We start from the raw sequence: 143803 nt of genomic DNA on the forward strand, positions 1-143803 counted from the left end.
GTCTTTGCATTTCAGACTATTTCAGGAACGCTAGACAGTAGCAGCGGTTGATCGAGGAAAAAAGCAAAAACCTCGTAAAAACCACTATAGAGCATTTCTCCGTGAAAGTAAGTTTGACACTCTGAGGCTCCCGTAGTCAAGCTCGCTTTAAGAGCCAAGATGGCGCCGCCGGCCGAACTACCCATGTGCTGTTTCCGGTCGTACTCGGAAGTACGACTCCCAGCCGTACCTGGGACTATTGGCAATTGCCAGCGGTGTGGGTTTTCTTAAAACTGCTCGTCGCGAAGCCAGTCAGCAGCTAACATGTCTAGCAGAAACAATAACAAGCTGCCCAGCAACCTGCCGCAGTTACAGAATCTGATCAAGCGAGACCCGCCGGCTTACGTGGAGGAGGTAGGAATGCGGCGCGGTGAGGCTAGAAGCCGGGACGCGGCTGGTTGAGACAGTGGCTGGAGGGAGGCGTGGAGTGGAGCAGGGATCCTGGCTCGCCTCGTGTTCTGCTCTTAAGTTCAGGGGTTCGTGGAGAGGAGAAAAGGGGTTAAGGGAGAGACATGCCACAGGGTTCGTTCCCCACCTTTTGAAATCTGCTGCCCGTCTGGGTTTTCTGCCTGCTCCATAGACCCTGCTGCCACAGAAACACCATTTAAAAGACCTCATTTTTGCTTTAGGGGTTATCTCCCGATCTCACCGAGGTCGAGAGACAAATGGTGCACCCCCAACCTCTGGCTTCCAGACAGGTTTCTCAAGCCTTTTCTTTTCTGAAACCCCTAAATGGAATTAGTCTGTAACAGTGGATGAAACTTTTGTTTAGATTGTTTTCCACCGACGTCTGTTTCCGGGAGCCCGCGCTCTGTGCCATGGACTGTGTTGGGAAGGAGGAAGTATTCTCAAGTATAAGGGACAGACATAAGAGCTTAGTATTATCTAGTTAAAAAACAGGATTCAGTCTCATCGGAAGCTGGCATGACTTGGATGTGAGAATTTACCTCAGGAAAAGATGAAGTTGAAAATTAGATTAGGTCCAGACCGTGAGGGGCTCATACAAATTGTGAACATTAAAGGTGTTTGAGCTGAGAAATGACAAAATGAAAGAGATGATTTTGCTACATTATTTTGGCAAGTGCTTTCTTCAGACACCCATTTTTCTGATCGGTATTAAACAGGTATTTGCTTCAGTTACTTGTATGTGCAGATGGCTAACACAATTATTCATCTTTTGATTGCCCTTCTCATTTTCCTCCTCCCCCAGATTTTCACATAGAAATATTTATGTGAATACATTTTAACAAATAGCGGTCTCAGTGGTTTAGGTCACCAGTAGAGAGAGACTTTCCAAAGATTCAAGGGAGTGGAAACAAAGACTAAGGAACAAATACAAGAAGCTAAGTAATATAGGTGAGGCTTTGAGATGTGTAAAGCACTGTAAACCATTAGCCAAAGTAATAGCTGAGAGTCTGTACAGCGCTGTATTTAAAAGCAATGGTTTCAAAACTTAACTCCGTATCCTGGCCCAACTGTTGACCAATTGTGTAACTAGAGAAGGTTAACCACTTGAGCCTACGTGTATTTTAATTTGTGAGAAGGAGATAATACCTACAGAGGCTTACTGTTTCATTCACTTAACAAATATTTATGCAAATTCACACATATTGTACCACAATTTGGAGCTCACTGAACCAGTTAGGGCTGGTAATATAAAGAAATACTCATTCTTGGGACTTCCGTGGTGGTCCAGTGGTTAAGACTCCACGCTCCCAATGCTGGGGGCCTGGGTTCAATCCCTGATCAGGGAACTAGATCCCGCAGGCCACAACGAAGCTCCCACGTGCTGCAACTAAGACCTGGAGCAGCCAAATTTAAAAAAGAAAGAAAGAAAGAAAGCCTCATTCTCCTTCTGAGTGTCTCTCTCCCCCTCCCCTTCCCTTCCTCCTCTCCTCCTTTCTCCCTATCACTCTATCTAACACATATACACATGGTTTAAAGCCATGGCCTAGGCATGAGAGTAGCTGTAGGGTGTGGAACTGAGGCCTTGTGAGTTCCAACATTAGATTGTTGGGTTGTTGATAGGATTAAACATAATTAAATGAAATAATGTACATGATGAGTTTGGCACGTAGCAAGTGCTGAATAAATGGAAGCTATTATTATTTCTGTGTGTCTGTTGCTTTTGCCTGTTAACACATCTTATCTAGAACTCCAGGATAAAATCATAATTATTATTTAAAACAAGGGGAATTTTGACTGGAGAGCTTTGTGTACTTGAATTATAATTTACATTTTCTGACTCACATATTTCTGCAGATATTAGTGCTCTATATACATGGACAATATAGTAGGCGGTCATTTAGATAGTAAGTGGCAGTAGAGGGCCAGATCTGAATTTTTGACTCTTGTTTCACTGTTCTTTATACCTTACTACCTAAATTTCTAATGATATGGGAAAGGGTCTTTAGATTACCCAAAATGTGCGCAGATTTTTCAAAACTCATTTTGAAGAATTCTGATAAGGAAAACATAGTGTTTCTACATACCTTTGCCACATCTTTTTCTCAATGCCATTGTCAAAGATTTCTAAGTAATTTTTAATTCTCTACTGAGAAAGTCTTATAATAGAAGGTGACCAATTTAAATTTTATTTTTCTACAGTTTCTACAGCAGTATAATCACTACAAATCCAATGTGGAGATTTTCAAATTACAACCAAATAAACCCAGCAAAGAACTGGCAGAGCTGGTGATGTTTATGGCACAGGTAAGAAGATAATTTTTGAGTAAAACGAAGACCAGTTGTTGCACACAGCTTGCAGAATATTTTTCACTTATACCCAACCTCATTCCATTCGGGAGCGGAAACTTAATTTAAAAAAGAAAATTAATTTTCCCTTTTTGCAGATTTTATTTCCTCCTTATGTTCAGTTAGAGGATTTCACTAGAGCTTTTCACAGAACCAGCCGGAGCAAAAAAGCTTTCAAACTATTTGTTTTCTTCAAATTCATCATAAAAGCAGATTCTGAATCATGTCACATACTTTACTAAGACTAGAGGAAATATGAAAGGGGTCAGAGAGATTAGCATGTAGAAGAAAAATAGATGGTTTGGAGCCATCTACTTCTATGAAACATAGCCTTTTATTCTCCTTTTGCAGAACATCCTTAATATGTGCATATGAATTATAGGAGAGAAAGAAAAACTTCAGAAGAGCCTTTGCTTTGTTACAGATTGGTCACTGTTATCCAGAACATTTAAGTAATTTTCCTCAAGAGCTGAAAGATCTTCTCTCCTACAACCACACTGTCTTGGATCCAGATCTCCGAATGGTAGGACCAGTAGTTGGGTTGATAAATTGTGCTGTGTTCCCGTGTGCGTATAATATGTGTTTAAAGGAGAACAGCCTGTCATCTAAACATCTTTCTAAAATGTAAATCAGTGTGTCACCCGTACCTTAAAATCCTTCTGTGGCTTCTCATTTACACAGAATAAAACTCAAACTTATTAACTTAGCCTGTAAGTCCCTACATGATTTGCTTCCTTCCTATGTTTTTGACCTCATTTCCTTTTCTGCTGCACTCCTCTCTCTGATCTCTCAGTTCTACCAGTATGCTAACCCTGCCAAGATGCTCTTTTCCCTTTTCTGATTAGGTGATTCCTTCTAGTCATTCAAATCTCAAATGCATGAAGAACCCTAATTATAACCTATAGTTTTTATAAAGCTTAGTTTAGACATTTATCTATTAATTGGCCAGTTTGAGCATTTAACCATTGTTACCTTAGTGATTGACATTACGTCCTGTCTGGGATCCCCTTTACCAGGCCAGTGCTCCCATTTCCCCCACCCGCGGGGAATGTTGGCTGCTAATGGCCCCCAGCTGCCCTTTCTCTGGAGCACTGTCTTAAGGCTAAATGGGAGCCCTAGCACCTGGGAAGTGGCCCTCCCAGCCCACAGGTGGTATCTGACTAACCCAGAGGTTCAAAAGCCCAACCCTTCCCAAGGTCCAACTTTGTGTTGCAGTTTGTGCTCCAGGGCTTCTCTGTAATCAGACTAAAGCTAGTCTCCAGCCAAGGACACATCCTTGCCCAGCTTTTCTCTGCCCTATCCTGCTTCTTTTACTTCCCTTGTAGAAGAGAGCACACCCTGGACAGACCTCTGTAATAAATTGGGTTCTGCTTCTAGGGAACCCAACCAGAGGCATTTTCAAATTTTATATATCAGCTTTTCAAACACCTTTACAGCTGGTAGAACTTACACAAATATTATGATCTCAAAACCTACTAATATCCTTTACCAAAACTTATAAAAATGCTAAGTCGGTAGATTCAACTTTGTTTCTTATTCTTGCATTTTCCCAGGCTTTCTGTAATCCTTCAATTTTTATACTTCTCTAGGATTATCTTAATTTGATCAGGCCAAAAAAAAAAAAAAAGAATACCATCTCAGACAAGCCAAGGTTGGAGTCTCTGATTAACTCTCAGTTGGGACATGGGACCTGGCAGCACAGCCTAATAGGCTTCAAACTTGAACCATTACAGAAGACTTTTACTTAGGTCAAGACTTAGGTCAAGTCCTTGTGGGCCGTACAGATTTGAGATTTTGAGTGTGGAGACTTAGTGTCTTTCCAAGTAATTAGGTCTTCTTTAAGTTTTGTGTGCTAACAGTACCCAACCAGATTGGTCTGCAGGCATTATTAAATAATTAAATGTGTGTATATTTCTTTATAGTGTTTTATGATGACTAGTGGGTTTTTAAAAATAATTAGGACGTTGCTAGGAAGCAAGGGATTGAGTCTGTATAATTAGCATTCCTCTTTAGAGTGTACTTGTGAAAGTTGGTGGTAAGCAAGGGTGCTACAGCTACCATTGGGCCGTTCTTACTACAAACTGTATTTCAAAAGAATGCCTTGTAAGGTCACAAATTCAGTTTGATTATCCCAATTCAGTGTGTTATGTTATTGTAACCCACCTTTCTTATCTCTGTGGATTTACTGATCACTGCGTTTTTCTATGTTGACCCTTCCTTGACCTCCTGTGTAAAGGAGCCCTCCTGCAGTCACTATGTATCAATGATATTACCCTGTTTTATTTCCTTCCTATATGAGGTATACCTGTTGATATGCTTACTTGCTTGCCTGTCCCCTCTTCTGCTGCACCCCCAGTGTAAGCTCCATGAGGGCAGAGACTGACTGTTCTGTTCCCATGCCTAGGATTATGCCTAGTTAGTAGAAGACATTAAGTGCTTTGGGGATATACTTGCTCCATTTTCTCATCCTAACTTTATCATTATCTTATAGTATGTTTCTTTTTCCTTCCTGAGACATTTTGCAAAGCTTTGATCTTGCTGAGAAATAAGAATCTCATCAATCCATCAAGTTTGCTAGAACTCTTCTTTGAACTTCTGCGTTGCCACGATAAGCTTCTTCGAAAGGTAAAGAGCAAAATCACTCCCCGCTCCGCTCCATATCTCATTCTTCCTTGCAGTGACATGAAACGTATAGCATTTGGAGTCTCTTGATGCTTCATACTATTGGATACAGCTAAGAATAATTTTGATAGGAAAAAAATTGACCGTTGTGTGCATGCAATATAATGGTGATAGCTAACATTTATTGTTTACTTTTTGCTAGGTTACCATTTTCAGAGCATTTTACGTATTCGTTTACTCACAAAGTGCCATGAGATAGGGGTTATTGTTGTTGTTATTTTATAGATGAAAAGGCTGAGGCACAGAGAGAGAGAGTGATGTTCCCAGGGTCACACAGCTTCTGAGTGGTGAGGCAGGGAACCTGGCTCCAGAACCCAAGCCCTTTTCCGCTGTGCTGTACTGACCAGCTAAATCAGAGCATGGACTGGACACTCGTGGCTGTAACCACTCCCAACCTCTTCCCCCCAAAACTGACTTTTTTTGTTATTAATATTTCCCTGTGACTTCGTGTTTGCTTGTATAAGTAAGACCAGAAGTTGAAGATTTATGAAAGAATTTTAAGAAACAGAAACTAAAGTTTACATACATTAACTTAAAAAAAATTTTTTTTTTCTTTTCAAAATATTAAGAGACTGCAACCATTTGATTTTAGCAGCTGTACTTCTTGGACTAACTTGTGAATAAAAGTGATCCAGGGGAGCATATTTTGGGTACCATTGATATTTGTAAAAATCCCAATATTGTCTTACATGCAGTTAGGGGCTTGGACTTCCCTTTTTATTTTTTTAATTTTTTTTTAAAATTTATTTATTTTTGGCTGCGTTGGGTCTTCATTGCTGTGTGTGGGATTTCTCTAGTTGCGGCGAGTGGGAGCTACTCTTTGTTGTGGTGCTTGGGCTTCTCATTGCAGTGGCTTCTCTTGTTGGGGAGCATGGGCTCTAGGGCACACGGGCTTCAGTAGTTGTGGCACACAGGCTCAGTAGTTGTGGCTCGCAGGCTCTAGAACGCAGGCTCAGTAGTTGTGGCACACGGGCTTAGTTGCTCCATGGCATGTGTGATTTTCCCAGACCAGGGCTCGAACCCGTGTCCCCTGCATTGGCAGGTGGATTCTTAACCACTGCGCCACCAGGGAAGCCCCGACTTTGCTTCGTAAAAACAAAACAAAACAAAACAAAAAAAGCAAATGTATTGAGATGTAATTCACATACAATGCATCCATTTAAATGTACAATTCAGGGGTTTTTAGTGTAGTCACAGAGTTTTGCAACCATCACCACAGTCAGTTTTAGAACACTTATAGCACCCCCAAAAGAAACCCCATTCCCATTAGCAGTTACTTTCCATTTTCCCATCTGTCCCAGCCCTAGGCAACCACCAATGTACTTCTGGTCTCTATAGATTTGCCTACTCGGGATAGTTCGTGTAAATGGAATCATATAATATGTAATTGTTTTGTGACTGGCTTCTTTCACTTAGTGAAAGTGAAAATTAAGTGAAAACACGTAATGTTTTCAAAGTTCATTCATGTTGTAGCATATGTAAGTATTCATTACTTTTTGTTGCCAAATAATATTTCATTGTCTGGTTATACCACATTTTGTTTATCCACTCATCAATTAATGGACATTTGGGTTGTTTTCACTTTCTGGCTGTTATGAATAATGCAGCTATGAATATTTGAACATTAGTTGGAAATTTATTTTCATTTCTTTTGGATATATGACTAGGAGTGGAAATGTTGGGTCATATAACTTCATATTTAACCTTTTGAGGGTAACTTTCATTTTGCTTTACCTGCTTTTTTTTGTTTGTTTTATTTGTTTTTGGTCTCTTTTTTTTTTTTTTTTTTTTTTTTTTTGCGGTACGTGGGCCTCTCACTGCTGTGGCCTTTCCCGTTGCGGAGCACAGGCTCCTGATGCGCAGGCTCAGCGGCCATGACTCACGGGCCCAGCTGCTCCGCGGCATGTGGGATCTTCCCGGACCGGGACACGAACCCATGTTCCCTGCATCGGCAGGCGGACTCTCAACCACTGCGCCACCAGGGAAGCCCTGTTTTTGGTCTCTTTTGTGATAGAATGAAAAGTGGGCAAAATTAAATCCTCCAGTACATTTATATTTCTCTCCAAATTAGGCAAGGTTAGAAGTGTTCGTTAATGTGTATATGTTTTTGTTTCTTTTTCTCAGACTTTATATACTCATATTGTGACTGATATCAAGAATATAAATGCAAAACACAAGAACAATAAAGTGAATGTAGTAAGTACCCTTTTGTCTTCCATGTTTGCAGCATTGTACTACAGTATCGTGCAGTTTATTAAGTCTTCTTTCTCCTCTTTTTCTTCAGGTGTTGCAGAATTTCATGTATACCATGTTAAGAGATAGCAATGCAACTGCAGCCAAGATATCTTTGGATGTGATGATTGAACTCTACAGAAGAAACATCTGGTAATATCTATGTACCTGTCTCTTTCGAAATAGTCTTTTATTCATTTGTAATTGCCACAGAACACATACACAAATATTTTTCTTGATTTTGAGCCCTTTAATATATCTCTGCCATAGATTAAGTTGGAAGTAAAAATATGGAGGCAATCCAAATGACTAATAACAATATTGACTACCATTTCTTGAGCACTTGCACTATGCCTTACCTCATTCAACCTTCAGAACAGTGTAATATAGCTTATTTGGGATTATTCCCGCCTTATAGGTAATGAAACCCATAGGTTCATAAGTTTAAGTTTAGTAGCTAGTAAAAGGCAGAATTGAAATTCAAACCCGATCTGTCTGACTGAAATTCGGGCTCTTTCTACTCTGCCTCTCTGAAGATTTTCAAATCAATTTACCTTATATACTTAAATTATCATGTTTCATAAACTTTGGCTTGTTGGTACAGTGTCCCAACTCATGTCTTTTGCTTTTCTTATTCACTAATTTTTTTTAAAATATAAAAGTAATATTCGTTGCAGCAGAAGATTTGGAGAAGCTAGAAAGTTTTTTTTTTAAATTATTGATAGTCCCACCCCCTAGAGATAATCAGTTAATATTTTAGGCTATTTCCTCCTGTCTTTTCTTTAATGTGAATTTTAAAGCATGGTTGGAATTTTGCTGTATTGTAGTTTTTTATTGGTTTTTTTTTTTTCTTTTTTTTTTTTTTTTTTTTGGCGGTACGTGCGCCTCTCACTGCCGTGGCCTCTCCCGTTGCGGAGCACAGCCTCCGGACGTGCAGGCCCAGCGGCCATGGCTCACGGGCCCAGCCGCTCTGCGGCATGTGGGATCTTCCCGGACCGGGGCACGAACCTGTGTCCCCTGCATCGGCAGGCGGACTCTCAACCACTGCGCCACCAGGGAAGCCCCTTTATTGGTTTTTTATTCCGCCCCCAGTTATCTTGAGTAGGTTTTATGTCATTAAAAATTCTTCAAAAAATACATCTGAATGGCTGCATAATTTTCTGACACAGACTGGGCTAAAATTGAATTAAGTGTTTGCCTGTAGTTGACTATTTAGCAACCCGTGACTTTTTGAAATATTACAAACTATGAATTTTAACATGTTAGAAATATTTATTTATTTTGTGCCATTGTCTGTGCTGTCAAATACAGTCGAATGAAAATTCACTTTAAAACACTCAACTGTCTTCCCCCAGGAATGATGCCAAAACTGTCAATGTGATCACCACAGCATGTTTCTCTAAGGTCACCAAGGTGAGCACGTGTATGGCTGTGTGAAGGCACTGTCTGTGAGTAGCCCGCTTCTCCAGCTAGAAGGTGAAGGAGATGGGTATGCAAGGAAGAGGTGGTGTGCAGACGTGCTGCTTGTGCTTAGGCTGCTTCCCTGGTTTATCTGCGCTTTAGAGGAGTCACGCAAAATTATGAGTTTTGAAAATGCTTGGTATTAAACGATAGCCTTAGCGTTTATTTTGTTTTCCTCTGTAATTCTTGACTGCTCTTTTATTGGACTCAGGCACAGCTGAAAGAAATTTAAGGACATGTTTGACTTTCTGTTAGAGGGGCTATATCACTTTTCTTGTGGGGGCATGTAGAAGTTCCTGTCTTTCTACTTGAAGGATAACAACTGTGTAGAGCTGGGCTAAGACAGATGAGCCCAAATCCTACCGTTCTTTGTTTTTTTTTTTTCTTCAGATCCTAGTTCATATGCATGTGTAAAATATAGACAGAAGTATTTATTTTTTGTTGTAAGCTGGGATGAGTAATTGACTTTGAATTGGTCTTTAGATATTAGTTGCTGCTTTGACATTCTTCCTTGGAAAAGATGAAGAGGAGAAACAGGACAGTGACTCAGAATCTGAGGTTAGTTTAACCATAGATACTTCTGAACTTTACAGTTTGGCAGATTTTATTATTGTTTTCAGTACAGATTTTAAAAGTTGGAAAGAAACTTAGATGCTACCTTTATCCTTTATTGAGTTCTGCCGTGCTGAGATTTTATTTCTATTTAGAACTTGTCACTTACATTCAGAAAGATTGGTTAAGTAACTAATAAAACTTAGATTCATTCAACCTTGTTCTTAGTGCTAAAGCTATACCTATATCTCACTATATGAACTTAGAATAAAAATTACTGCCAGTATATTTTTGAGGTAGAGTGTTGACATCATGGAAGTTTAGAGTGGAGAAAGGGAGAAGGGTAGTACAGCATCTTTAAAAGGAAGAAACAGGATTTATGATGTCATGAAATTTTCTTTATTAAAAAATATTTTTTATTAATATTAAAAAGAAACTCCCCATTTTAGCATTTTGGTAACGAGAATACTAGAATATGGGATAACACCTTTTGTTATTACTTTAGTAAATAATGTATGAACAATACATTATTCTTACTGTACAAAATTTCAGATACTATAGATAAAAGTTATCTTGATCCTTTCTTATTTCCACTTCCCACTTCCTTCTTCATAGATAACCATTTCGTTTCCCATGTATTTCTGTGTGGATGTGTATACATACTGTCTTACGTGTGTGGTCTGTTTTTAAAACATATATAAATAATATATGTATTATTTTGCAACCTGCTTCCTTTGTGATGACATATATAGATGTACCAGTGCATTTAGATATTCTTCTACTAGTACATATAGATCTACCTCATTCTTTTAACCTTCACATAATATTTCAGAGTATGGATGTACTATAGTTGAAGCATTTCCCTATTGATAAATATTTGTTTCCAGTTTCTTTTTTCAAATAAAAACTAAGTTGCATTCTGTCTGTATATTAATACTTCAATAAAAACTAAAAGCAAAATAAAAACAGAAGTCAGTGTTGCAGTGAAAATCTTTGTATGTACCTGTTCCTGCAGATGGGCAAATTTGTTTTTTATTGAATTTTTGAAGTTGTGTTTATTTTTAATAGCTGCATGCAAAGAATATAAGTACAAAGAAGTGATTGAAAGGGTTATTCCTTGCTTCTATGCAGATTTTCCTTGTTTATAGTTTTACAAAGTAGTTTATTCTTCAGGATGAAGGACCAACAGCAAGAGACCTGCTAGTGCAGTATGCCACAGGGAAGAAAAGCTCCAAAAACAAGAAAAAGTTGGAAAAGGCTATGAAAGTCCTCAAGGTGAGACTTGTACCTGGGAAATGAGATAGGAATCATTAGAATGCAGAATATGTGTTCTTTAGAAAAGCTTTTAAGCATTTGGAATAGAGAAAATAGCATTTTGAAGGACTTAGAAATGTGTGATGACTTTTTAAGCACTAATTTTTTAGATGAATAAATGTTTTCAGCTCTAGCAAGATCTGTGGCTTGAATAAATTAATTTGATTAAATTCATTTGTTTTGATCACGATGTCTTCTCAGAAGACTATGCAAATGAAGTACATTTTGTTTTGTAATAATTATTTGAAAGTCATTAATTTGGTCCTTGTGTGTTTTTTAATGTTCATATTTCCAAATCTCTTTAAGTCTCACAGGTGCTAATAGCTAGAACTTTTTGGCTGCATTGGATCTTAATTGCTGTGCACAGGCTTTCTCTAGTTGCGGAGAGCGGGCGCTACTCTTCGTTGCAGTGTGCAGGCTTCTCATTGCAGTGGCTTCTCTTGTTGTGGAGCACGGGCTCTGGGCACACAGGCTTCAGTAGTTGTGGTGTGCGGGCTCAGTAGTTGTGGCACACGGGCTTAGTTGCTCTGAGGCATGTGGAATTTTCCCAGACCAGGGATCGAACCCGTGTCCCCTGCAGTGGCAGGCAGATTCTTAACCACTGTGCCACCAGGGAAGTCCCCAAGGTTTAATCTTAAAAACCACCTTTAGTTCTTCTAGTTGCAAGAAAGGTTTTTGGAACAAAGATTTTTTAGTTTTTCTTTTTAATTAGTGTGATGGGGACTTCCCTGGTGGTCCAGTGGTAAAGAATCCACCTTCCAATGCAGGAGACCTGGGTTCAGTTGCTGGTTGGGGAACTAAGATCCCACATGCCACGAAGCAACTAAGTCTGCATGCCACAACTGTTGAGCTCGCATGCCTCAGTGAGAGAGCCCGTGTGCTGCAAACTACAGAGCCCACATGCTCTGGAGCCCATGCACCACAACTAGAGAGAGAAAACCCATGTGCCACAACTAGAGAGAAACCCGAGAAGACTGCATGCCGTAAGGAAAAGATCCCGCATGCCTAAACAAAAGATCCAGTGTACTGCAACTAAGACCCATTGCAGCCAAAAAAAAAATAAGGAAAGTAAATAAATATAAATAGTGTAATGGACTTGATAACAGCCTTTAGCACATTAGCACATTTAATCCCAAGGGCCTCTTCACTGTAATTCAGAATGTAAATGTTTTCCTCTCCCTTTCTTTCAGAAACAAAAGAAGAAGAAAAAACCGGAGGTGTTTAACTTTTCAGCTATTCACTTGATTCATGATCCCCAAGGTACTATAATTATGACCTCCCAAGTTCCTTGTTGGCTTTATCTGCCTATTTAGATTCCTACCTTCAAGGTTACCAGGGAATATAAAATCCTTGGCACTTAATAGACAGTCAGTAAATGCTTAGTTGTTACCTATTGGTTGTAGCCTAGAGAATTCTATTCCAAAGGAGTGATTCCCAATCCACAGCAAAATAAGAAAAATATAGAGGAACAGCTCTCTTTGCAATTCATGTCTTTAATAACACAGTACTTGTACTATAAGACATTGTGCTTGACCAAATGAAAAATTGACAATCTTTTATTAGTCCCTTTTTTTGTTAACTGGTATGTGGAAACCAAAAGTTTGGGAAACCCTGTTCTAGAACACTAGTTCTCAAACTAGAGTGCACATTGGAATCACTTGGGGAATTTATAAAACTATACTGGTAGTTGGGTCCTGTTATTCCCAGAGACCGATTAGGTGATATGGGGTATGGCTGGGCAGTGGGGCTTTTAAACGCTCTCTGTATTTTAGTTTTAGTTTGCTGACGCTTCCTCTAGGTCAGTGTTTCTCGGACTTTAAGGCACATACTGATCACCTTGGGATCCTGTTAAAGTACAGATTCTGTCTGATTCAGTAGGTCTGGGGGTGGGGCCTGCAGTTCAGTATTTCTAACAAGCTATTAGGTGGACAGCTGCTGGTGGTCTGCCGACCACACTTTGAGAAGCAGGGCCCCAGAGAGCTATAAGTGGAGCATCTGTCAACAGTAACTCAAGATGTTGATGCTAAAAATCTTGGAAATCCTTAAGACTTAACTTTGGGCACCACTGAAGGTATATTTGCCCGTGTGTGAGTCTTTTCACCTTCGGTCATGCCGCTGTGTTTACCGTCCTGGTTCTGCAGAGTGATTTCAGGCACAGCCATACCAAAGTCAGTGATCAAACTACTGCTTTTCTCTACACCTGCTAGATTATGTTGTATAGACCATGGGCCCACAGTATACTTCTCTGATATTCTCCTTTCGAGATTTTGCAGAAAAACTACTGAAGCAGCTAGAGAGCTCTAAGGAGAGGTTTGAAGTGAAGATGATGCTCATGAACCTCATCTCCAGATTGGTGGGAATTCACGAGGTTTGAATTACATTATGTTTCTCTTGATGGATATTAGAAGTGGAATTTTTCTTGGTAGAAGGACAGTAAGGTAGAGCAGTGGCTTAATTTTACCCTCCCAAACCATTTAAACCCATACAGTTTACAAAGGGATAAAATCTTTCACTCTGAAAATAGCTGTTTTTGTCACTTTGTTTTCTTATCACTTAGTATGGATGTTGAATTGTACATGTATTCAGTTTATGGACAGACTATTTTTGTTCTGTTTTTCTACTTTCTATTTTATTGTATCTATGTTTCACTTATACATTTTCCTGAGCCAACAGAGCCCACATATTTTTATCAACTGTTATTACATTTCACAGTTTACCCCTTCATAGCTTTCCTGACTTCCAGCCCACTCTAGCAGGAGGATCATGTTTGCAAAGCTGAATTCTCTGGTCATTCACTTTATATTAAATTAGACTGCAAGAGCTCCTTGGTGGTATAATGTATATATATTGTGTATACATATGGAAACCACACACATACTCAGACTAACTGCCATTGTAGAAAAGGAGGGATGCCCAGAAATTCAGCCCATGAAGAAATGACCATTGAGGTTGTTGTCTATAGTTTTGCTCTTATAACTAGTGCTGTTCTGATCATCACTGAATGTGTTGCTTTCTTCAACAAAAAAAAACAAGAAGTAAAACAGGCTCCTTCATTGAAAATCAAACAGTATAGACCTATATCAAGTTAAAAATGAACAAATGTACTTATTCCATTTCTTTAAGAAAAAGTTAACATTTTGGTGAATAAATTGCTTTTTCTACATGGGCTGCAGTTCTAAAGCAGGATTACCAGGTCAATTCTTGTTACATTTGTGCAATAATTTCAAGTCACAACTGAATCTGAGCTCAGTGGAAAAGCAGAAGTGATTCTTAATTCAAGCATAGTTTGATGGAAATGATACTGGAGTTTCACAGCTGGCTACAGTTGAACACTCATCTCTGTATTGAACCCAAGTCTTCCCTTTTACTTCTCTGGTCCTGGTTTTGCTCTGTGGCTAAAATAGAAAAAAATTTATTCTCACATGATGAACTTTGAAAAAGACTAGGCCATCTCCAGAGTTTCTCTTCTTGAAGTTAAAGATTACAATTGCTTTAATAACTGGATCCTTGTCTCCTTTATCTAGGTAGACTCCAGAGTGTTAGTGGTTTCTGTCTAAAATATGGAGCTCAGAGTAATTCCTCCAGTGTGGTTGGACTGGTATCCCATAACAAAACTAGACTGTGGGTTTTTTGGTGATCAGATTACACTAGGCACTCTTCAGATTTGAGTTACTATTATCTTTGAAGACTAAAAAATTGGTTCTGCAATTGTTTTGAAAGAAAGTTGCTTTTTGACTGCCTTTTCACTCCCTGGTTTATTCTGAGTACACTTCCTTCTTCCTTGACATAATAGGATAGCAACAAGGCCTTCCTTTCTTTGGTTAATACAGCACATTGAATCATCCTGTAGCATGAATGCTTGTTGAGAAAAAAAGAAAGTAAAAAATGATTCCCAGTTAGTTGAGCTTGGTGATATAATTGCATCATGGAGAAATGAAACTCCACAGCTCAGCTAGATATATATTAAAGTCAGTGCATTCTTCTTTCCACAGCTTTTTCTCTTCAACTTCTACCCCTTTGTGCAGAGGTTTCTGCAGCCCCACCAAAGAGGTAAGGCTTCCACTTGCCATGTTCCTTTGGTGGCCTTGGGGTTAACCATCCAGAGTCTTTTGTTCTGGAATTAATACTAAAGACAAGAGTTAGGAGTGAAGGGTGTTCTGCTTCAGAGACAAGGAGAGAAACCTGTATGTTTTCTTTCCAGATTCTGCCATGAGGTAATTGTTCTGCTCATCAACTTTAAGAAACAATTATTTGAGGGGGGGAAAAACACCAAAACAAAATGTTGGTTTCTCAAAGCAAATCTTTTTGTAATACTATAAATACTCATGTGAAAGATTCTAAAGAAGAATTTTGACTGTTTATTGTAACTTCATTATAGATACCAGGGTTTAACTTACTGCTTTCATTGCCCTCATTTATATTCTTAATTAAAAGCAACATGAAAGCAGGAAGGAAGAGATGGTTGTTTTTGCTTTTGAACTTGTACCAAGATAGGAAAGAAATGAACATTTATTGAACATTCAACATGAGCCAAGCACTGTGCTCAGTACTTTACATACAGTCATCTCATTTAATCCTCACTTCAATCCTGAGAGGTGTAGAAAGAAAGAAAAAAAGACCAAGATCACTCAGCAAATAGTGGCTGATTAGGCTTCACCTCACTTCTTTGTTTTGCCAGAGGCCTGTTCTTTATCCATACTGCCCCTTTAAAGGGAGAGTGTGTGTATATATGTGTTTGTACTTATTCATTGATTGAGTGATTTCTAGTCTGAGCACTGCATTAGACACCAGTGAACACAAAGTAACATCCTCACCTTCATAGAGCTTACATTCTAGAGGAAGAGCCACAGAGTGCTGTGTGTAATATGTCCAGGTGACGGGAAGTATTTTGAGGAAAAAGGAAGCAGGTGAGGACAGTAGGGAGTGCTGGGGTGGGTTCTGTCTAGATTATGTGGTCAAGAAATCACTTTGATAAGGCAGCAGTTAAGCAGGGCCAGGAGGAAGCGAGGCAGTGAGCTATGCAGATGTCGGGGGTTGGGTGTTGGGGCAGAGGAAGCAGCAGTAGCATTACGGCCAGCATGTGCTGGCCATGTTTGCCGTGGTCCTGAGGGCAGGGCAATAAACTGACTGTGGCCTTTCCCATCTCTGACCTTTTTAGAAGTAACGAAGATCCTTCTGTTTGCTGCACAGGCATCTCATCACTTAGTACCCCCAGAGGTGAGAACTCTTAAACTTTACTTCTGTCAGGATCTAGTGCATACGTAGCCCTGCCACTAAGTATATCATGGTGGCTTTTCCCACAGGGATTACTGTCCTCCCTGCCTTTTTGAAACTGAGTAGAAGACACACTAGCTCTTAAGGAGATATCCATAGAAGTTTACTCATAGAAGTAGAAACATTTTACTGTAGAAAGTAAAGTTTATTTTGGACAAGTTGTTGAGAATTCTGGTTTTGTTTAATTGCCAAATTTTATGCTGGGGAGGGCAAGAATATCAGTGAATTTATAGTGATTATTATTCAAAACTGATCATTTCTTTCTTTGATTCAAATAGTGTTGGAGGATCGTGGGTCAAAGCAATTTTTAATCCATGTTGAGAACTAATATTAAAGGCGAGCCAAATTTAATCTGAGGATAGCTAAGAAGAAGGCTGAAACCCAGAATGGAATGTTTTTCTCAGTCTTCCTCAGTCTTGATCCTTCCAACTCCCAAACTGAAGGTGGAGGGCTGTTTTTCCACTGTAATAGTTTATGGTCCCTTCATCGTCAAGCATTTGAGTAGGTGTAGACGTTTTACCAACACTCATATCCTTTCTCTCCCTCCCCTTCAGATCATGCAGTCATTGCTCATGACTGTGGCCAACAATTTTGTAACCGACAAGAACTCTGGAGAGGTCATGACAGTAGGGTATGTAGAATGTGGCTGTAGGCAGTGGGTATGGTCGTAACGCACTGGGTTTGCTTTCCATTACCAGGATGTAAAATTTCATCTATAATGTGCTCTCTGCAAAAACAGTTTAAAGTACACTTCAGTCTTCTCAGCAGGCTTGGTATTTTTAATTTATTGGTCAGAATTTTGAGCCAGAGAAAAGATATTTGCCCTTCTAATCAACATTTTGTTTTTTAACTAGCTTTCCCTCTTTCAAATGAATGCTTGTGTGGCGATCTAAATGTTTTTCTTCTGTCTTCTACCCAGAATTCCTATCTTCCCTGGAACAGATGATTCGTTATGGAATCATTTTTTAATCCCAAGGCGGTTCAGTGGCCCTTTTGATTAATTCAAAAGCACTTAATGAGCGTGACACTAATTTAAGGATGACTCATCTGTCCTGATAACTAAGCAGTATGCTGAACAGCTGCTTTGTATCTCCCTTGGAAAATATTGCTGGGATAACAGCCCTAAAGACCTTTAACTTTTCCTTATTTGACCCAGTACTATCTCCCCTAGAGTTGGCGAATAGATGCTGCTGTCATATACAGGCACACTTCCTTTTATTGCCCTTTGCTATATTGCTCTTCACAGATACTGTGTTTCTTTTTTTACAAATTGAAGGTTTGTGGCAACTTTGTGTGGAGCAAGTCTATCGGTGACATTTTTGCAGCAGCATTGGCTCACTTCATGCCTCTGTGTAACATTTTGGTAATTCTCACAATATTTCAAACTCTCCACCAGCAAAAAGATTATGCCTCACTGAAGGCTCAGATGAAGGTTACATTTTTAGCAATAAAGTATTGTTTAATTAAGTTACGTACTTTTTAAGACATAATGCTATTGTACACCTAATAGACTACAGTATAGTTAAACATAACTTTTGTATGTACTAGGAAACCAAAAGATATGTGTGACTCACTTTATTGCAGTGGTCTGGAACCAAACCTGCAATATCTCTGAGGTATGCCTGTATTTTACAGAGATGACACTGTTTCTTATTCTTCTAGTAGAGGAAATAGCAGTAAACTGTCTGGAATCAAAGCCCTCTGAGGCTCCCCACCCTCACACTCTACCATGCTGCAGTTTTAAAGACCTAAGACCTATAAAACCCAACTTACATTCGTTTTGATTTAGTCTTTTTAGAAAATATTCTTAGGTTGAACCACATGAAACTGCTGGGGGGGGTTGTTTGTTTTAATTTATTTTTTTCCTTTTTTTAGAATCAATGCTATAAAAGAGATAACAGCTCGATGTCCTCTAGCCATGACTGAAGAACTTCTCCAAGACCTGGCTCAGTATAAAACACACAAAGATAAGAGTAAGTGGTGTGTTATTCTCAGTAGATCAAAGAGTACAGAGTAGTTCGTTTTTACCTCAATAGACTCTTTGCTCTGAAGTTTCTAATTAAAGGTATTATTTTCCAGATGTGATGATGTCTGCTAGAACTTTGATTCAGCTCTTCCGAACACTGAATCCTCAGATGTTACAAAAGAAATTCCGGGTAGGTGAAGCATACATGTGTTGATCAAGGATTTGGTCTCAGAAAGTGAGGGTAATTTCCTACAATTTGAGTTTGAGTATTTCTGATGCTTCCATTAGGAGTATTGGTGATACATGTAGTTTTATTCTTTAAGCTCAGAATAAAATTGATTGAATACTTTTGCTTAACTGTTTTATAGTTGGTATATGCTGTTTGAGGATGAATGACTCTTATAGACCTGTTAGACTGTTTGAAGTTAGTAACTGATGCCAGCATTGAACAGGCTGTTCCCTAACCAGATACTACCTCTTTCAAGTTGGGACAAAGAAAGATGCATGTATGTAACAGGAGGAGAGATCTCAAGACTTAATTGAAGTTTCCTGAGGCGGATCAGAAGAAAGCAAGAAGGGACTTCCCTGGTGGCACAGTGGTTGAGAGTCCGCCTGCCGATGCAGGGGACACGGGTTTGTGCCCCGGTCCGGGAGGATCCCACATGCCGCGGAGCGGCTGGGCCCATGAGCCATGGCCCCTGAGTCTGCGTGTCCGGACCCTGTGCTCTGCAATGGGAGAGGCCACAACAGTGAGAGGCCCGCGTATCGCAAAAAAAAAAAAAAAAAAAAAAAAAAAAAAAAGAAGAAGAAAGCAAGAAAACAGTGGGCAAAGTTCTGGCTGGGGGATTTACTTTGACCCAAGACATTGGTGGACTGTTTTTGTCATTCGATTGCTTCCATTTTTTGTGATTCTCCCTCTCAATTCATAATCCTGGAGAATCCTTTTCATGAATAATGTTTTGCAGTTTAAGCACCTCATTAAAAACTACTTCCTTTCCTTTAGGGTAAGCCTACAGAGGCCTCCATAGAAGCAAGAGTGCAAGAATATGGAGAACTAGATGCTAAAGATTACATTCCAGGAGCAGAAGTTCTGGAAGTTGAAAAAGAAGAAAAAAATGCTGAAGATGATGAAGGTTCATTTTTGTTTCACCATTATTCAGGACAAAATCACTCCTACTATATCTGTATTGATCTTGAAATCTTTATCTTGTTTGGACATTCATCCAGCAGATGCTTCCTGTTAATGACTATGTGCCACGCCCTGTTATGGGCACTGAAGGTCAAATGGGCATGGTCCTGCGCTGAGAGAATTTACATTCTGGTGTGGGAAATGCCTTTTCACGTCCTTCAGATTGGCTGCCCCTTATCAAGGGCATGCTGTTTGACACTTGGGAAAGATAATGGGTTTCTTTTGTTGCCTAGAAAAATTAATGAAGATTAGTCTATAGCAATCCTCCTGCTGAAGGAGAATGTTTGTTGAACTGGTCAAAGAATGCCTGAGGAACTCCATTCTCATTTCCAGGGTTAGCATTTACTGCATTGGTTGCTAGGGTCCTTTCTTCTTCCTGTTCATCCCTCCATTATTTCAACAAAACTTTCGTAAGCATTAGCTATGAGCCAGCCACTGTCAAAGCAAAGATGAATGGTATGGTTCTTGTCCTTGAGGGTCTTTCATAAACAGCTAATAAATCATTAACAGGATTTATGATTGGAGTGGGGTATAAGGGCTGGAGAGAGGTCAGGTCCACCCCAGAGGTTCAACAAAGGCATCAAGGAAATGGTGACCCATGAGCCGTATTTGGAATGATTAGTGAGCAATGGTAGTATAGTGGAGACTTTCCAGGCAAACTCTGAGCAAAGTACTGAAGGGTTTAGGAAACTATTAGAATGTAGGATACAAGGTGATGCACAGAAGGCGATGAGACTAGAGATAGAGGTGGGGCCTCACGTGAGTGGCTGTGTAGGCCATGCCTAAGAGCTGGGACACTGTCTTACAGAACATGGGCATGTGCTGAGAGACTGCAGGTATCCTTCATTTTGAAAGCTTACTGTGGCGGCTCCGTTAGGAACTCTGATACCTCTTTACTGAGGTGTCTACAAGCTTCTATACAACCAAAAGTTTCTACCTTGGTTCTCTGAATGACTTGTTTCTAACTAATTTCTCAAACGTATAAATGTGCTTAGACAAGTTAAATAACTTGTATGTGGCCACTGTAAATGTACAAGTACAGTTCTGATGGACATGGCTAGTTTGGTGGAAAGAATGTAGGCTCTAGAGTCATATATGATTTTCCTAATTTCAGTGTAGGCTGCATTTCTAGCAGTGTGGCCTGGGGCAGGTTACTTAACTCTGGACTCTATTCCTCTTTTGTTGAGTCACGAGGGTTAGAGAAAGATTGTAAAGTTTTGGCTCATGGTGGATAATTGATCAGTGGTTATTCTCCGTTCCTTGACTTAATTAAATTGATGTGGTTTATTTAACAGTAATATTGCTCAATTCTTGGTGAGCATCTATTTGAGGTTCATTACCTAAGTTTTCTTTTGCTTGATTTATCTCAGTGTACCATGAACACTCAACATAAAATGGGTGCTAATGGGGTGCTCTTTTTCACACAGATGAGTGGGAAAACACGAGTCTCAGTGACGAGGCAGTTTCTGATGGCGAATGGGTTGACGTGCACCATTCTTCCGATGAAGAACAGAAAGAAATCGTGAGTCCTAAAATGTCCTTTTCTCAGTGTTGAGGGGCTACGCCCTCACTGGAGCTAATAGCCGTTTAAGCCTGTGTTGTGTCCTTTCAAGTCTGAGAAGCTGAACAGCATGCCCTTGGAGGAGCGGAAAGCCAAAGCCGTGGCCGTCAGCACTAGCCGAGTGTTAAGTCAGGAAGACTTCCAGAAAATCCGAATGGCCCAAATGAGGAAAGAACTCGACGCTGCCCCTGGGAAAGCCCAAAAGAGGAAATACATCGAAATAGACAGTGATGAGGAGCCCAGGTAAGACAGTGTGTACGCCAGGTCTTCAGTCAGCTCACGTGATTATGAAAGTATTAGGAAAAGGAATTCCATCCGTATTACATATTACATTTTTTCCTTCACCCCAGGGGTGAGTTACTTTCTCTTCGGGACATTGAACGCCTTCATAAAAAGCCAAAGTCTGACAAGGAGACAAGACTAGCAACTGCAATGGTGAGTGGGGCATGTCATTGCCTAGTTGTCTAAACAGAAAGCAGATAAAGTGAAATATGACTCAGAACTTGTATAGGCACAGAACTGCAGGGGGTTTTTTGGCTGCATTGGGTCTTCGTTGCTGCGCGCAGACTTTCTCTAGTTGCGGCGAGCGGGGCCTACTCTGCGTTGAGATGCGTGGGCTTCCCATTGCGGTGGCTTCTCTTGTGGAGCACGGGCTCTAGGTGCGCGGGCTTTAGCAGTTGCGGTGCGTGGGCTCAGTAGTTGTAGCTTGCGGGCTCTAGAGCACAGGTTCAGAAGTTGTGTGGCGCAGCACCTTAGTTGCTCCGCAGCATGTGGGATCTTCCCGGACCAGAGATTGAACCCGTGTCCCCTGCGTTGGCAGGCGGATTCTTAACCACTGCGCCACCAGGGAAGTCCCTGCAGTATTTTATTTTAATGTTTTAAATAAAAGTATAATTAACATAGAATAAAAGTCACAGATAAGAGGTGTTCAGTTAGATGAGTTTTAACAACTTGATAGCCACATATGTAACCACCGTCTAAGACAAGCTGTAGAGCACAGAAAGGCACAGTTGTATGTTCACGGTCTCAGGGAGGCTCAGTACATTTACCAGAGCTATGAGAAAAGCAGGGGAATGTTTAGTCATTAAAGAAAAGCCAGAGACATTTAGAGCTGCCTCAGGCAAGTCCTGTGGCTGTTTGCGACTGCAGCCTGCCTACCTTTCCAGCTTCATTTTCTCTACCTTGACTTGTTTCAGACGCCATTCCGAATGGGCTCCACATTACCCTCTATTCCATTTGTACCGACACTTGTTTAGATAAGTTTGAAAACCCATGTTCTTTCTCCACTGCAACTTTGCGTATACTATTCCTACCTGAAATGCTCTACTCTTCCCTCCTTCCCTCCTTTCCTCACCAGGAAGGCCTTCATCCTGCAAAAAACAGCTCACAGGGTCTCCCTCTCTCCTAGGCTCCTCTGGCCTCTAAGAAACCTTTTCTTCCACTGAGCTCCCCTTGCCCAGTTACAGCACATCATGGTCATTTCTTCCCCTGGACTGAACTGAGTCTCTGGGGAGCGGTGACTGTGTGTTGCCTCCGCCTCAGTGTCCTTGGCACCCAGCGGAGCTGGCACAGAGGAGACGTGTGTGTTGATGAGATAACTCCTGCAGTGGTATTTTTGTGTGTGTGCTGATAGGCTGGAAAAACAGACCGAAAAGAATTTGTGAGGAGAAAAACCAAAATGAATCCATTTTCCAGTTCCACGAATAAGGAGAAGAAAAAGCAGAAGAACTTCATGATGATGCGGTATAGTCATAACGTCCGGTCGAAAAATAAGCGTTCCTTCCGAGAAAAGCAGGTGAGCTCAACTTGAAGCTTGACTGGGTAGAGTGATATTGTTGTTCTAAGACTTCTCTACATTTGAGTGGAGTTGTGCCTTCTAAAACCTTGTATTATGTGTGTCTTAGGATTAATGGGGTGCATTATTGGAGAGCATGGAGAGGTGGAAAGCGGTCAGGGCTTGTAAATCCTAGACCTGACTTTGTTGAGATTCAGCTGTGTGACCAAAGGGACCAAAGGGAGGCGATTTTCCTCCTCTGTAAATACAGGAGTTTAAACTAGATGAGCTCTGAGGTCCATTCCTATGCTAAAATTCTCTTGACATTGCATCTGTGAAATGTATCGAAAGTAACTGAATAATAATTTTTGAGTGTTTATTATATGGTACTTTTTTCCAAAAAGCAATAATTATATGTGGTAATATCTCAGTAACAGTTTCAGGAAAGCAGTACAAACTAACAGTTCTGTTGTTGGCATGATCCTTTCTCTGTGTACCCTTCTGCAAAGCCATTATATTTACAGACCTTTGGAATTGTGTTTTATCCATTTTCAGTCTTTGATGGGTAGTCCTGTGCTGCTCTGTTGGCTTGCTTATTTCATAATTCATTGTAGTAAAACAAATTTATGTTTTTATATCCTCCTCTACTGCCAATGTACCAGAGCGTATATCTAAATGTACTAGGAAGAATCTGTAGGAAGTCAGGTCAAGGGAAAAGTAGTGCCACATTCTGAACCAGCATTCCTAAATTGCAAGCCAAGGATGAGCCTGCCAGGCCTGAATGTGACAGCCATCTCTCCAGGGCAGGGCTCCATAGGTGTGGGAACCAAGTCAGTATGACTAACTCTGTTTATTTAATCATTCTAGTTCTAAGCTCTTCAACAAGGTCATGTAAGTAATAAAGTGGCAGTAATTTTGATTAGAATTTGTTGAAAGTTTAGGTGAAAGGAAAGGTGCCATTAAATAGTCTGAATTTTGCCAATTCAATTTAAATGCGTGGTTGAATTGATTAAATTCATTAGTTTATCCTTCCCCTGCCCTTTATAAGATTTTTGGGTCGAGGAAATAATGACCATCCAGTTGGCAGGCCTTGCTTCGTTTTGAGGTTTTTGTGACCTTGCTACATGTTATCTAGGGGTGTTCCCCCAGCCCCTACTTCCTCTATTTTTTAGCATGCTTTTTATTTGGCATGATAGAGAAGCCTTGCTTTGTTCCTGTCAGTACCTCTTTCAGTATAAAATACTTCTCTCAAAGATTGAAGAATTTTGTAAGAGGAAGTTAGTTCACTGGATATGTGCTATAGTTCACGTGAACAATATGAACAGGTACTGTGATTAAACCGACTTTACAAATGAGAAAATAAGACATAGATAGCTGAATCTGAGAAATACCTTCTTAGCCACGCAAATTAGGTTAAAATGCACTGGTTGATTTTTTTTTTTTTCTACCATAAGCATCCCAGTTACTCTGCATATCTACAAAGACATACCAAGACCCAGATCTGAGCTAAAGGCAAGGAGTCAGTAACTTAAAGTCATAAAATTCAAAAAGCTTGGTTAGAGCCAGGCAACTTCCACCCCAAAAAATGCTTTAAAGTTTCTAGGACTCAGAGAGTGGTGGTTGCTTGGGAATTAATGGAATCACATCCATCACACACTTAAGATGTATACATTGACCTTGGTTATCTTCTTTTTATAATTTGGGTTTATTCTTAATAATCTTTTATTTAATATTCTGTTGTTTTCTTTTGGGAACTGTAAGACTTTATAAGGACGTTCATAGGTTTGCTGTGAACATTGGTCCTGTGGTCTTTTTCTGTAGATCATATTTACATTTTTTTTTTTTAATCTTCCAGCTGGCGTTACGAGATGCTCTCTTGAAAAAGAGAAAAAGAATGAAGTAACTTCCAAGCAAGTTTTCCATTCCAGGGAGAATGCTAAATTCTTGTCATTACTCTGAAAACTAGTACATTTAGAATGTTTACATTAAAAAGTCCAAAAGCACTATATTGTGAAAACCACAGTAAACTTGGTAGCTTCTGGTGTTCTTATTTTAGAGATGGGTAGGGGTGGGAATGTTTGAAATGTAAACAGTAATGGTGTTGTAAAATCATTTTCATTTAGTGTTCATGCAAAAAATATATAGAGAGAGAGAGAGGAGAGAGAGAGAGAGAGAGTGCCTATTAATTGTCACTGAAGATATAAAATTGAATGAGCCACAACTCCTCACTCAAGGTATTTATAGCCTATTTGTAGGATGGGGCGAGGGGCAAGTATGTATCTGTGTATTTACAGTGTTGTATAAATGGTTCTCTAGTAGAGATAGGTTCATGCTTCTATGGGGTCACAGAGGCCTTATGGACTAACTCTGCAGGGGATGGGAGTTATATATTCTCTTAAAACAGGACAATGTTACAAGAGTAAGAGGATCTTACTTGTAAATAGGCTTACCTGCTGAAAACAGGTCCCTGCTGTACAGATTTTGGGTAGACAATATAGCTTTTTTAGTCCATCCATCCAAAAGATGTAATTTTTTTTTTTAATGCCAGATACTGGCTTTTTGGTTAAAACCTTGCTTTTTACATTGCCTTACGTATAAATAGTAATCTTGGAGTGGCCTCAGTTCATCATTTGGGCTGCTCATTCTTTCATAGAGGAAAAAGAAATTAGATTGGTTTCCTCAGCCTTCCTTCACCCTGTAATATTTTCATCCCACCGTTTGCCATGTCTCACTCAATAAAAGGTTTCTAATGTCAAATAGGTACTCTGTGCTGAGTGGTGTGTGTTGTTTCCCTTCACTAGGTGTGCTTGAGTAGATTTCAGGGGTCACCGCACGAGAGCCGTGGTCAGCTGTGTGCAAGTTGTTGCGTTTGGAAATAGTTTGGTGCCCTTTGTCTCAGATTTCTTAGGTAGTGTGGTAGTTGGGGAAATTGCTTCAAGCTAGAGGAAAAGGCAATTTTCTGCCCACTCAGAAGCTTCTAAAACCACTTTTCTTACTCCTTTTCCAGCGTCTTCTGTTCACTTTCTCAGTTCAACTTCAGTTTTATTTGAATGAAACTTTGTGACTTTTCCTAAGATGCCCCATACACTGGGGATTAGTTATGAAGACCTTGCGGTTTATTGATTAAATTGCACTGGCCTAGTGAGAGGAGCCCTCAGTCAACCCCCAGCAGCTTCAGCGATTCACAGGAAGTGTCCGATGCACGTCTGAACGTTTCAGATCTGAAACTCCTCTCTTCTCTCTTTGCATTTTTGAACTGGGTGTCTCCTTATGCGTCTAGCTCCAGAGAGAAGTAAATAAAATTCAAAATGGCCAGCTACCTAGGGTCTGTAGCTTTGCTGTGTGAATTGTGATGATGCCTGGAACTTCCATCCTTCCCCTAGACTTTCCCACCCCACTTAGCTGCCAAGAGCCCAGTCCATTCTGTGTTCTGACTCCTGTTCTTCTACTACTCTTAACTGAGGTTTGTATGGAAGCTAGGTATCTGGCTTTAAAAGCTATAGCCTTAACTTCTACTTCCTTAATCCTGTAGTAGGTTCCTTTTATTATTTTATAAGTCTTCTCTTGAGAAGATTTTCTGTTTACTGTAAATTTGGAGGTCAGATCCTCACAAGGATGCTGCCAGCAAAGGCAGAGTAACCTTCAGGGTGACTTATACATTGAAGAAGTCACCAGGGTTTGAACTTCAGCTTTTTAGTCTCAAATTTTTGTCAACACTGAGAATGGGTCCATTTCAGGGATGAATTCACATTGTCCAAACTCATAATATATATAAAGTAATGTGTAAATCTAGAATACTGATATATATGTGATCTTACCAAGTTCTTCTAGAAAATAAGCTCCACAGAAGGCAGACTTCTATGCTGTTTGATGCTAGTTCAGTGCCCAGTATGTAGGTGCTCAACAAATATTTGAATACCTGATAAAACTCCTGTCTGTCTTCTCTCTGTAAATAAAATACCACCTAGGGTTTCCCTGGTGGCGCAGTGGTTAAGAATCCGCCTGCCAATGCAGGAGACACAGGTTCGAGCCCTGGTCTGGGAAGATCCCACATGCCACGGAGCAACTAAGCCCATGCACCACAACTACTGAGCCTGAGCTCTGGAGCCCGCGAGCCACAACTACTGAGCCCGTGTGCCAAAACTACTGAAGCCCACACCTAAAGCCCATGCTCTGCAACAAGAGAAGCCACCACAATGAGAAGCCCGTGCACCACAACGAAGACTAGCCCCTGCTCGCCACAACTAGAGAAAGCCTGCTCACAGCAACGAAGACACAACGAAGACCCAACGCAGCCAAAAATATAAATAAATAAAATACCACCTACCTCATTGATTGTTTTGAGAATTTTGACAACTAACGTTTATAAGCACTTAGCATGGTATTTTCCACAAAGAAAGCATTCAGTAAATTTCTCATCAAAGATTAGATATCTAGGGCTTCCCTGGTGGCACAGTGGTTGAGAGTCCGCCTGCCGACGTGGGGGACACGGGTTCGTGCCCCGGTCCGGGAGGATCCCACATGCCGCAGAGCAGCTAGGCCCGTGAGCCATGGCCGCTGAGCCTGCTCGTTCGGGGTATGTGCTCCACAACGGGAGAGGCCCCAACAGTGAGAGGTCCGCGTACCGCAAAAAAAAAAAAAAAAAAAAAAGATATCAAGGTTTTTTTGTTCTTGTTTTTTTGCTTAATATACTTGAAACAACAATTGCCATTGCTACAAATACTTGTTTTACCCCTTATCCATTTAGGGGGAACTAGTTTGAAATATAAAAATGTCTATTGAATGCTCACCGCGTGCAAAGCGCTCTGCTAGAAGCTGTGTGTGTTGCAAACACAATGTTCCTGCCATATAGAAACTTTTAATCCAGTGAAGGAAATAGACTTACAAAATGACTGTATAAAAAAGGCACAGCACAGGGCTAGGGGCATCAGTGAAATGCCTGTTTGCTAACTCACTGGTACTTAACAATGAACAGGGCAGCAGTAGGAGATGAATTCCTGAATCATAAAGGGTTTAAAAGTTGGTGTAATTTTTTGAAGCTTATGATTAATATAAATTTTCGGGCTTCCCTGGTGGCGCAGTGGTTGAGTCCGCCTGCCGATGCAGGGGACACGGGTTCGTGCCCCGGTCCGGGAGGATCCCACATGCCGGGGAGCGGCTGGGCCTGTGAGCCATGGCCGCTGAGCCTGCGCATCCGGAGCCTGTGCTCCGCAATGGGAGAGGCCACAACAGTGAGAGAGGCCCGTGTACCGCAAAAACAAAAAAAAACTGAGAGCATAGCTAATTCTGTACTATTTAAATACCATATATTTGTATATAGCACATACCTGAGGTGGTAACTTTACTTCCTTCTGCAGATTCTGTTTTTGTTGTTTTGTTAATCCAGAAATGGTTGAATAAACTATGATTTATCCATATGATGGAATATTATGCAACCATTAAAATATTTACAATAGGAAATGCTTATTATAAAAGAACAAAATATAAAAATACTTACAGTGTAATCCAATTACACTTGTAAGAAAATGGGGAATAATAAAAGCCCAAGAAGAAAGCCACCAAATAGTAAAGTGATTTTCTTTGGTATTGAGATCACATGTGAGGGTTTTTTTTCTTTCTAGTTTGTTTTCTCAGTCTTTTACAGTACCTGTGTTTTGATTTGTGTTATTGTGTAAGAAACAAAATAACTTATTTGAGGCTGAGGGATAATGTATCTTAAGACTCATGAATTTTTTTTTTTAAACCACAAGAGGAATGCACCTTAAAAGCAAGGCAAGGATTGATTTGAAAATACTCCAGAGGGGTTATAGTCTCACCTTCTTCCACTGGTTTATTGATGGTGCTAGTCATCCTTAGTTTGACACCCTCTGACTCTAGTCAGCAATACCCAGTGCTAAGAGAGTGCTGAGTTAGTACAATTCTTAGGGAAAATAATTAGTGCTGTGTACCAAGAGCCTTTAAAAATAGTCATAATATTTGACTCAAACCCACTTTGAGAGTCTAATCAAAGAGAATGGTCCAAAATATGGCAGCTCAAAAGATGTGTTTGGGTCTGTTTCTGCTGCAAGTTAACAGAGTATATCTAAAAATAGTCTGGGGCTTCCCTGGCGGTCCAGTGGTAAAGAATCCACCTTCCAATGCAGAGGTTCGATCCCTGGTCGGCGAACTAGGTTCCCACGTGCCGCAGGGCAGCTAAGGCCTTGCGCCACAACTCCTGAGCTCGCGCACCTCGACTAGAGAGCCCTCGTGCCGCAAACTACAGAGTTCACATGCCCTGGAACCTGCATGCCACAACTAGAGAGAGAAAAACCTGCAGGCCACAACTAGAAAGAAGCCCGTGTGCCACAACAAAGAGACCACTCGCTGCAATGAAAGATCCCGCATGACTCAAAGAAGATCCCAGGTGGCTGCAACTAAGCCCTGATGCAGCCAATAAATAAAAATAGTCTAACCACATTGGAGTCTTACATAAGTCTGGAGGTAAACAGTTGCTGGCCTGGGTTCAGCTGCTCAGTGATGCCTTCGAGATCTTGGGCTCCTTTTCTGCTTTGTCATTCTTAGTGTGTTGGAGCCACACACTAAGATTTGAATGCTGACTGACAGCTGTATGACCACAGGCAAGTTACTCAGCATTTCTGTGCCCAGGTCTCCTTGTCTGTACAATGGAGCTGATAATACCTTACCTTCATAGACATTTCTTCTAAGTTTAAGGCAACAAGAAGGGGCATTGTCACATGTATCCCTTTTACTAGGAAAGCAAAGAGCTTTTCCAGGATCCCTGCAGCAGCCTTCCCTTAAGTCTCATTAGCCAGAATTGGGTTATATGGCTACGCTACCAACAGTGGAAGCCGTGAAAGCAGGAAACAGGATTGTTCACCCCCTCAGCTTAAATGGACTGTAACAACCCCAACGGAACTGGGCTTCTGTTCACAATGAAGAGAGGGAGGTATTCAGTAGATTTGGGGTAGGCAACCAGCAATGTCTACCACAAGCTAAGTGTGGGGATATATCCATTGCAACATAATTTATAGCGGCAAAAATGGGTGCAAGAAAATATATCAAAATATGGGACTAGTTAAGCAACTTCGGATGGAATATCCAGCCATTAAGCACTTTGATAGAGTTATTTTAAAAATAAGATATAGGGTGCCATGGAGGAGTACGCTTGGGAGCCTTGCCCATGGTGAGTTGTGGATGACTGCGGTGGAGCCTTCACTATGGGTGTAATCGGCGGTGGAGTCTTCCAGGCCATTAAGGGCTTCCGCAATGCCCCTGTCGGAATTCGGCACTGAATGAGAGGCGGTGTCAACGCTGTGAGGATCCGAGCCCCTCAGATTGGAGGTAGCTTCGCGGTGCGGGGGAGCCTGTTCTCCACCATCGACTGCGGTCTGGTGCGGCTGCGGGGCAAGGAAGATCCCTGGAACTCCATCACCAGTGGAGCATTGACCGGGGCTGTGCTGGCTGCCTGCAGTGGCCCATTGGCCATGGTGGGCTCGGCAATAATGGGAGGCATTCTGTTGGCCCTCATCGAGGATGTTGGCATCCTCCTCACTTGCAGCAGTTCCGCACTGCACCCCCATTCCTGGAGGACCCCAGCCAGCTGCCCCCTAAGGAGGGTACCCCGGCCCCAGGCTACCCCAGCTATCAGCAATACCACTGAGGAAGTGACCTCCTGTCACCACCACCGTGGGAGCTCCTCCTCGGCTCCTTCCCTGATGATCTACCTCAAAGGGAGGGCTGGCTCCCAGTTGGTCCTGGGACCCTCCAGAGAGGGCCTCTACTCTGTTACCTTATCCCAGGTTTGGGGTGGAGCACCCTAGCTGCCCTGATGGATGGGTCCCTTCTCTCTCAGGCACCCCAGCCCCCATTCATATGTAACAAGCTCTCACCCCAGACCCTTTGCATGGCACCCTGATGAGTATTTAAAGCCAGTTTAAAAAATAAATAAATACATAAAATAAAGCCAGTTTTGAAATGCCAAAAAAATAATAATAATAAGGTGTGAACACTACAGCAATGTGAAAAATACTATGCCATTATTTTCAAAAGCAAAGTATCAGTGTAACGTGATTTTAAGACAAACATTTTTCACATTTTTAATTCATGAAATTGGGATGTGTCTTAAAATTTTTTGCAGCCAAATGACAGTCTTGACATAATTGTACATTCATGCGCATTCATGAACTTGGTCTGAAAATCTTAAGTTGACATTTGCTTAGGTCAAGCAAGGACCAGCATCAAAACTTGCAGAAGGAGAGTCAGTAGCTGGTAAGAAAATTCCAGAAGAAAAACAGTGGAACATTTTTCTAAAATTTTCAGTTCTTTATTGATGTATAATACATACATGAAGAAAAGTGCAAGTATCGTTAAGTGTACTTAAGCTCAATGAATTTTCACAAGTTGAATAATACATCCCTGGTTATCAGCAACCAGATAAAGAAACAATATTACCAACACCTCAGAAGTCCTCTTTTTTTTTTTTTTTTTTGCAATACGCGGGCCTCTCACTGTTGTGGCCTCTCCCGTTGAGGAGCACAGGCTCCGGACGCGCAGGCTCAGCGGCCATGGCTCACGGGCCCAGCCGCTCCGCGGCATGTGGGATCTTCCCGGACCGGGGCATGAACCCGTGTCCCCTGCATCGGCAGGCGGACTCTCAACCACTGCACCACCAGGGAAGCCCAGAAGTCCCCTTTTGAGTGGAGAACTCAAGAAATGCTGCAACACCAAGGTTCTTAATGACACAAGTGTGCTATGGAAAAACACGGGCATCTAGGATGCCAGCCAAGTCAGACTCACAAAAGTCTGATTTTGAATGCAAAGAAGCTTGTGCAATATGTTAACCAATTTGTTTCGCTTCCTCAAACATGTACAAGAGCAGGTATTTTATTTTTAAATGTCTGTGACAAAAGACTTAGAATTCTTTCAATACATACACATTTTAAAATTCTAATAAGAAAGCATTGTGTTGTAGTTTAAATGTCAGCAAGTTTCTCTTTAAGATACATAAAATAATGGTGCTTCTTACAACTTACAATTTTGTAAGTATAATATGCAATATGAAAATAGTGTGGTGTGAATATAGCTGACTGGGTTTTCTTTTCTCTATGTATTAAGCATGTATTAGGGTTCTCCAGAGAAACAGAACCAATAGGAGATATATATATCTCATATATCCTATGTATATGAGGAGATTTTATCATAGGAATTGGTTCAGGAGATTATAGAGGCCGAGAAATCCTGCAATCAGCTGTCTGCAAGGTGGAGAACTGGGGAAGCCAGTGGTGTAATTCAGTCCAAATCTGAAGGCCTGAGGATCAGGAGTGCCAATGGCCCTTTTTTTTTTAAATATAAAACACCTCTAGTCCCATTCTTACAGCAAGATCCAATTTTGGTATACCTAGTATTCCTATTACTTAGATAGTAAGATCAGATCCAGGAGTGCTTTAAGAGGAAATTTGGCTAAGGGGTAAAGGAAAATTAAGACGATGTGGGAACCTAATTGTGGAAAGTGTTACGGGAGAGGAAGTATAATAGGATGACATGAAAACTAAGAACGAATTATGATACTTCACAACTTACTTTAAGGATACTTGAATCTTCCTCTTTTACCATTTTAATTGTGATATTTTTAAACATATAGAAAATAATGAAACATATCCATTTCCTAGATTTATTCAATATTAATTTTTACCTTTTTTGGTTTGTTTTAAAGAAATAGAATGTTAAGAGTATAACTGAAGCCCCACTCAGCCATTTTCTCCCTTTCTCAGGGATATCTACTATTTTGCAGTTGATGCCTATTATTCCTTTAGTTTTTTTTTTTTTACTATATTTGTGCATGTATATGTATGTGTGTGTGTGTGTAATAAAAGTATCATTGAGTATCTTAAAATTTTACATATATAGTATCATTGTATATATCCTTTTGCTGACTATAACTCAACATTAGATTCTGGATAAATGAAGATTCTATCTTTTAACTGTTGTAATAGTTTTCCATTATTTATCCATAAATCCACAATTTATCATTACCCTACCGAAGAGCAGTTAGGTTTTTTCACTTTTTTTGCCATTTAAAAATCCTGCTATAAATATCCATGTGCAAGTTTTTGTGTGGGCCTGAGTTTTCAACTCCTTTGGGTAAATACCAAAGAGAATGATTGCTAAATCATATGGTAAACGTATGTTAAGTTTTGTAAGAAATCACCAAACTATCTTCCTTTTAGCTTCCCAGTTCCAAAGCCACACCCACGGTTCTAGGTATTTGGTATCACTCCACTTGCATTACCCAGATCTGTACTAGTTATCTATTGCTGCATACCAAAACACCACAAAATTTAGCGGCTTAAAGCAATGAACATCATTGCACAGTTTCTGTGAGTCAGGAATTTCAGGTGGCTTAGCTGGGGCTAGAGAATCCACTCCCCAAACGGCTTATTCATACGACGGTTAGTAAGAAGCCTCAGTTCCTCTCCAGCTCTTGGTAGAAGGTCTCAGTTCCTCAAGTTAGGGACCTTTTCATAAGACTTCTTTAGTGTCCTCAGAACATGACAGCTGGCTTCTTTCAGGGTGAACAATCCAGGAGAGAATGCAAGGAGTCCAAAATGTCTTTTGTGACCTAATCTTGGAAGTCAGACACCGTTACTTCTTTGGCTATATTCTACATGTTAGAAGCAAGTCACTAAATGTAACCCACAGTCAAGGGGAGGGGAATTAGGCTCCACCACTGGCAGGGAAGCATATTGAAGAATATGTAGATCTATTTTAAAACTACCATACTACTTTTTTTTTTTAATTTTATTTATTTGGCTGTGCCAGGCCTTAGTTGTGGCATGCACGATCTAGTTCCCTGATCAGGGATTGAACCCGGGCCCTCTGCATTGGGAGCGCGAAGACTCAACCACTGGACCACCAGGGAAGTCCTCACACTACTTTTAAACTGAACAAAATGAGATGCCAGCTATAAAAACATTATATCCCATGTTTCTGATATATCATCTACCTTCTTGCACGCTCCACAGAAGTATTTTTTAAACTGTAGATTCAGTTCCATAAATAAACCATGAAATCAGTGTACAGTATCTCTGAAATCTGCACAGCATAGAAGCAGCAGAAGGGAGAGGGCTCATAGTTTTGTAATTCCAGATCTCCCTTTAATCTTTGTTTTAAGCTGTCCTATAACATATGTATAACTTTTTAGTAACAGAGGAATAGATTATACGAAATTATATTTGTAAGGTCGGATCTTAACAAACGGCACCGCGAAACAGGAAAGCTTCAAGTGAGCTTTATTAGGGAGCGTTCCCGGGCGAGGTTCACTGGTCCGAGAGAAAGGGGCCAGAGAAGTCGCACCTGGGCGAGGGTTGGGCAAGATTTTATAGGGGAAGAAGGGAAACGGGTGTGGTGAATCTGGGAGGGCGCAGAGTATTCCTTATTTGGTGGTCTTGCAACTGCTGTTACTCAGGCTTTGCAAATGAGCAAATTAATACCTGGGTCTTAAATTTTACAGAAAGACCAGGAAGAAATGGGAACAGAGGCTTGAAACTTTAGCCCAGTGACATGTAAGCCACAAAAATGGGAAAAGTCAGTGGAATCTAAAATATAACACAAATGAACCTATCTACGAAACAGAACTAGAGAAGAGATTTGTGGTTGCCAGGAGGAGGAGGGTGCAGGAAGGATGGATTGGGAGTTTGGGATTAGCAGATGCAAACTATTATATACAGGATGGATAAACAACAAGGTCCTACCATATAGCACAGGGAACTATATTCAATATCCTGTGATAAACCATAATGGAAAGGAATATAAAAAAGCATATGTATACGTGTATAACTGAATCACTTTGCTGTACAGCATAAATTAACACATTATAAATCAACTATACTTCAATTTAAAAAATGGGAAAAAACCAGAGGTAGTGATGGTGTATTCTAGTTGGGGGAGGGGGCTGAAAAAAGCGAACTTTCCAAGTTTCCCCTACACACTTACTCTACCTACGGACGACCCTGCTAACCATTAAAGAATGTTCCACCCTTATTAAGTCTGGTGATTTTCCTGAGCCTAACACCTTTTGTCTCCCAAACTGGGAACGCGAAAAGGTGAGGCTGCTTCAGGTTAATGATTGTGAAGGTGGAATTTGGATTCTGACAGTCTGGCTTTGAGGCTAGCTCACCGGCGATGTGACCTCGGGCAAATTACATAACACTCATCAGGAAAACAGGGATGAGTCAGGAGAACGTATCTCCTGGCTTGTTTTGATGGTCAAATGAGACAGAGTGGGCAAAACACTTTGCACATAAATGTTAGCTACCTTTTTAGCTTTTTTAAAGTAACTGAAAAGAAGTGGGACTGCTGAACTGAAAAAGCTCTCCTTCTCCTTATAAAATCCAGATAAACCTTTGAAGAACTTAAATTAAGAGCAAATGAGGCGGGGGTGGGAAGGCCCTTCATACCGCAACAGGACTCTGCTGGCTCTCTCTTGGCCGCTGAAAACCATTTTCGTAAACGCCCTCCAGGCCGCAGATTACGCTCTCTCCGACCACGTGGGTGGGATGGGGCGGAGACTGGGAGGCCAGAAGCTAGCGGCCGCATTTAGCGCCCTCGGGGAACCTGGAGCAGGGCGGCACCCTTGGCCGGGGGCGGGGGCGCGGCACGGAGACACTGGGGCGAGAAGCGCAGATACTAGATCTTGGGGAGGCGGCTCCCCTCACCATTCCGGGCCCCGCGTGACTAGCCGGGCCAAGCGGCGCGCGGGCTCCGCCTCCAGCCCTCCCGGCTCCGCCCAGGCTCCGCCTCCTCGTCCTCCAGCGCTTCCCCAGGGCGCGGGCAGCGGTCCAATTGAGGCCGACCGAGTTACGAGAGCCGCCGGTCCGAGTGCGCGCATGGCGCTGGCTCTGCTGCTGCTGGCCGGGGCCGGGGTGTCGGCCGCCGCCTCGTCCTCCGCCCCGCCGCTCTTCAATGTGAGCCTGGACGCGGCCCCCGAGCTGCGCTGGCTGCCAGTGCTGCAGCACTTCGACCGCGACTTCTTGCGCGCCTCTATGGCGCGTATCATCGGGTGAGTGCAGGACAGGGGGAGCGGGCGGGGGTCGGAGAGCGGCAAAGCCCGGACGCTTGCTGCCCAACGTGCGTCAAACTGAGATTTGTGATCCTCCCCTCCCTCTCGGACAGCCTTGCCCTCCACCCCATGCCGCTCACCCCGGGCGTTTGGCGTGTGCAGGGGTGGCGGGGACCAGAGCTGGCATTTGCTAGTGCCCCAGGCAGCGCCGGGGCTGGGGATGATCCCGCACAGCTGGTTTGACTTTCAAGTTCGGTGTGTCCAGTGGCACGCCAGTCCACCAGCCATTCTGGATCAGGGTGGCGCGCGGGTTGTCGCCCGGGCTGTCGCCCCGGCTGGCTGCTCAGCTACCGAGTAGGGGACGCAGCCCCGCACCCCTAGCAGGCCTCATGGGCCCCCAGGCCCACCCCTTTGGGGACCACTCTCCGTCGCCCTACTTCCCTCTCTCGGAGTGTTCTTTTCTCTTCGGGACGCTGCGTTTTGGTTGATGCCGGCTGGACCTGGACTGTGAGCTCTCTGGGTAAGCGAGGCACCTAGAACTCACCCCTAAGGATGAGAGAGCTTTAGGTACCCTCTCCCCCAGTACACACACACGCACCCCTCCGAACCTCTGAGCAGATCAGACACTCTCGTGGTTCTTCATTTCTAGGGATACTGTCCCCAAGTGGGTCCTCGCATTGATCCGAAAGGCGGTCTGGGAGCTGGAGCTCTTCCTGCCCCAGCCCTTCACCGACGAGATCCGCGGCCAGTGCGACGCTCTGAACTTCACCCTGGCCGACTGCATCCTCCTTAACCTGGCCTACGAGTCCACAGCGTGAGTGCCCCGCGCTAGCGCGGATTAATTTGAGACTTGACCCGGATTCTTGCCACATCTGAGTGGGAGGAGACATGTTTTCAGTGTAATAAAAGGAGGGTGGTGACCGGGCTGCCCAGAAACCTCCAGTGCTTCCTCTTTGCTTCTCTGGGTAAAACTGAGCAGCAGATTATAAGCTTCGAGAAGGAAAGCAGCTTCTCTGACCTCAACACTGAACTGTTCCTCTACCTGAAGTCCCCTTTTCTCCCTTCACCAATCCAGGTAGCATCCCACTTTTGAAACTCTGCTCGACATGTACTTTCCCAGGAAGGTCTTGGAATAATCCCACTCACGTTAATCCAATGACTGCCCAGCCTTATAATAGCAGGGGGCTGTCCCAGCATTCATTTGTCACACTGCATTTAACTTTCCATGTTCATCATGGCTAGCGATCATGATTCCTCTTTCTCGGCCTGTTGCCTCCAGTGCTGGGGTCACAGGCTACACTGTTATGGCTAGTAGGGGCAAGCCAGTGTATGGTACCCGGAGTGGACATGATCAGCTGTGGCACACACAGGGGAAAGCAATACGGAGTGTGTGGTTGATCCCAGGCAAAGTGCAGGGAGAGCCTCTGTTGGCTCAGTAACAGGTCCTGGAATTAAGAGAGCTTTGACTTGATTACTGTCTTCAGGACTTACTGTTTTGCCACCAGACCAGACTCATTAGTAACATCTTGTAGATACTTAATAGCTTCTCCCTGCCGAAAGATGTTTAAAAAATTTTTTTTCCTGTGGATAATGAAACTTTACTGCCTGCTGCCATCTTCCCAGAACATCTAGGTAGAGTAGGTTAAGAAGCACTGTGACTGCCTTCCTCTTCAGGGAAATGTTTTAAGACACAGATGTATTAAAGGGCCCTTCAATTGACCTAAGTTAATTTTGCCATTCCTCGTCTCCTACCCCATCTTTTTCCTATTCTGACATGTGGTTTTCTCAGTGAAAAAATCAATTTATTTTCATTTTCCTCTTCCTTTGTTGGAGTCACTGTATTCAAATCAACTAGAGCAAAAATTCTAGTAAAAAAACATTCTAACTTTTGGATTTGATATTAAGGTATATACTGAATCGCCTGGCAAGAAAAAGCACCATCAGACTCCACTGGCATTAACAAAGGAAATGTTTTGTCCTCATTTCTGGTATAAGGCTTTTTGAATCAGGTTAAGTAAGACTAGCGACGCTTTATTGAGCCTACTGGGTATGAGGCACTGGAGATTGTATTGCCTTTTGTGATGTGGAAACCAAGCCTCAGAGGGGACAATTTGCTGAAAGTCAGATGCATGGTGAGTGGTCAGAGTTGCTGCTAAAAGCACATGTGCCCAGCACAGTGCAGTGCATCTCCCAAAGCAGAGCCTGGCTCCCTAGTTGTTCCCTGTGCTGTGGGCCACCTCACACCAAAACATTTGGGCATGACATGAAAGAATTGTTGTCTCTCCAATTTTGAAAAATCACCTTTGAGAGTCTACAGACTTTGCTTTAGCTACTTCCAGTGTTTGATCAGTTTGCTTCTTGACGTGAACTCTTTGAAAATCAGAGACCTTGGAAGAAATTAAAACGTGACCAAGCTTCCTTTTTTAAACAAACAGAAAAGGAGGTAACATTTGTTTTCTCTTAATTATAAAGACAATATGTAATCATAGAAAATTAGTAAATACAGAAAAGTATAAAGAAAATTAACCACAATCCTGTTACTCAGAAATGACTATCCATCCTTCAGGATATTTCATGTGTGTGTGTGTGTGTGTGTGTGTATGTGTATGTATACATATACATATCTTTCCCCTGTCCCAGAATTGGACATGATATATTCAAGTACTTTTTACATAACATTACATATTCACAGAGAATATGGACCTTTAGACCTCTTAACAAACCTCTTCGTCTTTTCCTCAAAATATATCTGTCTGTCTGGGAGTTCTTAAAAGATCCTTTTCTCTTATTAGCTCTCTGCAGGGAGCTTTAAGGGGGACAGGAAAAGTGGCAAGCTCCTAAATAGTTCACCCTTTTTCCAAGGAGACAAAGTGAAACAATTTGTGGAGCAAAATAGTTAGCTGCCATGGTGTTTGCTCTGAGAAATCCGGAGAAGAGAGAGTTGAGCTTGAGCCAACCTTGAATGGTGTATTAAATAGACTACATACTGCCAAGCAGAGGACTAAGCAAAGTTCAGTGAACTCGCTGAGCCCAGAATGAGTCCGTTTCAGATTTAGATTTAGGATGAAATTTGCATTCAGTATGTTTTCAACGTCCTGTGTGCTGAGGGCAGAGATCTAGTAATACTGAACGAACGCTGTTGTGTCCAGTTGTCTTTTTCATCTTGAATTATGATCCACAGGGATTATATAGCATATGTGTCTGTTATAAGGAAGAAAACTGTTTTACTTTGAGGACTTATTTTTATTTTTTATTTATTTTTTTGCGGTACGCGGGCCTCTCACTGTTGTGACCTCTCCCGTTGCGGAGCACAGGCTCCGGACGCGCAGGCTCAGCGGCCATGGCTCACGGGCCCAGCCGCTCCGCGGCATGTGGGGTCTTCCCGGACTGGGGCACGAACCCGTGTCCCCTGCATTGGCATGCGGACTCTCAACCACTACGCCACCAGGGAAGCCCGAGGACTTATTTTTAAAATGAAAAACTCATTTCCTTTTTCTTGTTCACTTATGTTGAATTTTTCCGTTTTCCCAGATTCTGCACCAGTATTGTGGCTCAGGACTCCAAAGGCAACATTTATCATGGCCGGAACCTGGATTACTCTTTTGGAAATTTCTTACGCAAGTTGACAGTGGATGTGCAGTTCATAAAGAATGGGCAGGTATAATCTGTACAGTGTAAGATTCAGAAATCAGAGAGACTTGCTAACCCAAGTTAGCCGTCACTTGGATGGTCTGCAGCTTAACTGTATTTTCAATTTAAGATACAAAAAACGTCACCCTCCTGGGAAAACAAAACCACAAGGGAGATTTACATCAATTATGCTTGTAGAAACAAGGGTCATTTATTATTATTGAGAATCTACTTACAGAGGTCAATCACTTTTCCCTAGGGAAATTTCTATGGGTGTATGATTGGTCTCCATTTATGATGCTAAATCAGCTCTTTCCTTTGCTTTCCCATGTTCAGGCTGCTTCTAGAATAGAGGGGCTGGGTAGTGTAAATGTCTAGGAACACCTAATTTGGGGATCTGACAGTCCTGGCTTTGAACTTTGCTTCTGTCACTTCCTTTGTGAACTTGGGAAATTACTTAAACCCATTTTGCAGATTACAGCCCAGAGAGGTTAATAACTACTTTATGGAGATAGTTATAAAGGTTAAATGAAGTAATCGATGCAAAGCATATGGTAGATGCTTGATAAATAGTGGCCAAATAATAAATAGTCCTTCACTCTAAAAGTATAATTGACCCACACTGCTCTTATTTTTTTTTACTCTTATTTTTGATCTTTAAGAAATTACACATATACATCATTTTATTTTCATCATAGTTCCTTTAAACGTACAGCCTAGTATGTACTGTTGTCACATTTCTGTGTAAATATCTAGAGAGATAGCAGTAATCAATGTTCATTGTGTACACAAAGCATGTCATTACATGAAACAGAACAGAGAATGCAAAAGTCAGATCTTGGCTTTGGGGGGACACTGTTTAAGGACTTTATTTAGTTTGTTCTTTGCATTTAGGGGTTGAGTCACAAATACTAGAAACTCATTTACGAAATACTCAGATGGTCGTCTGCGTTTACAAACAAAAACTTTCTCATAAAACATTCAAACGGTACAGAAATATTTAAGGTGAAAGTTTCTACTTTCTCAATTTCATTCCTTTGTCACACTGCGTCCAATTTTACTTCACCACTGTTACCAATTTAATTTGTAGTTGAAGATTTACTTCACCACTGTTACCAATTTAATTTGTGGTTGAAGATTTACTTCAAAAATGGTTTTAAGTGGTAGCAATGACAGAATATCCGTGAAAATAAGTTCTGAAAGGACATCTGCTAAAATGTTCGTAATTATTACTGAATAATAATAGGGGACAACAATTATTTTTACTACTTTATGCTTTTCTCCATTATTTTACAATGATCAAAAATTCTTAAAAATCGACAAAAGGTTAAATGCAATAAAAATAATTTCACCTGTTCCCGCTAGACTCGCCCTAACTAACAGGTGTTGCTTCATTTGTTTCTGTTGCTCCTGGAGCTCTCAGGGAAATGGTCTATTGGTGCGGCTTATCTCAGTGCCTAGGCTATTATTACCGAATTTAACAGTTTACACTTGGGTATTGTCTTTCTGCTGAGGGCTCCTGGCTAATAAATTGCTTTGCTCAATTAAGAACAGGTTATTCATCCAATAATGAAGCCCTTATTCTTATCTAGCGTTCATCGTTTTAAAAGTATTTTCAGATACAGGACCTCCTTTGATCTTCACGATAGCCCTGCGAGGCAGGCTTAAGTCAACATTTCTATCCTCATTTTTCAGATGAAAGGGCTGAGACTTACAGAGACTAACTTGCTCCACTGTCACAGGAGGAGATGAGGCAGAGAGGTGGGACAAAACCCAGGCCTTCAGCCTTCAAGTAGCTGTCTCCCCAAAACTCAGATTGTAAATCACAGTCTCCCGCCCCACCTAGGGCTTTGTTTATGTTAACTGACCTGGCACAGACGGTTGGAAAGCATAGACATTTAGAAATACAGTTTTTCAGAGCTACAAGATACAATATCTTACAAATAATATAATTATTTGTAGTTACGTGTTATAAAATATCGTGGAAGCTACCAGGGATTTTGATTTTTGTAACTTTAATTTGCTGGTTCTTCGAGAGTAACACTGATGTGAGGGTTGGTGTGCCATGTGACTGAAGTGACTGTGTGATTACTTTTTCCCCTATAGTTATGTTTTATAAGGGCTTTAGTAGTGAGGTAGACTTATTTCTGTTTTACTGCCATGAATGGAAATGGGGAGAATTCATGGAAGACCCTCATTGAGTCTCGGGGAAGAGGTCATTTATGAAATTAAGACCATTGCATTTTCCCCTTGTAATTTAGCCACTTTATTTTACAACCAGACGAGGTAGAAATAAACAATTAAATGAAAAGTTACTGACTTAAAATTCAGCTTTCTAGGAAAAAAGTAAGCTAGGCCCGTTCATTTCTCAAAATACGAAAGTATTAGTTCATCTTTACTGAACCATGTGAGCTGGGTGTCTGGTATCTGAAATAACTGATAGAGTTTGTTTTTCTCCTCAGGGATATAGTGGTGTCTTGTAATCATTAGAGTTCATTTCCTTCATTTAAAGTGGGAGCAAAGCCAAAAAAAGAAAGAAAGAAAGAAAAAAAAAAAGTGGGTGTGAGCCCTACAACTCATGGAATAACCATGAGGATTAAATGAAAGATGTATGTAAAAGAATTTTTTAATATTTAAAATTTAAATTTGATTATTACCGAACAAACAGTCTCACTTGTTTCCCCTTACTTCACAGAGCTTGTGAGATGCATGATATTAATCTCTTATAATCGAGTCAACGTGAGTTTCTAAATGGAAGCCCATTTGCTACTTCTAGGATGGGCTTCTTTTTTCTGTGAGCTTATTGATCCCTTCTCAAAATAATGTTTCGTAAATACATCAAATAAAGTTACGAGATTGCGAAGAAACCAGTTACGTTGAAATACAGCCATTTCAATATTATACTTTTTCTTAACACATTAACTGGTAACACTTAGCAGTGGGTCTAGAAACTACCATAAATTGAGAGTAGTGGTAAGTATGAATGATATTTCAAGATATGTATGTATACCATATCAACATAGGGATGATGCCATCATGTATGTGAAGATACGTGAGTCACAGGCACTTACAGAGGGAGTAAAATTTCAGTTAGAGGCTAGTGAAAATAAAGATGTACCTTTTTTTTTTTCATCTGAGGTCACAGATCCACTTGACTTCTATCCATGGACCCCCAAAGTTAAATCTTCTAGAAGGCTATTTCAGAGTTTTTATTCTATTATGTTGGAATTTGTAAGAAAAAACAATCCATGAAATTGTGGGACAAAACAGGTGATTTCAATGTACATTGGGTTGGCGTGTTGAGATGATGCCTTATCTCTTGATTCCAGATTGCTTTCACGGGAACCACCTTTATTGGCTATGTAGGATTGTGGACCGGTCAGAGCCCACACAAGTTTACTGTTTCTGGCGACGAACGAGGTAATCAAAACAAACTCCTGAGCACTTTCAGCCCTATCCCTGTTCAGTTTTATCCAAGTACTTCATTCACTCCCCCAACAGAACATATGGAACACCTCCCACGCTACATGCTTCCATTCTAGCGGGGGAAGGTGGGCAGTGTGCAAGTAAGCAATGAAGATTATTTCGGCTAGTGATAAATGCTACCAAGAAAGTAAAACAGGAAGATGTGATAGAGAATGAAGGAGGGCGTGCAGCAGGTACTGCAGGTGTGAGGTCAGGGAAGGCCTGACCCACATGATCCAGGTGTGCAGAAGCTGGGGGAGGACCATCCCTGGTGCATTCCAGAAACAAAAGACTGTGTAACGTGGTTACAGGATGGAGTAAGTGGGGAGTGACAGTAGAGACAGAGAGGAAGGCTGAGGCCGGGGTGCAGGGTCATGAGGGGGAGTTTGGGTTTTAACCCAAATGGAAGCCCTAGGAAGAGTTTAGGCCAGGGAGTGAACAGATCTGTTTTACCTTTATATATATATATTTTTTTTTGCCGTACGCGGGCCTCTCACTGTTGCGGCCCCTCCCGTTGCGGAGCACAGGCTCCAGGCACGCAGGCCCAGCGGCCATGGCTCACGGGCCCAGCCGCTCCGCGGCATGTGGGATCCTCCTGGACCGGGGCACGAACCCGCGTCCCCTGCATCAGCAGGCGGACTCTCAACCACTGCACCACCAGGGAAGCCCTACCTTTATATTCTTAACTATCATTGGCTGCTTTGTAGAGACTAGATCATGTTGGGTTAAGATGGAAGCAGAAGACTGGAAGCTATTGCAGTAATCAGAGGATATATGGTGGCATTACACAAGTAAAACACTTTAAGGTTTTCTGTGCACTTCTAAATTTTCTCATTAGACCCTCACAACAGTCCTATTAGATAGGCTGGGTTGATATTATTAACTGCATCATTATGCAAAGGAGGAAACTAAGGCTGCAAGATAAAAGGACAGCTGGTTGATGGGAGAGATGGTTCTCAAATTGATCTCCTGGGTCCTTGCCTGGTTGCTCTATTAAATAACCCCACTGCCATCCCCTAAATCTCAGGGGACACCACTCAGTTTCCCAATATGTGGGAAACCCTGAGATAAGCCAGCTCTGGTCTCTGTCTTCAGGAATTGCAACTGAATAAAGGAGAAAGACAGGTACATGGAGTCTCTTAAAGTGTAGTGTCGGTCATCTGATGAACCCCTGATCAACTTGTTGTTTCCTTTGATGTATTCTTATCTTTTTACATAGGCTGGACCAGGAAGATGCTGGTTAAGGATATATCATTGTCCAAGGGACTCAGTTCTTTATCCTCATGTATTTCTTCATCATTTTCTCAAATGTCAGCTATGAGTGAGACTAATTCTCAACCATGGTACCCAAACCACAGCATGACAGTTCCTGAAGTTTTACAGAGAATGACTGTAAACATGCGTAAACAAAATTATTTAACTGATAGCTATGGTATGAGCAGTTTAAAAGTAACTGAGTTATTCTTTTACATACACATTTAATTAAATACTGTCAAATTTCTTAAGAAAATTTTTTTTAACCTTAAGCTAATGAAAGCTAGTTATATCTTTAGTCTGCAAAGACTGAGTTAAAATGCCTGAACAATAAAATAACATCTCTTCTTTAATAGCAATAATTAAGATCCTCAATTAAGTTTCTGGATATTATGGAGAGGGCCAACAGTGCCTTTAGTATATGAATAAGGGTAAGAAAAGGAGGAGGACTAACAAATGGCATAGAGTTTGGGAGACCTAACCACCTGCGGATAAGATCTCAGACCCCAGAACCAGGCTGCCTGGGTTTTTACCTTGGTGCTATCACTTGCTAGCTGGTGATCACGACCAAGGTGCTTAACCTCTGTGCTTCAGTTTCTTCATCCGAAAAACAGAGACGATAATAACCACTGTAGGATGAAATGAGTCCGTGTATGTAAGGTATCTAGAGCAATGCCTGGCACAGAGCAAGGGCCATAGACGTATCTGTCATTGTTGTCACATCTCTGGGCTGGTCCTCTTCTGAGCCCCAGATTGAAGTGTCCAGCTACCTGCTCAGCATCTCCACGCTGATGTCTCCTAGGTATCCCAAACTTAACATGTTCAAGCACATCTCTTGCTCTTTTCTTTTCCCCTTTCGCTGCCCTTAGTAACCTCCTCCACCCAAAGTTACACCTCTCCTAATTTTCCATGTCTTAGGGAATTGCACTTCTCCTCAACCAGTTGCTACCAGGAGAATTCTTTGACCCCTCGGTCCCTAAGTTTTGTCAGCTCTACCACCAAAACGAGACTCTCCCTGTCCGTTCTCTCCACCTTCCCTGCTAGGCTCTCACACCTGTGTTGCTGCCTCGCTGTCCATCTGATCTCCCCACTACTGTTCTCACCCTCCTGTACTTTCTCCACCCTGCAGCTGCATGATCAGGTTGTTCCCTTGCTTAAAACCTACCATGACTTGCCATTTCTTTTTTCTTTTCTTTTTTTTTTTTTTTTGGGTTCGCGGGCCTCTCACTGTTGTGGCCTCTCCCGTTGCGGAGCACAGGCTCCGGACGCGCAGGCTCAGCGGCCATGGCTCACGGGCCCAGCCGCTCCGCGGCATGTGGGATCCTCCCGGATAGGGGCACGAACCCGTGTCCCCTGCATCGGCAGGCGGACTCTCAACCACTGTGCCATCAGGGAAGCCCTCTTCTTTTTTTTTTAAAAAAATATTTATTTATTTATTTATTGGCTGTGTAGTTGAGGCACACGGGATCTTTTGTTGCAGTGCGTGGGCTCTTGGTTGTGGTACGTGGGCTCCTCTCTAGTTGTGATGCACGGGCTCCAGAGCCCACGGGCTCAGTAGTTGCAGCGCACGGGCTTAGTTTCCCCACGGCATGTGGGATCTTAGTTCCCCCACGGCGTGTGGGATCTTAGTTCCCCCACGGCGTGTGGGATCTTAGTTCCCCGACCAGGGATCAAACTGGTGTCTCCCGCATTGCAAGGCGGATTCTCAACCACTGGACCACCAGGAAGGTCCCTGACTTTTTATTTCACGTGACAAATCCAGAGCCCTGACTCTGACCTCAAAACTCTACGTGATCACCTCCAGCACCTCATTTAATGCTTCTCCTTCTCCCTCACTCCACCTGGACCTCACTGGCGTTCTTTCATTTCTTGACAGCTGCCAAGCTTGTCCCTGCCTTAGGCTTGACACCTATGCCTTCTGTCTGGAATGCTCTGCCCGCCTTAGCTAGATGTCCACAACTCAGAGGGGCTATCCTTACTCTCCTCTCAGAGGAGTCCTCTCTTGTCACTCATGATTACATTCTTGTTTTACTTTATTATGGTTATCAAAACCTTGTTATTTAATGGTACACTAGTTTCTTCTGGTTACTGTTAAATTCCAAGGGTCTGGACCAAGTCTGGATATGGTGGCTAGTAGATGCTTATTTCTTGAATGAAATGCTTATTCCTTGAATGAAAATTTTTCTTTGGAAATAAATCCCCTACAGATAATTTTAAAGATGTTAAAAAGCATTAAAAAAATAGGGGCTTCCCTGGTGGCGCAGTGGTTGAGAGTCCGCCTGCCGATGCAGGGGACACGGGTTCGTGCCCCGGTCCGGGAAGATCCCACATGCCGCGGAGCGGCTGGGCCCGTGAGCCATGGCCGCTGGGCATGCGCGTCCGGAGCCTGTGCTCCTCAACGGGAGAGGCCACAACAGTGAGAGGCCCGTGTACCGCAAAAAATAAATAAATAAATGAGCCCAAATCTTACTTAAAGTTCTGAAATATATATGTGCTCTACAGTCTTCCAAATACTGAGTTTTTTTATAAATTTTTTTAAAATTTTTATTTATTTTTGGCTGATTTGGGTCTTTGTTGCTGCGCCTGGGCTTTCTCTAGTTGTGGCGAGCGGGGGCTACTCTTCGTTGCAGTGCACAGGCTCTAGGCGCACAGGCTTCAGCAGTTGTGGCTCACGGGCTCTAGCGCAGGCTCAGTAGTTGTGGCACACAGGCTTAGTTGCTCCACTGCAGGTGGGATCTTCCCAGACCAGGACTCAAACCTGTGTCCCCTGCATTGGCAGGCGGATTCTTAACCACTGTGCCACCAGGGAAGCCCTTCCAAATACTGTTGAGTCACTTTTCTTATTAGCTACATAATTTCATTTTGCATGAAGTAATATAATAGAATGATTTCCTTTAACATAATTATCATTGTTTCCAGGTAAAAGACTATATACATACACATACACACATATGAGATACATATATACACACATACACTCACACATATACATATACATGTTTATATGTTGCCATACAATTTGGGCTTCATCTTTGAAAATTGGTTGCTAATAAAATCACTCTTCATCCACCACCATTTCTCCCACATCAACTTGTACTATGGGAAAGAAACAAGATTTAGGAATTTTAAAACGTGGCTCTGGGGCAGCAACTCGAGCATATACTTATTGTTCCATCCTTGGCAGATAAAGGCTCGTGGTGGGAGAATATGATTGCCGCCCTTTTTCAGAGACACTCACCGGTCAGCTGGCTTATCCGCACTGTGAGTATTTTTCCTGTCGAGCCCACCTCACCCTAATGTCATGTTCTAAACTGTGTTCATGTTGTGATGCTGTGTCATTTAACAATGTTGTTTCTAACGTAAGAAGCTCCTGACAAGAATAAGCATTTAAAGGTTTACAAAATGCCTGTCACCTTTTTTGATAATAAGTACCAAAGATAAAGTGGGACACTAGTTAAAGTGTTAAGGACAGATTTTTATCAGTAGTACAATATTGCAATAGGGAAAAGTGTCCAGCGTGAATGGAACTTAACTTCTACTTGACTGAGTATTTTAAAGGGAGAATGAGGGAATGGGGAGGGGGTGAGGGGAGCACAGTAGAGTCACAGAAGTGAGAAATTAGCAAAAGTAGAAAGGAGGGAGTTGTCCATGTGAAGTAAGTCAGCCTCCTACCCTCCCGCAGAGACTGCGACATAGGGGCCCTATCTTCAGGTATTAGCTGTAAAGTCTTTGGGAAGCCTTGAGTTTTTTCAGGCAGACACTATAAGGGGGCTACAGTCATCGTAAGAACGTGGCCTTGAGCTGTCAGAAGCTGTGATAGTGTTTGTCCAAGTCTTTATAGGCTGAGGTTAAGGCATAGTTGAGAAGAGGGCTCCAGGAGCCTGGATAGAGTTCGGTCAAGAAGAGAATCTTTGTCATAGGCTAGAGTTTTCCACAATAGCTAATTGAGATAAAAGACATATGTTTTTCTGCAGATATAGATGTGCCCTCCTTTTAGAATCTCCAATTGCAGATATCTTAATCTCCATTTGCAAGTATCTGAATTAGCAAAACAAATGCGTTAGAAGGTAGCTCTACACACAACAAAAGGAACATCAACTTTAGGTTCACTATTAGTCAGCAGGGTTCCAGGCCACATATAACTTGTAATCTGACCACAGAAAGCACATTTTCAGGAGCACATCTCTGGTGAAAGGATCTGGCCCTGCCTGGGTTTAGCCTTTTTGGCCCTTCCTTGTCCTGCTCTAAATGATCAAGACCCTGTGGACTTGAAATTCTCCTAAACTTTTTTTCTTACATAAATTTTTTTATTTATTTACTTTTGGCTGTGTTGGGTCTTCGTTGCTGCGTATGGGCTTTCTCTAGTTGCGACGAGCGGGGGGTACTCTTCGTTGCGGTGCACGGACTTCTCATCGTGGTGGCTTTTCTTGTTGCGGAGCACGGGCTCTAGGCGCATGGGCTTCAGTAGTTGCAGCGCATGGGCTTCAGTAGTTGCAGCACACGGGCTCAGTAGTTGTGGCTCGTGGGCTCTAGAGTGCAGGCTCAGTAGTTGTGGCGCACAGGCTTAGTTGCTCCGCGGCATGTGGGATCTTCCCGGACCAGGGCTCGAACCCTTGTCCCCTGCATTGGCAGGCAGATTCTCAACCACTGTGCCACCAGGGAAGCCCTCTCCTAAACATTTTACTTAAATATTCCCTAAAGATGTTGACAAACTATGCATCTTTCACATATTTTTCTTTCTTTTTTTTTTTTTTTTTGTGGTACGTGGGCTTCTCACTGTTGTGGCCTCTCCCGTTGTGGAGCACAGGCTCCGGACGCACAGGCTCGGCAGCCATGGCTCACGGGCCCAGCCACTCCGCGGCATGTGGGATCTTCCCGGACCGGGGCACGAACCCGTGTCCCCCGCATCGGCAGGCGGACTCTCAACCACTGTGCCACCAGGGAAGCCCTCAGTGTTTTTTTTTTTTTTTTTTTGAAGCTGAATATTTGGAAAGTGATCCCCTTAACCATCCATGCTGCAGACCTATGGAGGTGTTGATGAAGCCCAGTTCAGCTCGATGTTCTAATGCAGCACGCCGTCTTTCACCTCCAGTCCTTTGCCAGTCTATCCCATTGAGCTACAACTCTCTTCCCCACGCCCACTCCCAACCCCACAACCGCCGTTTTCTCTGGTCTGACTTCTGTTTGTCTCTCTGACCTCAGCTCATGCGATACCTCCCTGAGGGACCTTCTCAATGGCCTGGGTAAGGATGGGTCCCCTGCTGTGACTTCCACAGCATCTCCTTCTCCCGTGTTGACACTTATCACATTGTGTCACTATTGCCTGTTGGCTTGACTTTCATCTTTGGAAGTCTGGGGAGAGCAAGGACTGGGTCCATCATATTCATGGCTCTGTTCCCACAGCAGCACAGTGCCTGGCACATAACAGGCATTCAGGAAATATCTGCTAAAAGAATGAATGAAGAAACATGGGGAGATCTTTGTGAGGGTGATCTGCCTCGAAATCATGCAGGCTGTGTTTGGTCTCTTCACAGAGCCGGGTCTCTTCACCAAAGAGAACTTGTCAAAGTTCTCTTCTTTTGTGAGAAAAACCCTGCTGCTGTTGGCTTTCCATCGAGGCTTCTTCCATCTCAGGAGCCCTGATGACAAGAGAATGCGGTCAGAGCAGTTCAAGATTATAGCCATGGCTTAATAGAGCAGGAGAATGTGCTTTGGACCAGCTGTCCATCAGTTGGTGTGGATAACTGCCGCGTATGATGATGCTAATGCAGGTTTGTTTGTTTTTTTTTGTTCAGACCCTGAGTGAATCAGAAAACTTTGAAGCAGCTGTTTACGAATTGGCCAAGACTCCCCTTATGGCTGATGTTTATTACATTGTTGGTGGCACATTCCCCCAGGAGGGAGTGGTCATCACAAGGAACAGAGATGGCCCAGCAGACATATGGCCTCTAGATCCTTTAAATGGAGCGTGAGTAGAATTAAAGGCTCTGGTCATTTTGTATCAGTAATCTTTTTTTTTTTCTTTAATTGGTGAAACTAGAGGTATTTTTTTATTTTTCTAACTTTTTCTTTAGCTATGTCCCAAATGACCTTGGCTAAGACAAGATGATGTGCTGTGTTGCAGGTGGTTCCGAGTTGAGACAAATTATGACCATTGGAAGCCAGTGCCTAAGAGAGATGACCGAAGGTAGTCTCTAAACACTTTCTGGTTTGCAGTGTTTTCTTGCTGTCAGGAGAATGTGCCCCTCTTGCTACGGGAACTGGAGAGGACTATAGGTGCTGTCCCCTCCCAGAAAATGTACCTTAGCCCTTGGCCAGGATGGGAGAGTGTGGTATGTGGTGGAGAGCATGGCAAGGAGCTTCTTGGCAGATGGCTGGGTGTTGGGAAGACAAGGTTGGTTCTGGCCTTCAGGGTCAGGAGTTCTAGATTCCAGCACTAGCTCTGCTGATGACTCACTGGGTGGCCTCTTGGGCCTCTGTTCACCCATCTGTAAAAGGAAAAGATGGAACAAGGTTCATGGTTTTCTATGTAAGACTTTTTGGGAAGGAAAACATTTCCCTGCACTTAAATAAATAAACTTTGGGGGGGCTTTAATTTCCCTTCTAATTTTGAAAATTCTATAATTATAAGTCAGTGCGTCCCCAAAAGGCAAGTAGTTATATATTTTTCCTTGGCTTTACTGACCCGTGTGTTTGGTGGCAACTGTTCAATTCACAGAAAACATTTTCATCATCCTGGCTTCCTTGAGCAGACTTCCTTGAGCAGGTTGAATTAATTCCACCATGGTGGTTTGAGACAAGGTAGCAAACATGCATGGGGGCCAGAATCTGTTTGGGGGAAAGGGAAATAATGAGGCTAGGCCTTGCATTGAGCCTGCCAACATGAGAGTTTGTGGGATTCGGAGTTTCCTGAAGTACCAAGTGACCTTTGACCATTGTCCTTACAGAACACCTGCCATCAAAGCTCTTAATGCCACGGGCCAGGCAAACCTCAGCCTGGAGACGCTCTTTCAGGTAACTTGTGTCACGATGTCCAGCTTTTACCCAGGATGTTTGGTGTCTTTCTCAATAGTGATTTAAAAAAAAAAAAAATTCTTCCGAAATCAAGCAATATTAAAGTAGGTTTTACCTGGTTGAAAACATTTAAAAGGAAAACATTTTCTGAACTTGTAACCATTTAGGTTAAAGTATCATCTTCACCTGAGTTTTTCTGCATGTTAAAAAAAAAGCATAGTTGTAACGTGTTCATTTGTTTAAAAGAAAAAAAAGGTTTCAAAAGTCTAACTCTGTCACCCCAAGATACACCAAAGTGTTCAGTGGTTATTTTATTCCTATTGATATTCTGCATGTATTTCTCCTACCTTTTAATAGTCTTTTATTTATTATTATTATATTACTGAGGTATAGTTGGCGTACAACGTCATAAATTTCAGGTGTCCAACATAGTGATTTACAATTTTTAAAGGTTATATTCCATTTATAATTATCGTAAGATATTGGCTGTATTTCCTGTGTTGTACCATATAATATATTTGTAGCTAATTTTATACATAGTAGTTTTGTTTTTGGTTTTGGTTTTTTTTCCGCTGCGTTGGGTCTTTGTTGCTGTGCACGGGCTTTCTCTAGTTGCGGCGAGCGGGGGCTACCCTTCGTTGTGGTGCGCGGGCTTCTCATTGCAGTGGCTTCTCTTGTTGTGGAGCACAGGCTCTAGGGCACATGGGCTTCAGTAGTTGTGGCACGCAGGCTCAGTAGTTGTGGCTCACAGGCTCTAGAGCGCAGGCTTAGTAGTTGTGGTGCCTGGGCTTAGTTGCTCCATGGCATGTGGGATCTTCCTGGACTGGGGCTTGAACCCGTGTCCCCTGCAGTGGCAGGCAGATTCTTAACCACTGCACCACCAGGGAAGTCCCTATACATAGTAGTTTGTATCTCTTAATCCCATAGCCCTAATTTACCCCTCCACTCCTCTTTCTCTCCCACTAGTTTGTTCTCTATATCTGTGAATCTGTTTCTCTTTGCTGTATACATTCATTTGTATTGTTTTTTAGATTCCACATATAAGTGATAGCATACAGCATTTGTCTTTCTGTCTGACTTACTTCACTAAACATATTGCCCTCCAAGTCCATCCATGTTGTGTAAATGGCAAAATTTCATTCTTTTTTGTGGCTGAGTAATATACCATTGTATATGTACACCACATCTTCTTTATCCATTCATCTGTTGATGGACGCTTAGGTTGCTTCTGTATCTTGGCTATTGTGAATAGTGTTGCTATGAACATTGGGGTGCATGAACCTTTTCAAATTTCTAATCATTTTTAATATGATTTCTCCTGTGCAGGTTTTGTCAGTGTTTCCGGTTTATAACAAGTAAGTGACATGTTAAGCACGTCTGTTCCTACATCACCGTGGCACAGTAGACTCTCCCCTGCACTCTTTGGCTCAGCAGGGATCTGAGGGCTCCCACAGAGCAGGTTTTCTAGGTGCCGTGGCGCCGGCTGTGACAAAACAGACTCTTTGCTCTCCTGGGACCAGCATTCTACTGGCAGGGAGGGACAGATAAACAAATGTAGCAAAAGTCAGGTGAGGAGTCCATGGAGAAAAACAAAGGTGAGGAGGATAGAGTGATCTGGAAGGAGGAGGGCATGACATGCTCATCCTAAATCCGTCTGCTAGCTGGGGACCACCTTCGCCGCTTGGGAGCTCCCTAATTTCACTGTTAGTACTAAGCTTTAGATACCTTTGGCTTTCCTTTATCTTCCCAGGGAGTTTCTGCTACCCCCGTGCTCATTTCACAGCTGATTCAGTGCCTAAGTTAATGTTTCTCTTTTAGCCTGTGTCCTTGATAGCAGCATTCTGTGAGCAATGGCTTCTTGGGTCCACAGCCTGGGATTTTATCCACCCCCTTCTTTTTGAGGTGACCCGCTGGGCCGGGCTGCCACTGCGGTTAGTTAAACTTGAGACGCAGACCCCACCAAACTTGTACAGGAAGCTCTGAAGGTCCGCCGTCACCATCACAGCACGGCTGAATAGGCCAAGAGCCCGCACTTCGTGGCCTCATACCCCTCAAGGTGTTGCCTGATTGCCTTCTCTGTGCCCACGACCAGCACAGTGAGGTAGGGCCTAAAATAGAAGAGGTAGCAAGTCATCACAGAGTCTTATCTCCTTCTCTTACCTCCATAAATTCCCAAACCCAGCATTTCCTACTTTCTCATCATCCTTCCTTCTTTCTTCAAGGCAAGAATATCAAAAATGGTATTCTTCAAGAAATAGCCTAATATGGATAAAACTTGTAAAGGGATTTTTAGTTTCAAATACCCAATTGATTTTTTTCTTTGAAATGATCCTCTTTCACACAAATATAAAACAGTAGTTTTCCTGACGGCCTCTAGATTACCTTTTGTATATTTGGGTGCTCTAAGATTCCTTAGGTACAATGACATTTTCAAAACTGGTGTTACTCTGTTCACTTTGCACTGTAATAGGAATATATCTCTTTGAATTTTTTTTAAGTATGTCCAGATAAAGAGATTATTGCTAAAAAATTAATTCCATAAACGATATTCTAACAGCTAAAACAATCTTCTACAGAAAAGCATCTCAGTATTTTCCCACTCTAACAAATGAGCTAGTTGGGTCACAAATGATACCTAGCACTATGCCAGTGAACTAGTTCTTTGAGGGCAGAGAGAGCAAAAACAAAAGACTCCTGATTTGTAGCATTTATTGATTTCCTTGGTGTAAATACTCACCCTGGCCTATTTCAAGCTTACAGTTGGCTCATAAACTTCCTGCATATTTAACCATTGACTCTCACCAGCCTGTAGGAGTTAGCTCCAACTCACCATTACCCTTTCCAGATGGGCACAATTTTGCCTTTTTTTTTTTTTTTTTCAATTTTGCCTTTTTAATAATCATTTAAAAAATAGTTAGGGCTTCCCTGGTGGCGCAGTGGTTGAGAGTCCGCCTGCTGATGCAGGGGACACGGGTCCGTGCCCTGGTCCGGGAAGATCCCACATGCCGCGGAGCGGCTGGGCCCGTGAGCCATGGCCGCTGAGCCTGTGCGTCCAGAGCCTGTGCTCCGCAACGGGAGAGGCCACAACAGTGAGAGGCCCATGTACTGCAAAAAAAAAAAAAAAAAAAAAAAAAATAGTTAACCTATTTTTGTGTTCTTATAGTTTTTTAAATAGTTATATAAGTGATAAATATTTCATTTAAAGATTAATAGTATAATCAAATAGTTTTTTTAATATTTATTTTAATAAAGGATTTTCCATGCTGTGAACAGCCCTTATAATTTTAAATAGCTGCATCATAACCAATTGAATGTAGTATAATTGGATTAAACATTCTCCAGTTGTTAGTTTTTCCTCTATTAAAACTCTGAAATAAATATATTTGTACATTTCCCCCCCTTTTTGTATTATTTTCCTTGGCTGAATTCACAGAAGTAGAATTACTGAGTTAAAGGCTATGAATGTTTAAATGGCAAATGTTTTGTCGAAATAGAATTGTCAGAAGTTATAAACAGTTTACCAAGAAGCATTTTTCTTTATTGTATAATTGAAAACCCAACAGGATCTACATTTAAATGATTATCACCAGTGAACCAGAAATAACACAGATCCCTGACTCTCAGGCCTTTTGCGTGTAATGATTACCATCAGCTACGTCTGTTCAGTGTGTGAGGCTAATATTTAGAAATGTCTGAACAGAAGCAAGGATCTCTATGCTGCCCCCTTGTGCTGTGCTACAAAATTACAGCCCCCTGCAGTGGAGCTCCATCCTCTGCTGTGGCTATAAGCAGAGACAGTATTAAAACAGTGATGGAGAACAGAAGTATGACTAAAGGGCTTCCCTGGTGGTGCAGTGGTTAAGAATCCGCCTGCCAATGCAAGGGACACGGGTTTCAGCCCTGGTCCAGGAAGATCCCACATGCCACGGAGCAACTAAACCCCTGCACCACAAATACTGAGCCTGCACTCTAGAGCCTGCGAGCCACAACTACTGAAGCCCGCACACCTAGAGCCCATGCTTCACAACAAGAGAAGCCACTGCAATGAGAAGCTGGCAACAAAGAGTAGCCCACGCTCGCCGCAACTACAGAAAGCCCGCCCGCAGCAATGAAGACCCAATGCAGCCAAAAATAATAAATTTTTTAAAAAATTTAAAAAAGAATTATGACTAAAGTAAATAAGCAGCTGAGGTCCTGTTCAGGGAACCTTCATTCCCCTTGACAAGCTTTGCATGTTCTCATAGTGCTGTCTTCAGCCCAGTGTTTGATTCAGCTGTGGGGTGCCAGTGCCTATTCCTAAACTGCCCCACTCCCAATGCTTTGAGCAGGCATCCCAGCTGGTGTCTGGGGCAAAAGGTAGTCGAAGGGAGTGAAGGGTAGGAGCCTCAGTGTGTATGTGCATGTGTATGTGCATGTGCACGAGTTATTTGGGTCTCTTGCTCTGCAGAATGTTGAGTAAGTGACATTGTACTTTTCATCCTTAGATCTGGGCCAGTGGACCCCCTGTCTTGATCCCTGAGCTTTCGGGTCCCCACTCTGGCCTTCCTCTGACTCTCCCATGATATAAGGAATCCACTCAGAGTCTGGCCCAAGTACCCAGAACCCTGGAATTCTCGTCCTGAACAGCGCCCAAGCCATTTCCAGGGCCTGCGTGGTCCACTTCCCTGGGTGGTGTTCTCCTGGTGGCGGTGTGCAGCCTTCATGGACGTCCTGTGCCTGGTGGTGGCCAAGGGATGGCTGTTTGCTGGGGGTGGTGCATGAAGCCTAGATGAACGTCCACATATGTGCCATTTGTGGGGTAGGCAGAGCAGGGCTGCAGGCCAAGGCCAGCTCTCCCTCATTGCCACAGTGTGGAACTCTGGGGAGTCTGAGAATTTTGAACTTGGCCTTCTACAGTGTTGTCAAAATAGGAAAGAACACTTAGTGTGGTTGCTTGAATTATAACTTTTAAATAGCCTGACATAGGTGGGTCTCTGTCTGTATTCTTGTCCTGGGTCCCAAGTATTAGGAAAAGAGCTTGGGATTTTTCTTCCCCTCTTTGGAATATTAGAGAAAATGATGTATATGTTAAAATTCCTCTCATTTTCAGCTACACAATTTATACTACGGTAATGAGTGCTGCCAGCCCAGACAAGTACATGACTAGGATCAGAAACCCGAGTTAAAAGCAGAAGAGCGAATTCACCTATGCTATGAAGGTTTGCTAAAGTTTTTTTTGCGGGGGAGGGCAGCGGTTAGGGATGGGGGAAGGAGGACATAGGCTGATATTTCTCCTAGAAGATAGTAGCATCCTTAACATTTATACATACATAATATTTTCTGACAGGCATTGAGTGTATGGTTGTTATTTGTGTCATGTTAATGTCACTCTTAAGTATTTATTTTGAATTGTTCGTATGAAACCTAGTCTTCTGGTGCTCAGTGCGCTTTGCCCCTGATTAAAACCTGCTTTCAGGGCAAAGCGTTACCTCTTCACTTACGCAGAGGGGCAAATATCTGGTAAGACTTACGTGTCTCCGAAGTCACAGTGAGGCAGGCCCAGCTCCTTTGCAGGATCAGACAGACAATGAAGGACCCAGGACACTCAAAATTTATTTCAGGCATCAGTGAGGCCATAGGTGAGAGGAAAGACATGAGGAAAAAAGCAGGAGTCCCTTCTGCTGTCCCTGAAATCAAATCATCTTGGCAGCCACCTATTGACAAGCCACCTTTTCCTATTGAAGGGATCGCCTGGAGTTTATAAACCTAGCCTGATGTTTTGTTCATTCACTTACGGGGATGTTTAAAATCAGTGTTTAAATTAAGCGCTTTTTTTCCCCTTACAGATGAACTTTTTAAATGAAATTTTTGAAGAGCTGCACTTTAAAAAATAAAATGAAAAGATTACATTTTATGACCGATACAGGCTCTTTCCTCATTAAACTTTTCAACATTGTGAAGTGGGGGCAGGAGGATGAGTTTGGAGCGTGTTGTGGTAAAGTGGGGTGATAGCTGTCCTCATTCACCTTCCTTCAGGGCTTGCCTTGGCCGTCTCTTAGCTTCTTCTGTTCTGGCTTTAACAACTCAAAGATAATCGGTCTCAGAGGGCGAGCCATATCCTCGGGCTTTATTCCCAGCTTCTCACCATTACTTAACAGCTATTTTGTCATACCTGAGTTTATAAAGAAATGAGCGGGCAAGACCTCTTTGTTCATTATGAAGTGCTTCTGGAAGAGTCTGCCAAACTTAAATAAAATTAACAACAGTTATTATTAAGCAAAGATGAGTTTAGCAGAGGGAATAGCAGACGAATTACAATTCGGGACAAGCAAACCATGGCGAACCATAGGCAAATCTGAGGAACAAAGGGAAGGTTAGCTTTTATTGGAATCTGGGAGGAAACCGGGGAGTGTTGTTTTGAACAAAAGTTCATTAGAGGAGAACAAGAGTTCAGGGTTGTTGCAGTTTCACATTGGTTGCAAGTGATGGTCCGTTTGCTGTTACTGAGAAATGCAAACGTAAAATAGATAGCTAGTGGGAAGAAGCCGGATAGCACAGGGAGATCAACTCGGTGCTTTGTGACCACCTAGAGGGGTGGGAGGGAGGGAGACGCAAGAGGGAAGAGATATGGGAACATATGTATATGTATAACTGATTCACTTTGTTATAAAGCAGAAACTAACACACCATTGTAAAGCAATTATACTCCAATAAAGATGTAAAAAAATACAAAATAAATTTTTTTTAAAAATTAAAGAAAATAAGTAAACAGCATTGCTCTAGTAACAAACAAACAAACAAAAATCTTTCTTCCTGCTGGCTGCGTAAGTTGAAACCAAGGGTAAGAACTCTCCTTTCGTGGTTTTCCCACTCCATTTAAAATCAAGTATGCTTTATCCATTTTCACATTTCTCCTCTTTGATCAAGATCTTTCTCTGAAAGCATAACTGATGCAGCATCAGGTTGATTTTTTTTCTTTTGGTTGAAATATTTTTGTCTGTGTCCCTCATTGCTGGAAAGGACCTTTCCTGGGAGTTTTGTTGGGAAGAAAGAGCAAGTAGCATTTGGGAACCGCAGGGCCACATTTGAGCAACACGGAAGGTACAAGGAGGAGCGCTCAGGCATCTCCCTTTCTTAAATTATGTCTTATCGAGGTTCTAAGCCTTGGAGATCATCTCAAAGCACTGAGCTGACATAATACTGTTCGGTGCATCATTTCTGCAGATGTTTGACAGGCAACAGGTACAAAGGTTTTTTTTCTGTTTTTTTTTCTTTTTACATCTTTATTGGAGTATAATTGCTTTACAATGGTGTGTTTCCGCTTTACAACAAAGTGAATCAGTTATACGTATGTTCCCATATCTCTTCCCTCTTGGCATCTCCCTCCCTCCCACCCTCCCTATCCCACCCCTCTAGGTGGCCACAAAGCACCGAGCTGATCTCCCTGTGCTATGCGGCTGCTTCCCACTAGCTAGCTATTTTACCTTTGGTAGTGTATATACGTACATGCCACTCTCTCACTTTGTCACAGCTTACCCTTCCCCCTCCCCGTATCCTCAAGTCCATTCTCTAGTAGGTCTGTGTCTTTATTCCCCTCTTACCCCTAGGTTCTTCATGACATTTTTTTTTTCTTAGATTCCGTATATATGTGTTAGCATATGGTATTTGTCTTTCTCTTTCTGACTTACTTCACTCTGTATGACAGACTCTAGGTCCATCCACCTCACTACAAATAACTCAATTTTGTTTCTTTTTATGGCTGAGTAATATTCCATTGTATATATGTGCCACATCTTCTTTATCCATTCATCCGATGTAGGACACTTAGGTTGCTTCCATCTCCTGGCTATTGTAAATAGAGCTGCAATGAACATTTTGGTACATGACTCTTTTTGAATTTTGGTTTTCTCAGGGTATATGCCCAGTAGTGGGATTGCTGGGTCATATGGTAGTTCTATTTGTAGTTTCTTAAGGAAACTCCATACTGTTCTCTATAGTGGCTGTACCAATTCACATTCCCACCAGCAGTGCAAGAGTGTTCCCTTTTCTCCACACCCTCTCCAGCATTTATTGTTTCTAGATTTTTTGATGATGGCCATGCTGACCGGTGTGAGATGATATCTCATTGTAGTTTTGATTTGCATTTCTCTAATGATTAATGATGTGGAGCATTCTTTCACGTGTTTGTTGGCAGTCTGTATATCTTCGTTGGAGAAGTGTCTATTTAGGTCTTCTGCCCATTTTTGGATTGGGTTTTTCTGGGGTTTTTTTTATTGAGCTGCATGAGCTGCTTGTAAATTTTGGAGATTAATCCTTTGTCAGTTGCTTCATTTGCAAATATTTTCTCCCATTCTGAGGGTTGTCTTTTTGTCTTGTTTATGGTTTCCTTTGCTGTGCAAAAGCTTTTAAGTTTCATTAGGTCCCATTTGTTTATTTTTGTTTTTATTTCCATTTCTCTAGGAGGTGGGTCAGAAAGGATCTTGCTGTGATTTATGTCAGAGTGTTCTGCCTATGTTTTCCTCTAAGAGTTAGATAATTTCTGGCCTTACCTTTAGGTCTTTAATCCATTTTGAGCTTATTTTTGTGTATGGTGTTAGGGAGTGTTCTAATCTCATACTTTTACATGTACCTGTCCAGTTTTCCCAGCACCACTTATTGAAGAGGCTGTCCTTTCTCCACTGTACATTCCTGCCTCCTTTATCAAAGATAAGGTGACCATATGTGCGTGGGTTTATCTCTGGACTTTCTATCCTGTTCCATTGATCTATCTTTCTGTTTTTGTGCCAGTACCATACTGTCTTGATTACTGTAGCTTTGTAGTATAGTCTGAAGTCAGGGAGCCTGATTCCTCCAGCTCCATTTTTCGTTCTCAAGATTGCTTTGGCTATTCGGGGTCTTTTGTGTTTCCATACAAATTGTGAAATTTTTTGTTCTAGTTCTGTGAAAAATGCCAGTGGTAGTTTGATAGGGATTGCATTGAATCTGTAGATTGCTTTGGGTAGTAGAGTCATTTTCACAATGTTGATTCTTCCAATCCAAGAACATGGTATATCTCTCCATCTATTTGTATCATCTTTAATTTCTTTCATCAGTGTCTTATAATTTTCTGCATACAGGTCTTTTGTCTCCTTAAGTAGGTTTATTCCTAGATATTTTATTCTTTTTGTTGCAGTGGTAAATAGGAGTGTTTTCTTAATTTCACTTTCAGATTTTTCATCATTAGTGTATATGAATGCCAGAGATTTCTGTGCATTAATTTTGTGGCCTGCAACTTTACCAAATTCATTGATTAGCTCTAGTAGTTTTCTGGTAGCATCTTTAGGATTCTCAATGTATAGTGTCATGTCATCTGCAAACAGTGACAGCTTTACTTCTTCTTTTCCGATTTGGATTCCTTTTATTTCCGTTTGTTCTCTGATTGCTGTGGCTAAAACTTCCAAAACTATGTTGAATAAGTGTGGTGAGAGTGGGCAACCTTGTCTTGTTCCTGATCTTAGTGGAAGTGGTTTCAGTTTTTCACCATTGAGGACGATGTTGGCTGTGGGTTTGTCATATATGGCCTTTATTATGTTGAGGAAAGTTCCCTCTGTGCCTACTTTCTGCAGGGTTTTTATCATAAATAGGTGTTGAATTTTGTCGAATGCTATCTCTGCATCTATTGAGATGATCATATGGTTTTTCTCCTTCAATTTGTTAATATGGTGTATCACGTTGATTGATTTGCGTATATTGAAGAATCCTTGCATCCCTGGGATAAATCCCACTCGATCACGGTGTATGATCCTTTTAATGTGCTGTTGGATTCTGTTTGCTAGTATTTTGTTAAGGATTTTTGCATCTATCTGCATCAGTGATATTGGCCTGTAGTTTTCTTTCTTTGTCTGGTTTTGGTATCAGGGTGATGGTGGCCTCGTAGAAGGAGTTTGGGAGTGTTCCTCCCTCTGCTATATTTTGGAAGAGTTTGAGAAGGTTAGGTGTTAGCTCTTCTCTAAATGTTTGATAGAATTCATCTGTGAAGCCATCTGGTCCTGGGCTTTTGTTTGTTGGAAGATTTTTAATCAGAGTTTCAATTTCAGTGCTTGTGATTGGTCTGTTCATATTTTCTATTTCTTCCTGATTCAGTCTTGGCAGGTTGTGCATTTCTAAGAATTTGTCCATTTCTTCCAGATTGTCCATTTTATTGGCATAGAGTTGCTTGTAGTAATCTCTCATGATCTTTTGTATTTCTGCAGTGTCAGTTGTTACTTCTCCTTTTTCATTTCTATTGATTTGAGTCTTCTCCCTTTTTTTCTTGATGAGTCTGGCTAATGGTTTATCAATTTTGTTTATCTTCTCAAAGAACCAGCTTTTAGTTTTATTGATTTTTCTATTGTTTCCTCCATTTCTTTTTCATTTATTTCTGATCTGATCTTTATGATTTCTTTCCCTCTGCTAACTTTGGGGGTTTTTTTTGTTCTTCTTTCTCTAATTGATTTAGGTGCATGGTTAGGTTGTTTATTTGAGATGTTTCCTGTTTCTTAAGGTAGGATTGTATTGCTATAAATTTCCCTCTTAGAACTGCTTTTGCTGCATCCCATAGGTTTTGGGTCGTTGTGTCTCCATTGTCATTTGTTTCTAGGTATTTTTTGATTTGCTCTCTGATTTCTTCAGTGATCACTTCGTTATTAAGTAGTATATTGTTTAGCCCCCATGTGTTTGTATTTTTTACAGATCTTTTCCTGTAATTGATATCTAGTCTCATAGCGTTGTGGTTGGAAAAGATACTTGACACAACTTCAATTTTCTTAAATTTACCAAGGCTTGATTTGTGACCCAAGATATGATCTATCCTGGAGAATGTTCCATTAGCACTTGAGAAAAATGTGTATTCTGTTGTTTTTGGATGGAATGTCCTATAAATATCAATTAAGTCCGTCTTGTTTAATGTATCATTTAAAGCTTGTGTTTCCTTATTTATATTCATTTTGGATGATCTTTCCATTGGTAAAAGTAGGGTGTTAAAGTCCCCTACTATGAATGTGTTACTGTCAATTTCCCCTTTTATGGCTGTTAGTATTTGCCTTATGTATTGAGGTGCTCCTATGTTGGGTGCATAAATGTTTACAATTGTTATATCTTCTTCTTGGATCGATCCCTTGATCAGTATGTAGTGTCCTTCTTTGTCTCTTGTAATAGTCCTTATTTTAAAGTCTATTTTGTCTGATATGAGAATGGCTACTCCAGCTTTATTTTGATTTCCATTTGCATGGGATATCTTTTTCCATCCCCTCACTTTCAGTCTGTATACGTCCCTAGGTCTGAAGTGGGTTTCTTGTAGACAGCATATATATGGGTCTTGTTTTTGTATCCATTCAGCCAGTTGTGTCTTTTGGTGGGAGCATTTAATCCATTTACATTTAAGGTAATTATTGATATGTATGTTCCTATTCCCATTTTCTTCATTGTTCTGGGTTTGTTATTGTAGGTCTTTTCCTTGTCTTGTGTTTCTTGCCTATAGAAGTTCCTTTAACATTTGTTGTAAAGCTGGTTTGGTGGTGCTGAACTCTCTCAGCTTTTGCTTGTCTGTAAAGGTTTTAATTTCTCCATCAAATCTGAATGAGATCCTTGCTGGGTAGAGTAATCTTGGTTGTAGGTTTTTCTCCTTCATTACTTTATATATGTCCTGCCACTCCCTTCTGGCTTGCAGAGTTTCTGCTCAAAGATTAGCTGTTAACCTTATGGGGATTCCCTTGTGTGTTATTTGTTATTTTTCCCTTTCTGCTTTTAATATGTTTTCTTTGTATTTAATTTTTGACAGTTTAATATTTGTCTTAGCATGTTTCTCCTTGGATTTATCCTGTATGGGACTCTCTGTGCTTCCTGGACTTGATTAACTATTTCCTTTCCTATATTTGAGAAGTTTTCCACTGTAATCTCTTCAGATATTTTCTCAGTCACTTTTTTTTTCTCTTCTTCTTCTGGGACCCCTATAATTCGAATGTTGGTGCATTTAATGTTGTCCCAGAGGTCTCTGAGACTGTCCTTAGTCCTTTTCATTCTTTTTTCTTTATTCTGCTCTGCAGTAGTTATTTCCACTATTTTATCTTCCAGGTCACTTATCCATTCTTCTGCCTCAGTTATTCTGCTATTGCTCCCTTCTAGAGTATTTTTTTTTTTTTTTTTTTTTTTTGCAGTACGCAGGCCTCTCCTGTTGCAGAGCACAGGCTCCGGACGCGCAGGCTCAGCGGCCATGGCTCACGGACCCAGCCGCTCCACGGCATGTGGGATCCTCCTAGACAGGGGCATGAACCTGTGTCCCCTGCATCGGCAGGCGGACTCTCAACCACTGCGCCACCAGGGAAGCCCTAGAGTATTTTTAATTTCATTTATTGTGTTGTTCATCATTATTTGTTTCATCTTTAGTTCTTCTAGGTCCTTATTAAATGTTTCTTGCATTTTCTCTATTCTATTTCCAAGATTTTGGATTATCTTTACTATCGTTATTCTGAATTCTTTTTCAGGTAGGCTGCCTACTTCCTCTTCATTTGTTAGGTCTGGTGGGTTTTTATCTTGTTCCTTCATCTGCTGTGTTTTTCTGTCTTCTCATTTTGCTTATCTTACTGTGTTTGGGGTCTCCTTTTTGCAGGCTGCAGGTTTGTAGTTCCCGTTGTTTTTGGTGTCTGTCCCTAGTGGCTAAAGTTGGTTCAGTGGGTTGTGTAGGCTTTGTGGTGGAGGGGAGTAGTGCCTGTGTTCTGGTGGATGAGGCTGGATCTTGTCTTTCTGGTGGGCAGGTCCATGTCTGGTGGTGTGTTTTGGGGTGTCTGTGGCCTTATGATTTTAGGCAGCCTCTCTGCTAATGGGTGGGGTTGTGTTTCTGTCTTGCTAGTTGTTTGGCATAGGGTGTCCAGCACTGTAGCTTGCTGGTCGTTGAGTGAAGCTGGGTGTTGGTGTTGAGATGGAGATCTCTGGGAAATTTTCGCCATTTGATATTACATGGAGCTGGGAGGTCTCTTGTGGACCAGTGTCCTGAAGTTGGCTCTCCCACCTCAGAGGCAGAGCCCTGACTCCTGGCTGCAGCACCAAGAGCCTTTCATCCACACGGCTCAGAATAAAAGGGAGAAAAAGTAGAAAGAAAGAAAGGAGGAAAGGGAGGGAGGGAGGAAGGAAGGAAGCAAGGAAGGGAGGGAAAGAAAGAAAAAGAAAGAGAAAGAAAGAAAAAAAGGATAAAAAAATAAAGTAAGGTAAAATAAAATAAAATTAAAAAAATAAAGAATAAAAAATAATTAAGAAAAAAATTTTTTTTAAAGTAAAAAAAAAAAAAAAGGACGGACAGAACCCTAGGACAAATGGTGAAAGCAAAGCTATACAGACAAAATCTCACACAGAAATATACACACTCACAAAAAGAGAAAAAGGGGAAAAAATACTAAATCTTGCTCTCAAAGCCCACCTCCTCAATTTGGGATGATTCGTTGTCTATTCAGGTATTCCACAGATGCAGGGTACATCAAGTTGATTGTGGAGCTTTAATCCGCTGCTCCTGAGGCTGGGAGAGATTTCCCTTTCTCTTCTTTGTTCGCACATCTCCCGGGGTTCAGCTTTGGATTTGGCCCCGCCTCTGCGTGTAGGTCGCTGGAGGGCGTCTCTTCTTAGCTCAGACAGGACTGGGTTAAAGGAGCAGCTGCTTCGGGGGCTCTGGCTCACTCAGGCCGGGGCGGGGGGGGGGGTACGGAGTGTGGGGCGGGCCTGCGGCAGCAGAGGCCGGCATGACGCTGCACCAGCCTGAGGCGTGCCGTGCGTTCTTCTGGGGGAGTTGTCCCTGGTTCCCGGGACCCTGGCAGTGGCGGGCTGCACAGGCTTCTGGGAGGGGAGGTGTGGATAGTGACCTGTGTTCGCACACAGGCTTCTTGGTGGCGGCAGCAGCAGCCCTGGCGTCTCATGCCTGTCTCTGGGGTCCGTGCTGATAGCCGCGGCTCGCACCCGTCTCTGGAGCTCCTTTAAGCAGCACTCTTAATCCCCTCTCCTCCGGTACAAAGTTTTAAGATGATTATACAAGTCAAAATTAAAAGAAATACGACAAATCCAGTTTGTATAATTGTCCTAAAGATTGAAGGACCATGGGGAATCAGTTGAAACTTGTAATCAGTGTACTTGTTCCCTGATTTTATGTAATTGAGTTTCTCCTTCCCCAAAGGAAATTATCCATGTGCAACAAGTTGTTCTTGCTGCCAGCATATACTACCTTGTTCTGCTAGGAGTTAGCTAAGGGCACTTTGTCTAATACCACCTTAGCTAAGGAGTTGTGGAATTAATTAAAGAAACCTCAGCTAAAATTGGAGCGGAGGAAGACCTGTAGCGGGAGTCCCCTGACCAGTGCATCATCGATTACTCCAAACAGGAAGAGATATGCGCCTATATCTCAGACAGGAAGGTGTTGCCTACTCTACTATCCAGCAGGAAGAAGAAAACTCGCCGTCTGATGACAGCCCAGCCAATCAGACTGTAGCTGCCCAACCAATGAGAAGCCTCCATACTTTGGACCCCTAGCCTCCTCCAGTGAACTCTTTCATTATTACAGTCCATCCCAACTCCCTCTTTTCCCTATGAAAGCAAACTCCTCTTGCCTGTTTTCTGGATTCGCCTATGGTCTGCCATAGCTTGCCTATCCTGAATTGTAATTCCTGTGGCTATTCCCAAATAAACTTGCTTTTACTGGCGAAACAACTGGCTCTTCTATTACTAAAGTTGACGGAATCTAAGCCTGTTGTTGGGTAGCTATTGCTTTAGGGGTGGAATCAGCTGTGTAACCTAGGGCAATGGTTAGATTTCTAATCATGTGCTCATTGATGTGTACTCCAAACCAGGAAAGGAGGAAAGATCTGCCAAGGAGACAGACCCAGAGTCATGGACCCTGTTGGGCAGTTAACAGTAGGTTCTTTGAAGTGGGTTTAAGGGGTTGGCCCAGAGATTGGTTTCAGATCGGAACAACTGGATATCCTAACGAGAATTGTCCTCCCATTCGCCAACTATCCAGACATTTATAAGCCCAGGGATGATGCCCTCGTTCACAAACGAAGATGAAACCGGATGAGCACAGAGGACTCCAGCTGAAGTGGCATTGTTCAGTGGTGAATTTGTGGGAATGGAGCTATTGGCATTCGTCAACCAGGGGTCAGTGATGTTTTGAGAGCATTCGGAGAGGATTCCTCCAAGCCGAGAAGTCCATTCTCTAACGTGATGGCACAGGGTAATTGGGTTTAAGGTGTTTTGGGGACAAAGACTATGAAAGTAAGGGCGTGAGTGGGGTGATTGTAGTAGCGTAATTTTAAGTTTATCGGGAGTGGTACCATCATTGCTACAGTCAGTGGGGGTGTTCAGGATGAAACGGCGTCGGGAGGGATGCTGACAGAAGTTTCACTCTGGAGTTAACATTGAGGGGAAATGGAGTGAAATTAGCAGTGGCATTAGGGACAAATGAAAAATTGGTCACAGGATGGACTAGAGAGTTACTGCTGTTGTGTACAGATTTGAGTTTCTGGTGGCAAACCCAACCATCAGATGTTTCCCTCTGTTGCAAACAGATTCAAAAGTGCAGGGAAGATCATTGTCTTTCCAAGAAAGAAAGGGGGGAAATAAGGTAAGAAACAATGGGGAAAAGGTATACAGGCCTGGTCTGGTCATCTTGGGAAAGCTGTCTCCTTTATCTGTCATCTGTTTCAATTCCTGGAAGCCTTTACTTTTAGGTCATCAGTTGGTACACAGGTCCAGTCAGGGTTTGGTGCTTTCTTTAGATGTGATACATGATCTGAGAGTCTGTTTCCTGGATCTTGGCAGTACGCGGACTGGTTAACAACAGTTGGTAAGGGCCCTTCCACCAAGGTTAGAGGGATGTCTTTGAAGATGTCTCTTCCAGGAGACGAAATCTGTAGGTTGTAAGGGATGATGCTGAAGACCTTTGTCTCCCAGGAGCTGTGAAAAGATTGTTCTACTAAGTCATGGTTATTTTCAACAGAAACAATTAAGTCTTTAAAATATTCAAGTATATACTCTCTTATTAGCTGTAGATCAAAAGAAGCAGGAGCTAGCAGCATTGAGAATCCTGATTATCTCAAAGTGTGAGAGTTTATGGGTTGCAAAAAGGGTAGATAAACCTAAGATTTAGAAGGACCAGTGGCAGTGACTTTGGCCAGGGTGTTTGAAGAGTCTCTACAAATTTTGTCGATACACTCTTAATGGTGCCATTCGTGTGTTCGACTGGCCCTGGGGATTTTGGCTGGTAAGCACAGGGAAAGTGTAGAACTGGCCAGACAGCACAGACTTGTCCAAGCACCTGGCTGGTGAAGTGGATTCCCCAGTCACCATGAAGTTAGAGCTGGGGTTCGCTGGGTAGGGATAATTTTTTTTTAATGGCTTTTTTCTTTTTTTTAATTTTATTTTTGGCTGTGTTGAGTCTTTGTTGCTGTGTGCAGGCTATTCTCTGGTTGCAGCGAGCGGGGGCTACTCTTCATTGCAGTGTGCGGGCTTCTCATTGCGGTGGCTTCTCCTGTTTCGGAGCACGGGCTCCAGGCACGCGGGCTTCAGTAGTTGTGGCACTTGGGCTCAGTAGTTGTGGCTCGCGGGCTCTAGGGCGCAGGCTCAGTAGTTGTGGCGCACGGGCTTAGTTGCTCCGCAGCATGTGGGATCTTCCCAGACCAGGGCTTGAACCATGTCCCCTGCATTGGCAGGTGGATTCTTAACCACTGCGCTACCAGGGAAGCCAGGGATAATCTTTTCTAATAGAATTTTAGCCACAGGAGAGGCAGTGGCCCATCTACGAGGGAAAGCTTCAGATCAGTGAGAAAATATACAACCATTGCCAAAACATATTTATATCCATGAGATGGGGGAAGCTGTAGGAAATCCGTTGCCAAACCTCAAATGGTCTGTTGGGTAATTTAAAGTTGTGGGGTGGTGTGGATAGGTTCCCCAGCATTGTATTTTGGATGCGTGTGGTAAATAAAGTGCTTTTAGTGGCTTTATTAATATTTTCCCACCAGTACTGATTCATAAAGTTTATCATTTTATCAGTAGATCAGTGATTCGATGCACATACAGTACAGTTGACTCTTGAACAACACAGGGGTGAGGGCACTGATCCCCCTGCACAGCTGAACATCTGCTTATAACTTTACAGTTGGCCCTCCGTATCCGAGATTCTGCATCAGCCAACTGCAGATCATGTAGTACTGTAGTATGTATTTATTGGAAAAAATCCACATATAAGTGGACCCTTGCTGTTCAATCCTGTGTGGTTCAAGGGTCAACTGTAGTCAGTAATGGGAATTTTAGAGTCTCTGGCAGGACTGGATCGTCATTCGGCCCAAACCAGAGCTCTTTCTTTTTATCAAACCAACAGTAATTAGACTTCCAATATTGTTTTTCCTTTTCTGTGGCCAGTTGTTGGGTATCTCTAGTCAACTTGTCTAGATTATCATTTGGGGGAACATCTTTTTGGAGCATGACAGAGGTTTGGTTATTGGTTCCTGTGAGAGCAGCATTTTTTTTTAAAAAAAATAAATTTATTTATTTATTTTTGGGTGTGTTGGGTCTTCGTTTCTGTGCGAGGGCCTTCTCTAGTTGTGGCGAGTGGGGGCCACTCTTCATCGCGGTGCACAGGCCTCTCCCTGTCGCGGCCTCTCTTGTTGCGGAGCACAGGCTCCAGACGCGCAGGCTCAGTAGTTGTGGCTCATGGGTTTAGTTGCTCTGTGCCATGTGGGATCTTCCCAGACCAGGGCTCGAACCCGTGTCCTCTGCATTGGCAGGCGGATTCTCAACGACTGCGCCACAAGGGAAGCCCAGAGCAGCATTTTTAGTGGCGATATCAGTGAGGTGGTTCTCTTTGGCTTCCAGGGAGTCAAGTTTAGAATACCCAGAACTTTAATAATAGCCAGAGTGGCTGGTAGAAGTATGGCATCTAATAAATCTTGAATATATGGGCCATTTTAAGTTTTATATCCGTTAGACATAAGGAAGACGTAAGGAAATCTCTCTGCTTCCATAACAGTCCAAAGCTATGAGCTACTCCAAAAGTGTTTCTACTGTCTGTATGAATATTTGCAATTTTGCCCATGGCTGAACTATAGGCTTGTTTTGCCCATGGCTGAACTATAGGCTTGAGTAAGAGTGTATCATTCAGCCTGTTGTGCTGAGGTAGCCAAAGGCAAAGGTGCTGCCTTGGTAACTTCCAAAGAAGTTGCAGTTGCATATCCAGCACAATATTCACCATTTTCATCTTTTAAATAAGAACCATCAGTAAACCATGAAGAATCAACATTTGTTAAAGGGGTTTCTTGAAAGCTGTAATAGGGAGTCAAGAGATGGTCTGTCAGAGTTAGTCATGAGGAGTTTAGTCCATAGAGGAGGGAAGAAGGGTGGCAAGGTTAGGGATATTACAGTGAGCAAGAGTGATATGGGGTGCAGTCAACAGGAGCATTTCATAGGGAGTAAGACATGTTGCTGAAAGATGTTGGATATGGTTGGAATTCAGAAGGGCTTTCAATAGCATGAGGAACAAAGATGGTCAGAGAGGAACCCATGAGTATTTCTTGGTTGGCCTTTACTAAAAGGGCAGTGGCAGGAATGGCTCAGAGGCAAGGGGGTATCCTTAGGCCACAGGGTCCAGCTGCTGTCTGTGATACCCTATTGGTGATGGTGATCTCTGTGTTTCTAAATAAGCACCCTGAGGGCATTTTCTTCCTTTTCATAGACCTAGAGGAAAAGGGGGAGTTGATAATTAGTGTCCAAGGGCAGAGAGATTCATTAAGCTTTCCTTTAGGATTTTAAAACCTAGATCATCCTGGTCTTCCCAAATAATAGGATCAGGTTTAGTGTTTTTCAACAAGATGTATATAGGGGCTGAACCATGAGAGAAAAATATGAAACCCTGTTACGATAATAGCCAGCTAACCCAAGAAAGCCCCGTAATGGGCAATTTAGTTTGGGGCTTTAGGAAATTCAGGATGCCGTGGGGTCTTTCTGGATCTATGTATAGTCCTTGTTCTGAAATCAGATGTCCTAAAAAGCAAACTTGAGTTTGAACAAACTGTAGCTTCTCCTTAGAGACCCTATGTCTCTTTGAGGCTAAAAGCTTTAGCAGATGGATGCTGTCTTCCCGTGAGGAGGCCTGGGAAGGGGAGCAGAGAAGCAAATCCTCTACATATTGTAATAGTTTAGAACCTCTAGGAGATTTTACATCGTCTAAATAAGCTTTTAGGGTTTGTGAGAAACAAGAAGGACTTTTACTTAAACCCTGGGGCATTACTGTTCAGACGTATTGTTGTCCTTCCCAAGTAAAGGCAAAGAGATATTAATGGGCCTTATCCACAGGGATGCTAGAGAAGGCACTACACAAAGCAATCACGGTGAGAAGCTTACTTTCAGTAGGGATGGGAGCTGATAAGGTATGAGGGTTGGGAACAGCAAGGTGAAGAGGGATAACAATATTGTTTACAGTATGGAGGTCTTGGACAAATCTGTCTGCAGCCATTGGGTTTCCTGGTAGGTGAAATATTGCAGGGACTGATACAAGGGATTATAACCCCCTGGGCTTTATAATCCTCTGTGATTGGTCTGATTCCCTGTAAGCACTCTTTATTTGTAGGGTATTGATTAATTCTGGGGAAAGGCTTTGAGGGAACAATTTGGGTGGGTTTTTTTTGGCCATCACTTTATTTTTTAATTAAGTTATAGTTGATTTACAACATTGTATACATTTTAGGTGTATAACATAGTGATTCACAATTTTTAAAGGTTATATGCCATTTATAGTTATTATAAAATACTGGCTATATTCCCCATGTTGTACAATATATCCTTGTAGCTTATTTTATACCTAGTACTTTTTGTGGGTGTGGGTTAGCCAGTTTGCTAAATTAACCACGTCTATTAAGCACATAATTTCCCATCTTATTCTAATTCTCTTTGCCAAAAGAGAGAGGTCTCAGTTTAGCTCATTAGTGAACATAGAGTTAAAGGCCGCCCATGTGGATTCGACATCCATGTGGAGACCAGAATTTTCCTTAAAAATAATCTGGAGTAGACTATAATAATCATGCATGGGTTCATTTTTTTTTTTTTAATTTTTATTGGAGTACAGTTTCTTTACAATATTGTGTTAGTTTCTACTGTACAGCAAAATGAATCAGCCATACATATACATATATCCCCTCCCTTTTGGACTTCCTTCCCATTCAGGTCAGCACAGTGTATTAAGTAGATTCCCTGTGCTATACAGTATGTTCTCATTAGTTATCTATTTTATGCATAGTATCAATTGTGTGTATGTGTCAATCCCAATCTCCCAGTTCCTCCCACCCCCCTCTTTTTCCCCTTGGTATCCAAACATTTGTTCTCTATGTCTGTGTCTCTGTTTCTGCTTTGCAAGTAGGATCATCTATACCACTTTTCTAGATTCCACACATACGCATTAATATACAATATTTGTTTTTCACTTTCTGACTTCACTCTGTATAACAATCTCTAAATCCATCCACATCTCTACAAATGACCCAATTTGTTCCTTTTTATGGCTGAGTAATATTCCATTGTATATATGTACCACATCTCCTTTATCCTTTCCTCTGTTGTTGTTTTTTTTTTAATTTATATTTTTAGCAGTGTTGGGTCTTCATTGCTGCACGTGGACTTTCTCTAGTTGTGGCGAGTGGGGACTACTCTTCGTCGTGGTGCGCGGGCTTCTCATTGTGGTGGCTTCTCTTGTTGCAGAGCACAGGCTCTAGGTGCACAAGCTTCAGTAGTTGTAGTGCGCGGGCTCAGTACTTGTGGCTTTTGGGCTCTATGCATGCTTAGTAGTTGTGGCACATGGGCTTAGCTGCTCCACGGCATGCGGGATCTTCCTGGACCAGGGATTGAACCCGTGTTCCCTGCCTTGGCAAGTGGATCCTTAAACACTGTGCCACCGGGGAAGTCCCTCCATTCCTCTGTTGATGGACATTTAGAGATAAACCCACACACCTATGGTCACCTAATCTATGACAAAGGAGGGAAGAATATACAGTGGAGAAAAGACAACCTCTTCAATAAATGGTGCTGGGAAAACTGGACAGCTTCATGTAAAAGAATGACACTAGAACACTCCATAATATCATACACAAAAATAAGCTCAAAATGGATTAAAGATCTGACTATAAGGCCAGACATTATAAAACTCTTAGAGGAAAACATAGGCAGAACACTCTTTGACATAAATTGCAGCAAGATCTTTTTTGACCCACCTCCTAGGGTAATGAAAATAAAAACAAACAAATGGGACCTCACTGGGTTTTTTAATGCAGGCCTGAATTTTGTTCTAATCAGCAGCTTTCAGGAAAGCTCTAAGGATTGCTAAGTGGAGTCCCTTAGCAATTGCCTGAGCCTGGTCACAAAATAAGGCAGGAGGTTAATCTCCCACTTGTTATTCTAGAGATTTTTCAAGACGTGACCAATTAGCAGTCTTCATCCATTGTTGGGTTCCACCTTTGCCAAAAAGCATGTGGACTAGTTGATATTAAGTCTGAGAAACCAGGTTGAAAAGTCTGGACAATTATATTAAATTCCTCAGTGAATTTATGAGGAGCTTCAGTAACTTTAGGAAAACCTTTGACTATGGTTTGTAGTTCAGTCTTAGTTCAGGGAACATAGGAAATTAGGAGCTTAGCATTACGATCCTAGGAAGGTTTGATTTTTAAAGGTGCAGGTTTTAATGGGTTGAGATGAGGAGGAAGTAGGGAGAGGTTCAGAGAACAAGGGAAGTTCAATGATAGGGTTGAAATGAAAAAGAGGAGGGTACAAAGAGGAAAGAACAGGCACAGTAGGAAAAGGAGAAGTTAGCACAGGAAGTGAAAAGGGAGAAGAGGCCTCTGATGCTTTTTTTATATTCTTTTAATTTTTTATTTGCCTCAATCATAAGTAATATTCTGTAAAGAGGCAGCTTTAGAGTCCTGATTGCACTTGGAAGCCTTGAGGTACCTTGTTTTCTTTTTTTAAATAAATAAATTTATAAAAAACAAAAAACAGAACTCCTATGGTTGTTAGCCAAAACTCAAAATAGAGGGCCACCAGCTGGAGATTTCCAGACCATCTGCAGAAAGGCCTACTCCGTCATACCAGCTGAACCTCTCATAGCTGCTCTTCTGTGTAAAAGCCCTGGGGCCAAGCTTCTGATGAGATGGCAGAAAGAACACTGCAGAGATCACGACCCACTGTGGAAATCGGCAGTGGACCCCCTTGAAGGTATGCAAATACAATTCTAACTTAAACCTTTAAATCAGGACAGATATTAAAATTTGCGTTGATGTTCATCATGTAATAGCAAACCGACACTAAAAACTTCTGCAAAATAGGCATCCCATTCACTTTGTTGTGCTTTAGAACCATGGTCTTCTGTTTTAGTTCTGAGAAAAACAGGTTTGGGGAGGTCAAAAGTTCCCCACAATGGCCACTGAAGTTCTAAACGATCTTTGGTTAGGCTCTTCCATTTAGTTAAAAATGAGCATGAGGGTCAAGATGGCGTACTAGGAGGATGCGGAATTCGCGTCTCCTCACAACTAGGGCACCTACGAGGCACTGGTGGGGGACCACGGACACCTAAGGTGACGAGAGGAACCCCCAGGGACTGAGTAGGACGTGGGGCATGGGGGGAGTGAGCGGGGAGGAGAAGTGGAGGCGGGACAGGACTGGTGCCCCTGAGGGGCGGCTGGGGGAGGGGAAGAGGTCCCACACCCGAAGGGGGAAATTGGGGAACCATTGGGAGGGCAGAGGGTCAAAGGAGGAGTGTGGCCAGGTTTCCCCTGCCCACTTGGACCCTCAGGAACCTGTTGAGATCCCGGGCCTGATCTTCTGCCCACCTAGGCCCCCTCCAGCAGCATGGGTCCTGAGGGAGTGGGAGGGGGGAAGGGGGAGCAAAAGTAAAGGCCGGACCTCCGGGACCGGCACCCCTGAGGGGTGGCTGGGGGAGGGGAGGAGTTCCTCTATTCCTCTACCCACTGGGACCCACCCACGGTTAGGGGTCCAGCAGCGATGGAGGAGACCCTGGGGGAGACGGTGGGGGAGGAGTGCGAAGGAATGGAAGGGAAGAGGGCCAGTGCGTTCCCTGTCTACTTAGGCACCGGGGAGCCTGTTGGGCTCCGGGGCCTAACCCTCTACCCTCGGAGCCTCCCTCCTGCCGTGCAGAGCCCAACCACGCCCCTACACCCCAACCCAGGGCCCTACCTCTATACTTGGAGACCCCTCTGAGACCCCCTCCAACCAACTGGGCCTAAACCCCACCCATACACCCTCACCCAGGGCCCTACCTCCAAACTCTGGAACTCCACACTCCAGAGGCCCTCCTTTCCACGTGCTGCCTCTCCCCTTCCACGTAGATCCTAAGCAGAGGCCCCCTGCACCCCCATGCTTGAACGTCACCCCCCCACCCGCCTAGGTCCCGCCCCACCCTAAACCCCAGCCCTGCCTAAGTTCCACCCCCATAGCCAAGGCTTTTTTTTTTCTTTTCTTTTTTCCTCTTTTAGATTGGGGTTCGGTTTTACCTTGTTGATTCATTGTTGTTGATTCTTTTATATTTTTATTTTTCCTAATAAATCTTGTATTTTTCTAATTTTATTTTATTCTTTATATTTTGTTAGGGATCTCTCCTTTTGGCTTGTTGCCCCTGCCTCCCCCCCTTTTTTTTTCTTTCTCTGATGTGGTTTTATTTTACCTTGTTGCAGTTGTTTCATTTACAGTTCCATTTTTCCTAATATATTTTTTAATCTTTCTAATTTTATTTTGTTTTTTATTCTTTGATATTGTACTGCTCCTTTTTTTCTCTTTTTTTAAAAATTTATTTATTTATTTTTGGCTGCATTGGGTCTTCGTTGCTGCGCGCGGGCTTTCTCTACTTGTGGTGAGGGGGGGCTACTCTTTGTTTTGGTGTGCAGGCTTCTCATTGCGGTGGCTTCTCCTGTTGCGGAGCACGGGCTCTAGGCATGCAGGCTTCAGTAGTTGCAGCATGCAGGCTCAGTAGTTGTGGCACTTGGGCTCAGTAGTTGTGGCACTGGGACTCAGTAGTTGTGGCTCGCGGGCTCTAGAGCGCAGGCTCAGTAGTTGTGGTGCACGGGCTTAGTCGCTCCGCGGCATGTGGGATCTTCCCAGACCAGGGCTCGAACCCGTGTGCCTTGCATGGCAGGCGGATTCTTAACCACTGCACCACCAGGGAAGCCACCCTGTTTTTCTTTCTTTCTTCCTTTTTTTTAACAACTTCACAAAGCTTGTGGCATCTTGGTTGCCAGGCCAGAGGTTGGGACTGAGCTCCTGTGGTGGGAGCTCCAAGTCCAAAATGCTGGACTAACAGAGAACCTCAGACCCCAGGGAATATCGATCGGAGTGAGGCCTCCCAGAGGTCCTCATCTCAGCACCAAGACACAGTTGTATCCAACTGCCTGCAGACTCCAGTGCTGGACGTCTCAGGCCAAACAACCAGTAAGACAGGAATACAGCACCACCCATCAAAAAAAAAAAAAAAAAGAAAAAAGAAACAACAAAAAAAGTATGTTACAGACAAAGGAGCAAGGTAAAAACCTATAATATGAAATAAATGAAAACGAAATAGGCAACCTACCTGAAAAAGAATTCAGAGTAATGATAATATAGATGATCCAAAGTTTTGGAAACAGAATGGAGAAAATACAAGAAACATTTAACCAGGATCTAGAAGAACTAAAGAGCAAACAAACAGTGATGAACCACACAATTACTGAAATTAAAAATACTCTAGAAGGAATCAATAACAGAATAACTGAAGCAGAAGAACGGATAAGTGAGCTGGAAGATAAAATGGTGGAAATAATGGCCAGGGAGCATAATAAAGAAAAAAGAATGAAAAGAATTGAAGACAGTCTCAGAGACCTCTGGGACAACACTAAACACACCAACATTCAAATTATAGGGTCCCAGAAGAAGAAGAGAAAAAGAAAGGGCCTGAGAAAGTATTTGAAGAGATTATAGTTGAAAACTTACCTAACATGGGAAAGGAAATAGTCAATCAAGTCCAAGAAGCACAGAGAGTACTACACAGGTTAAACCCAAAGAGAAACATGCCGAGACACATGTTAATCAAACTATCAAAAATTAAATACAAAGAAAAAATATTAAAAGCAGCAAGGGGAAAGCAACAAATAAATTACAAGGGAATCCCCATAAGATTAACAGCTGAGTTTTCAGCAGAAACTCTGCAAGCCAGAAGGGAGTGGCAGGACATATTTAAAGTGATCAAAGGCAAAAACCTAAAACCAAGATTATCCAGCAAGGATCTCATTCAGATTCAATGGAGAAATTAAAACCTTTACAGATAAGCAAAAGTTAAGAGAATTCAGCACCACCAAGCCAGCTTTACAACAAATGCTAAAGGAACTTCTCTAGGCAGGAAACACAAAAGAAGGAAAAGAGCTACAAAAACAAACCCAACACAATTAAGAAAATAGTAATAAGAACATACATATTGATAATTATCTTAAATGTAAATGGATTAAATGCTCCAACCAAAAGACATAGACTGGCTGAATGGATACAAAAACAAGACCTGTACATATGCTGTCACAAGAGACCCATTTCATACCTAGGGACTCATACAGACTGAAAGTGACGGGATGGAAAAAGATATTCCATGCAAATGGAAATCAAAAGAAAGCTGGAATAGCCATTCTCATATCAGACAAAATAGACTTTAAAATAAAGACTATTACAAGAGACAAAGAAGGACACTACATACTGATCAAGGGATCGATCCAAGAAGAAGGTATAACAATTGTAAACATTTATGCACCCAACATAGGAGCACCTCAATACATAAGGCAAATACTAACAGCCATAAAAGGGGAAATTAACAGTAACACATTCATAGTAGGGGACTTTAACACCCTACTTTCACCAATGGAAAGATCATCCAAAATGAATATAAATAAGGAAACACAAGCTTTAAATGATACATTAAACAAGATGGACTTAATTGATATTTATAGGACATTCCATCCAAAAACAACAGAATACACATTTTTCTCAAGTGCTCATGGAACATTCTCCAGGATAGATCGTATCTTGGGTCACAAATCAATCCTTAGTAAATTTAAGAAAATTGAAAACGTATCAAGTATCTTTTCCAGCCACAATGCTATGAGAATAGATATCAATTACAGGAAAAGATCTGTAAAAAATACAAACACATGGAGGCTATACAATACACTACTAAATAACCAAGAGGTCACTGAAAAAATCAAAGACGGAATTAAAAAATACCTAGAAACAAATGACACTGGAAACACGACGACCCAAAACCTATGGGATGCAGCACAAGCAGTTCTAAGAGAAGTTTATAGCAATACAATCCTACCTTAAGAAACAAGAAACATCTCAAATAAACAACCTAACCTTACACCTAAAGCAATTAGAGAAAGAAGAACAAAGAAACCCCAAAGTTAGCAGAGGGAAAGAAATCATAAAGATCAGATCAGAAATAAATGAAAAAGAAATGAAGGAAACAATAGCAAAGATCAATAAAACTAAAAGCTGGTTCTTTGAGAAGATACACAAAATTGATAAACCATTAGCCAGACTCACCAAGAAAAAAAGGGAAGAGACTCAAATCAACAAAATTAGAAATGAAAAAGGAGAAGTAACAACTGACCCTGCAGAAATACAAAGGATCATGAGAGATTACTGCAAGCAACTATATGCTGATAAAATAGACAACCTGGAAGAAATGGACAAATTCTTAGGAAAGCACAACCTTCCAAGACTGCACCAGGAAGAAATAGAAGATATAAACAGACCAATCACAAGCACTGAAATTGAAACTCTGATTAAGATCTTCCAACAAGCAAAAGTCCAGGACCAGATGGCTTCACAGACGAATTCTGTCAAACATTTAGAGAAGATCTAACACTTATCCTTCTCAAACTCTTCCAAAATAGAGCAGAGGGGGGAAGACTCCCAAACTCATTCTACAAGGCCACCATCACCCTGATACCAAAACCAGACAAAGATGTCACAAAGAAGGAAAACTGCAAGCCAATATCACTGATGAAGATAGATGCAAAAATCCTCAACAAAATACTAGCAAACAGAATCCAACAGCACATTAAAGGGTCATACACCATGATCAAGTGGGGTTTATCCCAGGGATGCAAGGATTCTTCAATATACGCAAATCAATCAACGTGATACACCATATTAACAAATTGAAGGAGAAAAACCATATGATCATCTCAATAGATGCAGAGATAGCTTTCGACAAAATTCAACACCCATTTATGATAAAACTCTCCAGAAAGTAGGCATAGAGGGAACCTACCTCAACTTAATAAAGGCCATATATGACAAACCCACAGCCAACATCGTCCTCAGTGGTGAAAAACTGAAACCACTTCCACTAAGATCAGGAACAAGACAAGCATGCCCAGTCTCACCATTGTTATTCAACATAGTTTTGGAAGTTTTAGCCACAGCAATCAGAGAAGAAAAAGAAATAAAAAGGAATCCAAATCGGAAAAGAAGGAAAACTGTCACTGTTTGCAGATGACATGATACTATACATTGAGAATCCTAAAGATGCTACCAGAAAATTACTAGAGCTAATCAATGAATTTGGTAAAGTAGCAGGATACAAAATTAATGTACAGAAATCTCTTGCATTCCTATACACTAATGATGAAAAATCTGAAAGAGAAACTAAGGAAACACTCCCATTTACCATTGCAACAAAAAGATAAAATACCTAGGAATAAACCTACCTAAGGAGACAAAAAACCTGTATGCAGAAAACTCTAAGACAGTGATGAAAGAAATCAAAAATGATACAAACAGATGGAGAGATATACCATGTTCTTGGATTGGAAGAATCAACATTGTGAAAATGACTATACTATCCAAAGCCATCTACAGATTCAGTGCAATCCCTATGAAACTACCAATGGCGTTTTTTCCCAGAACTAGAACAAAAAATTGCACAATCTGTATGGAAACAGATTGTATGGAAACAGATTGTATGGAAACAGCCAAACAATCTTGAGAAAGAAAAATGGAGCTGGAGGAATCAGACTCCCGGATCTCAGACTATACTACAAAGCTACAGTAATCAAGACACTATGGTACTGGCACAGAAACAGAAAGATAGATCAATGGAACAGGATAGAAAGCCCAGAGATAAACCCATGCACCTATGGTCACCTTATCTTTGATAAAGGAGGCAAAAATATACAATGGAGAAAAGACAGCCTGTTCAATAAGTGGTTCTGGGAAAACTGGACAGCTGCATATAAAAGAATGAAAGTAGAACACTCCCTGACACCATAAACAAAAATAAACTCAAAATGGATTAAAGACCTAAATGTAAGGCCAGACACTATAAAACTCTTAGAGGAAAACATAGGCCGAATACTCTATGACATAAATCACAGCAAGATCCTTTTTGACCCACCTCCCAGAGAAATGGAAATAAAAACAAAAATAAACAAATGGGACCTAATGAAACTTAAAAGCTTTTGCACAGCAAAGGAAACCATAAACAAGACGAAAAGACAACCCTCAGAATGGGAGAAAATATTTGCAAACGAAGCAACTGACAAAGGATTAATCTCCAAAATATACAAGCAGCTCAATATCAAAAAAACATACAACTCAATCCAGAAATGGACAGAAGACCTAAACAGATATTTCTCCAGAGAAGATATACAGATGGCCAACAAACACATGAAAAGATGCTCACCATCACCAATCATTAGAGAAATGCAAATCAAAACTACAATGAGGTATCACCTCACACCAGTCAGAATGGCCATCATCAAAAAATAAATCCTGGAGAGGGTGTGGAGAAAAGGGAACCCTCTTGCAGTGTTGGTGGGAATGTAAATTGTTACAGTTACTATGGAGAACAGTATGGAGGTTTCTTAAAAAATTAAAAATAGAACTACCATATGAGCCAGCAATCCCACTACTGGGCATATACCCTAAGAAAACCATATTCAGAAAGAGTCATGTACTACAGTGTTCATTGCAGCTCTATTTACAATAGCCAGGACATGGAAGCCACCTAAGTGTCCATTGACACATGAATGGATAAAGAAGATGTGGCACATATATACAGTGGAATATTAGCCATGAAAAGAAACACAATTGAGTTATTTGTAGTGAGGTGGATGGACCTAGAATCTGTCATACAGAGTGAAGTAAGCCAGAAAGAGAAAAACAAATACCGTATGCTAACCCATACATATGGTATCTTAAAAAAAAAAAAAAAAGGTTCTAATGAACGTAGGAGCATGCGAGGAATAAAGACACAGTTGTAGAGAATCGACTTGAGGACACAGGGAGGGGGGAAGGGTAAGCTCGGACGAAGTGAGAGAGTATCACTGACGTATATACACTACCAAATGTAAAATAGATAGCTAGTGGGAAGTAGCTGCATGGCACAGGGAGATCAGCTTGGTGCTTTGTGACCACCTAGAGGGTTAGGAGAGGGAGGGTGGGAGGGAGATGCAAGAGGGAGAGGATTTGGGGATATATGTATATGTATAGCTGATTCACTTTGTTATACAGCAGAAACTAACAACACTGTAAAGCAATTATACTCCATTAAAGATGTTAAAAAAGATGAGCAGGAGCAGGGACTGTAGTTTTTAAACATAAAACTGGCCAGGATCCCAGAAAGAGAACCATCCTAAGATTCTTTCGAGGACTGGGATCCCGTAGCTCAAAAACAGAGACATTGTAGAAGAAAATTGAGTATTCATCAAAGAGGATGATGCCTTTATGAAAACACTCTGAATAAATTTGGAGGGCTGGACCAAAAGGAGGGAGCTCAAATCCAAGAGCAGACTTACTTAGCTGAAAGGAAGAAGATGACTCATGGAAGTGTTGCAGGAAGGGGGACCCCTTCCAGGGCATGAGAGCAGTCCCTTGTCTAACACTCAGAAATGAATTGTTTGAGGAGACACACATGCTGACAAAGCAAGAGACTATGGGGAAGGGGTGCCTGGGTGGTGAGCAGCAGGGGAAGGGAACCCAGGAGAACTCTGCCACGTGGCTTCACAGTCTTGGGTTTTATGGGAATGGGGTTAGTTTCTGGGTTGTCTCTGGCTAATCACTCTGACTCAGGGTCCTTCTTGGTGGCATGCGCATCACTCAGCAAAGATGGATTACAGTACGAAGGATTCTGGGAGGTTGATAGGACATATGGACTGGATTCTCCTCTCTCCTTTTGATCTTTCCTGGATTCTTCCAGTTGGTGGTAGCTTGTTAGTTTTGCATTCCTTACCAGGACCTCCTGTTTAAAATAACTCATGCAGGTGGTTACTATGGTGCCTGGCCAGGGCGGGTGGTTTCAGTCAGTGGTTCCCTAACAGAAGCAGAGATTACAGGGGCTCAAGTGGGTACTACACACAGTTCCAAGGATTGTTAGTTCTCAGGAGTTCAGTTGCGTTGAACCCCATCTCTCACACCATATAATGTCAACCTGAAACAGCGGTTCTTATTAAGCAAAGATGAGTTTATTTGGGAATAGCAGAAGAATTGCAATTTGGCGCCAGTGAAGTATGGTGAACCATAAGCAAGTCCGAGGAGACAAAGTGGAGGTTAGCTTTTATTAGAATCTGGGAGGAAATCGGGGAGTGTTGTTTTGAACAGAAATCCATTGGAGGAGAATGAGAGTTTGGGCTTGTGGTGGTTTGACATTGGTTTCAAGTGGTTGGCAGTTTGCTGTTATTGAGGAATGTGGAAATCTTTCTGCTGGCTGTGTAAGTTGATAGGAGGGGTGAGAGCTCTTCCTTCATGATTTCCCGACTCCATTTTATTTTATTTCATTTATTTTTTTTAATAAATTTATTTATTATATTTGGCTGTGTTGGGTCTTCGTTGCTGCGCACGGGCTTTCTCTAGTTGCGGCGAGCGGGGGCTACTCTTCATTGCAGTGTGCGGGCTTCTCATTGTCGTGACTTCTCTTGTTGCAGAGCATGGGCTGTAGGCGTGTGGGCTTCAGTAGTTGTGGCTTGCAGGCTCTAGAGGGCAGGCTCAGTAGTTGTGGCGCATGGGCTTAGTTGCTCCACGGCATGCGGGATCTACCTGGACCAGGGCTCGAACCCATGTCCCCTGCATTGGCAGGCGAATTCTTAACCACTGTGCCACCAGGGAAGTTCCCCAAAACCATTTCAAATTAGGGTTCCATTATCCAGTTAAACAAGTCTGAGAAAAAAGATTCTTCTAAAAGAAATGGAGAACTGTCATTTGAATAGAGCCTGTTTGAATGTTTGTTAGTCTGACCTTTGATCATGTATTTCTATGTGATGGAATTCTCAATTTATATTTTTATTTATTTTTAATTTTTTTATCTTTATTGGAGTATAATTGCTTTACAATGTTGTGTTAGTTTCTGCTGTACTCAATTTTTAATAATGTTTCTAATTGAAAAAACTGTTAGGCCTTTTTTCTAAGTAGCTACTTCTTTTTTGCTTAAGTAGCTAACTTTCTTTTTTTTTTCTTTCTTTTTTTTTTTTGTGGTACGCAGGCCTCTCACTGTTGTGACCTCTCCCATTGCGGAGCACAGGCTCCGGACACACAGGCTCAGCGGCCATGGCTCACGGGCCCAGCCATTCCGTGGCACGTGGGATCCTCCTGGACCGGGGCACGAACCCATGTCCCCAGCATCGGCAGGCGGACTCTCAACCACTGCGCCACCAGGGAAGCCCAAGTAGCTACTTTCTTACTGCTTTTTGAAAGCAATATGAAGCCAAATTATTTCTGATTGTCACTTATAGTTAACAAAATGCTGAAAGAGATGTTGGAAAGGAGATTAAAATTTTTTCCCAAGATACTCAGTGTGATATTCTCCCTATTTCTTATCCCTGAAGTTGTATGGTTCTGAACAGCTGTCCTGAGGAAGCAGCTCTCATACATGGGATGTTATTAAGTATCAGGATTCAAAGGAGTGCAGAACTGCTTTGTAGAATTTGATATTTTGCACACAAACATGTCAGAAACTTCTTTGAGGATGGAGTCAGAAAAGGTTAAAAGCATGAACAAAAGAGTTTTGATTGTATGTTCTTGTGTCAGTGTGCCAGGGGAACAAATTTGGAAAATGGAATGTCTAGAGGAAAATGTTAGCTGGGTACAGATCGTCCCTGCCCCACCATACTGCACACCTCTCTAGTGGACCAGAATATTCATGTTTCTTATCAGATTGTGTTGGGTCAGCGTTGTTAAATTTCCATTATCCGGGGACTTCCATGGTGGTCCAGTGGTTGAGACTCCGAGCTTCCACAGCAGGGCGCTTGGGTTCGATCCCTGGTCAGTGAACTAAGATCCCGCATGCTGCACAGTGTGGCCAAAAAAAAAAAAAAAAAAAATTCCATCATCCAATGCCCTTTTAAAAATTTAAAAATCAAATATCAAAAGTAGTTTTACCTTTCTTGCCAGGCACACTGCAATTGAGCCTAGAAATTTCTACCCATTAGTCACATTCCTTTCTTGTGTTCTTGAAAATATACCATGATCTTTGGATGAGAATTTGGAGAATACCCTAAGTTTAACCAGGCAAAGGGAAGTCATTGAGGGCTTTTAAGCAGGAAAGTGATTTAGGGAATCTAAATTTCTGGTGGCTTTTAAGATCTTTGTCCGTTGTGCCTCGTGGTTTGACTCTTATGTGTCTAGATGCAGATTTCTGTATATTTATCCTGCCTGGGATTTGTTGTGCTCTCCAAATTCCACATTTATGTCTTTTATTCAATGGAGAATACTCAGTTATCATCCCGCTAAAAACTTTTCCTACATCCTCTTGTCTTTTCTCCTGAACTCTAAGTATGTGTGTTACACCTTCTTCTATCCTTTTTGTCTCTTAGTCCTTCTAGTGTTTTGGGGGGAAAAATGAGAGGAGTGGATTTCTCTCTCAATGATATATTCCAAATGATTTAAAAGATTCTTTTCCTATAAGTCAGATTTTTTTTCAGTGGACTTATTTTTTTAACATTCAGTTTAAATTTTTAATTTTATTTTGTTTTAGTTTTTTGGCTGTGCCTCGTGGCTTGCAGGATCTTAGTTCCCCGACCAGAGATTGAACCCGGGCCCCCAGCAGTGGAAGCGCTGAGTCCTAACCACTGGACCACCAGGTAATTCCCAAATTTTTTTATTTTAGATGGTCTATTTAGATGGTCTACTTTTTCAAACTTGCCAGGATCTTTTTTTGATAACATTTTGTTCCTTGCCTTGATATCTTTTGTTAAGCTTCTTAACCCGTATACTTATTTTATATTCTGCTTCTAAATTCCATCAAGTCCTTGGGTGTCTGATTTTACTATTTGTTTTTCTGACTCTCCCTCTTGACGGTTTCTGTGGTGTTTTTGTAATTTGGGATTGTAAACTTTTGTTCCTCTGGAAATCCGGAAGGCCTGGGTTGATGTTGTGCCCTCCAGAGAGGATGTGTGTTTGTTAATTTCTCAGCTTGTGGTTTCTTAGAACACTCAGGTAGTATAAATTGAAGCCTCAATTTATATTGTTTGAGGGCGAGCCTGTGGTTACAAATTCCCAGAGATAAGCCCTGCTCCCTGATGAGACATTTCAACTCTTCATCTTGTAGGTACCCAAGTCTTTGTCCCTTTATCCTCCACCGCTCAAGGCAATTGTCACAGAACCAAAGGTTCAAGCTTACTAGGACTAGCAGATGTCCTCAGAACCACCATGGCATCAATGCCTCCTTACCTCCCAAGTTTCCTCTCATTTCCTATTCTCCTTTACTCCCTTTATTCTCTCTGATTTTACTTCCTCACTTGCAAGCTCAGCTAAGCATTATGCATCTAGGAAGATATTTCTTTATCGTGCCTAGCTTTGTAGTGGGAATGTTTTTTCAAGATATCTATCCCTCCAAAATGTCCAGAAATGAAAGAGCTGTATGAGCAATTTTTATTTTTTAAAGTTCACTCTCTGTCTGGTATGAAGAGTGAGTTGGATGGGGCCGATAATGGAAAAGTGAAAAACAGGTTAACATTATAATAGAACAGAAATACAGAGGGATCGCGAGGTGTGTATACAACCTAAATGTCCATTGACACATTAATGGATAAAGAAAATGTGATATGTACCTAACAATGGAATTATCCAGCCTTAAAAAAGAAGGAAATCCTGCCACATGTGACAACACGGATACGCCTTGAAGACATTATGCTAAGTGAAATAAGCCAATCACAGAGGAAAAAATACTGCATGATTCCACTTAAGTGAGTTGATGGGGTTTAGGACATGTGACCCCAAAATACCACACCTTGACATATTGAATATTTTAAGCTAAAGGAGTTTGAAAAAAATGTCAGAAGCAGGAAGATCACTCTGCCCTCCTCCCGTCCTTGCCCTTCTTCCCTGAAACAGGTCATAAAATGCTCATGTGCGAAGTTTCCCCCACTTTACTACAATTCCCTCACCCTCCTGAACCTCTCACATTCCTCCACCGTGATACACTCTTCGTCAAATCCAGCATAACATACTCAGGTCTAACTGTTTCTTTGGATCTTCATTTTCGTATGAAGGCTCCTATGTCATGTACAACTACATTGAATAAATTTGTATACTTTCCGTGTACTTTCCCCCTCTTAATCCATCTTTTTCAGTTTAATTTTCAGACCCAGCCAGTGACCTTAAAAGGGCCGAAAAAAGATTTTTCCTCCATTGTAAGGTACCTAAAATAGTCAGAGTCGTAGAATCCAGGGGCTAGGAAGAAGGGGAAATGGGAAGTTGCTAGCCAAGGGGTATAAAGTTTCAGTTCTGCAAGATGAATAGGTTTTAGAGACCTGCTGTACAACACTGTGCTCACAGTTAACAATTATACACTTAAATTTTTCAAGAGGATAGAGCTTATATTAAGTGTTCTTATCACATAAAAAAGCAAAAAAAAAAAGAATTGTTTTAATAAAAAAGAAGAAAGCTTGGCTTATGGCAATCGTATAGAAGATGGAGAGAGCTGACTTTTTTAAAATGCTCTTTTAAAGTACACAAGTAACATAGTATTATAAAAATAAGCCAGAGAATTCCCTGACAGTCCAGTGGTTAGGACTCCATGCTTCCACTGCTAGGGGCCTGGGTTCAATCCCTGGTCGGGGAATTAAGATCCTGCAAACTGTGCAGCATGGCCACAAAAAAAAAATATTAAAAAAATAACAATAAATGAACCAGACAGTCAACAGCGTAATCCATTGCTTCTCCTCCCCACTCAGACCTAGCACTCTCCCCTAGAGATAACTTCTGTCTATATTCATTAAGACTTTTTATGTATTTATGTTTTATGTAGATATGATTTTTATTCAGGTATGGTGAGGCCAACAGATCAGAATTGCCATTGAAAAGGTAGCTGATTACTCACAGTTCCCAAAAGGAGGGAGGTGCACCACAGCCACTATGCAGGGCCACAGGAGAGAACACTGAGGTTGGCTGGTCGCAGGCAGAGAGAGATAGGGAAGCTGTGTGCAGCATTTTTGTGGTTTTTGAGGGGAAGAATGTCAGCTGACACAGGGTAATGGGCTAAACAGGTCTAAAATGGGCTAGTTTGAATAATTTCATTGGCTCCATCACATAGGAGCTGCCCCTAGTTGTCTGGTACTGGCCTTGGGTGGGTAGGGCTGTGGGAATAGTGGCCCTGAGTGTAACAGCCGATAAAAGAGGGAGTTGCGGATGTGGGTCTGGGCTGGGTGGTTTGCACGTGAAAATCGCACTCGCAGCCCTTTGCTGTCTCTAGGAATCAGCTAACCCTGGGAGGGGTGGGCCCTCTCTGGTCAGCAAAGCCCCAAGATGCCAAAGTATCAACACAGAAACTAGAAAATGTTTCAATGTACAAAATAATTTTTTTCTTCCAAATTGAGGTTATATTTTATATATTTCAGCAGGTTGCCTTTTTCACATAGCACAAAATATGAACATCTCTTTATGACAGAGGATATTGATCTAATTTTTTTAAATGGCTACATAGTATTCTCCTGTATGTACAATAACTTATTTCACCATTCTACAATTTTTGAACTTTTGTTTCCAGTTTTTCATGATCATGAACAATATGGTAGTGAAAATCCTTACCGCTTTTTTTTTTTTTTTTTTTTGCGGTACATGGGCCTCTCACTGTTGTGGCCTCTCCCGTTGCGGAGCACAGGCTCCGGACGTGCAGGCTCAGCGGCCGTGGCTCACGGGCCTAGCCGCTCCGCGGCATGTGGGATCTTCCCGTACCGGGGCACGAACCCGTGTCCCCTGCATCGGCAGGCGGACTCTCAACCACTGCGCCACCAGGGAAGCCCCTTACTGCTTTTTGTATGGTTTTATAGTTTTATAAAATACTTAAAAGTGGGATTTCTGGACCAAAGGGTTTACGTGTTACAAATTTGTAATTTAATAAATTAAATACATAATTTAATAAATCTCAGTTAAAGTTTAATCTAGTTTAATTCCAAAAAAGTAAAACAATTTACATTCCACCAGTAGTGTAATGGAACGGGCTGTTTTTCTCATACTCTCAATAATATAGGATTTTATCAGTCTTTTAACTTTTAGTCAATTTGGGGAAGCTATCAGTATCTTAGCTGTAAACCACTAACAGAAAGTGAGCCTATGTGAAAATACCAGACATAAGAGAATTCAAGGCAAAAAGGATTTAAAAGAGCAGAGTGATATTTTATTTTGATAGGTCACCTTCTACCAAGAAAATAGCCATAAACCTTAATGTATTCTATAATTTCCAATGTCAGTGTCATATGGTTCAATCTAATATTTAATTGCATAGCTTCAAAATGTATAATGCAAAGATTCAGAAACACAAAGATAAATTGCTAAACCTGTACTTATCATAGAAATCTTTAAAACATTTCTTTCAAAGATGAGCAGATCAGGAAGAATAAAGAAGGACAAAGAGGATTTGAACAACATAATTAACAAGCTTGACCTACTAAATACACATAACTAAACAGAGTATAAATTTTTTTGCAAATTCCCATGGAATATTTAGTACCTCCCAGCACACACATAAGCATCTTAAATTTATTGAAAAAGTAAATTTTCTGGGACTAGTGATTACTATTTTAATATAGTAATAGTTTAGGTTGTAGAAAAAGTGCCCATCGTAGGAAAAAGCAAGAAAAGGCAAAATGTTTCAATCAAGTTGTGCAAACAGAGAAAAGACAGCCACAAGGAAGCATGCCTTGGCCTCCTGCATGGCTCCAGCTGGGACCCCTTGGGCTCTGAAGCCATCTCTGGAGCCCCCAGGCCCATCTGTCTTGTCAGCACTCTTCTGTTTCTAGGTTAAGGAGCTCAGCCTTCTCAGATGTGGCTTGAGAAACGTAGCCTTCTAATCCAGGAGAGTAAGAAGACTTAGGATTGGGGAGGGGGCAGGAGTGAGCAGCAGAGAAACAGTCTTCAGGGGTTGGGCCTGGGTGTGAGGGACATACCCCAACTGAGCAACCTCCCTCTTCAAATCCTCCTCGCAGGCCTGATCTGACTGAGGTCAGAGCTGCCTGCTGCCGGAAAGCAAGGAGCCCTGAATGCTTGGCCAGGGCTGTGGATATCCTCACTGGCTTTCTCGGGGAAGGTATGCTGGACTAGGCCGGCACCTAATTTATCGGACTCTAGATCTGGAAGAAATCAGATCAGCCCGGCATCCCTCGGCCAACTCTGAAGACAAGATGGGGATCACACCTGTGTGTTAAAGAGGTTTCTGCCTCGTTGTGGCTCGTAGTAAACACATACCAAAGAAGGTAAGAGCTTTCTTTCTAGCCTGAAGTACAGAAATAGCTGAGACCATGAGGGCAACAAACTTACGTTTCACCCGGGAAATAGATACAGGTTTGGCCTGGGGACAGAGTAAGAGACGGCCCCTTTGTTATCTCATCCATTTACCAAGGGAGGGTCTTTGCTGTGTGTGTTTCGAGGTCTTCGAGTCCTGGATGATCAATCTTGCATTTCTTGGGTTCACTTACTGGGCAGATAAACAATTACCTACATTAAAAAAAAAAAAAAGATACTGTCAGATATGGATGATACTAAGTCAAATCCTAGAAGGACAAGGACTCTCACCCATGCAGTGTAAATGTGCCAGTTACCAGATAAGATGGCTCATCTGGGAATCACCAGCTAGAGAAGCAGTTAGTCATTACCAAACGGCGCTGAGGACATATCAGGCTCATGTTTCATTTTTTTTTTAATAGGAGATAGTCTTTTTTAAAAAATTTATTTATTCTTGGCTGTGTTGGGTCTTCGTTTCTGTGCAAGGGCTTTCTCTAGTTGCAGCGAGCGGGGGCCACTCTTCATCGCGGTGCGCGGGCCTCTCACTGTCGCGGCCTCTCGTTGCGGAGCACAAGCTCCAGACGCGCAGGCTCAGTAGTTGTGGCTCACGGGCCTAGCTGCTCCGCGGCATGTGGGATCCTCCCAGACCAGGGCTCGAACCCGTGTCCTCTGCATTGGCAGGCAGATTCTCAACCAGTGCGCCACCAGGGAAGCCCCCATTTTTCATTTTTGATCTTATGCAGTTTTTACTTTTTCAGGTTTTGCCCTGAGAATTATTTTACTTCTTTCTATTCTGTGCACTTCCAAAACCCAAACACTTTAATATATAGCACGGCTCTATAGGCAAGTTACCAATGATCAAAGCAGGCTGTGAGTCATTGGTGGACTCAATCATTGCTGAATTCCCTTCCATCTCTAAAACTGCAGGTATCTAGGGGGAGTTTGCTTAGCTTGGTCATGATGGCTTCTCACTTTACCCCATACTCAGATTCTGCTTCCACAACATCCCTTATATCTGGGAACCATTTTGTGGATTAAAAAAAAAAAAAGATATGGTGCTTTTTTCTTTGATTATTTCTTTATTATGTTAAACCAAGATAAGCAAGGTGAGCCTTTCATTTTGATTTGCAAGGGAAAAGATAACAACTCTTTGACAATCCCCAATACAATAACCTTCAAAAATAGAGGAAGGAGGGGCTTCCCTGGTGGCGCAGTGGTTGAGAGTCCGTCTGCCGATGCAGGGGACAGGGGTTCGTGCCCCAGTCCGGGAAGATCCCACATGCCGCGGAGCCTGCGCGTCCGGAGCCTGTGCTCCGCAACGGGAGAGGCCACGACAGTGAGAGGCCTGCGTACCGCAAAAAAAAAAAAAAAAAAAATGAAGGAGAATGGGGTAGAAGTAAAGGAGGGGAAAAAATATAGATGGGGAATCCACTCTTGATGTTTAGTTAGTACATCTCACAGTGCTTCCTGAAGAAGAGCTAGAGAAAGATTCATCTATGTTGTGTAAAAATAAATCCAGCATAAAGTTTATTCAATTACTATTTAATGAATCTCCACTCCGTGTCAGGTACTGTGCTAAGTCCTGGAGATAAAATGATGAATTTGCTCACACACAGTCTTTGCTCTCAAGGAACTCACAGTCTAATAGTAGAGAGATACAAAATTGAAAACTAGAATATGGTATTTCAGTGATGAAAATGTTGACAAAAATTCAATGAACTATCAAGAGGAAAAAAAAGGGAATTTTATTTGAGCCAAACTGAGGATTATAACCCAGGAAGTAGATTCTCAGAAAACTCTGAGAACTGTTCCGCCTCTTAAAAGTGGAAAGCACAGTCATATACATTATGGAGACAAAGGATCGTACATCAAAATGACTAATAGAATGCTTGGCAAGGACTGATAGTCAATTCTAGATTGTCCAGTAGTACTTATGTCAATTTACCCTGTATGTGCATTATGCATACCCATTGTTTTATATTGAATTATAGACATCATCAGTAGTTTCAAGTCATTTAGACATCATTATTCTAGTTGGAGTTTTAAATATACATTGAGAGGCACAAGAGATTATTACTCTTAATCACACAGAGCACAATCAATATAGCCAACAACAATAGCAAAGTCAGAAGCAAAGATTTAAGCCATGAATCCCCAGGGCTTAACCATTTACCCAGAGTTTCATTTAGACTAGAAAGGGGATTGTTCAATGCAGAAATCTGATTTTATATGTGACTCATTAGACAGCTACATTAGCGGGCTAATCTGGTATGAAAGCACAACATTCAGTCTGGATTATAGAACCAGTTTCCCATTGCAAAGCAGTTTTAAAAATCGAGCCATTTGTTTTTCCAACATCAGTTTCCCATTACAGAAACTTCAGAATTGAGTACATTTATCAAATGTAATAAACAAACATGGAGGTATATGCTGACAGGAAACTTTAGAGGAACATCTGAAAATTCAGTGTCAAGAATTATGGCTGATGCCTTTTATTGACCAAGGAATTTGATGACAGATCCAACCATCAGTTAAATTGCCTCCAGTAACTATACTCTGTGACAACTTACTACAGAATTTTCCTTCGGTCTTCAACACTGGGGCAAAAGGATAGCTAGAAGTAAAACGAATAACTTTAAATTTTGATAGAGAGATAGATATTTGGTAAATACTACAGTTGAACTAGTAGGATGGGTCTAACAGGCCTGGTCCAGACTCTTGTACTGTTGTCTTCTTCTTCTGTCCTAGCTTGGTGATGCTTGAATTAGTTAGTTAGTTGAAGTCAGGTGTGAGAAACAGGGCCCAAAGTCCATTTAGGTGGAGGGACCTTTTTATTTTATTTATTTGTTTAGTTTTAAATTTTGTTTTACACCACCACCACCACCACCACCCCGCGGCCTTCCCCCTTGGTGTCCATACATTTGTTCTCTACATCTGTGTCTCAGTTTCTGCCCTGCGAACTGGTTCATCTGTACCATTTTTTTAGGCTCCACATATATGCGTTAATATACAATATTTGTTTTTCTCTTTCTGACTTACTTCACCTGTATGACAGTCTCTAGATCCATGCATGTCTCAAAAAATGACCCAATTTAGTTCCTTTTTATGGCTGAGTAATAGTCCATTGTATATACCCATCTGTCGTATATGTCATATATTGTATATGTCCATCTGTCAATGGGCATTTACGTTGCTTCCATGACCTAGCTATTGTAAATAGTGCTGCAATGAACACTGGGGTACATGTGTCTTTTTGAATTATGGTTTCTCAGGGTATATGCCCAGTAGTGGGATTGCTGGGTCATATGGTAATTCTATTTTTAGTTTTTTAAGGAACCTCCATACTGTTCTCCATAGTGGCTGTATCAATTTACATTCCCACCAACAGTGCAAGAGGGTTCCCTTTTCTCCATACCCTCTCCAGCATTTGTTGTTTGTAGATTTTCTGATGATGCCCATTCTAACCGGTGTGAGGTGATACCTCATTGTAGTTTTGATTAGCATTTCTCTAATAATTAGTCATGTTGAGCAGCTTTTCATGTGCTTCTTGGCCACCTGTATATCTTCTTTGGAGAAATGTCTATTTAGGTCTTCTACCTATTTTTGGATTTGGCTGTTTGTTTTTGCAATATTGAGCTGCATGAGCTGTTTATATGTTTTGGAGATTAATCCTTTGTCCGTTGATTCATTTGCAAATACTTCCTCCATTCTGAGGGTTGTCTTTTCATCTTGCTTATGGTTTCCTTTGCTGTGCAAAAGCTTTGAAGTTTCATTAGGTCCCATTTGTTTATTTTTGTTTTTATCTCCATTACGCTAGGAGGTGGATCGAAGAAGATCTTACTGTGATTTATGTCAAAGAGTGTTCTTCCTATGTTTTCCTCTAAGAGTTTGATAGTGTCCGGCCTTACATTTAGGTCTCTAATCCATTTTGAGTTTATTTTTCTGCATGGTGTTAGGGAGTGTTCTAATTTCATTCTTTTACATGTAGCTGTCCAGTTTTCCCAGCACCACTTATTGAAGAGACTGTCTTTTCCCCATTGTATATCCTTGCCTCCTTTGTCATAGATTAGCTGACCATATGTGTGTGGGTTTATCTCTGGGCTTTCTATATTGTTCCATTGATCTATGTTTCTGTTTTTGTGCCAGTACCGTATTGTCTTGATTACTGTAGTTTTGTAATATAGTCTGAAATCAGGGAGTCTGATTCCTCCAGCTGTGCTTTTTTCTCTCAAGACTGCTTTGACTATTCAGAGTCTTTTGTGTCTCCATAGAAATATTAAGATTTTTTGTTCTAGTTCTATAAAAAAGGCCATTGGTAATTTGATAGGGATTGCATTGAATCTGTAGATTGCTTTGGGTAGAATAGCCATTTTCACAATATTGATTCTTCCAATCCAAGAACATGGTATATCTCTCCATCTGTTGGTATCATCTTTAACTTCTTTCATCAGTGTCTTATAGTTTTCTGCATACAGGTCTTTTGTCTCCCTAGGTAGGTTTATTCCTAGGTATTTTGTTCTTTTTGTTGCAATGGTAAATGGGAGAGTTTCCTTAATTTCTCTTTCAGATATTTCATCATTAGTGTATAGGAATGCAAGAGATTTCTGTGCATTAATTTTGTATCCTGCAACTTTACCACATTCATTGAGTAGCTCTAGTAGCTTTCTGGTGGCATCTTTAGGATTCTCTATGTATAGTATCATGTCATCTGCAAACAGTGACAGTTTTCCTTCTTCTTTTCCAATTTGTATTCCTTTTATTTTTTTTTCTTCTCTGATTACCATGGCTAGGACTTCCAAAACTATGTTGAATAATAGTGGTGAGAGTGGACATCCTTGTCTTGTTCCTGATCTTTGAGGAAATGCTTTCAGTTTTTCACCATTGAGAATGATGTTTGCTGTGGGTTTGTCATATATGGCCTTTATTATGTTGAGGTAGGGTCCCTCTATGCCCACTTTCTGGAGAGTTTTTATCATAAATGGGTGTTGAATTTTGTCAGAAGCTTTTTCTGCATCTATTGAGATGATCATATGGTTTTTCTTCTTCAATTTGTTAATATGGTGTATCACATTGATTGATTTGCGTATATTGAAAAATCCTTGCATTCCTGGGATAAATCCCACTCGATCATGTGGTGTGTGATCCTTTTAATGTGTTGTTGGATTCTGTTTGCTAGTATTATGTTGAGGATCTTTGCATCTATATTCATCAGTGATATTGGTCTGTAATTTTCTTTTTTTGTAGTATCTTTGTCTGGTTTTGGTATCAGGGTGATGGTGGCCTTATAGAGTGAGTTTGGGAGTGTTCCTTCCTCTGTAATTTTTTGAAAGAGTTTGAGAAGGATGGGTGTTAGCTCTTCTCTAAATGTTTGATAGAATTCCCCTGTGAAGCCATCTGGTCCTGGACTTCTGTTTGTTGGAAGATTTTTAATCACAGTTTCAATTTCATTACTTGTGATTGGTCTGTTCATATTTTCTATTTCTTCCTGGTTCAGGTTGGAAGGTTATACCTTTCTGAGAATTTGCCCATTTCTTCCAGGTTGTCCATTTTATTGGCATAGAGTTGCTTGTAGTAGTCTCTTAGGATGCTTTGTATTTCTGCAGTGTCAGTTGTAACTTCTCCGTTTCCATTTTTAATTATATTGATTTGAGTCCTCTCCCTCTTTTTCTTCATGAGTCTGGCTTGTGGTTTATCAATTTTGTTTATCTTCTCAAAGAGCCAGCCTTTAGTTTTATTGATCTTTGCTATTGTTTTCTTTGTTTCTATTTCATTTATTTCTGCTCTGATCTTTATGATTTCTTTCCTTCTGCTAACTTTGGGTTTTGCTTGTTCTTCTTTCTCTAGTTTCTTTAGGTGTAAGGTTAGTTTGTTTATTTGAGATTTTTCTTGTTTCTTGAGGTAGGCTTGTATAGCTATAAACTTCCCTCTTAGAACTGCTTTTGCTGCATCCCGTAGGTTTTGGATCATCGTGTTTTCATTGTCATTTGTCTTTAGGTATTTTTTGATTTCCTCTTTGATTTCTTCAGTGATCTCTTGGTTATTAAGTAATGTGTTGTTTAGCCTCCATGTGTTTGTGTTTTTTACGTTTTTTTCCCTGTAATTCATTTCTAATCTCATAGTGTTGTGGCCAGAAAAGATGCTTGATATGATTTCAATTTTCTTAAATTTACTGAGGCTTGATTTGTGACCCAAGATATGATCTATCCTGGAGAATATTCCATGCGCCCTTGAGAAGAAAGTGTAATCTGCTGTTTTTGGATGGAATGTCCTATAAATATCAATTAAATCTATCTGGTCTATTGTGTCATTTGATGCTTCTGTTTCCTTATTAATTTTCTGTTTGGATGATCTGTCCATTGGTGTAAGTGAGGTTTTAAAGTCCCCCACTGTTATTGTGTTACTGTCAATTTCCTCTTTTATAACTGTTAGCAGTTGCCTTATGTATTGAGGTGTGCCTATGTTGGGTGCATATATATTTATAATTGTTATATCATTTTCTTGGATTGATCCCTTGATCATTATGTAGTGTCCTTCCTTGTCTCTTGTAACGTTCTTTATTTTAAAATCTAATTTATCTGATATGAGTATTGCTACTCCAGCTTTCTTTTGATTTCCATTTGCATGGGGTATCTTTTTCCATTCCCTCACTTTCAGTCTGTATGTGTTCCTAGGTCTGAAGTGGGTGTCTTGTAGACAGCATATATATGGGTCTTGTTTTTGTCTCCATTCAGCAAGCCTGTGTCTTTTGGTTGGAGCTTTTAATCCATTAACATTTAAGGTAATTATCGATATGTATGTTCCTATGACCATTTTCTTAATTATTTTGGGTTTGTTTTTGTAGGTCCTTTTCTTCTCTTGTGTTTCCTACTTAGAGAAGTTCCTTTAGCAGTTGTTGTAGAGCTGCTTTGGTGGTGCTGAATTCTCTTAGCTTTTGCTTGTCTGTAAAACTTTTAATTTCTCCATCGAATCTGAATGAGATCCTTGCTGGGTAGAGTAATCTTGGTTGTAGGTTCTTCCCTTTCATCACTTTAAATATGTCATGCCACTCACTTCTGGCTTGTAGAGTTTCTGCTGAGAAATCAGCTGTTAACCTTATGGGAGTTCCCTTGTATATTATTTGTCGTTTTTCCTTTGCTGCTTTCAATAATTTTTCTTTGTCTTTAATTTTTGCCAATTTGATTATTATGTGTCTCGGCGTGTTTCTCCTTGCGTTTATCCTGTATGGGACTCTCTGTGCTTCCTGGACTTGCGTGGCTATTTCCTTTCCCATGTTAGGGAAGTTTTTGACTATAATATCTTCAAATATTTTCTCTGGTCCTTTCTCTGTCTCTTCTCCTTCTGGGACCCCTAAAATGCGAATGTTGTTGTGTTTAATGTTGTCCCAGAGGTCTCTTATGCTGTCTTCATTTCTTTTCATTCTTTTTTCTTTATTCTGTTCCACAGCAGTGAATTCCACCATTCTGTCTTCCGGGTCACTTATCCGTTCTTCTGCCTCAGTTATTCTGCTATTGATTCCTTCTAGTGTGTTTTTCATTTCAGTGATTGTATTGTTCATGTCTGTTTGTTTGTTCTTTAATTCTTCTAGGTCTTTGTTAAACATTTCTTGCATCTTTTCAATCTTTGCCTCCATTCTTTTTCCGAGGTCCTGGATCATCTTCACTATCATTATTCTGAATTCTTTTTCTGGAAGGTTGCCTATCTCCATTTCATTTAGTTGTTTTTCTGGGGTTTTATGTTGTTCCTTCATCTGGTACATAGCCCTCTGCCTTTTCATCTTGTCTGTCTTTCTGTGAATGTGGTTTTTGTTCCACAGGCTGCAGGATTGTAGTTATTCTTGCTTCTGCTGTCAGCCCTCTGGTGGATGAGGCTATCTAAGAGGCTTGTGCAAGTTTGGAGGGGCCTTTTTAAAAATGAGAGATGTGGGGCACCTCCCTGGCGGTCCAGTGGTTAGCACTCGGCACTTTCACTGCTGGGGCCCAGGTTTGATCCCTGGTCGGAGAACTAAGGTCCCACAAGCCACATGGCAAGTCCCAAAATAAATAAATAAAATAAAGATGTGAATCCATGAATTAATGTCTTTCGGTTGGGCTGTACATGGATCAGTTGATAATACTTGACAAGGTTCTTGCCATCATGGCTGCAAAGAATCTTTTATTTGATGTCCTTTCCAATAAACAAAACCTTTAGGTAGTATTCCATGATCCTTAAGGTTTTCATCTCCTAGAAGCTTGCTGTAAGAGGAGCTAGTTACCAGTGTTTTAAAATGTCTCAATAAGACTCTGTCAATAATGTAATATATTTCTTTTGAACCACCATGGGTGAAAGTTTCCAAAAATATTGTTTTCTCTATAAAAGCATTTTCTCAGATGCCCAAGAGGTAACGAATGTACATGCTGGAGTGATGCCCGTTGTGCGTCAATAGACACTATAAGGTTTTTCTGGTTTGCTTTTTAATCAGGTCGATACCATATTTGTGTTGTGGGGTCAAAATTCCCCTTTTTTGTTCCAGTATCTGCTTCTTTTCTTTAGCTGTGGTTTCCTGAGCCTGTAGAAAGAAATCTTTTATTTCATTAGCAGGGTTAATGGAGAGCAGTGGACGTTCCCAAGGCTGGGCAAGATTAGTGTTTCAAGCTGCCTCTTTGGCTGCAGCATCAACAAGCTGATTTCCTTTCGCTTCCACAGTGTCAGATTTGGAATGTCCTGGTGTTTTAATAATTGCTAACTGTTTAGGCAATTGCGTAACAATGAACAACTCTGCAACCTGTCTTCCCTTTTTTTTTTTGGCTGCACCTCGCGGCTTGCAGGATCTTAGTTCCCCGACCAGGGATTGAACCCCAGCCCCTGGCAGTGAAAGTGCTAAGTTCTAACCACTGGCCCGCCAGGGAATTCCCCCATTTTTTAAATAGGTTGTCTTGAAGAGGTTAAAAACCTCATTGTTTCCATAGCATTCCAAAATTGTGTGCCACTCCAAAAGCAAAGCAACTGTCAGTGTAAAATTTTGTTATCTGGTCTTTGGCTAGTTGGCAAGCTTGGGTTAAGGCAGTTCGGTCAGCTTATTTTGCTGACGTTGTTTCTGGTAAATAAGAACTTTCAGTTGTGTCCACTGTGGATGTTATTGCATATCCAGCTCGGTAATATTCATCCCTTAAGGAGGACCCATCTGTAAATCAAATAGATTAGCCTTATCAATAGGAGCTTCTTGTAAGTCATTCCTGGGAGCAAAAAGATAATCTCTTAACACTGTGCAGTTTGGTTGTTTTCTTCCTGTAGTGCTGGAAGCAAAGTTGCAGGGTTAAGGTTATTACATAGAACCAAGACAGTATTAGGTGCAGAAAGCAACAGTGCCTCTTAAGAAGTTAGTTGGCATACAGAATAGTGCTAAATGTAGTGAGAGTTTAGAAGAGACTCAACTGAGTGTGGGACATAAATAATTAAAGGAGACCCCATTACTATTTCTTCAGTAGCCTTACATAAGAGAGCCCTTGCTGAAAGGGCCCACAAACAATGTAGAAGTCCTTTTGCTACTGAGTCTAATTTAGTTTTGGAGCATAAAAGCAAGTCATTTACAAGTATTTTTGTAAAAGGGTCAGAGTAAGACAGTAGCTATCTATAAGTGACAGAAGACTTAAAAGCATGGTTAAAGACCTGATTACAATGCAATTGTCAAGGAAATTGGGCTATTTCTGTGAGGTATGAAATTTTAAGATAATGACTAGAATTATGGACATTTCAAATTTTAGAAACTTCATATAATTTCTAGAACATTTATATTAATAACGTTTACCCATAGAATATAACTTAAGAAGATTTATCATTACTCATTTGACAATGTTTCCCATGTAATTTAACAGACCAAATAAGCCTGATTATTTTAATATCTCTCTTTGAGATGTTCAGGGGCCCTCTGTAGTATCCCAGAGTTAGCTAGAGGTCAAAAGAACTTCATTTAGAATTCGATGTGAGAAAGTTTGTCAAAGATATCAAAAGGTTTTAAATGTTTGGCCAAGTAGGATCATAAGTCACCGTGAAACAATATTTATTCACTCAACCAAAGTGACAGTAAACGATTTTAAAGGCAAGTGCAGAAAGTTACTGGTAAAGAAACTGCACAATCTGTTATTAAAAGCAAATTAACATTTCAAAGAAAACTTAGAGAAAAAAATCAAATTCTAGTTTTACACGTTTTCACACTTAATATTAAAATTCACTTATTTAATCAAATTCAGTCTAATCTAAGACAGTCTTTTTCTTCTTTTTTTTGGCTGCATTGATTCTTCGTTGCTGCGCGCTGGCTTTCTCTAGTTGAGGCGAGTGGGGCTTACTCTTCGTTGCGGTGTACGGGCTTCTCATTGCGGTGGCTTCTCTTGTTGCAGAGCACGGGCTCTAGGCATGCGGGCTTCAGAAGTTGTGGCATGCGGGCTCAGTAGTTGTGGCGCATGGGCTTAGTTGCTCTGTGGCATGTGGGATCTTCAGGGACCAAGGATCGAACCCGTGTCCCCTGCATTGGCAGGCGGATTCTTAACCACTGCTCCACCAGGGAAGTTCCTCTAAGATACTCTTGACCATGCATAAAACTCTTTTCTCAAGGTTCCCATTTTAGAATAAATTTTTAGAAATATATGCCATTTCAAAATATAATCTTTCAATAAAGCACAAAATATTTATTAATATTCTCATACATATTTAGTTTCACTGTAATAAGAAGTCAAAAGTAGGTAAACATAGACTCCTTTAGCAATTAATGTTTCAGCATTTTATCTTATTAAAAATGGTCTAGAGGAAAAAAAATGATCTAGACATTCAATGAATTTCCATCATTTAACTTATCAGAGCTCTAAGGTTTCAAGTTGCCAGAAATCTGGAGAAACTATTTTTAGGTAGGCATACCATAAAACATAATTGTTCTTAAATAGTTTAACCAAAACCTTTTATCCCATTTATTTCATTACCTATGAAAATATCATCAGATCATTAATTTTCTTGTTAACAAATTTTATAACCTAGATAAATGAACTTATTGAATTTCAGTAAACCTAGGTACAATAAAAGTATTCTACTTAATGTTGATGACTCTAAAGACATGTCTATATTAATTAAACCATCAGTTTAAGCTTGCTTTTTATTTCAGTAAAGAGTAATCCTAGATCACGTGATCATTTAAAAATTTGTGTTAGTTTAAGTTACATTTAGAAATATTTGATTTGTAAGCACTTGCTTTTAAGTCAATTAAATAGAGCTCTTTTACAAATTAATTTTGATAACACCATCCAGAGGTAGGATTATATTGTTTTTATAACATACACACAGACATACATACATCCAGATAGACACAGACAGAGATCTCATAGTTTTCTTGCTTGAGTTTTAGAAAGCTCCCCTCTCCTTTTTTTTCCCCCTTTCAGTTTTAAGTTCTATTAATTGAGCCAAGGCTGTAGTCTCAGGCGATATGGGCTATGTTTACATTTCAAGACATGATAAAGAGTTATAACTTTAAGCTTTCTCCTAGGAATACTTCTGTTCTCTCAGGGTCAGAATTTTGCGAAGATGTTTTATCAAACTGGCTTTCTCTACAGTTTTGGAACGTCAAAAGAGTTCTATCCTGGCCATTTAAGAGTTAAGATTAAAGTGCTTGCAAGCATTGGCTTTGTTTCAATTGTACATGAAGCCAGCCGGGGTTCCAGGAGTGGGTGCACATACGGGAGCTGTTCAGCCTTTGAGGCCCGGTTTTCCATTATTCATTTGGTACCCTAACTCAGATATGATCCGAACAACTTTCTGAGGTCAGTGTGATGGATCGAATGTGTGCTGCTTCTGAGTCTAGCTTCCCAAGGAGTTACCCTTGGGTCTGTTCGACTCTCTTACATGTCTGAGTCTCTCCCTCCAGCAGTCTAAAACTGCCATGGGTGCCCAGAGCACTAGGTGATCAGCCTTATAGTGTCCCCTGGGGAGCAGAATTTACTTAATGATTGTACTGGGATCCCCTGTAGGACCACTGCATGGCATGAGGATTGATTCTCAGACACTTCCGCTAGGTTCTCAGTCACCTGAGGACACATGATGGCCGGAAGGAGAGAAGTCCCTTTTCTTCAGAGCTCAGCAGGCTCAGTCTCTCATTTCACCAGCAACAGTTTGTTCAGACCATATCTTTCCAATTTAAGCCAAATTTAAAAAAAAGATGGCCAATCCAGTTCACTTCAAAGTTCCTCCTAGGTGTCTGCCTAGGAATTTCCCCTTAGGTCCCTGCCTAGGAAATAGGAAATACACCAGTATCCCCTTAGGACTCCAAGTCCCAAGAGAAACAGCTTGAATAAAATTCAGGACGTCATTTAAAGCAATGGTGTCTGGATATCAGGAGAACTCACCAAAGCACCTGAGGCATCCTAAGAAGTGGATGGGGCTCAAAGGGCCCACGCTAGTACCAAGCACTGGTTTGGGGTAGACTCCAGGTGTCCTCTGGTGGGTGTCTCTGATATCCTGTTGGCTACCCCAAGAAAATGACGAGGAAAATTCAGTTAACTATCAAGTTAAGAAGAGAAATAAAGGGAACTTTATTTGAGCCAAACAGGATTGTAACCTAGGAAGCAGCTTCTCAGAAAGCTCTAAGAACTGTTCCACTTGTTAGGAGCCAATGGCACAGTCATATACATTTTGGAGACAAAGAATTGTACGTCAAAATGACACACTGGTATTTTACATAAAGTTCATCGAGGTAGTCCAGGTAAGCATGGGCAAAGTGAGCAGCAAGTCGCCATGACCCCCTACAGAGCTGGGAAACAGCACTGTTCTTTTAAGAAACCACATTGCTAGCATAAGAAGAAAGAAAAAAAATTCATCTTTATGTTTCAGCAGGTACCCCCATCTTTGAGGAGGTCTGGTTAATGTGTAATGCAGATGCGTACTACACATTAGGGAGGGAAGGAAGAGGCCCAAACAAACACAGAGAGAATTTTGTGTTTAATTTTTCTTGTCCTGCCTTGAAATGTAAATTTTATTTCATCAGAGATGTGACTGGGATATTCAGGAGTTCAGAGGAGGGGCATGTTGAACTGGCCTCTTTAAGGAAGGCGAGGCCTGAAGTGAGCCTTAAGGAATGAGTAAAGTGAGTCAAGTGTGGGCTAGGACATTCCAGGTAAGACAAAAACCCAGAAGTCATGGCGGTCAAGAAGTAGAGTCGAAGAAAGGAGAAAAGAGAGATGAGGCTGGAGGAGGAGGCTTTGGGGAAGATGAGTTCTATTTGCGTTACATGGAGTCTGAGGCACCCCAACGTTCAGCAGGAAGCAGGGTGTGTGAGGCTGAAATTCAGAGTTAGTCTGAAATGGAGATGGAGATTGAAGAGGGAGGAAGTGATAGCTGAAAGTGTGAGTTGACTCAGTTATTTAAGAAGCATAGACAGAGGGCTTCCCTGGTGGCACAGTGGTTGAGAGTCCGCCTGCCGATGCAGGGGACGCGGGTTCGTGCCCCGGTCCGGGAGGATCCCACATGCTGTGGAGCGGCTGGGTCCGTGAGCCATGGCCGCTGAGCCTGCGCGTCTGGAGCCTGTGCTCTGCAACGGGAGAGGCCACGGCAGTGAGAGGCCCGCGTACCGCAAAAAAAAAAAAAAGAAGCATATACAGAGTGAGGAGAGCAGATATTTGAGACTAGAATGCAAATCAAATCGACATTTAAGGGGTGGATAGAGAAAAACGAGATCAGGAAGGAGAGAGAATAAAGAGACAGTATGAAATAAAATTCATATTTTATGGCAAGACAAGAAGAATTTAAACATAAAAAAATTTCTCTACCCCTCTCTCCTCTCTCCCCTCTACTGTGCACTGTGTATCCGCGTTATGCTTCGACCAAACCTCCCCCATCGGCAGGAATACCTGCTCAGCCATAAAGACAACCTTCTCCCAGCACCAGCAGGACAATTGCTTGAAGATGACATTCCTTCTTGATCTTGTAAGGGGTCACATGACCCGCCACTTTGTACTTGCAGATCTGGACTGTGTAAACTGTAATACATCATTTGCTGTACAGCTCTCTGTCTCAGAAGAAACTTATATAACCGTGCCTTGATTTCTAACCAGCAGAACAGTTCTCAGAGCTTTCTGAGAGGCTCTTCCTGGGTTATAAATCCTCAAATTTGGCTCAAATAAAATTTTCCAACTCTTTCTTAGATTGACTGATTAATGTTCTGTCAACAAGAGATAGGAGCATGGCATCATGGAAAGCCAAGGGGTAGAATTTAAATCAAGGCATGGCTTATGACATGATGGCCTTGCTGTTCTGACAAGGTCAAGGTTGAAAAGATGAAGGCATTGGAGACATCAGCATGAAAAGGTTTGGTCAATAGTGAGGTTGAAAAACATGGTGTTAAGAGGAATTAAGGAGAAAATAAGTGGTCTGCTCCAGAGAAATCTGGATGAGAAGAAAAGAGAAGTTGGGTTATGGCTTGAGGGATATAGAAGGTCAAAGGATGATGATGATGATGAAATGCTCTGAGAAGAGACTTCCGTATGTTTTTAGTCTGAAGAAAATCTAGTAGGAAGGTTGAAAACATAGGGGAGAGATGAGATGACACATGGAGGAAACATAGGGGAGGAATATCTCATGCACTGAGGCTGGGGAGGTGGGGGGAGGGTGCTATCACATGATAGCCTCACATTTTTTTATGATGTAGGAGACAAGGTTCATAGATAATTTGGTCTACCTGAACTAATATTCTGCCCAAATCTCCCTATTGCAGGTTCCTTCTTCCTTTTGTCAACAAACAATTCACTCTCCCTTGGACCTGCTATCTGCGTCCTGCAGAAACATTACACTTACGCTATGGGAAGCGGCACCTCAACCCAACATCATTTTGCTTTCCAGAATGCAGAGAAAGGTATGCGCTTCCCACCTTCAGACTAACTGTGGGTACCCCGAAGCCTACATTGCATAGGGAGGGGCTTCTCAGGGTGGGCAGGAAATTGTTACATTTCTCCTCATGCTAACTCTTGAAAATCGGCTTCTCCTCCTTGTAACATGACCACTAGGATGCTCAGCTGAATGTCTTAGGACTTGATGAACTATATTTAATAGAATTAAAATTTACTCAAGGAGTCAGTGTTGTCCATTGGGGTTTATCCCAAACTACACCTTTACAACTGGATGAAATAAGATTGGGCAAAAAGGGGACGAAAGAGCATTCTAGGTAGAGGGTACAAAGGTCGTGAAGTAGCAAGGAGAGAGACATATTCAAGGAACTGAGTGGTCTGAAGTGAACAAGATGGAGGGTGACATGGCATGAGGCTGCTGAGGTGTGCAGAGCCCACGTCACTCAGGAGCTTGTAGGATTTTAAACTTTATCCTAAAGACAAGAAGAACCACTGAAGAATTCAAAACAGGGAGTTCTAGAATAAGATTTACATACATAAAATAACCTTCTGGCTTCCATGAAGAAGGGATTGAGACAGGCTGGATGGTGGTGGTAAGAGTAGAAGGAAGAAAATTTATTTATTTATTAATTATTTAAAAAAAATAAATTAATTTATTTTGGCTGCGTTGGATCTTCGTTGCTGCACGCGGGCTTTCTCTAGTTGTGGCGAGCGGGGGCTACTCTTCGTTGTGGTGCGCGGGCTTCTCATTGCGGTGGCTTCTCTTGGTGCGGAGCACGGGCTCTAGGCGTGCAGGCTTCAGTAGTTGCAGCACGTGGGCTCAGGAGTTGTGGTGCATGGGCTCTAGAGCGCAGGCTCAGTAGTTGTGGTGCACAGGCTTAGCTGCTCCACGGCATGTGGGATCTTCTCGGACCAGGGCTCGAACCCGTGTCCCCTACATTGGCAGGTGGATTCTTAACTACTGGGCCACCAGGGAAGCCCGGAAGAACAATTTAGAAGCTACTAAAGTCATCTAAGCAGGAGACGATAATGCCTTGGTCCAGAGTTGGTGGCAGTAGAGATGGAGAGAAGAGGGTGAATTCCAACAATATTCAGGAGGTGGAATTGATAGGATCCACCTGATGACATGTGTGGGGTTGGGGAAAAGGATGGATCAAGAATGACCTCCAGGTTTCTAGCTAGCAAACATGGGCAGATGATAATGCCAATTTCTGACATAAAGATAATGGAGAAGAACCAAGCTCGAGTAGAAGGAAGGTGCTGAGTTTATACACGCTGGGTTTGAGATGCCCATGCAACATGCAGGTGGATGTGCTGAGTAGGCAGTTGCATATTCAGATCTGGATTTTGGAGACGTTGGTGGAGATACATGCATTTGGAAGGCGTCAGAGTACGGGTGATTGTTGAAGCCATGGGGGTCACTGAAGTAGCCTAGAGTGACAGTAAAGTCAGGTCGGAGACCAGGGCCTAGGACAGAGCCATGAGGGACTCCAGTACTTATTAAGCATCGGTCGAAGAGGATGAGCCAACGAAAGAGGCCGAGGAGAGGCAACCAGAGATGAAGGAAGAAGCAAGGGAACTAGTGACAGCACCTTGTTTATATAAGCCTAAGCAACTTTATAAGCTCATGGCTTCCTTTCTAGTTTGGCAATAGGTCCCAGGCTCATCTTGCATATTTTTGGCTCCAGACCAGAAATAGCTATTTCTCCAGAGCTTGGGGTGTTTGCTACCAGGTTGGTCATTATTTTCTACACCTTTTCAGTGACCAGATCCAGAAAATATGTATTATTTTAATGACCAGTTTATATTTAGGATCACAATATTTTTACTTAACTTTGATATGATATTATATCTATATCTCCTTTCTCTTTAAAAACCCTTTTTTCCCTAATGATACTGATGTGGTATTATTTACTTTGTCCTATAGTATATAAAAAAGTTTCTGAAAAATAATAACAATACTATTATAACGATATGATTACTGAAAACTCTTTAAGATTTCTTTGTAGTTCTTTTTGTCCTTTGAGTACATCCACTAGGCATATACAACTTACTGAATTTTCAAATCATTTGAAAGAACTCCTTTCTGTGTGGTTATGCCACTAACTTGTACAAGATTAGATTCACTTGTTTGACTTTTGCTTTTCAGAGATTGATATATTTTTTAAATTTTGATTTAACTTTGCTTTATAATTTTATAAAACATTTATACAATTCCCATTCCAATTATCTGGTGCTGCGTAACAAACGACCCCAAAACTGAGTGGCTTAAGACAATCATTTTATTCCACTCATGATTTTGTGGGTCAGGAATTTGCAAAGGGCCCAGCTAGATGGCTTGTCTGTGATCCTCAGGGCAGCTGGGGCTGGAGGTTCTGCTTCCAGGACGGCTCTTCACCTTGGCCTCTGTCTCCCCACATGGTTGCCTTGTCCTTAGTGGTGGAATTTTAACAGCCAGGTGTATTTGTAACTTTTGCCATAGGATTTAGTCTGCACAAGGCTGAGGAAGAGGAGCCCAAGCCTGTAGTATTGCACTGATGGGAAGGGAGGATGGGGTCGAGGTCCTTAAACTAGGCTACAGCCTCACAGCACCCATGTCAATGGAACCCAGGCCCTAGACAGAGGATTGGGAGGGAGAATAAAAGGGAGAAACAGAGGCACTGCCTGGTCTGCCTACCCTGAGCAGCTGAAGAGGTACTGAGGTTAGTATGTCTGGTGGGCAGCACTCGCCTTAAAATGCTTGAGGCAAGGTGTTAGCCAACAACATGTTCACGGAAACTTGAAGGTCATGATATTCCTCAGTGATGCCTACCCTTCAGCACAAGTCAGGATCATTCATGGAGCTTGTTAAACCTGCAGATTCCTGGGTTCCCTGTAGAGATTCTGATGCTGTCGGTCTAGGGTGAGGTGCAGATGTCTGGGTGTTTCCCATGACTTGTTACTTTAGCTGAGTACCGCTTACTCTGGGCGTTTCATTCACTACGCTGAATGGGGATTTACAGAATTCAATCCTCATCACTTATTATTTCGTGGGTGCCTTTGGGACATACTTAGTGTATGACATTTTTTCCTCACAGAAAACCAAATTCAGCTTTGCTTAAATTTCTCTCAAGTTCTCTTTTCCCATTCACTATTGTATCTCATCTCCTCTTAGGGACATCAGTAGGAATTCCATTAGCTCTCTAATGCAAGTTAGGCGTATTAAATCAATCTGTCTACTCTTCACAAGGTTGACCTGAGTGAACCTGCTGGGTTTCCTTTGCAATCCAGCTTTATCCACAAAGGCTCCATTCATCCCTGGTGGCACATTCAGGCCCAGGAGCTTAAGGAGAATCTAGTCACTCACGTGGACAGCTTTCCTCTTCTCTGGCAGCAGTACTTGACTGCAGGTTCTAGAGCTCATAGGAAGAATTCAACCTACTCATGCCATCCTGCAGTACACGATCACCCAGCACAGGTCCTGGCAAAAGGAGAAGCAAAGGCTGCCCTTCGGATTGTATAGTCAGCACAGTCCCGGGTGTATTGTGATGGGGACACAAAGCCACAGGGATAGAAGGAATTTGGGGATATCAAGCACTGACCACCACCTGACATGATAGTATGTAGTGTGTGTGTTTCTTCTCCCCAGTTATCATCTAGTTCATCTCTTTCTCCAGATGAGGACACTGAGGCCCAGAAAGTTGACTTGCCTGAGGCCACATCGCTGGTCAGGGCAGTTCCAGGCCCAGAACCAGACTCCTGACATCCTGTCTATTGTTGCAGTATCAAAATGTCCTCCCCACCCTCTGATCCCTGCATCATCCCATCCTTTTTTTTTTTTTTTTTGCATTTGAATGTTTTTTTAACACAATTTTTAAAGGTTACTTTCCATTTACAGTTATTATAAACTATTGCCTATATTTCCCATGTTGTACACTATATCCCTGTAGCTTACTTTATACATAATAGTTTGTACCTCTTACTCCCCTTCCTCTCTATTGCCCCTCCCCCCTTCCCTTTCCCCACTTGGTAACCACTAGTTTGCTCTATCTGTGAGTCTGCTTCTTTTTTGTTATATTCACTAGTTTGTTGTATTGATATGTTTTAGATTCCACATATAAGTGATATCATACAGTATCTGTCTTTCTCTGACTCACTTCACTGAGCATAAGGCCCTCCAAGTCGATCCGTGTTCCTGCGCATGGCAAAATTTCATTCTTTTTTTATGGCTGAGTAGTATCTGCATCATCCTACTCCTCAAGGATGCTGCAACCTTGCAACCTCCCCAGTTTACATCTCTTTCTCAGAATCCAACCTTTGCATCTCTACACATATAAATGTTTTCATCAAAAAGTGGGAATTCCAATAGTCCTCCAGTGATTTTAGTATAAGTAATAGGTAAGAATGGAGGACGGATGGGGGCGGGAATGGGGAAAAGAGCACCCCGGCCAGCAGTGAGGCAAATCCTTCCTACTGGTGGCAGAATATAGTGCTTTCCCTACCATCTTGTCCCCATGTGACAGTGGGAGAGGCACCCCCCCACCTCCCCCCGCAGGCCCAGGGAGTCCCACCTCACAGGCTTGCTTCTCCATCTGTGTCACAGCCTTCAAGGCAGCGGTCCTGATCCAGAGATGGTACCGGCGCTACATGGCCCGCCTGGAGATGAGGCGGCACTGCACCTGGAGCATCTTCCAGTCTATAGAGTATGCTGGGCAGCAAGACCAGGTCAAGGTGCGATGGGATGTGGGATGGGGCCACCTCCAGCTCTGCCTTCCAGGCCCCACACAGCAAGGCCCAGGTGCCTAGAAGGTGCAGCTGATCTGGACCACTCCTGGGTTCTCTTTCTGTCTCTAAAGCCACGTCTTCTTGGGTTTTTCTGCAGCTCCACAATTTCTTCAGCTACCTTGTGGATCACTTCACCCCCAACAATCACAACGAGAGTGAGTATGAACGGCCACATGGCCGGTCCTCCTGTCTCAGGGTCAAAGACATCGGGGTGAGGTGTGGGATGCACAGGGAGGGGAAATGTGAATCTGGTGACAGCCAGGGAATGAGCGAGGAGGCTGACAAATAAATGGTTCTCCTAGAAGCACACCTGGAGACAAAAGTTTGGGTGCAAGGAGTTTATTTGGTAAATACAGGAAACACTGGGAGGTGGGGAGGGAGTGGAGAAGGGATTCAGGAAAGGGGAGGCAGGCAAAAAAGGGTGGGTTACTAAACCTGCAGTGTACCTGGGAAATAGTGCAAAACGCAGCCTGGGAAGTATCCCATCTGAAGGCAGAGGGAACTGGAGTCTCAACGCCCGAGAGTCATGGTAGAAGGCTGCTGGGAGGGGCGGACGGGAAGGGTTGTTCACGCAGGTCTGGCCTGCCATGCAGGGCTCTCTGCAGATCCAGGGACAAAGCCCTCAGGCAGAGATGCAGGGAAAGCATTTGGAAATGAATTGCCTGAAAGTCTGAGGCATCTGCCACACTCACTAAGTACACCAGAAATGCCCGTGAACTTTTTTTCCACCGCAGTTTTCGCTTTCCTCCTGCCTACCAGCCTAGGCCTGTAAATTTCTGTACTTTCTAAGGCAATCTTTTAAAATAAAAGTAGAATGGAGGGCTTCCCTGGTGGCGCAGTGGTTGAGAGTCCGCCTGCCGATGCAGGGGACGTGGGTTCGTGCCCCGGTCCGGGAAGATCCCACATGCCGCGGAGCGGCTGGGCCCGTGAGCCATGGCCGCTGAGCCTGCGCGTCCGGAGCCTGTGCTCCGCAACGGGAGAGGCTGCAACAGTGAGAGGCCCGTGTACCGCAAAAAAAAAAAAAAAAAAAAAAGTAGAATGGAATTGACATAATAACGTCGTAACCTTTCTCCCGCCCATTCTAATTTGTCATCACTTTGCCCTTTACTTTCTCCTCTCCTGTGCTGGAGCCGAAGCCAGACTGGCCAGGACCCACTTCAAGTATGGTCCAGGGAATGAATTCTCCATTGCCTGTGCCTGCAGGTCTGTCTCATAAGCCGGCCCACCCTTTCTGTCCTGACTAGGGGACTTCCTGAACCGCATGTTCACTGAAGAGAGATCCCCCCAGGACTCCGAGATGGAGAATTGCAGGGACTATGAATCCATCGAGGTACCGGACAGTTACACGGGGCCACGCCTCTCCTTCCCGCTCCTTCCCGACCATGCAACTGCTCTGGTGGAAGCTTTCCGAGTGAAACAAGTAAGCTCCCCCCGGGGGACCTGGGTCACCACCAATTCCACGGAATGTGTAGAAGTAGAGCAGACACAGTGCAGAAGGAATGGTCCTGGATTTAGGGTGTTTGTGTCAGGGATCCGTCAGAGAGATCCGCTTGCCCTTTTCTTAGCCAGGACCTTGTGATAGATCAGCCAGTTTTTATGTATTGAAAATCCCTCCTCCCCATCACGTAATCTCTATGTTCATTCATCCCACAGATGATTGCTGAGTGCTGCTATGTGCAGCTACTCTTCTAGGCACTGAACAGTGAACAAGACAGACACAAATCTCTGCCCTCGTGGGGCTGAGATTTTTAGTGGGGAGACAGATAATAAATAACAAATGAGTAATATTTATATATTAATATATTAGGTGACAGAGCTATGTCAAAGCATAAACTAAGTTCTAGGTGGGAGAGAGAGCAATTTTACAGGGTGGTCTGGGAAGGTGTCACTGAAAAGGTGATTTCTGAGCAAAGGTCAAAGGTGGGGAGAGAGGGTGCTATGTGGACGTCTGGGGAATGCGTTCTAGGCAGAGGGAACAAATGGAAAGGCCCTGAGGCAGGACCTTGCCTGGACTGCTCGGGGGACATCAGGAAGGCCATTGTGGCTGGAGAGGAGGGAACCAGGGAACTGCTATGAGAAGATGGAGACAGAGAGGTGAGTAGGGTGGACTTTGATTCTGAAAGAGATGGGGAGACAATGAGCGCAGAAATGATATAATCCAGCTTTCCCTTTAATATAATCATTCTGTTTGCCGAATAGAGTACTGGGAGCAAGGGCTGAAGCAGGGAGGCCAGGCAAGAGGCTACTGCAATAGTCTAGGCGAAAGATGATAGTGGCTTGAAACCCGGGTGGTAGAGGTGGAACTGGTGAGAAGTGGTCAGATTCTGGCTCTTATGACAGATTCCAATCCTTCCCCTTTTTCATATGAAGATTATTCATTGGAGGAAGAGCTGGGACGATTTTCCCAGTCATGTCAGGATCACCGATACCATCGATATACATGCACTTATTCATACTTTGCTGAGACAGTCCTGTGTTTCTCCCAAGCTCAAGGCAAGCAGGGGTTACATAGAGTAGGTAGGAAAGAGGACATCAGTTCAGTATTTGGGGGATAATGCAAAGCACAAACAAGGGCACAGATGGGTGAGAAGGAAAGGATCTGTGCATAGGGAGGGTCCCAGGAGCAGTTTACTGGGGTCACTTTTGTGGTCTTGGGGTCATTAAGCAGTAAAGGTGAGGCCCATCTTCCCTCACAAGTATGTGTTGTTTTGTCCCATCCCTCCTCTTCCTCCTAGTAGAGGCTCCACGCTCGCTATGTCTTGAATCTTTTGTATGAAGCCAGGAAACATCTGGTACAACTACCAAACATCAACCGGGTCTCCACCTGTTACAGCGAGGAAATCACAGTATGTGGTAAGAGCCAGTCAGAAACGGCTTTTCACGAACCAGAAAACTCTGCCTGTGATCAGGGAGGGGCAGGAGGGCTGGAGGGGACCCGATGGCCACTCGGGCAGGCCGGGTTCACGCCTTCACACTGATTACATTTACATATTTACTCCTCAGTTATTTAAGGTAGGGGTGGTGCCGTGAAGGAGAACTGTGGGGTGAGGGGGCCCAGCCTCTGCTTTGTTTTTTCCCAGAGATTCAGATTTGGCCCCAAATACCTCCTCTCTATTCAGAACAAAATCCTAGCAAATACCCAGACCTTCCCTTGTTAGAAGACGGTTTACTTACTTACTGGACTTGAAAAGGCCTAAATGCCTAGCAAATTATTCCTTCCAGCCACGTTTATTCGTCTTCCAGAGAGAAATCCTATTGCTGACAATCTTCTCCATCTCCTTATGTTTTCAGTAATGTTTTAATAACCATTATAGACTGATGCCCCGCACTTGAACTTAGGGGAGACGGTGATACACCAGGGATTGTAAACGGGCAGCCTGCAGTATGTCTTGTCTGCCTCAGAATGTTCTTAAATTTCTAACATTAGCTTCCAACGTTTGAAAATTGGAGGATTTCATATTAAAATCCAGATTTCCAACTTCTTAAAATCTTGTAACACCGACCCGTGAGTAGCAGCTTCTTGCTTTAGGTGGGGCAAAAATATCTCTAGTTCTCATCCAGGTTTTCAACCCTGCACTATTCTGTCCCATTTTTGCTTCAGTGAAAACATAAGTCATTTACTGTTCATGGTAATCGCACAGGAGAAATATCGTGCTTTCTGCTTTCAATATTAACTATCCCTGCAACAAGGGAAGTTAATATTTATCCCTATCTTATATATGGAAAAATGAGTAAGCATAAGTTTCTTTGTCAGGCGTTCCTGGGTATTTTCCTTTTATTTGAATTGAGATATAACTGGCATAATACTGTATTAGTTGTAGGTATACACTGGGTGTTTTCCTTTTTATAATAAAAAATTAGAAACAATGGTGAAGACCAATCAAAACTGACGTTTTTCTGTCTTTGTTAGGAGATTTACACGGCCAGTTGGATGACTTAATCTTTATATTTTATAAGGTATGAACGCTCAAATTATGTTCCTGTCTTGCTCTGAGGTTTAATTTAGAAGTTCAAATACAGTCTTCATTAAAGAAATGCTTAAGTTATTACTTGGATTTTAAAATATTTTAGAAAAATATTTGCTACTATGTAGCAAATGTGTAGTGTAAAAGTCATCACTGCATTATATCCTAGTGTATTTTTGTAAACTGTTTAAAAAATACAAAATCTAAGGTTAATAAAGAGAAGGAATCATTATTTGGAAAAAAGAAAATCAGTTACTAAATAGATAAATTGTTTAGTATCAAAGCAACCAAAAGCTATTTTCATATCTATTTTTAGTTATCAAATACAGAGCATGTAACAAGCTATATAAATATTCTATTAATGTAATTAACACTAAGCAGTTTCTGATGTATTGTCTTGTTAAATCCTGAGAAATCTATGGCAGCTGTTGTTATTATTGCTCGTTAAGGACAGAGTGGCCATAACTTAAAACGGGGCTTGGAATTACAAGTTCAGTGCCCTTTGCACAGACCACCTGGCAACAGTGTGGCTTTGGATAACGCGTTTATTTGGATGAGCATGTCATAACCTCAGCCTGGCTAGAAAGGAAATACGAGACTAATACAAAATATTTCCAATATTCCCATCTTTTACTGACATTTCATGTTTGGAAGAGAGCCAGACAGCACAGAATTGGCTTTCAGGCCTGACATGACTGTCAGATGCACACTGGCTTGACCCAATTTCCTATTCCCTTCCTTCCACTGCCTCTTCTCGGACTTCTCTCCTTATTGGGAAGAACGGCCTCCCGTCACCAGAGCGGGCCTATGTGTTCAACGGCGACTTTGTGGATCGAGGGAAGGATTCAGTAGAGATCCTGATGGTTCTTTTTGCCTTCATGTTGGTTTACCCAAAAGAGTTCCATCTCAACCGAGGAAACCACGAGGACCATATGGTGAACTTACGGTACAAAGCAAAACATGACTGGGGATTTGATCCTTACTTGTTGTGATTGTGAAGTTATTTTGCCAGAGCTTCTTATTTGTTAGATGCCTTTTTAAAGGAGTCTTCCAATCTTATAAAGTGGAATACACAACATATACCATTTTAAAAGATTTTTTAAAAATTTATACAATATCCTACTGTTCTGATAAAACCATTACATTTGTTTTCACATAGCCATACACTTTATCATCTAAACAATAAGGGTTCACTATAGAAAAAGTAGAAAATATAGATAAGCAAAAGAAAATGAAAATATCCCACATCTCTACCCACAGATAATGGTATGATTTTAAACATTTTGGCAATTACTTCTCAGTGTCTTTTCCATATATTTAAGTAGATGCATCTAGAGTATGCGTTTTTATAAAAATGCAAGCATGCTATAACTAATACCACTAAATCTAAAATCTGTTTCTGCTTCTAACTCTAGATATGGTTTCACAAAGGAAGTGATGCATAAATATAAGGTACGCTGCCTTTAAAAAGCAAAAGCTTCTCTTAGTTCAGATAAGTTGAGTAAATTATCTGAAACTTAATATCATATTAATGTCATTTTTTTAGACACACGGCAAGAAAATACTAAAACTACTGCAAGATGTGTTCTGCTGGCTTCCGCTGGCCACGCTGGTTGATGAGAAAGTCCTGATTCTTCATGGTGGAGTGTCAGACATGACTGACTTGGAGTTCTTGGCTAAACTAGACAGGCACAAGGTACTGACTGAGTGCTAAAATAATGCAGATTTCACTATAATGCCAGGTGTCACTGCCAACATAAAACAAACGTCATCTTGACTCCATGCTGACTCCATTTGACTGATAAAGCCATTCAATCTCTGAACGGAGGATTGGGAGTCCACAGCTGGTGCAAGCGTGCTGTGATCGGTTAATGTTTGCCGTGGACGTGACGGTAGGGCGTGGCAGCTAGTGCCATGTTTGCCATTCCTGATCTAGGTAATTCTAATCACTACCCCTCCATCACTCCACCTGATGTGCCTCCATTTCCTAAATACTTCAGATCATCTTCCGTTAAACTCAAAGGTATATTGAGGGCCTACTACATGCAGGGAGTATGCTATTGGCAGATACAAAGATGAAGATCAATTGCAGTTCAACTCAACAACCATGTTTTAATTGCTTACTCTATGCAAGGGAAGTGCTAGCAGAAATACAAAAATAACCAGAGATGGTACTTGCCTTAAAGGAACTTACCATAACCAGCAGGGGGAGGGTGAGAATCAAAGACACAGTACATTATACTGCCATATGAATAGGTCTTGATCTTCTGTTTCATTTTGGAAGTGGAAAACTAGAAAGCAAAGATTCTAGGGAGTTCCCTAGTGGTCTAGTGGTTAGGATTCGGTGCTTTCACTACTATGGCCCGGGTTCAATCCCTGGTCTGGGAACTGAGATCCCGCAAGCTGCACGGTGTGGCCAAAAAAAAGCAAAGGTTCTGTTTCCTTTTAATCATAGACTCTTACACTTGAATGGTATCTTCCTATAGCCTCTCTCCTCCACTGCCCATCCACACAGGAATCCCAGCTATGACATCCTTGACAACAGTAGCCTGAGCAGTTCCAAAGACAGAGAAGTCATTACACACAAGCCAGTCTACTTTGGGCAACGCTAATCGGTATAAAAGTATTTTATGAGACATAAATGAAAGAGTGTTTCATTTATGAAACCTGGGTTTGCATCTGGGAACATGCACTTCTTGGCTAGTGTGGCACCTTTGTTTACTAGATTGTCCAGGGACCAAGGATTCTTAGGTCTTGTTCCCTGCCATCCTTAGCGTGTCATCCCCGCGCCCTCGTCTGCACAGCTTGCCACCGCATCTGTGTTCCAGGCAATACAATAGAAGAACGAAGGGAAAAAGAATATCCTACCCTTTAAAGCATAATGAAGACGTTGCATACATCTCTTCTGCTCTCATCCCATTGGTCAGAATGTAGTGTCAATACATTCCTGTAGGCAGGATACGGTGGCTCCATTGATCTCTGTGGGACCAGCTTAACTTGAGTGTGACGGATCCTTGGCTTAATCCCTTCAACTTCACCAGGGAATGGGTCATGAGTAGCACCTCATAAGGTCCAGTCCAGCAAGGATGGAGATGGCCTCCTGGATGTTTATTCTTCCAAGATTTCAGCAGGACCCAGTCTTCAGGACAAAAGTGGCACAGGTGAACATCTGCAGGAAACATTAACCTGCTAGAAGCAAACTCATATAGAGCAGTTAGAGTAGCTGCCAACGATTCTACACACCTGACATTCTCTACGTTCCTTAATTTGAATTCCTTCTGGATCTCAAACCATTTCTGGAACAATGGCAGGGTCTCTCAGACAACATTTCATAGTTGGCTCAACTGGAGCCTGCGTGTAGGGTCTACCTTCACTCAAAGCAGGGCAACTGGTGAGGCTTTATCCCAGGTTAAATTAATCTGACAAAGTTTAGTTACATGATTCCTCTTTTCCTCATCATTCCTCATCACAAAAGAGTATGATTCCGCTTTTCCGGTTTGCAAGTAGATTGGGGTCGCCAAGAAGCATGTACTTTCCAACAAAGGTTTAAGACTCTAGATACTTTTTGAGTTATTCTTGCTATAAAGGCCCCTCCATTGTCACTCTGAATGAACACAGGTAACCCAAACCTAGGAATTATTTCTTTTAGGAGAGCTCTAACAACCTCAGGCTTTTTCAGACCAGCAAGGAAATGCTTCTACCCAACCAGTGAAAGTGTCCACAAATACTAATAAGCACCTAAGGTTTCCAGTGGCTCTTGGCATCACAGTGAAGATCTTCTCCCAGTCCAGTACCTGGAGTCCGAACTCCTTTGATTAATGGCAGTGGCCCAGTTTTAGGATTATTTTTAGCACATGCCATGCATTTCTGTATCACCTTTTGAATTGTCCTTTGCATGTTTGGTCCTGTAAGGAATTTCTAAATCCACTAGAGGGTGGCATCTCTCCCACAGTGGGTACTCTGGTGTGTATAACGTATTACATCTTCCATAAGGCATTCAGGTACAAGGATCTCGCTATGTCTGTTATAAACCCACCCTTCCTAGAGTCAGGATCCTGAGAATGGCCAGGACTCCAATCAGATCCCCATTCATTGGCCTTAAGTCTTCAGGAAAATACTTTGGCTAGCATCTTGTCAGATCCACATCGGGGGATCAGGGCCAACATTGGGGATCTAGGGTGTTTTAGTCCTGGCTGCTAGCTTTGCTGCTGATCTGCTAGATTATTCCCTTGAGCAGTCAGACAATCTGATTTCTGATGTCCTCGACAGTGGACATTCATTCTTTTGGCTCCATGACAGCTTCTAATAAGGTTAAAATTTCTTTGGTATAAAAGTCTATTTATACCAATTTCCTTCTTCCCTGCAGTTCACATCCTCTCTCTCTCCAAATGGCCCCAGCACGGACCACCAAGAAAGTATATTTTAGAATCAGTGAAAATAGTTACTCTCTTATCTTTACCTGTATGGGGGGGGCTCTCATCAGGGCTATAAGTTCCACCTTTTGTGAGGAGGTACGTGGGGGAAGGGCTTCTGCTTCCAGTGTCTTTGGGATGACTTACCACTGCACACCCAGCTTTGCATTGTTCCTGGTCCATAAAGCTGCTTCCATCCATGAACATCTCAAGGAGTGGGTCCTCCAATGGTTGGTCCATCAGGTCTAGATGGCTGGAATAGCCCTGTGCAATTAACTGAATAGGCTCTTCAATATTAGTTGGGAACAAAGTGGCAGGATTCAAGGTGGAGACTGCTTTCAGAGTAACATTAGGATTATCCAATAATATAGCCTGATATTTTCCTCATCTTCCTGAAGTTAACCAATATCCTCCCTTCTGTTCTAGGAGGAGAAGTGCCCAGTGATGGGTATGCACAGTGGTAGGTTGTTTTAGTGTAAATTTCTCTGCTTCTCGTAAAAGGTCACAGGTAGCTGCTATAGCCCAAAGACAAAGTGGCCATCCCTTAGTAACTGTATCTAACTGCTTTGAGAAATATGCAACAGGCCTCCTTATGCTGCCCAGTTTCCGAGTCAGGATTCCAAGGCTGATTCCTTGTCTCTCATGAACAAATAAGTCAGAGGGCTTTCTGATGTTATCTGGAAGACCTAAAGCCAGGGCCGTTAGCAGTTTTTCTTTGATAACCTGGAATGCCTTACGGCATTTCCCTAGTCCAGTCTTGAGATCCACTGTCTCCTCCTTTAAGAGCTTCCTAAAGGGGTTTTGCAATGAGTCCAAAGTTGGGGATCCAAATGAGGCAGAACCCAGCCATTCCTGGGAATCCCTGCAGTTGTCTCTCGGCAGTGGGAACGGCAGCCCTGACTAGAGCTTCCTCTGTCAGGGGGCAAGTCTCTCTGCACTTGTGAGAGTTCAAAACCCAAATATTTGACAGAGGGCAGAAAATGTGTGCCTTTTTCTTGGACACATTATAGCCTCATTCAACCAAAAATTCAAAGTCAAAACCGTATTCTGGTCTGAGGTGTCCTTTGTCTTACTAGCAATCAGAATATTATCCCCATACTGCATCAAGGCTCCCTCAGTTAGTTGAGGGTCCCTCAGATCTTTTGCCAGGATTTCTCCAAATATTGTGGGGGAATTTTTTTTTTTTTTTGGCCATGCTGCACGTCATGCAGGATCTTAGTTCCCCGATCAGGGATCAAACCCGCGCCCCCTGCAGTGGAAGCACGGAGTCTTAACCACTGGACTGCCAGGGAAGTCCCTTCTGGGGGAATTTTTAAATCCCTGAAGAAGTACTATCCAATGGTACTGTTAACTTTTGTATCTAGATCTTACTATTCAAAAGCTAACAACTCTTGGGATTCAAAACTCATGGGTATACAGAAAAAAGGGACTCCTTCAACTCTAATGCAGTAAACCAACAAAAATCTCCGGACAAAGTAGTGAGCAGAATATATGGGTTAGGGACTACTGGATGAATATCTTCTACGATTTGATTAATTGCTCTTAAGTTGTGCACAAACCGATATTCATCTGTGCCTGGTTTCTGGACCAATAAAATTGGAGTATTATAAGGTGACGGCATGGGCGTATTAAATCACGTTCAAGGAGGGCCAGTAACAGGGGTTGCATTCCACACTTTGCCTGCTCCTTTAACGATTACTGCTTTAAGTTTGGAATTTTTGCCCCAGAGTGAAGTCTAACCTGTCTAGGCTTAGCCATCGTTGCTCTCCCTGGCCTCCCATCTGCCCATACCTCACTCTGCAGACTCACTTCCTGCAGTATCTCATCCAGAATCGTTGCTAGCTGTCCTCTTTAAGGTCAGAGCAATAAAGCCTGCAGTGCGCAAGCCTGTTCTGGTGATACTTTAATACCCATTCGTCCAGGTGCAAAGGTAACCTTGGCAGTAAATTTAGTTGGTAAATCTCATCCCAGAAGGAGAATGGGGTATTCAGGCATGTATAGAAAGCTATACTTCAGATGGGTTTTCCCCATCTGGCAGTCTAGCAGCAGGAGAAAAGAGTTTTTCAAGATTTCTCCAGACACCCCAGTTACTAAAACACAATCTCAGAAGCAAGTTTAGAAAGCTGGGTATTTAAAAACCAAGGGAGTGGCCCCAAATTGGTCAGAAAACCTGAAAGTTGATTTCCCGCCCTCATCATCACTGGGGACTCTGTAGGAGAGATATTGATGGATTTTAAGAGGATTTAAAGGAAACCCTGGGCCCCATCATTCTTGGTCACTCATTCTCAGTTCGGGCATCTGGTGTGCCACTTGTTATTTACCTTCTTCAAGAGTCTTATTTAGGATGGGACACTCTTTTCCAGTGTCACTGGAGGGGTTCCACTATGGGGCGCTCCATTCGAGTGGAAGCTTGGGGCCGCCTAACTTTCGCTGAGTCCCTTGTGTGGGTCCTTGAACTGATCCAGCTCTTGCCTGTGTTAAGGCAGCCACCAGCAGAATGGACTGTTGTTTCCGTCTCTGTTGTTCCCTTTTCTCCCGAACCTGGTCTCTGCCATTAAAAAAAAGGCAATTTCAACAAGCTGAGACATGGGCATCCCTAAAGCCCCTTCCACCTTTTGCAGTTTCTTCTGTATATTGGGGGTGCTCTGGCCAATAAAAGTTGTTTTGGTACCCCTCTTCGCAATGAAGAATGAAATCTCAGTAACGTTCAAGTTTTGGCCTATTCCCAGCATTCACATCCCAATTAGGATCCACTGTTGGTACAGCTACGCATGCTGCAGCCCGTACCCGGTTGCCAGGGGTTTCAGTATGAAGCCAACATGCCTCCTCCCTAGCTTTATCCAGCACCATTCTAGTTGTCCAGTTCTTCTGAAATGAGGAAGGTATTTAACACATTTTGAACATCTGCCCAGGTTGGGCTGAGTTGCAAACATCGATGAAAAAAGATTTTCCATTCCCTTTGGGTCATCTCTCTAAAGTTGGCATACTCTTCTGATTAAATACATCTAAAGCTGAAAAGAGGGAGTGGACCCAGATCAGTCCCATTGGCTGCCCGGTCTCAGCATTCACACCCACAACCGGGACTTACCTTAACAGATATTGCCCCACCTGAGCTTGGGTAGCTCCCTGGCCAAACTGAGTACCCTGATCTGTACGCAGTATGAGAGGGGAAGACCGTTCCTATTTCTGGATCTAACGGGGGTGGGGAGGTAGGGGTGGGGATGAACCTGAGTCTGACTCAGGCGCTGGCGATGAAAGAACAGCAGCACCATCATATAAGGGTGGGGGAGGAGCAGTCGAAGCGGCGTTCGACTGAATTAATAGCAAGTCATCTTCCTTTTCATTAGAATCAAGCAAAACAGGTTTCTTTGCCTTCCCTTCCTGTTGGACCATAATCTTACAATAACATATCAATATTCTGATACAATAACATAAAAGACCATACATAAATTATTTCACCTTATTTTTCTTCCCATTTACAAAATCTAGTTGCAAAATCGTAATTCAAGGATCCACTCAGACCGTTTTGTTCCAGGGTCTTGAGGATATTGTGGCCATGCAGTGTCACCAAAAAAACCCCCATAAAAACAAAAAACCTTTTCTGTGAATTTATAACTGAAAGTCTCCCAGTTTTGGAGAATGTTGCCTAGAGGGCTGCAAGGGGGAACTGAGTTAATGTTTCCCCTTTTGAAGAGGCTTTGCTTCCAGGTGGTCACAGCAGTGAAATTTTTCCAAGGGTCCTTGCCACAGTCACCAAGAAGTTGAATCCCCAATTGCCAATCCTTAGCAACTTAAGACAATCGGCCATAGGTGGACATGGACAAAACAAAACCAAAAATCAGAGCCCTGGGCCTTTAACCCAGGTATAGAGGTCAGAATTGCCAACCAATCTAAGCACAGGTGCATTTCTTTAACAAGGTTACTCATCCAAAGACGTCTTCCAACCCCAAATCCCCAAAACTGTCTCCTTGCTGCAAAACTAAGCACTGAAGGTCAGCAGCACCTCACCAGGGAAACCCAGAGGATGGTCCCTGGAAAAAACGGGCAAGAGAGCAGCTTGGACTCACCCACAGGCTCTCAATACTGCGAGGGGCCAACCAACCACAGCCAAAAGGTCCATCTGGACTTACCTCCTGGTTGGCTTGCCATATTTGTTCCCAAACTAGGTTCCTTTTGCCCTAGCATAGCAGCCAAAATGCTGAGACACTGAGGTTTACAGCAAAGAGAGGGTTTATTGACAAGGCAGCCAAGTGAGGAGAGGGAGAACAAATCTCAAATCTGCCTCCCTGAAGGCAACGTGCTCAATGGATTTATAGGAGAAAGCAGCAGGGCATCTGAGGTGTGAGGAGTGTGGGGAAAGGTGATTAGAAAAAGGTGCAGTCGTCATGGTTCTGGGCAGGTGTAACCAGGCTACACAGGCCTCTCCACCTTCAAAAGGGCACTAATAATACCCTAGTGCATGCCTAGTTGAGGGGTCAGTGGTCCCCTCCAGTCTTAATCAGCTCAGCTCGAACTAGACGCAGCTGATTCCAAGTTCCTAGAAAACAACTCAGGCAAGCGTCTTATTTAGGCTGTGTACTGCTCGGAGGACACTCCTCTTCTGTAGCAACAATTAAAACAACCTTGATTAGCGAAGGCAGGTTATAGGTGGAATGGATTTAACTAATGATTACCCACAGTTTCAGAAAATTGGAGAAGCAGGGGCTCTGAATTCAGATATCTGGATTCAGTCCTGGTGCAGTCTTAGTATCTCTGTGCCTCAATTTTCTCACCTGTACCGTAAGGATGCTGTCTCATGGGAGGTGAGGGCTAATCAATGAATTCCTATAAAGGGCCAAGGATAGCACCTATTTGGAAAAGGCTCAATACATATTAAAACTATTATTCCCCTTAAGAATAAAAGTTAGGGGTGCCTCTTTCTAAAATAAATTTATTTATTTTTGGCTGCATTGGGTCTTCATTGCTGTGCGGGAACTTCCTCTAGTTGCAGCGAGCGGGGGCTACTCTTCATTGTGGTGCACGGTCTTCTCATTGTCGTGACTTCTCTTGTTGCAGAGCACGGGCTCTAGGCATGCAGGCTTAGTAGTTGTGGCTCACGGGCTCTCGAGCGCAGGCTCAGTAGTTGTGGCGCACGGGCTTAGTTGCTCCGCGGCATGTGGGATCTTCCCGGGCGAGGGATTGAACCCGTGTCCCCCGCATTGGCAGGGGGATTCTTAACCACTGCGCCACCAGGGAAGTCCTAGGGATGCCTCTTGAAGCAGATAACATCCTTATAAAGTTACCTGAGGATCGTAAGGGCGGGACTGATGGACTGGCCCTCGGCTGTGAGTTGGCAAGAAGACAGTTGAGGAGAAAAGGAGGTGGTTTTGAGTCCACTCACATTTTGTGGACTTTCCCTCTCTACGCCCAGGGCTGGAACTGCCTAGGAAGTAATTAGTGCTTGTCCAACGTTAGAGAAGAACCTCTGTTCTATTCTCTTCCATCTGGATCCCTCTTCAAACGTCAGTCAGTTACCGCCGAGCCACTCTGAGTGTCCGTCTTTGTTCCCGCCCACAGTCAGTCTACACCAGGACGTGGCTTTCTTGTACATCAGCCCTTAGACCTATTTGCAGAAAGTTCTTGCTCCTTGATTACACACTTGCACAGAATTCCTCTTGTGAACCAGACCTTTATCTTGATGTCCTTGTGGAACATTGTGGCCCCCAGTCTTCACGGTGGCACTCAGGCATCCCAGGAATGGCTGCTCTCTCCCTTTGGCTGGATGCCCCAGCTCTGCTCTGTGGCCTGAGCCCTCTCTTTCTCATGATCAAGAATTCTTCCTGCTCGTATCCTCTACGTTGTTGGCTTGGTCCCAGTACCATAATGACTCTGAGGCAGTGAGAGGGACCACACTCAGTCCCTTAGGCAAGAAGAGTATCTTCCCGATTAGGTCCAGGCTGAAAACAGGTCCTCCCTTCCCCTCCCTTGTCCTTCCTCAGCAGACAAGATAGCACTTCCTGTAAACTGCCAGTAAGTGCTGTCTCTCCCACAGTAAGCATCAAGTTTTTCCCATTCCAACATTTCTCAGCCATAGGCTGCATTCCTTCTCCTTTGTTTTTGCGTCTGTGGAACAACACGAAAGTCGATAAGGGCTGTCCTTCCTGAGAGGTGCCCTTTCCCATCCTTGTCTAAAAATCACTAGGTTCCTAGAAACAATGACCTAGGTTAGCATTTTCCAATGATCTGTGGTGGAGGACCAGGTTTCATAAATGTCTAATTTGTCACAGATCAATACTTTTGTAAAATACAATAAATGTGAATGACTAGAAAACTGAAATACAAACAAAAAATATAAGCCCAGTGATTACATGCTTGAATGATAGCCGTATCAAATTGCTATAAAAGCTTCTAAAGGCTTACTCCTAGTTCTCTGCTGACCTTGTCACTGCCGGGACAATCCGTGGAGCCCAATGTGGGGAGCACTGACTTGATGCCAAAGTGCTGCTCATAAAGGACCAACCGGGGCTTCCCTGGTGGCGCAGTGGTTGGGAGTCCGCCTGCCGATGCAGGGGACGCGGGTTCGTGCCCCGGTCCGGGAAGATCCCACATGCGGCGGAGCGGCTGGGCCCGTGAGCCATGGCCGCTGAGCCTGCGCGTCCGGAGCCTGTGCTCCGCAACGGGAGAGGCCACAATAGTGAGAGGCACCAACGGTTTCACTGAAGCATCTGTTATCTTCTCTGGACATTTTTAGATTGTTTCCACCATGAGGTGCAAAACGAGAAAGGAGCATAAGAAACAGGCGGAGGAGGAGGGAAAAGCCAACCAGACGAGCTCTGCCGGGACACCGTCCCCGTGGTTTCTCCCCCAAAGCCACTCTCTCCCCACATCGCCCCTCCGCCCCAGCACCCAGAAGGCCCACAGAGCCGGGCGCTCCTCCAGCGTCCCCTGCGGGGTCCCTCTGGACCCCAAGGAGCTCTCCCATTGGGTGCGGCACTCCGTGGACCTGGAGCTGGAGAGGTGTCGGCAGCAAGCGGGCTTCCCAGAGATCAAGGAGAAGGAGGAACTCTTGCCCTCGGCATCCAAAGCGGACCCGGAAGCTGAGGGGCGGCGGGAGCCCACTCAGGAGGAGTGGAGGCAGGTAGGTGTGGCCGGCGCTGCTCTCTGCAGTTTGGCTGCCTTGGGGAAGGAGCAAGGATTTCAGAAAAACCGAACGAATCTCCTCCTTGCATGTAAAGTCAGAGTGGGGTTTTTTTTTCGCCCCTCTTTCTCTCCCTCCCTGGGGTTAGAACACTCCAGAAGGATATTGGTATTTGCCTAATGACTCATACTTTGGAGTTTTATAAAGGATGGGAAGATGTAGTAGGTGGGCTGTATCGTCTGGGTGAACTTGGTTTAGTGACCTAGCATCACTGGGCTGAGAAGGTCAGCCACAATTTATGGGATGCTATTTTATATATATCTGACATCTATCAGTTGGCTGCTGTGGCTCAAGGCCAGAAGGGCTGCATCGGCTGCTTCTGTCTTCTGTTTTCAGGCAACTAAAGGCTTTTCCAAAATCTTCAGAACTGCATCCCATGGCCACCCCTAGCTGCAAGGGAGAGTGCGAAAGCAAGTATTTAGCCAGGCACGTTGCCATGCCAAATACCCCAGGAAGAGTTCTGTTAGCTAGGAAGGAGGAGGACGGACATTGAGGAGGCGCGCACAGTGCTTGCCGAAATAGATGACTCTGGCAGCCAAATGGGGGCTACTTCCCCAGGCCAAGACCTTGGCAGGGAGACCTGTAATCCAGGTGGGAGATTCTGCTGCCGGTGATCTTGTGTAGTAGTGCTAATAGGACTACCTGAACTCATTGGTGTTCAACCATTTTCGACCCACGAAAAATGGCAGCGTCTTATGCCTCATTCAGTAAAGAAAAGGAGAGGATTCAGAATTGCTGATGGATTGGATGGAGGGTGGTGAGAAAGAGGAGGAATCGCAGGTGACTCTGAGGCTACAAACCTCCAAGAGAGAGATGGTGAGCCTGGGTTACCTTCTCCCTGAGTTATCGCTCTGGACCTCAACATCGACTTAGAACTGAAACTTTAAAATGCAAGTCTCTCCTTTTGCAAAATACGCCTTTTCTCTCTAGGTGGTGGATATACTGTGGAGTGACCCCATGGCTCAGGAGGGCTGCAAGGCCAACACCATTCGAGGAGGTGGCTGTTATTTTGGGCCTAACGTGACAGAACGGTTGCTACAGAAATACAATCTGCAATTCCTGATCCGCTCGCACGAGTGCAAACCCGAGGGCTACGAGTTCTGCCACAGCCGCAAGGTGGGCAGGCCTCTGCCATCGCACAAGAGTGGTCCGGTCCATTTTGCCCTTCCAGGACATGGATGAGCTAAGGCTCTCAGCTCTTCACTATCAGCTGTGCCTCGCAGTTGTTATCCACTTGCTATCCACCTGCCCAAAGTAACTAGGTCCTTTACAGTCATTTATCCTTGACTTTTGTAGCCTCTTTAAAACCCCAAGTTTGATTGAGGCCACCACCTACCAATACCCTGAGAGGAAAGTGAGGGGCAGATATGGTCCCATTTCATGGATGGAAATATGGCCCAGTGTTTTCCCAGCCACATCTCTATTCTTTGTCACATTGCTTACTGTCACAGGTCTCAAACTACGCTATAGGGTAACAGGATCTCTGCACTGAGCCCCAGGCAGGCATTCAGGATTGTTTGTCTCCTCAGGAGCGTAATTAACATCCTGTCTAAATCTTTGGGCATCTCCAAATCCTACAATGTTTGCTTAGCCTAATGCCCAGAAATACCAACTCTACAGGAGACTTACAGGTTTCCACGCTGAGGAAAACAGTTTGACATCAACTAATGTAAGAAATGTTTAACAGGAATGTTAAACAGGTGTATAAGTTTCTTTATTGCAGGACTTCTGAGAGCCTTTAATTTCCTCTATTCATTGTAAATCTCCAAGAAGAGATAACAGTGTCTAGCATTTCCCATTGTCTTGACAATGGAAATTTTTTTCACAGAACGTCTCAGCAGGCCCAACACTCCAAAGGAAACTCTGCTGTGAGGCCTCGCACCACCTTTAATAACGGATCTGCCTGCTAGTTGTAATGGGCATCCCAGTTAATCAGACCTAGGTTGCCTCTGAGTCGAACCAAATGAAGTGTTTTCTATGACCCCTGCTCTTTTTGATTGGGATAAAAATGTGAAGAAAACATGTTGTGGACGTCCTATCAGAATTCAAGTTTTTATTACTTGAGTCATAACTCCTGCCCTACTAGCATTGATGATAAAAAAAATAATAAAACGAAACAAAAAAAAACATAGACGAGATCAAGAAGGAACAGCCACCCCTGAAATTGGGTTGGGCCCTGTAGGGTTGAGGGTGAGGAGTTCTTCAGTGAACCTGAATGCTCGTCTCTTTCCTGTTTTTTTCATTTAGGTGTTAACCATCTTTTCTGCCTCCAACTACTACGAAGTTGGCAGTAACAGAGGAGCCTATGTCAAACTAGGGCCGGCCTTGACCCCACACATTGTGCAGTTTCAAGCTAACAAGGCAACCCACACGCTTACCATGAGGCAAAGGCAAGACTTTTCAATGAATGATTTTCGGAAAGACAGAATTACAGTGTTTGTGGAAACTTTGAAGTGCAAATGTCATTACATTTTTCCAAATTCTAAGTCAGAGTTCAAAATTTAGCTGTGTCAGCAGTAGGACCTGGAATAGACATTACAACAGGGCCTCTTCTTTCTCCTCCATATACTCTAAAATCTCCACCTACCCATCATTAATGGAAGGGACAAATTTGCTTCCTGCAGAAATTATTCTCTGTGGGTATGTCTTGGGTGAAATCCATATACCAGGCCACTAAATCTTTCCAGGGTCACTCTTCCTTTTTCTTTCATCCTTAAAGCGTTTATGTTACCTGGTCAACCACAGACAAAGGTTCTTTCACTATCTAGGGATTTAGCAGATGGATTTCAGTGCACACATTTGTTAACAATGCTCCTTTCTTCCTGGGAAGAGAGCATATAATATTACTTAAATGCTTTCTGTTGAGATGATTCTGAGTTCTAATCTTAGTTGAGAGCTTACTATACACTAAGTGTTATTGTAAAGAATTTATATATTGTTTCACAATGAACTTATAAAATACACAGCATTACTAATTTCAGTTTTATAGATGAGATCATTAAGGAACAGAGGTTAAATCAGTGGCTGTTGGCCACACAGCTAGTAAGTGGTGAAAGTAAGCCTTGACCCAGACAGTCTTATTTCAGAAGCCACATACTTAACAACTCTACAGTGCTGTTGCCCACTGAGAAGCTGGCCCCAGAGTATATAAGCTGCTGAAAGATACAGTTGCAGTGCTGCTGAACAAGCTTCTTTAATTATCAGCCAAACTAAATTAGAAATCAAAACAAAGTCAGCATAGGGACTTCCCCGGCAGCACAGTGGTTAAGAATCTGCCTACCAATGCAGGGGACATGGGTTCAATCCCTGGTCTGGGAAGATCCCACATGCCGCGGCGCAACTAAGCCTGTGCGCCGCAACTACTGAGCCCACGCACCACAACTGCTGAAGCCTGCGCGCCTAGAGCCCGTGCTCCGCAACAAGAGAAGCCACCGCAATGAGAAGCCCGCGCACCGCAACGAAGGGTGGCCCCCACTCGCTGCAACTAGAGAAAGTCCGTGCGCAGCAACAAAGACCCAACACAGCCAAAAATAAATAAAATTTTTTTAAAGTGAAATAATGTAATTTTTTTAAAGTCAGCATAAATCTAGTGGGAAAAGAATACAGGAATATTTAATATCTGCCTTGTATGAGTGCCATAAAAGTGCATTATTTTAAATCACTCGAGTTATTAAATACTCAAGAGTTCAAGTTTTACACAATCAGAGCCAGCATCACTCAAAAAGAAGTATTATGTGAAAATTTAAGCCCACCAAATGATAGTGAAACCTACTATGCTACAGAATCATCTCTGGAGCTTTATAAAAAATCATTTATTGGAGCCTCATCCCATCCCTCCCAAATTAGAATCTCCAGGGGTGGGCCCCAGGAACCTGGAATACCATGATTCCATGTGATTTAGATGTTCCCACCGCAAAAGGAATCACTGTGGGGAACCCTATAAATAACATGTTTTAATACCATAATTAAAGAACACTCACCTTTTAAAAATATTCACTGATTGCATTAAAGCAAGTACAACATCCCCTAATTTATAATTGTCTAACAATTCCAACTATTTGGACCACAATAGAGAACTAAGAAGTAAAGAGGAAAATGTCTCTGACAACCATAATGGATGTCTCAGTGTCCATCAACTCAAGATCAAGTGTTTTTCCTAGAGGAACCCTCATTCAGAATCCATTTATTTTTGGTTTAAACCCATGTCTCATGATAATAGTTTAGCCATCCTGGAGTCCACTTGTCAAGATTGATTTCTGGCCCTACCCCTTACTAGCTATGGGACCTCGGGCTAGTTACTTACACTGTAATGGGCATAATAGTTGTACCTACCTCAGCGGGTGTTGGAGGATTAATCAGATGATCCATGCAGAGCTCAACATGCGCTGCTTGACGTAGGGACAGAGAGCCTTGTGCATCCAGGCAGCTCTCAAGGCCATTGCTATACTCCATCCCTGCATGATAACCATCAATGAGCACAGTTTACCAGAAATAGTTTAAATGCTTTTCAAACCGGTGGTTCTTAAACTTTTAGGGGGTCCCATACTTCTTTTAGCCTCTGATAAGACAACAAACTCACCAGAAAAAGCGCATACGCTCACATACCCATGAAATCTGAGATGAATTTTAGGCAGCTCATACTTTTCTGAGGGTTTATGGAGACCATTATGCTAGGTACCTTAAATTTCAAGACTTTCATCAAACATGATTAAAATGGGGATTTTGGGTTTGTGTTTTGGCCTTTTTCTTACTTTTAGCACTTGAAAAGGTAGGTTATCTCGTCGTCATTTATAGAATGGCTGCTTCCTCAATGACATAGGACAAAGTACATATTTACCTTTTATCTCTTTTTATATTCTTGTTTATTCAACTACAGATATTTATTGAACACATTTTAGGCCAGTACCATGCCCAGCATTACTCTGTTGACCCAGTAAGCATAAGAAAACTAACTTAGTGATACTTTGTTATTCATAAATCCTGCCCTGTGACTATTTAATGTAATAATAAATTACAAGGAAAGCATATGATTATGATAACAGATACCATTTGATGAGTGCTTTCTATGTGCCGGGCTTTCTTCTAAGTGCTTTACATGAATTTACTTATTTAATCTTCACAATAATCCTGTGAGTTAGGTACCATTTTTGTCACTATTTTGCAGATGGAGAAAATGAGGTACAGTATAATTAGATAACTTTACCACAAAGGTGGTGTTTCTCTAGAACTTCTGCTCTAACCACTGTCCTACACTGGGAAGGACAGCAGCCTCCCCCAGACAGATCCTATCTGTGCACAGCAGGGCAAAGCAGGAGAGCATTGGGGAGAAAAAAGAGACGAGCTCTTTGAAGGTTGAGACATTAAGAAAGAGAGAGGAGAAACTTAGTAAAAATCCAAGACTATTTACTCTATACTAATGTTTTAAAATGTTCCTTTTCATCTCCTGTCCCAGGATTAGCAGAGTTGGGGAGTCAGCTCTGAGAGCCCTACGTGAAAAGTTATTTGCCCATTCCTCAGATCTTCTTGTTGAATTTAAGAAGCATGATAAAGATAAGACTGGTAAGACTAATCAAGTGAAATATTCGTAGAGGAGGGCAGCTGGCCAAAAAACCCTCTGTTTCAGGTAATTAGCAAATAAATATTTGTTTAAATGACCAGAAGACCTTTCTGAAGACGTCCTCCCTTATTCAACTTAACATCCTAGTTATCGTTCCTAAATTCATAAATTCTAAGCTTTTAGAAGAATGTGAACTTAGCTAAATATAAACAAAGCTGGTGAAAAGAAATGGAATCCAGGGAAGGGTGACAAGGCCAGAACTAAGCAAAAAGAAACAGGGGGACAGGTTACCAGAGTGGGTCCAAGACTAACAAAAGATCAATGATTTGGTTTCTCACTGTTAAGTGTGTGCTTGTCTGTTCCTTGTTCTATTATCCAAGCTGGAAATTTTGTCTTTTCTCAACTCAGTGGAATGTCTAATGGACATTGACTACATGTAGCCCTATTAAAAAATAGCAGTAACAGTCATAAAATCATAGCACTATCTTTTCGTACACATAGAAATAACCAATGCTATGTATACATGTGTGTGTGTCTGTGTATATGTATTGTGTGTGTGTATATATATACATATATATATAGTGTTTTATGATATTATTTACAAGAGTCTTGTGTGACTTCCAGTAGTATTGCCAAATAGATTTGGCAAATAAAAACAGAATGCCTAATTACGTTTGAATTATAGACAACAAATAGTTTTTAAATATAAGTATGTCCCGTGCAATATTTGGGACATACTTATAGTCTGTCTGAAAATCAGATCTACTGGACATCCTGTATTTTCTCTGGCAACCCTACTTTCCAGCCAACTCTACCATAACCAAGAAAAACAGTGACAGTACTCATTACTTCTATTATCTACTGATAGTAAGAAGAATGTCAGGATAAAAGATTTGTAGGTGATGAGTCAACAAGTTAGCTCTTTCCTGTAGGTCTAATCACCCTGAGTGACTGGGCAGCAGCCGTGGAGTCTGTGTTGCATCTAGGACTGCCATGGCGGATGCTGAGGCCACAGCTGGTGAGCAGCTTGACAGATAACAAGCTGGAATACAAGTCCTGGCTGAAAAACTTGGCCAAAGAACAATTCAGCCATGAGGTAAGGGTGTGAACATGGTGGATGAAGGCATACTGTGGACCGTAAAGCCCCTTATGGAGAACTTTGAATCATAACCAAATATTGAGAACCCCAAAAGGAAGATGAATGCAAACAACTATTCGTTGAGTTTCTATGTGTCAGACTTTGTGTTAAGTGACCTACACATATTGCCTCAGTTTATCCTCAAAACCAAGAGGTGGGTATAATCAGCACCAACATACCCAAGAGAACACTGGTCACAAGGGTTAGATAACCTGCCTAGGATAATAGAGTTTCTAAGTTATAGAACTAGAACTCAAACCCAGGTCTGACTGATTTCCTTGACATGACGCTGCTTCCCCTATTTAAAAAGGTATTTGTGGGCTTCCCTGGTGGCGCAGTGGTTGAGAGTCCGCCTGCCGATGCAGAGGACAAGGGTTCGTGCCCCGGTCCGGGAAGATCCCACATGCCGCAGAGCAGCTGGGCCCGTGAGCCATGGCCACTGAGCCTGTGCATCCGGAGCCTGTGCTCCGCAGCGGGAGAGGCCACAGCAGTGAGAGGCCCGCGTACAAAAAAAAAAAAAAACCCTGTATTTGTTCGGTAAATGCTTATATGTAATGTATGGGAGGCCTTGGGCTATGTACTTTTTAAAAAAACAGCTTTATTGCAGTATAATTCATATATCATGCAGTTCACCCATTTAAAGTGTTCAATGGTTTTTAATATATTTGCAGATATGTGCAACCATCACCATGGTCAATTTTAGAACATTTTCATCGTGGACTAGGTACTTCTTAAACCATCAGATTATTTAGTAGGCTGAAGGGGGCTGGAGTGGAGGGATCATAAAACATCTTCAGGTTCTTTCAAGAGTCTTATTGTCAGGGTTGCTTGTGTGGTAATTATCTATTAGGAGAAGCCTACACATAAAAGATAGAAGGAAAATGAGTTTTTTCTTGCAGAATATACAATCAAGTTTGCTGGAAGCACTGTATCGAAACCGATCCAACCTGGAGACCATTTTTAGGATCATAGACAGTGATCATTCAGGTAAAGGCGCTCGTTATCCTGCCACTTCTGACACAGCAAGTATTTTACCTCCCACCTTTTAGTCTCCTCCCTGATTATTTACCTTTCTACTCAAGCGCTTTTGGAGCAAAATTAGTGGCAGTGCTTATAAATGGGCAGAAACTAGGATAGTATTTGAGCAACATGAGCTGTCCCTACAGAAGAGGGGTTGGGCAGAGAAGAATGAAGACAAACTGAATGAGAACTTCTTATAGGAAGAATTATAATAGTTATGATATCCCTTATCCCTTCTATCAAAGTAGCCACAAAGGAATGAAGAATGTCTAGAACAGAAAGCCTTTTGCAATCTTACTCCCAAAGTATTATTTTTCAAAATTTTAAATTTTTAAATAATTATAGATTCACAAGGAGTTGCAAAAAAAATGTCCAGGGAGGTCCTGTATACCCTCACCTGTTTCCTCATTGTTCCAAAGGCCTTTTCAAATATTATTACTTTTTTTGAGATACAATTCACATACCATATAATTTACCCGTTTGTAACGTGCAGTTCCGTGCTCTTTTAATATATTCACAAGCTTGTGTAACTATTATCGCTATCTAATTTTGGAACGTTTTCGTCACCCTAAAAAGAAACCTATACCGATTAGCAGTCACTCCCCATCCCCTGTTCCTTCTCCACCAGTCCCTGGCAACCATTAATCTGCTTTCTGTCTCTATGAATTTGCCTATTACGGACATTTCATATAAATAGACGCGTATGATACATGGCCTGTGGTGTCTGGCTTCTTTCATTTAGCATGTTTTCAAGGTTCACCCATGTTGTAGCATGTATCAGTTTATTTCTGTTTATAGCTGGATAATATTCCATTGTATGGATATATCACATTTTGTTTATCCGTTCATCAGTTGATAGACATTTGGATTTTTTCCACTTTTTGGCTGTTATGAATAATGTTGTTATGAACATTCATATACAACTTTGTGTGTGAACATATGTTTTCAGTTCTCTTGGATGTATTCCCAGGAGTGCAATTGCTGGACCATATGGTAAAACGCTGTTTCACTTTTGGGGGAACTGTCAAACTGTTTTTTCACAGTGGCTATACCATTTTACACTCCTACTGACATTGTAAGAGGGTTCCAATTTCTCCACATTCTCACCAACACTTGTTATCCTCTACTAAAAAAATTTTTTTTTACAGCCATCCTACTGGGTGTGAAATATCTCATTATGGTTTTGATTTGAATGTCCTTAATAACGAATAATATTGAGCATCTTTTCATGTGCTTATTGGAACTTTGTATATCTCCTTTGAAGAAATGTCTATTCAAATCCTTTGCCCATCTTTTAATTGGGTTTTCTTTTTATTGTTGAGTTGTAAGAGTTCTTTGTATATTCTGGATATTAGGCCATTATCAGATATATGATTTGCAAATATTTTCTCTGATTTTATGGGTTATCTCTTTACTTTTTTGGTAGTGTTCTGATGCACAAAAGTTTTTAATTAAAAAGTCCAATTTATTTTTTCTCTTATTTTTTGTGTTTTTGGTGTCATATCTAAGAAAAACTAGTAACTGAAGATCATAAGGACTTAACACCTATGTATTCGTCCAAGAGTTTTACAGTTTTAGCTCTTACAGTTGGGTCTTTGATCCATTTTGAGTTAATTTTTGTTTGCAGTGCAAGGTAGGGGTCTAGCTTCATTTTTTGCATGTGGATATCCAGTTGTCCCCTACCATCTGTTGAAAAAAATTATCCTTCACCTGTTGAATGGTCTTGGAACCCTTGTAAATAGTCAACTGAGGGAATTCCCTGGCTGTCCAGTGGTTAGAACTCCATGCTTTCACTGAGGAGGGCACGGATTTGATCCCTGGCTAGGGAACTAAGGTCCCGCAAGCAACGTGATGCAGCCCAAAAAAAGAAAAAAAAATTCAACTGACCATAGATGTATAGGTCCAAAACCTTTTTACAAGCAGATTAAATTAGCGTATGTTTAGGTGATTTAATGCAGGGTTTCTCAGCAGTGGCATTACTTACATCTTGGCTTGGGTAATTCTTTGTTTTGCTGCCCATCCTGTACATTTTAGGGTGTTTAGTAACATCCCTGGCCTTTACCTACTAGATGCAGTAACACCCTACACCCACCTCAGTCATGACAATCAAAAATGTCTCAAAACATTTCTAAATGTCCCTATGAGGAGAGGAACACTATTGCTTCCCGCTCAGAACCACTGAGTAAGTGGTTCAGTGCTATCCTCTTGGGAGTTTAAAGTGGATACTAGGCCTTGGGTGCCTTTGTTTACCAGTAGGAAGCAGGTATCCTTGCAAGAATGTCAGAGGAAATGAGCACTGAAAACTAGACTGACTCACTAAAGTGACTTGCTTTCTCTGGTAAGGGTTCATTTCACTGGACGAGTTCAGGCAGACTTGGAAGCTGTTCAGCTCTCATATGAACATTGATGTCACAGACGACTGCATCTGTGACCTTGCCCGGAGCATTGACTTCAACAAAGATGGCCACATTGACATCAATGAGTTCCTGGAGGCCTTCCGCCTTGTGGAGCAATCCTGCTCAAAGGGTTACGCATCAGATTGCTGACAAGCCACAAACACTAATAACAGTGACTGCAGCAGCCCAGATAATACACTAAGGCCAGTCTGGTCCCCATCGTCCAAGGTGCCTTGTAAGCAATGCTGAGCTCATTGTGGGAATATCTCCCTTATTCTCCATAGCTTTGTGGAACTTTATGCTGAGAATTTGCCTACCAGTATGCATCAGAATCACCTGTCTATTCAGGTGAATTCTACAAAACATACGAAGAAGAACTTTTACCAATCCTTCTCAGACTCTTCCAAAAGATTCAAGAGGAGGGAACACTCCCAAAAACATGCTATGAAGCCACCATCATCCTGATACCAAATCCAGACAAAGATACCACCAAAAAAGAAAATTACAGGCCGATATCTTTGATGAATATAGTTGCAAAAATTATCAAAAAAAATTATCAAACTGAATCCAGCAACGCGTAAACAAGATCATACACCACGACCAAGTGGGATTCATCCCAAGTTCACAAGTTTGGTTCAACATACGCAAATCAGTGTGATACACCACATCAACAAAAGAAAAGACAAAAACCACATAATCATCTCAATACATACAGAAGAAGCATCTGACAAAATTCAACATTCATTCATGATAAAAACTCTTACCAAAATGGGTATAGAAGGAACATATCTCAACATAATAAAAGCTATTTATGACAAACCCACAGCCAATATAATACTCAATGGTGAAAAGCTGAAAGACTTACCGTGAATATCTGGAACGAGACAAGGATGCCCACTCTCAACACTTCTATTCAACATAGTATTGGAAGTCATAGCCAAAGCAATCAGAAAAGAAATAAAAGGTATCCAAATTGGCAGGGAATAGGTAAAATTGTCATCATATGCAGATGACATGATACCATATATAGAAAACCCTAAAGACTCCACACAAAACCTACTGGAACTGATCAATGAATTCAGCAAGGTAGCAGGATACAAGAGTAACATACAGAAATTCGTTGCATTTCTTTACACCAGCAATGAAATATCAGAAAGGGAATGTAAAAACACAATGTTTTAAAATCACACCAAAAAAAAAAAATACTTAGGAATAAACCCGACCAAGGAGGTGAAAGACTGATATGCTGAGAACTATAAAACATTAATAAAGGAAATTAAAGATGATTCAAAGAAATGAAAGATATCCCATGCTCTTGGCCTGGAAGAATTAATATTGTTAAAATGGCCATACTACCCAAAGCAATCTACAGATTTAATGTGATCCCTATCAAATTACCCATGACATTTTTCACAGAACTAAAACAAATAATCCCAAAATTTATATGGAACCATAAAGATCCTGAATTGCCAAAGCAATCCTAAGGAAAAAGAACAAAAGAGGAGGCTTCCCTGGTGGCGCAGTGGTTAAGAATCCACCTGCCAATGCAGGGGACACAGGTTTGAGCCCTGGTCCAGGAATATCCCACATGCCATGGAGCAACTAAGTCTGTGAGCCACAACTACTGAGCCTGCATGCCACAACTACTGAAGCTCACGCTCCTAGAGCCTGTGCTCCACAACGAGAGAAGCCACTGCAATGAGAAGCCCGCGCACCGCAACAAAGAGTAGCCCCCGCTTGCCGCAACAAGAGAAAAGCCCTCACACAGCAATGAAGACCCAACACAGCCATAAATAAATAAATAAATAAAAATTAAAAAATAAAAAAGAACAAAGGAGGAGGCATAACCCTCCCAGACTTCAAACAATACTACAAAGCTACAGTAATCAAAACAGTGTGGTATTGGCACAAAAACAGACATATGGATCAATGGGACAGAATAGAGACCCCAGTAATAAACCCACACACCTATGGTGAATCTTTGACAAAGGAAGCAAGGCTATAAAATGAGAAAAAGACAGTTTCTTTAGTGAGTGGTGCTTGCTAAGGTGGTTCTTTAGCAAGTCTACAAATAACAAATGCTGGAGAGGGCGTGGAAAAAAGGGAATGCTCCTACACTCTTGGTGGGAATGTAAGTTGGTGCAGCCACTATGGAAAATAGTATGGAGGTTCCTCAGAAAACTAAAAATAGAATTACCATATTATCCAGCAATCCCACTCCCTGGGCATATATCCAGACAAAACTATAATTCAAAAAGATACATGCACCCCTATGTTCATAGCAGCATTATTCATAATAGCCAAGACATGGAAACAACCTAAATGTCCATCGACAGATGAATGGATAAAGAAGATGTGGTACATATATACAATGGAATACTACTCAGCCATAAAGAAGAGGGAAATAATGCCATTTGCAGCAACATGGATGCAACTGGAGATTATCATACTAAGTGAAGTAAGTCAGAAAGAGAAAGACAAATACCATATGATATCACTTATATGTGGAATCTAAAATATGGCACAAATGAACCTATCTATGAAACAGAAACAGAATCACAAATATAGAGAACAGACTTGTGGTTGCCAAAGGGATGGGAGAGAAGGGGAGGGATGGACTGCGAGTTTGGGGTTAGTAGATGCAAACTATTACTTACAGAATTGATAAACAACAAGGTCCTATTGTATAGCACAGGGAACTATATTCAGTATCCTGGGATAAACCGTAATGGAAAATAATATAAAAAAGAATGTATATATGTGTATAGCTGGGTTACTTTGCTCTACAGCACAAATTAACACAATATTATAAATCAAATATACTTCAATAAAAAATAATAATCACCTGTGTATTTGGGGGTGGGGATGAGGTTAGAGTGTTTCTGCATACTTTTAAATACATAGGTGCCCTATCCCATTTCAGAATTTTCGCAAGGTAGGACCCAGGTATAAGTATTTTAAAATTCTGAAGTCTATCCCACTTAAGAACCACTGATAATTCAACCCCTTCATTGTATACGTTTTATTTATTGTTTTTATAATGTCTTGTTGGTAAAGGAAAGTTGTGAAAAATTGTGTAATCCCATGACCCAAACATATGGATTCTTTTCATTATTTACTTTTTCTTGTTAAAACTAAAATGTTTATATAATTTAATGTTCTGCTTTTGTTTTATAAATTGACATCTGTGTTGCTACATACTCTTCATGATTATTCCTTTAATGGCTGCATAATTTCAAATAGATGCAATATAATCTATTCAGCCATGCTCCAATTGTTAAACATGTATATTGTTTCCAGTTTTTAATTATTATAAATAATACTATGGTTAATAACTTTGTGCACATAGCTTGTTTCATAAAAAGCTCTTGAATTATACATTTTCTTAGGCTAGACTCCCAGGAATCAGATTACTTTGTCAAATGTTGGAGAGTCTATAAAAAGATTTACTGTAAGGCTCATGTGATTATGGCAGCTGAGAAGTCCCAAGATCTGCAGTCAGCAAGCTGGAGACCCCGGAGAGTTGATGGTGTGGTTCCAGTCTGAGTCTGAAGGCAGGAGAAGACCAATATTCCAGCTTAAAGACTGCCAAGCAGAGAGAAAGAATTTTTTCTTACTCAGCCTTTTTTTTACTTTTATTTTTTTATACAGCAGGTTCTTATTAGTCATCAATTTTATACACATCAGTATATACATGTCAATACGTTTGTTCTCTACATCTGTGTCTCAACTTCAGCCCTGCAAATCGGTTCATCTGTACCATTTTTCTATGTTCCACATACATGCGTTAATAGACGATATTTGTTTTTCTCTTTCTGACTTACTTCACTCTGCATGACAGTCTCTAGATCCATCCATGTCTCAAAAAATGACTCAATTTCGTTCCTTTTTATGGCTGAGTAATATTCCATTGTATATATGTACCACATCTTCTTTATCCATTCGTCTGTCAATGGACATTTAGGTTGCTTCCATGACCTGGCTATTGTAAATAGTGCTGCAATGAACATTGGGGTGCATGTGTCTTTTTGAATTATGGTTTTCTCTGGGTATATGCCAGTAGTGGGATTTCTGAGTCATATGGTAATTCTATTTTTAGTTTTTTTAAGGAACCTCCATACTGTTCTCCATAGCGGCTGTATCAATTTGCATTCCCACCAACAGTGCAAGAGGGTTCCCTTTTCTCCACACCCTCTCCAGCATTTGTTGTTTGTAGATTTTCTGATGATGCCCATTCTAATTGGTGTGAGGTGATACCTCATTGTAGTTTTGATTTGCATTTCTGTAATAATTAGTGATGTTAAGCAGCTTTTCATGTGCTTCTTGGCCACCTGTATATCTTCTTTGGAGAAATGTCTATTTAGGTCTTCTGCCCATTTTTTTTTTTTTAAAACCAGGACCAATTTTATTTTTATTTATTTATGGCTGTGTCGAGTCTCCGTTTCTGTGCGAGGGCTTTCTCTAGTTGTGGCAAGCGGGGGCCACTCTTCATTGCGGTGCACGGGCCTCTCACTATCACGGCCTCTCTTGTTGCAGAGCACAGGCTCCAGAGGCGCAGGCTTAGTAATTGTGGCTCACGGGCCCAGGTGCTCCGCGGCATGTGGGATCTTCCCAGACCAGGGCTCGATCCCGTGTCCCCTGCATTGGCAGGCAGATTCTCAACCATTGTGCCACCAGGGAAGCCCCCTTGTGCCCATTTTTGGATTGGGTTGTTTGTTTTTTCAATATTGAGCTGCATGAGCTGTTTATATATTTTGGAGATTAATCCTTTGTCTGTTAATTCATTTGCAAATATTTTCCCTCATTCTGAAGGTTGTCTTTTTGTCTTGTTTATGGTTTCCTTTGCTGTGCAAAAGCTTTGAAGCTTCATTAGGTCCCATTTGTTTATTTTTGTTTTTATTACCATTACTCTAGGAGGTGGATCAAAGAAGATCTTGCTCTGATTTATGTCCAAGAGTGTTCTTCTTATGTTTTCCTCTAAGAGTTTTATAGTGTCCGGTCTTACAGTTAGGTATCGAAACCATTTTGAATTTATTTTTGTGTATGGTGTTAGGGAGTGTTCTAATTTCATTCTTTTACATGTAGCTATCCAGTTTTCCCAGCACCACTTATTGAAGAGACTGTCTTTTCTCCATTGTATATCCTTGCCAACTTTGTCATAGATTAGTTGACCATCGGTGTGTGTGTTTTTCTCTGGGCTCTCTATCTTGTTCCATTGATCTATGTTACTGTTTTTGTACAAGTACCATATTGTCTTGATGACTGTAGCTTTCTAGTAAAGTCTGAAGTAAGGGAGTCTGATTCCTCCAGCTCTGTTTTTTTCCCTCAAGACTGCTTTGGCTATTCGGGGTCTTATGTGTCTCCATACAAATTTTAAGACTTCCTGTTCTAGTTCTGTAAAAAATGCCATTGGTAATAAGATAGGGATTGCACTGAATCTGCAGATTGCTTTGGGTAGTATAGTCATTTTCACAATATTGATTCTTCCAATCCAAGAACATGGTATATCTCTCCATCTGTTGGTATCTTCTTTAACTTCTTTCATCAGTGTCTTATAGTTTTCTGCATACAGGTCTTTTGTCTCCCTAGGTAGGTTTATTCCTAGGTATTTTATTCTTTTTGTTGCAATGGTAAATGGGAGTGTTTCCTTAATTTCTCTTTCAGATTTTTCATCATTAGTGTATACGAATGCAAGAGATTTCTGTGCACTAGTTTTGTATCTTGCAAATTTACCAAATTCATTGATTAGCTCTAGTAGCTTTCTGGTGGCATTTTTAGGATTCTCTATGTATAGTATCATATCATCTGCAAACAGTGACAGTTTTACTTCTTTTCCAATTTGTATTTCTTTTTCTTCTCTGATTGCCATGGCTAGGGCTGCCAAAACTATGTTGAATAACAGTGGTGAGACTGGACATCCTTGTCTTGTTCCTGAACTTAGAGGAAATGCTTTCAGTTTTTCACAATTGAGAATCATGTTTGCTGTGGGTGTGTTGCATACAGCCTCTATTATGTTGAGGTAGGTTCCCTCTGTGCCCACTTTCTGGAGAGTTTTTATCATAAATTGTTGTTGAATTTTGTCAAAAGCTTTTTCTGCACCTATTGAGATGATCATATGGTTTTATTCTTCAGTTTGTTAATATGGTGTATCACATTGATTGATATGCATATATCAAAGAATCCTTGCATCCCTGGAACAAACCCCACTCAATCACGGTGTATGATCCTTTTAATGTGCTGTTGAATTCTGTTTGCTAGTATTTTGTTGAGGATTTTTGCATCTATATTCATCAGTGATATTGGTCTGTAATTTTCTTTTTTTGTAGGATCTTTGTCTGGTTTTGGTATTAGAGTGATGGTGGCCTCATAGAATGAGTGTGGGAGTGTTTCTTCCTCTGCAATTTTTTGAAAGAGTTTGAGAAGGATGAATGTTAGCTCTTCTCTAAATGTTTGAATGAATTCCCCTGTGAAGCCATCTGGTCCTGGACTTTTGTTTGTTGGAAGATTTTTAATCACAGTTTCAATTTCACTTACTTGTGATTGTTCTGTTCATATTTTCTATTTCTTCCTGGTTCAGTCTTGGTAGGTTATACCTTTCTAAGAATTTGTCCATTTCTTCCAGGTTGTCCATTTTATTGTCATAGTGTTGCTTGTCCTAGTCTCTTAGGATGTTTTGTATTTCTGCAGTGTCTGTTGTAACTTCTCCTTTTTCATTTCTAATTTTCTTGATTTGAGTCCTCTCCCTCTTTTTCTTGATCAGTCTGGCTAATGATTTAGCAATTTGTTTATCTTCTCAAAGAACCAGGTTTTAGTTTTATTGATCTTTGCTATTGTGTTCTTTGTTTCTATTTCATTTATTTCTACTCTGATCTTGATTTCTTTCCTTCTGCTAACTTTAGGTTTTGTTTGTTCATCTTTCTCTAGTTCCTTTAGGTGTAATGTTAGATTGTTTGAGACTTTTCTCGTTTCTTGAGGTAGTATTGTATAGCTATAAACTTCCTTCCTAGAACTGCTTTTGCTGCATCCCATAGGTTTTGGATCATCGTGTATTCATTGTCATTTGTCTCTAGGTATTTTTTGATTTCCTCTTTGATTTTTCACTGATCTTTTGGTTATTTAGTAACGTATTGTTTAGCCTCCATGTGTTTGTGTTAATTTTTTTCCCCTGTAATTCATTTCTCATCTCATAGGGTTGTGGTCAGAAAAGATGCTTGATATGATTTCAATTTTCTTAAATTTACTGAGGCTTGATTTTTGACCCAAGATGTGATCTATCCTGAAGAATGTTCCGTGAGCCCTTGAGAAGAAAGTGTAATCTTTTGTTTTTGGATGGAATGTCCTATAAATATTCATTAAATCTATCTGGTCTATTGTGTCATTCAAAGCTTCTGTTTCCTTATTTGTTTTCATTTTGGATGATCTGTCCATTAGTGTAAGTGAGGTGTTAAAGTCCCCACTATTATTGTGTTACTGTCGATTTCCTCTTTTAGAGCTGTTAGCAGTTGCCTTAGGTGTTGACGTGCTCCTATGTTGGGTGCATATATATTTATAATTGTTATATCTTCTTCTTGGATTGTTCCCTTGATCATTATGTAGTGTCCTTCCTTGTCTCTTGTAACATTCTTTATTTTAAAGTCTATTTTATCTGATATGAGTATTGCTACTCCAGCTTTCTTTTGATTTCCATTGGCATGGAATATCTTTTTCCATCCCCTCACTTTCAGTCTGTATGTGTCTCTAGGTCTGAAGTGGGTCTCTTGTAGACAGCATATAGATGGGTCTTGTTTTTGTCTCCATTCAGCAAGCCTGTGTCTTTTGGTTGGAGCATTTAATCCATTAACATTTAAGGTAATTATCGATATGTATGTTCCTATGACAATTTTCTTAATTGTTTTGGGTTTGTTTTTGTAGGTCCTCTTCTTCTCTTGTGTTTCCCACGTAGAGAAGTTCCTTTAGCATTTGTTGTAGAGCTGGTTTGGTGGTGCTGAATTCTCTTAGCTTTTGCTTGTCTGTAAATCTTTTGATTTCTCCATGGAATCTGAATGAGATCCTTGCTGGGTAGAGTAATCTTGGTTGTAGGTTCTTCCCTTTCATCACTTTAAGTATATCATGCCACTCCCTTCTGGCTTGTAGAGTTTCTGCTGAGAAATCAGCTGTTAACCTTATGGGAGTTCCTTTGTATGTTGTCCTTTTTGCTTTGCTGCTTTCAATTTTTCTTTGTCTTTAATTTTTGCCAATTTGATTACTATGTGTCTCAGCGTGTTTCTCCTTGGATTTATCCAGTATGGGACTCGCTGCACTTCCTGGACTTGGGTGGCTATTTCCTTTCCCATGTTAGGGAAGTTTTTGACTATAATATCTTCAAATATTTTCTCTGGTCCTTTCTCTGTCTCTTCGCCTTCTGGGACCCCTATAATGTGAATGTTTTTGCATTTAATGTTGTCCCAGAGGTCTCTTAGGCTGTCTTCATTTCTTTTCATTCTTTTTTCTTTATTCTGTCCCACAGCAGTGCATTCCACCATTCTATCTTCCAGGTCACTTATCCATTCTGCTGCCTCAGTTATTCTGCTATTGATTCCTTCTAGTGTAGTTTTCATTTCAGTTATTGTATTATTCATCTCTGTTCTTTAATCCTTGTAGGTCTTTTTTAAACATTTCTTGCATCTTCTCGATCTTTGCCTCCATTCTTTTTCTGAGGTCCTGGATCATCTTCACTATCATTATTCTGTACTCTTTTTCTGGAAGGTTGCCTGTCTCCACTTCATTTAGTTGTTTTTCTGGGGTTTTATGTTGTTCCTTCATCTGGTACATAGCCCTCTGCCTTTTCATCTTGTCTCTCTTTCTGTGAATGTGTTTTTTTCCCACAGGCTCCAGGTTTGTAGTTCCTCTTGCTTCTGCTGTCTGCCCTCTGGTGGATGTGGCTATCTAAGAGGCTTGTGCAAGTTTCCTGATGGGAGGGACTGGTGGTAGGTAGAGTTAACTGTTGCTCTGGTGGGCAGCACTCAGTAAAACTTTAATCTGCTTGACTGCTGAGGGTGAGGCTGTGTTCCCTCCCTGTTGGTTGTTTGGCCTGAGGCAACCCAACAGTAGAGCCTACCTGGGCTCTTTGGTGGGGCTAATGGCGGACTCTGGGAAGGCTCATGCCAAGGTGTACTTCCCGGAACTTCTGCTGCCAGTGTCCTTGTCCCCACAGTGAGCCACAGCCATGTCCCGCCTCTACAGGAGACCCTCCAACACTAGCAGGTAGGTCTGGTTCAGTCTCCCCTGGGGTCACTGCTCTTTCCCCTGTGTCCCGATGCGCACACTACTTTGTGTGTGCCCTCCAAGAGTGGAGTCTCTGTTTCCCCCAGTCCTGTCGAAGTCCTGCAATCGAATCCCACTAGCCTTCAAAGTCCGATTTTCTAGGAATTCCTCTTCCTGTTGCCAGATCCCCAGATTGGGAAACCTGACGTGGGGCTCAGAACCTTCACTCCAGTGGGTGGACTTCTGTGGTATAAGTGTTCTCCAGTCTGTGAGTCACCCACCCAGCAGTTATGGGAT

The 143803-nt window shown here is 41.9% G+C and overlaps 3 protein-coding genes and 1 pseudogene across 13 annotated transcripts; all 4 read left to right on the plus strand.

Moving 5' to 3' along the window:
- Positions 1-200: 200 nt before the first annotated feature.
- On the plus strand, positions 201-27129 carry SDAD1 (SDA1 domain containing 1). Of its 2 annotated transcripts, none has more exons than XM_060147995.1 (22): positions 201-393; positions 2647-2751; positions 3218-3316; positions 5308-5418; positions 7600-7671; positions 7760-7860; positions 9063-9120; positions 9652-9726; positions 10894-10995; positions 12225-12294; positions 13299-13402; positions 15027-15084; positions 16193-16251; positions 16863-16939; positions 18184-18281; positions 18388-18464; positions 19278-19407; positions 20891-20985; positions 21077-21267; positions 21375-21459; positions 22658-22819; positions 24654-27129. In XM_060147995.1, exons 1-22 carry the CDS (start codon positions 304-306, stop codon positions 24699-24701), a joined length of 2067 nt encoding a protein of 688 aa, XP_060003978.1. In that variant the 5' UTR covers positions 201-303; the 3' UTR covers positions 24702-27129. The 2 variants fall into 2 exon arrangements, with proteins under 2 accessions (XP_060003978.1, XP_060003979.1); XM_060147996.1 differs by having other exon boundaries at positions 375-393; positions 3145-3316.
- A 2820-nt stretch (positions 27130-29949) lies between these two features.
- On the plus strand, positions 29950-30519 carry LOC132519284 (mitochondrial import inner membrane translocase subunit Tim17-B-like; annotated as a pseudogene).
- A 5071-nt stretch (positions 30520-35590) lies between these two features.
- NAAA (N-acylethanolamine acid amidase) lies at positions 35591-65900 on the plus strand. Of its 10 annotated transcripts, none has more exons than XM_060147998.1 (11): positions 35594-35855; positions 36505-36669; positions 39387-39513; positions 42815-42905; positions 47389-47465; positions 50000-50172; positions 50329-50391; positions 51152-51218; positions 52545-52573; positions 56308-56416; positions 65495-65900. In XM_060147998.1, exons 1-10 carry the CDS (start codon positions 35683-35685, stop codon positions 56381-56383), a joined length of 1041 nt encoding a protein of 346 aa, XP_060003981.1. In that variant the 5' UTR covers positions 35594-35682; the 3' UTR covers positions 56384-56416; positions 65495-65900. The 10 variants fall into 10 exon arrangements, 6 of the variants coding, with proteins under 6 accessions (XP_060003984.1, XP_060003985.1, XP_060003986.1 ...); XM_060147999.1 differs by having other exon boundaries at positions 65634-65900; XM_060148000.1 differs by lacking the exon at positions 65495-65900 and adding an exon at positions 57044-57118.
- A 22969-nt stretch (positions 65901-88869) lies between these two features.
- On the plus strand, positions 88870-134413 carry PPEF2 (protein phosphatase with EF-hand domain 2). The gene is made up of 17 exons (XM_060147219.1): positions 88870-88951; positions 103705-103842; positions 108417-108544; positions 108696-108753; positions 109843-110018; positions 111337-111451; positions 112509-112555; positions 113343-113509; positions 113979-114015; positions 114110-114259; positions 123706-124092; positions 125083-125268; positions 126400-126542; positions 129605-129711; positions 130642-130805; positions 131747-131834; positions 134211-134413. The coding sequence occupies exons 2-17, from the start codon at positions 103788-103790 to the stop codon at positions 134411-134413; spliced, it is 2211 nt and encodes a 736-aa protein (XP_060003202.1). The 5' UTR covers positions 88870-88951; positions 103705-103787.
- The last annotated feature ends 9390 nt before the right edge of the window (positions 134414-143803 follow it).

Source organism: Lagenorhynchus albirostris, chromosome 4 (genome assembly GCF_949774975.1).
Source record: "Lagenorhynchus albirostris chromosome 4, mLagAlb1.1, whole genome shotgun sequence".
In the NCBI taxonomy this organism is placed as follows: domain Eukaryota; kingdom Metazoa; phylum Chordata; class Mammalia; order Artiodactyla; family Delphinidae; genus Lagenorhynchus; species Lagenorhynchus albirostris.

Coding starts and splice junctions, on each gene's coding strand:
- SDAD1 (XM_060147995.1), top strand. CDS start 304: ATGTCTAGCAGAAACAATAACAAGCTGCCCAGCAACCTGCCGCAGTTA. Junction 9,727..10,893: donor ACAGTGACTCAGAATCTGAG/GTTAGTTTAACC, acceptor TTTATTCTTCAG/GATGAAGGACCAACAGCAAG. Junction 10,996..12,224: donor AGGCTATGAAAGTCCTCAAG/GTGAGACTTGTA, acceptor CCTTTCTTTCAG/AAACAAAAGAAGAAGAAAAA.
- NAAA (XM_060147998.1), top strand. CDS start 35,683: ATGGCGCTGGCTCTGCTGCTGCTGGCCGGGGCCGGGGTGTCGGCCGCC. Junction 47,466..49,999: donor TCAGCTGGCTTATCCGCACT/GTGAGTATTTTT, acceptor TTTTTTGTTCAG/ACCCTGAGTGAATCAGAAAA. Junction 50,392..51,151: donor CCTAAGAGAGATGACCGAAG/GTAGTCTCTAAA, acceptor TTGTCCTTACAG/AACACCTGCCATCAAAGCTC.
- PPEF2 (XM_060147219.1), top strand. CDS start 103,788: ATGGGAAGCGGCACCTCAACCCAACATCATTTTGCTTTCCAGAATGCA. Junction 108,545..108,695: donor GGCAGCAAGACCAGGTCAAG/GTGCGATGGGAT, acceptor GTTTTTCTGCAG/CTCCACAATTTCTTCAGCTA. Junction 131,835..134,210: donor CATAGACAGTGATCATTCAG/GTAAAGGCGCTC, acceptor TTCTCTGGTAAG/GGTTCATTTCACTGGACGAG.